Source organism: Salmo salar, chromosome 03 (genome assembly GCF_965601325.2).
Source record: "Salmo salar chromosome 03, fSalSal1, whole genome shotgun sequence".
Taxonomy (NCBI): Eukaryota; Metazoa; Chordata; class Actinopteri; order Salmoniformes; family Salmonidae; genus Salmo; species Salmo salar.
In genome coordinates this window covers 31,366,029-31,485,628 of record NC_138293.1, presented here as the reverse complement: position 1 = coordinate 31,485,628, position 119,600 = coordinate 31,366,029, and the positions used below count along the sequence as shown (strand labels likewise).

At 42.7% G+C, this 119,600-nt stretch overlaps 3 protein-coding genes across 3 annotated transcripts; 1 reads left to right on the top strand and 2 right to left on the bottom strand.

Annotated features, from left to right (window-relative positions):
- Nucleotides 1-3,160: 3,160 nt before the first annotated feature.
- igfbp-1b2 (insulin-like growth factor binding protein 1 paralog B2) lies at nt 3,161-5,026 on the top strand. The gene is given in 4 exon segments (NM_001279165.1): nt 3,161-3,509; nt 3,853-3,992; nt 4,545-4,673; nt 4,901-5,026. Coding segments are annotated over 4 exon segments (744 nt in total).
- Nucleotides 5,027-12,390: 7,364 nt separating this feature from the next.
- igfbp-3b2 (insulin-like growth factor binding protein 3 paralog B2) lies at nt 12,391-24,102 on the bottom strand. Its single transcript, NM_001279170.1, is given in 4 exon segments — nt 12,391-12,516; nt 20,530-20,649; nt 22,014-22,270; nt 23,739-24,102. Coding segments are annotated over 4 exon segments (867 nt in total).
- A 17,303-nt stretch (nt 24,103-41,405) lies between these two features.
- Nucleotides 41,406-119,101, bottom strand: LOC106599720 (tensin-3). The gene is made up of 26 exons (XM_014191019.3): nt 118,690-119,101; nt 101,468-101,638; nt 101,004-101,054; nt 99,522-99,644; nt 96,607-96,671; nt 90,562-90,645; nt 89,853-89,965; nt 88,786-88,846; nt 87,134-87,209; nt 86,814-86,943; nt 86,528-86,593; nt 85,900-86,001; nt 75,985-77,235; nt 64,878-65,035; nt 64,542-64,671; nt 64,326-64,409; nt 55,729-55,870; nt 53,684-54,252; nt 51,750-51,836; nt 51,427-51,558; nt 48,142-48,234; nt 47,830-47,907; nt 47,336-47,416; nt 46,683-46,851; nt 44,207-44,275; nt 41,406-44,078 (listed from the first exon to the last, which is right to left on the bottom strand). The coding sequence occupies exons 2-26, from the start codon at nt 101,615-101,617 to the stop codon at nt 43,904-43,906; spliced, it is 4,239 nt and encodes a 1,412-aa protein (XP_014046494.3). The 5' UTR covers nt 101,618-101,638; nt 118,690-119,101; the 3' UTR covers nt 41,406-43,903.
- Between the last annotated feature and the right edge of the window lie 499 nt (nt 119,102-119,600).

Here is a 119,600-nt window from a genome sequence, read left to right as displayed (position 1 = left end):
GGCGGCCAATGCTTTCCAATGTTTTCCCAGTGTTTTGTGGTTTTCCAGGGGCTCAATCAGTATAACAGTTAAGTCAATACAGAGTTGGCCTGGTCAACAGTACTCCCTGGTTTACCCAGTCTGTTGTGGTGTTCTGTTATATTGGAGGATGACTAGCCTTTTCAGGGGTTACTCTAACCGTAGTTGATAATACTATCGACATCATTAGTAAATCCAGTTGTGTGTCAGTCACTCACACCTCTGCTTGTATGGATCTGTGCCTGTAGGATTCCCAAGGTAAAAACACTGGCTACATACTGTAAGTAACTGGGTAGCATTGACAGAGTGGATGTTGAATATTCGCGGCAGGTAGCCTAGCGGTTAGGAACATTGGGCCAGTAACCGAAAGCTTGTTGGTTTGAAACCCCAACCCGACTAGGTGTGAAATCTGTTGATATGCCCTTGAGCAAGACATTTAACCCTAATTGCTCCTGTAAGTCGCTCTGGATAAGATTGTCTGCTAAATGACCAAACATTTTACATTTGAACCAAAACAGATTATTTTAGGTTCATTAAGATAATGAGATTGTAATATTTGCTGGTCCTAGAAAATTGAACATTGAGCCAAACTTAGAACATTTTATGAATGAGAATGTTTTTATAATCTCATCTGTCTCTATGGGCCGATGCTGGCTCTACCAAACCAGGATTGGTGTCACGGTTTGTACTGCCATAACCATGACTGGCACAATTTTCTGTAGTTTATGCAAAGGCGGACTTGTCTGACACAAATAAGGGCAAACCAAACTGACCAGCTGCTGTTGTTATGATGGCGTTTTAGTGTGCCCCATCAATCAATCAATGTCTCTAAGGTTACGATTAAGCAAGAAAGGGAATGTAAGATAAACCAGATGGTGTTGAACTGCACAAACTTTCCTTCTTATCCTCAGTTAATTGATGTTATAGAGACTCGACAGCAATATGTAAGTTAAAAGGTATATCTCCAACCAAAAATGTCTCCAGAAACCATGATTTTGAATAGGAAGTATGCAAATTCTACTGTTGGTGCTGCTGCCTTGTCATTATAATGTGTGCTATTGAAATGATCAGAGATTTTGCTAGCTTCAGAGTCATCACAAATAATACAAGAATCCTAAATATTATATATTGCCCTGTTCAGTTAATCCGGTTCACATGATCTATTTGCTAAAATGAATCAGCTCATGAAAAACTAATGATACAGCAGCTAGAATCTATCCAGGAAGGAGGAGGAGGATGAAGAGGAAGAGTCTTCAGGTGCGGAGGCCTTGTCGGGAGTCCAGTTCTCTGGACCAAAGTAGTGCTGCCTAAGTGGAGATCGACTATCTCTCGGTAGGCCTACCATATCCAACTACTACCCAGACAACAGGGGACCTCCCTGGGAAACAGAGAGGCTAATGGGGAAGAGGATGGAGCTCAGCTGGAAGTAGAGGTAAGTAGGCTGCTGTCCCCAGCCCTCTTTTCACTTTACATTTTTTGTCGACGTTCGGTGCAAGTATTTCAATTTATTCCAGCCTCAGCTACCCATCAACAGGAGAGGGAAAAAAACACATTGCACAAGGAGGAGACTCTCCTGGTCATCGTCAGATCGTCAGATGAAGAGCAACCAACTACACCACAACGACCACAGAAGAGGAGAGGGAAGGACGAGCTACCGCCACCACAGAAGAAAAGAGGGGCTAGAGGACAGAGAAAGGTACCAACTGCAGTAAGTACCAATAATAAGCCTGTAGTCATGATGGTCTGGACAAACAAAATATATCAAATGTACATTTCCCTCCAGACAGTAAATGTGTTTATAGAGATTGAATAATTCAATTATAGTGATCAAACACATATTTTGAAAATCTGTCCATGATACTTTTTTCAATGTATCTTCCTAGGATGATCCGTCTGGCGAATCTTATGCATTGAGGAGGCTACAACATATGAGCTGGTTGTTGAGTAGATTTGAAAAGGGTACATTGCAACATTGCAAGACAAAAAAGACTGTGTCACTAATACACAATGAACAATGATGATTCATGACCATGAACTAGGACACTGAGAGCAGGTGACACTTCTAACCAACCTATTGTGTTTGTCAACGTCTACATATGACATGGTAGCTTCAGTTGGTGTGACGTGACACACTGACCAATAGTTCAGTAATTACACAAAGTCACAATGCTTCATTACGTGATGAAAAGCATGGGGTATCTCATAGAGGCACAGAGGGAGAGAGAGAGACAAAGTGTGTGTGCATGTGTGTGTGCATGTGTGTATGGGGAAGGGGTGTAGAGGTGTTCAGTGTTTACCTTAGATAAAGTGTGATGAACTAATACTTCACCAGGAAATGACCATTTACAAAAGGCTTTCTCCAGACAAACATGTTATGGTTGCATGGTTATGCAATTGAGGGGATGATCGTGTTTATGTGACCCACAGATGACCCCGATTTCAACCACATGGACTGACCAACAAATATGTTTAAGAATCAAGTCATAGCCAGTTCATGACTCACCTATAACTTCTGACCCTATCATGTACCGAAGAATGAATCTCAATGCACAACATCATCAATCCCTCATTAGTTTGTCTACCACATCATACGGTATGTATTTGTCATTACATTTCAATAGATACCCTTCTTAAATATATTCTTGCATCTTCATTATGATACAGGTCATAAGATAAGACCACAAATAACCGTCTAGGGGTCAAAACACACACACACACACACACACAAATGTTTTCCAACATCACCTTGTACAATTACTGTACTCCTTGTCCTAGAGTAAATATTGACGACAGGGCAGGCAGGCAGCTCCAGTGAACCTCAGTTCAGATCTACGCACTCTACCAGAGGTCAAACCACCCATCCATCCACCCTCCAACCCAATACAGCTGCTGCTGCTGCTGCTGCTCTGTCTGTCCAAAATATTTAATATCTGGAGTGACTGGTTCAAACATTAACCTCCCTGAGGGTCAGAGTTCTGTATAAATACTGCAGCTCTTCTGTTTGGAGAATTCAGCGCAGAAGGATAGAAGGAAACCTAAAACTACCTATCTACAGTACATCGTGCTAGTCAAAAAGAACTCGAAAACTAAGCAAGAACTATACTTGAAGATTCTTCCTACACTTGAAGATTTCAGATTCAAGATGCTTGGATTATTTGAGAAGTTGACCCTGCTGGCAACAGTGTCATTGTCCCTCCTGGCCTCTCTGGCCCTGTCTTCCCCCGTGGTGGGTCCAGAGCCTATCCGCTGTGCCTCCTGTACCCAGGAGAAACTGGATGAATGCCCGGTCATCTCCCCAGACTGTAAGCAGGTTCTAAGGGAGCCGGGATGTGGCTGCTGCTTAGCATGTGCCCTGGCGAAGGGGGCCTCCTGTGGGGTGTACACGGCCCACTGTGCTGAGGGGTTAAAATGCAGCCCTAGATCTGGAGACCCCAGACCTCTCTACTCTCTCACCAGGGGACAGGCTATCTGCACCGAGGACGAGGGACAAGGTAGACTCAGCTTTTTGTTGTTGTGTTTAGTTTCTAAATAATTCATTCATTGATGAATTGATACAAAATATATATATATTTGTCACATGCTTCATAAACAACAGGTGTAGACTAACAGTGAAATGCTTACTTACGGGCCCTTCCCAACAATTCAGAGAGAAAAATGGAAAAATAATAGAAAGTTAATAACACAAGGAATAAATACACAATGAGTAACAATAACTTCCTTCCTTCTTTCCAACTCACAAATTCAACCTTTTTGACAACGTAATACAAAATATATCATGTCAACTAATGCTACAAATTCTATACTTACCCACTCAGTTCTCTCTCTAATCCACAGAGGAAGTAGAGTGGTTTACAGACCACAGCTCCCTGCCCGACCTCCTGGGACTTAACACTCCCTTTGACCCCAGAGATGAGGGGGATGAGGAGAGCATCAATGCCAAGGTCAATGCCATCCGCAAGAAACTGGTGAAACAGGTACGCACAGTATTCAATCTGACTTTTCGAGTTAGTTAGGTGACTTACTGTTAGAGTTAGGTAGCTAGGTAACCGGGCTGTAATGGTGGAACAGGTGGGGACAACATACCACTGGGGACTATTGTATAAAGCTTCTCAGAGTAGGAGTTTTGATCTAGGATGAGGTCTCCCCCTCTCCATGTAATATTATTAATTGTGATCTAAAAGCCTGAACTGATCCTAAATCAGATGCTTTATACGGCCCTGACTTACTTTCTTCATCTTTACCTTTTAGCTTAATGCAGCAAAGGGCCTCTAAAACCTGATTTACAGTTCAGGTCAATTTAGCTCCTAGCCACCAGAGGAAGCTGTTGCCATTTTAACAAAAACCACCAAGCCTCAGTGAGAAAGTGTTATTGCCTTGAGATTAAATTTGCTTTGAATTTAATCACGTGGTGATTTAATCTGTTTCAGTCAGATATAACTACTTATTTCATATGTATTCTGTGTCCATATTTCTGTGTGTATTATATGTGTTAGATGTTCATTGCCCTCTCTCTGTTCTACCGCTAGGGGCCCTGCCACATTGAGCTGCATGCAGCCCTCGACAGGATAGCCAGCTCTCAGCAGGAACTAGGAGAGAAGTTCACCACCTTCTACCTCCCCAACTGTGACAAACATGGCTTCCACAAGGCTAAGCAGGTAAGCAGCCTATGCGTCTACTTCTGGAGGTGCCTCAATAGAGAGGGGTTGGTGTGTTTAGCAATAGCATTTCCTCATTAGTGGTTGATAGTAGAACCAGGTGATCTGATCAGGAAGACTCTGGTTCCTAGTTGAGAGTTCAATCAAAAATAGCAACGCAGTTAAGTTGATCCATGTCGTTTAACATCTTTCTCTCTCTTTTCCCCCCCTCTTCTGTTTTGTTTTAGTGTGAGTCGTCTCTGGTGGGACCCCCTGCCAGGTGTTGGTGTGTATCCTCCTGGAATGGGAAGAAGATCCCGGGGTCAAATGACCTACTAGGGGACTCAGAGTGTCAGCAGGAGCTCACTCACTAAAGCATGGACGCTCCGACATACATTTACAGTATGCATATAATCAGGCACATACAAGCACTTGCACAAACACACACTCACACTCACATACCCCTGCACCTACGCAAGCACAGTCCCATGAATGCACACACACACGTACGCACGCATGGACACACGCGTATGGACATACACTGTGTCATTTTTTACTCAGCTTAAACACTACTTAACACATACCTACACACATCAACATCCACCAAATATACTGACTTTCTTTCTACAAATCCGTACAAAAACACTCTCATTCACATGAGCACACAACATAACATTTTATTAAAAAGAAAAATAGAAATTACTCTTAATTTATTTACATGACGTATCACGCCTTATTTATTCAAAACGTGTCTGTGCTTACTAGTATGAACCATTTGTAATTTTTAGATTATTTATATGTTTGTCTATTTTCTGATTGTAAATAGGGCAACAGTGTATACATTTGTGTTTCTGACTAAATAACTCCATCTCTGAAGACCACAGGTCTCCAGCTCTGCCAAACCCAGTTCAGGGTCTTCAGAATCTGTTTTTGATTCATTCAACCCGGTGGACTTGTGCACTGTAAATGAAACAACACAACCATTCATTCAGTCAACATGTTGACAGTGTTGGAATGTATTCCCATTGATATTTTCTCAATGGGCATCGGGGAAATACTTAAAGTGCCACAAGTATGCATCTGCTGGCCAGGCACAAACATGTCACTGCTCATCCAAGCCCCTGTTTAGTCTTTATCTACCTCTACTGGTCTGTGCAGGTCTTCTGGTTTAGCAAAGGTTTGTTGTGAAACTTGTCGGCACATACACAGATTCCTCATGTAAAGTCATTGTTTTGCTTGTCTGAAATGACGTCTTATCTCTTTTGTTTCATTTGATGCCATGATTAAATGTCTATTTATTATCTGTCAAGCCCCTGTTCCTGACAGTGAGTCAGAAATAAACTCAGCAAAAAAAAAAAAAAGTCCTCTCACTCAACTGCGATTATTTTCAGCAAACTTAACATGTGTAAATATTTGTATGAACGTAACAAGATGCAACAACTGAGACATAAAACTGAACAAGTTCCACAGACATGTGACTAACAGAAAAAAGTAACAGTCAGTATCTGCAGTAATGCAGCCACCAGCTGCGTTAAGTACTGCAGTGCATCTCCTCTTCATGGACTGCACTGAATTTGCCAGTTCTTGCTGTGCGATGTTACCCCACTCTTCCACCAAGGCACCTGCAAGTTCCTGGACATTTCTGGGGGGAATGGCCCTAGCCCTCACCCTCCGATCCAACAGGTCCCAGACGTGCTCAAAGGGATTGAGATCCGGGCTCTTCACTGGCAATGGCAGAACACTGACATTCCTGTCTTGCAGGAAATCACGCACAGAACGAGCAGTATGGCTGGTGGCATTGTCATGCTGGAGGGTCATGTCAGGATGAGCCTGCAGGAAGGGTACCACATGAGGGAGGAGGATGTCTTCCCTGTAATGCACAGCGTTGAGATTGCCTGCAATGACAACAAGCTTAGTCCGATGATGCTGTGACACACCGCCCCAGACCATGACGGACCCTTCACCTTCAAATTGATCCCGCTCCAGAGTACAGGCCTCAGTGTAACGCTCATTCCTTCGACGATAAACGCGAACCCGACCATCACCCCTGGTGAGACAAAACCGCGACTCGTCAGTGAAGAGCACTTTTTGCCAGTCCTGTCTGGTCCAGCGACGGGGGGTTTGTGCCCATAGGCGACGTTGTTGCCGGTGATGTCTGGTGAGGACCTGCCTTACAACAGGCCTACAAGCCCTCATTCCAGCCTCTCTCAGCCTATTGCGGACAGTCTGAGCACTGATGGAGGGATTGTGCGTTCCTGGTGTTCCTGTAGTTGTTGTTGCCATCCTGTACCTGTCCCGCAGGTGTGCTGTTCGGATGTACCAATCCTGTGCAGGTGTTGTTGCATGTGTTCTGCCACTGTGAGGATGATCAGCTCTCCATCCTGTTTCCCTGTAGCGCTGTCTTATGCGTCTCACAGTGCAGACATTGCAATTTATTGCCCTGGCCACATCTGCAGTCCTCATGCCTCCTTGCAGCATGCTTAAGGCACGCTCACGCAGATGAGCAGGGACCCTGGGCATCTTTGTTTTGGTGTTTAGCAGAGTCAGTAGAAAGGCCTCATTAGTGTCCTATGTTTTCATAACTGTGACCTTAATTGCCTACCGTCTGTAAGCTGTTAGTGTCTTAACGACCGTTCCACAGGTGCATGTTCATGAATTGTTTATGGTTCGTTGAACAAGCGTGGGAAACAGTGTTTAAACCCTTTACAATGAAGATCTGTGAAGTATTTGGATTTTTACGAATTATCTTTGAAAGACAGGTTCCTGAAAAAGGACGTTTCTTTTTTTGCTGAGTTTATGTTACGAGATATGCTGCTAATACTTTGTTTGCTTTTTTACAAATCATGTATAGCCTCCCTTACGAAAAATGATTGCAGTAAGTTTGCAGTGTAACTGCAGTTAAAGTGCAGTACACTGCAGTCATTTTGCAATTACTTCATCCAAAATACCACAGCCGTCTGCAGTTACTGCACTTTTACTGCAGTTTCAAAACTGCAATATATTTTTTGTAAGGGCTATGTTAGTTACTCTGTTGTAATTCTGTGCTTTCATTAAACATGTTAACCTCAATGGTTATTGTGTACATGTTTCGGTAACATAGGACATGTAAGGATACGGCAAATGTGGAGAGAGTTGAATGAAGACACCAATGCCAATAGCTTCATAAAATTAAGTATTTATTTGAAGTGAGGAAATGTACAAAATCCCTCTACCCCATACCAGAGGTCCTTATATATCCCCTGGCTTTAACCCCAAGGCAAGGAGAACAGTTGTTTCTCAACAAATTATTATAAAAAACTTACAAGATCCTGAGTCTAGAATAGTACCATATTATCTATAGTGTGCTACTATAGACCTGGTCAAAAGTGGAACACTGCATACTGAATAGGGTAAAAATTGACAGATCCCTTGTTTGAACCCAAAACACTTCCAGAGCTAGCAACATGCTAATATCTCCAACTTCCTCTAACAAAGACATTCACCCTCAACAGAATCTCTAGTGGCAAAATTGAGGGTTATCATCAAGTTAGTTTGTAAAAAAACTATTCAGAATCTCAGCTTCATTAATAACAATCATGGACATTTAGAAATTCAGACAACACACAAATATAAATCACATAGCAATTGAAGCTGGTGTCAGCTTTAATGCATTTATTTGTATACAGCATATTGGCCTTGAACCTAGACACAGCTAAATGGTGAAAATGTATCTCTTAAAAACAGAAGAACAGGCTCAAAAACATGTGGGCACACACACAAATACACATGCACACAGTCGTGAAAGACTTTATCCCAGTAACCAGCTTATGCAAACTGACAGAGAGGAGGAAGAACGACCACACCATTGACTGTGGGGAATGCCCCTCCCCTCTCTCTGTACATTGAAATCCAGCAGAAATATGTTATTCTGGTAGATGTGTAGGGAATGTACTTAGATTGTGTACTAAACATTGGGAACACCTTCCTAATATTGAGTTGCACCACCTTTTGCCCTCAGAACAGCCTGCAATCTTTGGAAAATAAAATTGGCGACCTATGCGGAAAATTAAACTACCAACGGGACATTCAAAACTGTAATATCTTATGCTTCACGGAGTCGTGGCTGAACGACGACATTATCATGGCTATACGCTGTATCGACAGGATAGAACAGCGGTGTCTGGTAAGACAAGGGGCGGCGGACTATGATTTTTTGTAAATAACAGCTGGTGCACGATATCTAAGGAAGTCTCTAGGTATTGCTCGCCTGTAGTAGAGTATCTCATGATAAGCTGTAGACTACACTATCTACCTAGAGAGTTATCTGTATTTTTCGTAGCTGTCTACATACCACCACAGACTGATGCTGGCACTAAGACCGCACCAAATGAGATGTATTTCGCCATAAGTAAACAGGAAATTTAATGCAGGCAAACTTAAATCCGTCTTACCAAATTTCTATCAGCATGTTAAATGTGCAACCAGAGGGAAAAATACTCTGGACCACCTTTACTCCACACACAAAGACACATACAAAGCTCTCTATCACCCTCCATTTGACAAATCTGAACATAATTCTATCCTCCTGATTCCTGTTTACAAGCAAATATTCAAGCAGGAAGCACCAGTGACTCGATCTATAAAAAAGTGATCAGATGAAGCAGATGCTAAGCTACAGGACTGTTTTTCTAGTACAGACTGGAATATGTTCTGGGATTCCTCCGATGGCATTGAGGAGTACACCACATCAATCATTGGCTTCATCAATAAGTGCATCGATGATGTCGTCCCCACAGTGACTGACCGTACATACCACGACCAGAAGTCTTGGATTACAGGCAACATCCACACTGAGCTTAAGGCTAAAGCTGCCATTTTTAAGGAGCGGGACTCTAACCCGGAAGCTTATAAGAAATCCCGCTATGCCCTCCGACGAACCATCAAACAGGCAAAGCGTCAATACAGGACTAAGATCGAATCGTACTACACCGGCTCTGACACTCGTCGGATGTGGCAGGGCTTGCAAACCATTACAGACTACAAAGGGAAGCACAGCCGAGAGCTGCCCAGTGACACAGCCTACCAGACGAGCTACACTACTTCTATGCTCACTTCGAGGCAAATAACACTAAACATGCATGGGAATACCAGCTGTTCCGGAAGACTGTGTGAGCATCCGCAGCCAATGTGAGTAAGACCTTTAAACAGGTCAACATTCATAAGGCTGCAGGGCCAGACAGATTACCAGGACGTGTACTGCGAGCATGCGCTGACCAACTGGCAAGTGTCTTCACTGACATTTTCAACCTCTCCCTGTCCGAGTTTGTAATAGCAACATGTTTTAAGCAGACCACCATAGTCCTTGTGCCCAAGTAAACTAAGGTAACCTGCCTAAATGATTACCAACCCGTAGCACTCACATCTGTAGCCATGAAGTGCTTTGAAAGGCTGGTCATGGCTCAAATCAACACCATTATCTAGAAACCCTAGACCCACTCCAACTTGCATACTGCCCTAACAGATCCACAGATGATCTCTATTGGACTCCACACCGCCCTTTCCCACCTGGACAAAAGGAACGCCTATGTGAGAATGCTATTCATTGACTACAGCTCAGCGTTCAACACCATAGTGCCCTCAAAGCTCATCAATAAGATAAGGACCCTGGGACTAAACACCTCCCTCTGCAACTGGATCCTGGTCTTCCTGACGTGCCCCCCAGGTGGTAAGGGTAGGTAACAACACACCCGCCACACTTATCCTCAATGCAGGGGCCCCTTAGGGGTGCGTGCTCAGTCCCCTCCTGTACTCCCTGTTCACTCATGACTGCACGGCCAGGCATGACTCCAACACCATCATTAAGTTTGCAGATGACACAACAGTTGTAGGCATGATCACCGACAAGACAGCCTATAGGGAGGAGGTCAGAGACCTGGCCGTGTGGTGCCAGGACAACAACCTCTCCCTCAATGTGAGCAAGACAAAGGAGCTGATCGTGGACTACAGGAAAAGGCGGGCCGAACACGCCCCCATTCTCATCGACTGGGCTGTAGTGGAGCAGGTTCAGAGCTTCAAGTTCCTTGGTGTCCACATCACCAATAAACTAACATGGTCCAAGCAACCCAAAACAGACGTGAAGAGGGCACGACAAAACCTATTCCCCCTCAGGAGACTGAAAAGATTTGAAATGGGTACTCAGATCCTCAAAAGGTTCTACAGCTGCACCATCGAGAGCATCCTGACTGGTTGAGTCAATGCCTGGTATGGCAACTGCTCAGCCTCCAACCGCAGGTCTCTACAGAGGGTAGTGCGTATGGCCCTGCACATCACTGGGGCCAAGCTTCCTGCCATTCAGGACCTCTATACCTGGCGGTGTCAGAGGAAGGCCCTAAAAATTGTCAAAGAGGCTTCTAAACAAGTTCTACCCCCTAGCCATAAGACTCCTGAACATCTAATAAAATGGCCACCAAGACTATTTGCATTGCCCCCCCTTTTACACCGCTGCTTCTCTCTGTTGTTATAATCTATGCATAGTCACTTTAATAACTCTACCTACATGTACATATTGCCTCACCGCACATAGACACTGTACCGGTACCCCACTGTATATAGTGTCACTATTGTTATTTTACTGCTGCTCTTTAATTACTTGTTACTTTTATTTCTTATTCTTTTTTTTAAACTGCATTGTTGGTTAGGGCTCGTAAGTAAGCATTTCACTGCTGTATTCGGCGCATGTGACTAATATAGTTTATTTTATTGTCTCAAGACTACAAAATCCTTCTTTAACCCATCTCCTCCCCTTCATCTACACTGATGGAAGTAACATCAATAACGGATCATAGCTTTCACCTGGATTCACCTGGTCAGTCCACATCATGGGACGAGCAGGTATTCCTAAAGTTTTGTACACAGTGTATATGAGTTGCAAAGGAAAGATGAGAACAACATCCAAGCTTTATAGTCAACTCCCTTAAAGGGTCCTGAGGAGAGGACAGTGATCCTACAGGGAGATACTGAATGGACTAAAATCTGAGTTATGTACCCTCCGGCACAAAGTGGGAAAGCATTTTATGACATTGTACTGTGCCACAGGTTGGTCGCACACCAGCACCCCATAGCATACGGTTACATGGATAGACAATTGTACTGTACACACAGACACATACAAACACACACATTTAAACAAATACATACAGTAACATATCAAACATACAGAACAACACACATACAAATATAATCATATCATGCAGCCATACAAACACGCACACACGAGTATAGTGCCACCTAGCTGTGCGTTGGTGTACGCCTCTCATTGAGGGTCGAGACGAGCACTGTATATGATCCTCTGTCGTCAAGTCTGTAATCATCAAAGCTAGCCCTGTGCTATGGAATGAATGATTACATCTCATGTGTCCTTAGAGTTACATATACCAAGTCTGGTCTGCCCTTTCAGTCTATGGAGAATCCATCCACACACTGTTTACAGTACATAGGAGCAGCACATTGCATAAGGGGGAGTTTGCTGGACACAAGGAGTGTGATTGGATGAGTCCTGTCTTCTTCTCAAGCCACTCCCCCTGCTCTGCCCTCCATAAGGTCCCATGGGCCAAAGAGTCATCAATGCCAGCCAACACATGTCCAGGCCCAGCCATTTTGGAATCTTTTGAATCCCGATATCTTCAGTTTCTCTGTGTATTCATGGGTCCTTTTTCTTTCTCTCACCCTCTCTCTCTCTCTCTTTCTCGCTGCTCTTGTCTTATTGGCTCTCTGAGTTGTAGCACTGAGCATCTCCTCTCTCCTTCCCATCAAAACCTGGCAATGGCTGCCCATACTTATCGACACACCAGCAAAAGCCTCGCTTTCTGCCCTTGGATGGACGGCACTGTGTGAGAAAGAGAGACATACAGGGAGAGAACATATTAGAAAAAGATTTAGACTATTAAATAGACACCGGAGATCATCTCCAGGTATTCCCAACGCCGTCGGGGGTATGCCAAATAAAAATGTTATTCACATTTAAAAAACTTGTTTTTTTTAAATACCAAAGAATACGGCAAATAAAAATGTTATTCACATTTAAAAAACAGCTAGCATGGACACTGACAGTTGTGAATCTGATGCAGCCAAAGATCTACTGCCCCCTTACCCGGGAAAGCACCGAACATCAGACAGGTACATTGGACCATCGAAGAGGTGCAAATATGAGAACTACATTGATTTGGGGTTCACTTATATTGTCAGTAGTGCCTTTCCTCAGCCACAGTGTATTATATGTGCAAAAGTACTATCTCACAACTTGATGAAACCGTCACTCTTGAGCAGACATTTAGAAACAAAACATGCCAATTTGAAAAATAAGCCACGGGAGTTTTTGAGCGAGAATTAAGACAACTTTTGAGTAAGACATGTATAAAAGAAACAGATACCATTAATAAGAAGGGGCTAGAAGCGTCTTATATGGTGAGCTACCGAGTGGCTAGGACAGGCAAGCCCCATACTATTGTGGAGGACTTAGTTCTTCCTGCTGTCGCAGATATGGCTGGGATAATGCTGGCGAAAAGGCAAAAAAAAAACTATACAGACAATATCTTCATCAAACAACACTGTTTCACGACACAGGTACATGGCAGGAGATGTTTTATGCTTCGCATACAAGCCAATTAATTCTATGCATTACAGCTGGATGAGTCAACAGACGTGGTGAGCCTGGCACAGCTACTGGTATATGTCCGTTACGTTTATGGTCAATTAAGGAAGACCTCTTCTGCAATCCACTGGAAACCAGGACAACAGGAGAGGATATTTTTAAAGAATGGACAGCTTTGTGACATCAAATGGACTTTGGTGGTCAAGATGTGTTGGTATCTGTACTGATGGCGCAAAAGCCATGACAGGGAGACATAGTGGAGTGGTAACACACGTGCAAGCAGTTGCTCTTGATGCCACTTGGGTACAATGCAGCATCCACCGAGAGGCTCTTGCTGCCAAGGGAATGCCTGACAACTTGAAAGATGTTTTTGACACGACAGTGAAAATGGTTAACTTTGTTAAAGCAAGGTCCCTGAACTCTCGTGTATTTTCTGCACTATGCAATGATATGGGCAGCGACCATGTAACGCTTTTACAATATACAGAAATGCGCTGGTTATCAAGGGGCAAAGTATTGACACGTTTTTTTTTTATTGAGAGACGAGCTTAAAGTTGTCTTTACTGACCATAATTTTCACTAGTCTGACCGCTTGCGTGATGACGAGTTTCTCACACGACTGGCCCATCTGGGTGATGTTTTTGTCACCTGAATGATCTGAATCTAGGATTACAGGGCTCTCCGCAACTATATTCAATGTGCTGGACAAAATTGAGGTTAGGATTAAGAAGTTGGAGCTCTTCTCTGTCTGTGTTAACAAGGAAAACACACAGATCTTTCCATCATTGTATGATTTCTTGTGTGCAAATTAACTCAAGCTTATGGACAATGTCAAATGTGATATAGCGAGGCACCTGAGTGAGTTGGGTGCGCAATTACGCAGGTACTTTCCTGAAACGGATGACACAAACAACTGGATTCATTATCCCTTTCATGCCCTGCCTCCAGTCCACTTACTGATATCTGAACAAGAGAGCCTCATCGAAATTGCACCAAGCGTTTCTGTGAAAATTGAATTTAATCAGAAGCCACTGACAGATTTCTGGTTTGGGCTGCGCTCAGAGTATCCTGCCTTGGCAAATCACGCTGTTAAGACTGATGCCCTTTTCAACCACATACCTATGTGAGAGTGGATTCTCGGCCCTCACTAGAATGAAAATTAAATACAGGCACAGATTGTGTGTGGAAAATGATTTAAGACTGAGACTCTCTCCAATACAACCCAACATTGCAGAGTTATGAGCATCCTTTCAAGCACACCCTTCTCATTAACCTGTGGTGAGTTATTCACAGCTTTCGATTAACAAATAAGGTTTTATATGTAAGATGGTTAAATAAAGAGCAAAATTATTGATTATTATATTATTATTTGTGCCCTGGTCCTATAAGAGCTCTTTGTCACTTCCCACGAGCCGGGTTGTGACAAAAACTCACTCATTCTTATGTTTAATAAATGTATTGTATAGTGTGTGTGTGTGGCAGGCTTACAATGATGGCAAATAACAACATTTGAGAGTGCGCTGACCCTGGTGCTAGAGGGGGTACGCAGCTGGAGGTTGAATGTTTGAAGGGGTAATGGACTATAAAAAGTTTGGGAACCACTGATCTAGCACAATGGCAATAAAAAAAGGACGCAAAGGAAGTGGGACAATAAATGGTTAAGGACATTAATGTCCATTTTGTGCTGAGGAGCAGAGGAGCAGAGGAGACTTGGCCATGGGACGCATGCTGGTGGTATTTTCAGCTGCTTTTACGGTCTACCTCCAGTTCCACACACATATAGAGAGCTTTAAGGTAAACAGAAACCTGGTCAAATATTTGCTTAGGCCCGTTTGTGAACAACTGAGACCCAAGATCTATTTTCAGTGAGCCGGTGGCCAGTACAAATCATCTGTTGCTGATTATACCCCACAGCTCCAAATTATGGGTACTACACATGACTTACAGAGTCTCTGGAGCAACCCAAGTGCTGTTATTTTACTGCCAATTTTACTGAAGGTCACAGTCCTCTCTAGTAAAACATGCAGGAATTCATTTGAAAGGCAGGAGAACAAACGGCATCACTCTGTAAAAGAGTAGATCAGAATGGAAGTCAACCCTTTCTCAGCTTGATATTACATTTGCCTTGGTATTTGACCCCAGAGACCATAAGTTAATCTCAACCCTGTAAGAGTGACAGGGTACAGTAAAGTGTATGTATTGGACTAAAACAAATACAAACCATCAAGTAATATAATTTTAGTCAACTCCACATGCTGAGAGGTGCGGTCATATTATTTATGGGTACTACGGGGCGGCAGGTGTTAGTGTTTAGAGCGGACTAGTAACCGATAGCAAGATCGAATCCCCGAGCTGACAAGGTAAAAATCTGTCGCTCTGCCCCTGAACAAGACAGTTAACCCACTGTTCCTAGGCCGTCATTGAAAATAAGAATTTGTTCTTAACTGACTTGCCTCGTTAAATAAAAAGGTAAAAAATTTATATTTTCAAGGCAGAGTAATTCAAAAGATGGACTTGGAGTCAAAGAATGACTCCACTTAATTAACAGTAGCTTGGAATGTAATAAAAGTAATAAAAAGAAGACAAAAGCCAGAAAAAAAATGCATTTAAAAAGCTGCTTTAACAGCACCTCTCATACATAATCACTTTGCCATTTCTGTCATCTAGCTTCAAAGGCTGCACATAAACTCAAATCCAACTTTATTTGTCACGTGTGCTGAATACAAGTGTAGACCGAGGAATGCTTACTTACAAGCCCTTAAACAACAGTGCAGTTCAAGAAGAGTTAAGAAAATATTTACCAAATAAACTAAGCAAAAAATAATAAAAAGTAAGACAATAAAAGAACAATAACAAGACTATATACAGGGGGTACCGGTACCGAGTCAATTTGCGGGGATACAAGTTAGTCAAGGTAATTTGTACATGTAGGTAGGGGTGAAGTGACTATACATAGAGGGGGGGGGGGGGGGGGGGGGGGTCAATGGAAATAGTCCGGTGGCCATTTGATTAATTGTTCATCAGTCATATGGCGTGGGGGTAGAAGCAGTTAAGGAGCCTTTTGGTCTTAGACTTGGCGCTCCGGTACCGCTTGTCGTGCGGTAGCAGAAAAAACAGTCTATGACTTGGCCTATTATATAGGTCCTGGATGGCTTGGCCTGGGCCGTATGCAGTACCCTCCATTGTGCGTTACGGTCAGATGACAAGCAGTTGCCATACCAGGCGGTGATGCAACTGGTCAGGATGCCCTCGATGGTGCAGCTGTAGAACTTTTTCAGTCTCCTGAGGGGGAAAAGGTGTTGTCGGGCCCTCTTCAAGACTGTCTTGGTGTGTTTGCACCATGATAGTTCATTGGTAATGTGGACACCAAGGAACTTGAAACTCTCAACCAGCTCCGTCGATGTTAGCATCATCCCGGATACTGCACTGCACTGTTGTTTTGCGGGCCTGTTCGGCCCACCTTTTCCTGTAGTCCACGATCAGCTCCTTTGTCTTGCTCACACTGAGGGAGAGGTTGTTGTCCTGGCACCACACTGCCAGGTCTTTGACCTCCTCCCTATAGGCTCATCATTGTCATCAGCAAACTTAATGATGGTGTTGGAGTCATGTTTGTCCATGCAGCATGGGTGAACAGGGAGTACAGGAGGGGACTAAGTACACACCTCTGAGGGGCCCCAGTGTTGAGGATCAGCATGGCAGACCTGTTGTTGCCTACCCTTACCACCTGGGGGCAGCCCATCAAGAAGTCCAGGATCTAGTTGCAGAGGGAGGTGTTTAGTCCCAGGATCCTTAGTGATTTTTTATACCTTTATTTAACTAGGAAAGCCAGTTAAGAACAAATTCTTATTTTCAATGATAGCCTAGGAACAGTGGGTTAACTGCCTTGTTCAGGGGCAGAGTGACAGATTTTTACCTTCTCAGCTCGGGGATTTGATCTTGCAACCTTTTGGTTACTAGTCCAACGCTCTAACCACTAGGCTACTTGCCACCCCAGTAATGAGCTTCATGGGCACTATGGTGTTGAGCACTGTCAATGAACAGCATTCTGGTGTTCCTTTTGTACAGGTGGTAACGGGCAGTGTCGCGCAATTGTGATTGCATCATCTGTGGATCTGTTGGGGCATTATGCAAATTGAAGTGGGTCTAGGGTATCCGGGAGGATGCTGTTGATGTGAGCCATGACCAGCCTTTCAAAGCACTTAATGGCTACTGACGTGAGTGCAACGGGGCGGTAATCATTTAGGCAGGTTACCTTCACTTCCTTGGGCACAGGGACTATGGTGGTCTGCTTGAAACATGTAGGTATTACAGACTCGGTTAGGAAGAGGTTGAAAATGTCAGTGAAGACACGTGTCAGTTGGTCCATGCATGCTTTTAGTACACATCCTGGTAATCCGTTTGGCCCCGCGTCTTTGTGAATGTTGACCTGTTTAAAGGTCTTGCTCACATCGGCTACCGAGAGCGTTATCAGACAGTTGTCCAGAACAGCTGGTGCTCTTGTGCATGCTTCAGTGTTGCTTGCCTTGAAGCAAGCATAAAAGGCATTTAGCTCATCTGGTAGGCTCACGTCACTGGGCAGCTCGCGTCTGGGTTTCCCTTTGTAGTCCGTAATGGTTTTCAAGCCTTGCCACATCCGACGAGCGTCAGAGCCGGTGTAGTAGGATTCGATCTTAATCCTGTATTGACGCTTTGCTTGTTTGGTGGCATAGCGGGATTTCTTATTAGCGTCCGGATGCGCTGGGGAGGGGGTACAAAGTTGTTTGAAGCTTCTACGATGAACAGAGACCGAATGAGAAGGAGGGGAAGTTGTTGAGGCAGGGGGTGACATCTCTTCTTGGGGCGCGTTCACGAGGGTGGATCCTCCCGTTCCAAAACCTTTTTCAAGACACAGGAACCGTCCGGTTGAAATATTATTGAATCTTCACATTCTGAAGGCCCTAAAGATTGATGTTTTACAACGTTTGACATGTTTGAACGAACGTAAATACAACTTTTTTTAAACTTTGTCGTGACATCGTCCACGCGCTTTCTACACTTGGAGTAGCTTACTGGACGCACGAACAACAAGGAGTTATTTGGACATAAATTATGGACTTTATCAAACAAAACAACATTTGTTGTGGACCTGGGATTCCTGGAAGTGCCTTCTGATGAAGATGATCAAAGGTAAGGGAATATTTGTAATGCAATGTTTGATTTTAGATGACTCCAAGATGGTGGCCATCTGTATAGCCTAGTGTATTTTTCTGAGCTCAGTACTCAGATTATTGCAAAGAGGGCTTTCCTCGTGAAGCTTTTTTGAAATCTTTCATAGCGTTTGCATAAAGGAGATGTTCAACTATAATTCTTTGAATGATAGTTTAATTTTCTATCAATGTTTATGACAAGTATTTTTGTAAATTGTGGCGCTGATCCACCGGAAGTATTTGAGGGAAAATATTTTTGGAATGTCACGCGCTGATGTAAAATGCTGTTTTTATATATAAATATGAATTTTATCGAACAAAAAATGCATGTATTGTGTAACATGATGTCCTAGGAGTGTCATCTGATGAAGATCGTCAAAGGTTAGTGCTGCATTTAGCTCTGTTTTGGGTATTTGTGATGCATGCTAGTTGCTTTGAAAATGGCTGTGTGATTATTTTTGGCAGGGTACTCTCCTAAGATAATCTAATGTTTTGCTTTCGCTGTAAAGCCTTTTTGAAATCGGACAACGTGGTTCGATTCAGGAGAAGTGTATCTATAAAATGGTGTAAAATAGTCATATGTTTGAGAAATTGAAGTTATAGCATTTATGAGGTATTTGTATTTCGCGCGACGCGATTCCACTGGCTGTTGACTAGGTGGGACACAAACGTCCCACCTTGCCCAGGGAGGTTATTGACAAATAGACACTCGTCTTACCAGACGTAGCTTCTCTGTTCTGCCGTTCAGCCACGACTTGGGGAAACATAAGGTATTACAGTTTTTAATGTCTCGTTGGTAGAAAAATCTTGATCCTAGGTTATCGATTTTATTTTCCAATGATTGTACGTTGACAAATAGAATGGATGGCAGTGGGAGATTACTTGCTCGCCTACGAATTCTCAGAAGGCAGCCCAACCGCCGCCCCCCTCTTTCTCCGTCTTTTCTTCATGCAAATTACGGGATTTGGGTCTGTTCTCGGGAAAGCAGTATATCCTTCACGTCGGACTCGTTAAATGAAAAAGCTTCTTCCAGTTCGAGGTGAGTTCTTTTCGGTCATAAGAGAGAGTAGCAGCAACATTATGCACAAAACAAGTTAAAAAATAAGTTACTTAATCCTTCAAACTATGTATACATTTATAGTTAATAAGAAATGTTGGGTCTGAGACTCATGGGAATGTCTGCCACTCCCTCCCTGCCTGCCATCTCTGACGATACACATACGTACATTTTAAATAAAGACAATGAGCCTGGCATTTTGGTAAAGCTGGTTACGAGATGACTGTCAAATGGAGGCATGTCCTTTAGGTATGAGACTCAGTGCCGTGGTGTGTAATATAAATGTTGCTTTGCTTTTGGTGGATGCCATGATGGCGCTAGTGGACTAAGTGCCTCCATATGAATGCGTCAGGGACACTCATTTATTATAAACAGATTGTGGGCGGACCAGGACCACGCAAATGTGGGAAATGGCTGAAGCTTCTATTTTCTGCACTGCTTTTTAAAAAGTCTGACAATTATGGGGAGCGAGCGGCGGGTAGTGGCGGGTGCCGGCGGCCACCTTGACGCCTGTCTCCCTGGGAGGGTTCACGTTAAATGGCCGTCTTTTGAGCCGTGCAGGGCGCTTGCTGTGGTTTAGGGGTCTGTGGTTCCAGGTCTACAGCGCCAACCGTCTGTCTCTATGGTATACCCCAACTGGTGTGGCTGAGCAGTGATGAGGCTCTAATAACTAGTGAAAGACGACTGCAGCAGCGCTAGAGGAACGGATCCACTCCAGATATGAATATTGTATGCATGATGAGTCAGTCACTGATTTTGGAGTCTTCATTGATGAAGAAAGACTAAGTGGCAAGATGATCAGAAATTATAGTAGTTACAATGTTCTAATGGGGGTGATCGTCCTGGCCTTTGTAACACTGTTCAAATAGGTGGGTCTGGTATCTGGGCTGGTCTTCCTTGGTGAAAGCATGATTGTGACACATTCAGTAATGCGAAGTAGCCTGGGGTGGCTGACTCATAAAATTGCATAGTTTTCCCTACAGTGTGTTTGTATGATTTCCATACCTGTTTTTTCTTGTAGAAGCCCTTCTTGTCACAGTTTGGGATGCGGAAGCCTCTGGGGTTGAGGATGTCTGTGATCTTCAGTCCATTGAGGATACTCTCCATCTCTCTTCGACAGGGACCCTAAACACACAAGACGACACAAGCACAGACTATAATGACCCGTATTACTCCTTCCAAAGCACTCTGCCCACTACAGCTCAGATAATTATGTCATTATGTCAGATAATTATAGAGCCATTACTGCATGTAACTCCGTTCCATCTCATATTGCTCACGTGAACAGCAAACCTGGTTTCAGAAAACAGATAAAGCAACACCTCACGGCACAACACCTCTCACCTATTTGACCTAGATAGTTTGTATGTATGTATTGATATGTAGGCTACTTGTGCCTTTTGTAAACAATGTATTTATGTAGTTCTGTCCTTGAGCTGTTTTCTATTAATCTTCTGTATTATGTCATGTTTCATGTATTGTGTGGACCCCAGGAAGAGTAGCTGCTGTTTTTGCAACAGCTAATGGGCACCCTAATAAAATACCAAAAGTAGTTATCTAATGGCATTACTCTATCCAATTCAAACAGTGTGCTAACACAAACCCCAACAGTGTGCTTACATGGTACTGTAATTCAATCAGAATGCTCTAGGAACATAGACAGGGATGCTATTGTTGGTATAAGGCAACACCAAGCTCCATCTGTAGCCTACAGCACTACCCTTCAGTAGTACGCAAACACTGGTGGTACTAGAGATAAGAAAAAAAGAGGCAACTAATAGGAAATTAATTCATCTGACCACCTTGTGAGGGCTTACGCTTTGCTGTAAGCCGCTTAAAAACTCTAATACTTTACACAAAGGGATAGGCCAGGGGATAACCGCGCAATCAAAGAGGTCATAGAAAGGAACCGACAGGTCTTGTCCTCAAGTCCAGCTCCAGTCGCTGATCAAAGCAAGGCAAAGCAAAGCTCATTCCTCGTGCTGCACTTGTTTTCCTGCCGCCGGGTCAAAGGCAGGATAACAAATAGAAAGAGGGAGGGAGGGTCCAAACAGGCACACGCAGAGGCCCAATCCATCATCAGCTTGTTCTGAGGCTCTGCGCTCCCCTCCAGCCCGCCAATGCTCCCCTCCGTGCCCCTGGGCGGCACGCGGACGCCTTGCGGCGAAACAGCCTGACCCGAAGTCAGCTGCAGAGGCAGAGCTACCATGTCCAAATTTGCGCCACGCCAATCTCCCGCCACCACCAATGCGCCCCCGCCAGCAGTCAGCATAACCAGAACATTATCACCTGCAGACGGATGGAGAAAAACACCAAAACACTGAGGAAAGGGGGAAGAAAGAGGGAGAAAGGATGAGAAAGGGGGAGAAAAACACCAAAACACAGAGCAAATGAGGATGAAAACATAACACAGAGCAAAGGAGAAAGAGGAGGAGAACATTCCCTAACAGAATGTTCCTAGAAACGAAAACAGTGGACCTGGCACTTACATACTCTGGGTCCTGCTTGGCTTCCAGGGAGAAGTTCTGTTGGTCTGTGCTGAGTGCTCCAGGTACTTCCTCCATCTTGTAACTCTGGGCCCTCTTCAGCTGCTCCCTGCGGATGACCTCTGCCTTGACAGGGTGGAGGAGAGGGGGGTGATGGGGGATTCTGGGGGGGCCTACAGGAGGTCTGCTGGTGCTGAAGGAGGCTTGGAGCACTGGGGCGGTGGTGTTTCGCTCCTCCTCCTGAATACCACCATCATTTTCTGCCAAAAACAGAGAGGGGGGGATTATTTTGTTTGTGAGTTTATGTTGTGGCATATTTGGAAGCATTCCCAATACTTAATATTTTTTTATTCAAATGTTTGTATTTTGTTTAGCCCACCAAGGGCTCATCTTCCAAGAGTCCTTAAGAAATGTAAAAAAAAACATACAGTAAATTATTCATATATAATAATTCTAATGGACCACAAGAATCATGTGAATGGTCTAGATGTGCTGGTTCAGACATTTTTTGGACAATCCCTTGATGTTCATCCAAGCTAATAATATACTGAACAAAAATATAAACACACACGTAACAATTTCAAAGATTTTACAGGAAATCAGTCAGTTGAAATAAATTCATTAGGCCCTAATCTATGGATTAAACATGACTGAGAATACAGATATGCATTTGTAGTTCACAGATACCTTAAGAAAAGATATATATAAAACATTCAAACGGCTTCACAATGGGCCTCAGGACCTCGTGACAGTATTTCTGTGCATTCAAATTGCCATCGATAAAATGCCATTGTGTTTGTTGTCCGTAGCTTATGCCTGCCCATACCATAACCCCACCACGGGGAGGCGGCTTATGGTAGAGAAATGAACATTCAATTCTCTGGCAACAGCTCTGGTGGACATTCCTACAGCCAGCATACCACTTGCACGCTTCCTCAAAACTTGAGACATCTGTGGCATTGTGTTGTGTGATAAAACTGCACATTTTAGAGTGGCCTTTTAGGTAGATGGATTATCTTGGCAAAGGAGAAATGCTCACTAACAGGGATGTAACAAATTTGTGCACAAAATATGAGAGAAATAAGCTTTTTGTGAATATGGAACATTTCTGGGATATTTTATTTAAACTCATGAAACATGGGACCAACACTTTACATGTTGCATTTATATTTTTGTTCAGTGTAGTTGCACATTAATTACTGATGAAGAAAGGAGGGTAGAGAGGAGAGTTTGATGGTCAGATATCCTTTAAAGATTACAAAATTGAAAAGCAGTTTTGATTTACAATTAGAAACTACAATATAGATGGTTGAAATAAATATTGACATCTGTCAAATAAGACTCATCCCATCAATAATCTCCATGAAACCCTTGTATCACAGTTTTACAATTCCACAAAGTGACAATTATAATAGTCTAAACAGCAGTGATACAGTTAAATTACAAGGTCAAACATCAATATCAGCCAGATAATGGGTTACACAGTATAATTGTTTGTCAATTCGATTGTGTAAATATTGGACATATTACGCGCAGACTGGCTTAAACCTACCGGATAGCTCAAGGTAATAAATTATACTTTAGGCTGCCTTACATCCAGATGTTTCAGATGACAAGCACAAAAAGTATCGATCTTTTTACAGCTCACATCATCATAATAATGTAATAATCAGTTGGCAAAGCATTCTTAAAAAACGTTCCAAACTGCGTCATCATCTTGGCATTTACCTTGTCTCTCATTGATTATAGTGGCAACAGTTCTTTTAATGGTCGCGTTTGCACACTGTCCTCGTCCTTCTAGCAGAGCTTGGAGAGGTTTCTTCTCGCCGGGCTGGTGCTGGCATGTCATCCCGGAGCCACATCTCCCGGTGTACACTCCGCACGGCTTTCCAAAGGCCAGCGCGCAAGTCATGCAGCACCCGCAGCCCGGTTCGCGAACTCTCTCCGCGCAGTCCTTGGGCAACGGCTTGCACAGGAGCCGGGCTCCAGCATCACATGGTTCGCACCGGATAACCGGCCCTACCGCGACTGATCTCCGCAAAATCGATGCCAGAACAACTGTCAGCCAAAGTCTGCGAAAACACGTCTCCATGGTGATGATATCAGAAGGGTCTTGGTGCGTATTATCCTGAATTTAACTCTGCATTTCATACAAATGAAGCCACTTTGGACTAAACGTCTCAATATATACAGCCATCCACTGCAAAGTCACACCCCCTCTGAGTTGCCTAAGTGAGGGATTGGAGGGATCGCTTTAACTTCCACTCTGATATTTTCTGAAAGAACGTCCTTAAAAAAATGGGTGTGCAAAATAATTAATTAAATAAGCAATCCAAATAGGAAACAATCCATCTGATTTAAAAAAATATATATTTCACCTTTATTTAACCAGGTAGGCCAGTTGAAAACAAGTTCTCATTTACAACTGCGACATGGCCAAGATAAAGCAAAGCAGTTCGACAACAACAACAACACCGAGTTACACATAAACAAACATACAGTCAATAACACAAAAGAAAAGAAAAATAGAAAAATCTATGTACAGTGTGTGCAAATGTAGAAGAGTAGGGAGGTGATTGAACAGCTAATTATTCTCAAACAGATTGTTTTGGATTTTCTCTAGGTATGCCAGCACAATAACTAGCTTCATTTTAATGTTATGAAATCTCTACACACTTACATTGGATGAACATAACAAAATATAAGAAGATGTTTGATGCTGTTCTAAGGGCTCTTGATTTCAGTCAGGGTATTTTACGTGAATTTCATAGAATACCAGTTTTAACAACAATAAAAAACCTTACGCCAAGGAAATTGCTAGAACACTTGCCTGAAAGACAAATAAAAAGTGGCTAAATCAACCTCAGTGGAAGAGGTTTAACCCCTAATAACAAAAAGAATGTAAATACATATTTAGCTTCCAGTTAATGTTTATACCAAATGGAGAGTCTGATGTTTCTGATGCAGTTGGAACTGAGTTGATAGCCCATAGCATTCCAAAGTTAGAGCTAAAAGTCTGATCCCATTGGTCACTTCAATTCAATGTCTATTTCATGTTGGTTCAACCAGTGTGTGCCCAATGGGATAGCACTTGTGTCTCCAAATGTTTGGATATGCTAGTAAAGTTACCAGGTTGTTAGTTTCTTTAGGCCACTTGGAAACAACGGTACAGTGAAGCCTTATTATTACAACAATTATTATCTAGGATAGTATGGAGTATGGAGTGAACGGAGTACGCCGGGACCCCTTCGATGTCCAGAGGGGGCGGAGGAACCTCCCGCACCTCAGACTCCTGGAGTGGGCCAGCCACCACCGGCCTGAGGAGAGACACATGGCACGAGGGGTTAATACGGTAATCAGGGGAAGCTGTAACCTATAACAAACCCCTGTTTTTCATAGTAACACAGCAATATATTTTGGCGCATATGCTACCAAATTGCTGATGTTTTTTAAAACCCTGATCGGTGACCAACTTAATAATTTGGTGGTGTAAGGGGTGCGTACTGGCAGCAGAGAAGTCAGATGCAGGAGAGCAAAAACTGTGTTTCCAACGGCGCAGTTTAATAATAAAAACCACCGGAAAACAGAACAATCAATAAATGGGTACAAAACCCGACGCACACCAGACATAACGTGCACAAACACTTACAATAAACAATACCGGACAAGGACATGGGGGGAACAGAGGGTTAAATACACAACATGTAATTGATGGAATTGAAACCAGGTGTGTGGGAAGACAAGACAAAACAAATGGAAAATGAAAGGTGGATTGGCGATGGCTGGAAGACTGGAGACGTCGACCGCCGAACGTCGCCCGAACAAGGAGAGGGACCGACTTCGGAGGAAGTCGTGACAGGTGGGTGTTTGTTTTTGTCCTATTTCACACATGTACAATTGTGTATTAATTGGAAATAAGTGGACAAAATCCCAAGATTTCTTTAATTTTTGCAATGTGTGACTGTGGCTACAGGAACAAAGAAGAGGCCTTCAGACTGTGCTAAGTAGTGCACAATGGCCATGGCAGGTGCCACCCTTTTAAGGGCACGTTCAAAATATAAGTGTGCACCAATGTTTCATAATGCACTTGTCATGAATCATGATAGGGCCAAAATTAGATACTTTGGACCAGCTATCCAGGCTCGGTGTCTGTGTGTCCAGGAAGAGTACAATGACAAAATTGAAACAGATTGGCGAGTCATGGGATGAGAAAGGTCTCCAGTGGAAGAGAGATAGGGAGTGTGTCCAGCTCCAGACTGCAGGGAATGTAGTTTGTCCTGACAACACAACACAACGATGATCGAATGGTATGTATATAGCTATTGAAATGTGTTGATGGTTTATGTTCATTCTATATACAACCATTTTAACAACAAACTAGAGTATGATACGTGGCTGTACACTGAGTGTACAAAACGTTAAGAACACCTTCCTAATATTGAGTTGCTCTCAGAACAGCTTCAATTCGTCTGGACATGGACTCTTCAAGGTGTCGAAAGCGTTCCACAGGGATGCTGGCCCATGTTGGATCCAATGCTTCTCACAGTTGTGTCAAGTTGCGCCCTTGGCAATGGGTGTGGCTGAAATAGCCGAATCCAGTCATTTCAAGGGGTGTCCACATACTTTTGTAGATATCATGTATATGTTTGCATTTTATTATTATTTTTACGATTATTTTTATTGGGATTTTTGACAATTAACAAAACAGTAGGAAATGAGTGACAGGTCCTTGGGTAGCGCTAATCGCACATGCCTTGATATCTAGTGCTGTCACTGGATGTGTACTGTAGGCGAAGTCAGGTGCAGGAGAGCAGAGTGAAGGGAACAGGCGCACACTTTATTCCGGTAAAATAGCAAAAGCACAAACAACGTGCCCAAAACACGGAACATAGACAAATGTCTGGCGCGTAACAAAATTTCCAATAGACAAAATACACGTAACACAAACAATCTTACACAAAGACATGATGGGGAACAGAGGAATAAATACATGTAGATTGATTGGGGAATGAAAACCAGGTGTGCAGGGAACAAGACAAAACAAATGGATACATGAAAAATGGAGCGGCGATGGCTAGAAAGCCGGTGACGTCGACCGCCGAACGCCGCCCAAACAAGGAGAGGAGCCGACTTCGGCGGAAGTCATGACAGGTGCGTTACCGCTAAGCCACAACGTCAGTATTGCTGTATTAATTTAATATTTGAACCTGTAATGACCTCTGCCAGTATCTATAATCCAATGTTTGAGAGTGAACAGGTCCAACTACCAGGGATTGAAGCTCTTGCTGAGAGCCCATCCCCTGGATTCGTGTTGTACAGTACATGGCAACTCACAGTAGCTGTCCTTTATAAAATATATTAGGTGGCTACAGCTCTGGCCACATCCTCCCCCAGCTCTGATTGGTTGCTACCTACCCCAACAACCGATTAGCAGGGCCTGCCTGACTCATAAAGCTTGCACACGGTAATAATCGCTTGTAACAGTAATAAAGCAATACAGGCCCAATATGTTTACAAGAATGGAAATCTAATCAGATTTGACATACAAATGTAAATCTTAATGCCCTTTTTTTATGATTAGCAACAATGTAGTCATTTTGACAATGACACTTAAGCATCAGTATGTTTCTTGTGGTGCTTGATATGGAGAAATGCATTTCAACAGGGGAACTTTATGGAACGGGAGGGCCTGTGGAGGGTGTTTAGCTGAGGCTCTGCTAGGGGTGGAAAATTAACTGACAATTAACTGATAATGAACTGTGCTACCTCCATTTCTGCACACGGAATCTAAACACAGTTTGTTACATTTTTGGTTCATGGATGACACTGTAAGTAAATACTTTAAATACTTCTGTTATATTAAATATATGGCTGTGTATGGTAGCTGCATCCACGTAATCGCCTACAGTATAACTTGTTATGACCTCTGTAACTGTTTACAATCCACAAGGCATGTTTGAGAGTGAACAGGTCCAGCTAGCAGAGATTGAAGCTCTTCCTGACAACCCATCACCTGGATCCGAGGAGAGACCCTCTCAATGGAACAATGATCAAATGGTATGAATTACATAACTTCCGAAACCATGAACTATCCTTTTTGGGTGTAAAATGCAGCTAGATTAGGCTGATACTGGGCATTCGAGGGAATAAGCAACATTTGAATGAATTAACTTGCTGCTGGGCTCCTTTCATAGGCCTGTGCATGGAGAAATCCATATCAACTTACAATTGACAAATTTGACAGAAGCATAACACCTCACATAATTTCACCAGACATAAAAAAGAGCTACCACTGGATCATAATGGTCGCGTCACAGGACGTGTTGGTGCAGATCACCTCCCACAACAGGTCTCCAGATCAGTCCTTGAATTTCCTATGTCCATATTTGTGCCAAACACTGAAGACAAACAATACCTCAGGAACGAATTCAAAGAGCTTGTGGGATGTGTCGTTGTGAGACATTTACCACAATTTGTTAAACGGCACTTACCTCACTCTGATATAATGGCAAGGAAATCTGATATCATTATTTTAGGGCTACTGGATAAAGATGGATGACAGTCAAAAGACATGATGGGGACGATCAAAGTACTTAATGAATGTTATGTCCCATATTTTTCAATAGAAGTCGATGGTAAGACTGTTCAGACCCCGCTTGTGAAGATGACATTTACAGCTGATTAATTGACAAGACAAAATGCAGATGTGGCAATTGGATATTTGAAAAATGCCCTTACTGCCTGCTGTTGCAGACTTCCACTATGCAATGAACTTTACTGAGCTTATATACAGGGAGTTCTACAAGACAACATCCAATGGAGAATATGGGAACTCTACCAATTAAGGAACATGGTGAACAGAATAAATGTTATCTAAAGTGCAGTTGGAGACAGTTACAGGCCATGTTCAGAATTTATTAAAGATGTAACAGATGCCTCCATCATCACAGCTACACTCCGTTACTTTGGCACGGCTTCAGTGCAGGACACAATACACAGACATAGTCCACCAGAAAATGTCACATCTGCCACCGAAAGAAAACAGAAGTAGTTGATGCTCAGATGTTTGCCATAGTAGACACCTATGTCATGAACGATGACACCAGAGATGTCCACCGCCAGCCTAGTGGAGAAAAGCCAAACACGGGGCAAACAACCACAGTCGTTGAGCTGTCACTATCCTGGCTGTAGCCATCCGGCCTTCCGAAGTCAGAAACAACTGAGTCACCACGAGCAAAAAGAACACAATATATCAATTGTCGATAATCAAGCTAAAATTTAAGCCAGCTTTAAAAGAAACACTGAAAACACAGTTGATGCACTTTTCAGTTATCACAGTGGCCTGCTGAAAGTGTCACTCCTGGAAAGGAACTTTCTAGATTCTATACATGAGGGTGAAGGAGAGAGAACCTGCAGGCTGTGGAAATTCAAAAATGCTACATTCGTGACAAGCCGGGAGAACAAAATACAGCCTGGAGGGTCTGAAAGTGCAGTGATCTAGCCCTACAAAGCCTCAGTGTGTCTCTTAGACTCCGGTGGAACCGCACAGTGAATACAGGGGGTGGATCAGGAAACAACATAGCGTTGGACTTGAACAACGAACACACCATGTGCGCCCCACAAAAGACCTCATCCAATATCAAGGGGCCAATCTCCAGTTTAACATGGCACAGAAAATCAGCAGGACCATTGGAGAGCAGACAGACCTCATGCAGCGATTTGATAAAGACTGTGAGATGAAGCCAGAGTCTGGAAAACACTCAATCTCAAGTAGATCTGAGGACATCAACTATATAGTACGGTAAGTGTGCTTCTTGAAAAGAAGGTGTTTGCTTTGACACCTGGCAGGTTCTACCCAAGCTTCCAGAACTTCCAAATAGACCTGTTGCACAAATTGGACTATGAGGTACTAGTGTTGTGGATCAACATCCACAAACTGAACTTACACCGTGAGAATAACAAACATGACGAACAAGATGTGGCCTCACACCAATAGTTTACAGACAGTCTACAGCAGAGCACAGTGCAGTGGAATGCCAAACACTTGTTTCATATGCTGAAGAAAGAGTGCTGATTTTCCTCCTCTTTAGCCGGTCTGAGTTTTTTTTGGAAGGGGGTCTCTCAAGCACCTGCACATAGTCTGCATAGCACAGGAGGAGAGCGTTGGGCATGGGAAGTATGCTGTTAGAGGCTTACCGGTGGAATGTAGTCCCGCAGCCAGCCACTCAATAAAGATGGCGTGTGAAGAATGCGCTTTTTTACCGACACAGGATATTACTGTACATGTGTTTAACATACCCCGCTTTCAGAAGCAGTGTCTACCAACCACAACAGTCGGTCAAATCCTAATCCCAAGCAATTTTCCACCGTTTTAAAACGATTTGGATGATTCCGGCTATGGTTTTTAGAGCACAAGGCCTACAGCAGAATTGCCCCCATTTCCTACTGGAACCACTACTAGCAACAGAAGATGGCCCTGCAGTGGATAGCAGCCATCTAATGGACTCCTGACCAATTCTGATATCTTAACTTTTTCTGCACTTAATGGATGTGTCCCAATCCAAAGGCAGCTGCATGCTGCCTACCTGCCTCCATAGGCACATTACCTTAATAGGCAGCACTTTAACAGTAGGTAATTGCCATTTGGGACGGGATTCGAAGGCAGCATCACATGACAATGCATTCCACCGAGCAGGAGACATTTGTTTACATTGTAGCCACTGCAGCAGCATGATCAACTAGTGCTAGCAATTCAGTGAACAACTATCCCAAAATTGAAATATCTGATATAAATAACAATTTAACAAGCAACAGAATCGATCTACCCAGTGCCAGTTCATGAATAAAGTTGACACCGACCAGAATAATTATCCTACAGTATACGGTCCTCTTGCATGTTGCTTGGTCTGCAGCTCCATCGATGTGGATAGACAAGAAGCCTTGCATGCATGATACAGGATAAACATTTTTGAAATGACTAAATAAGATATTTTACAGGCTGTTTAAGAATGATTAATATCCAGAATAGTTGGGTTTTACTGTGAAGCTAATATTGCATAAGAGCTGAATGGTTTTTCTATGAGTAGCCTTACATTGTGATTAATTTATACAACTCTCATGCCCGTACATAAATTACACTGATGATCGTGATAACATGGTTTTATATTCGTTGATAACTAATATTGAAAGGTGATATGATTCAATCTACAGTATAAGAAGGCCTATGCTACTTCATCCTAATGTAAGCTACATGCATTGGATACAAATACTGGAGTGTGATAAAGGATAACATGTCCAAAATAATTATATCCTATGTGTACAAAAGTATGTGGGCACCCCTTCAAATTAGTGGATTCGGCTATTTCAGCCACACCCGTTGCTGACAGGTGTATAAAATCATGGACACAGCCATGCAATCTCCATAGACAAACATTGGCAGTAGAATGGCCTTACTGGAAAGCTCAGTGGCTTTCAACATGGCACCATCATAGGATGCCATTTTTCCAACAAGTCAGTTGGTCACATTTCTGCCCTGCTAGATCTGCACCGGTTAACTGTAAGTGCTGGTAATGTGAAGAGGAAACGTAGAGGAGCAACAACGGCTCAGCCGCAAAGTGGTAGGCTGAAGCGTGTTGTGCATAAAAATCGTCTGTCCTCGGATTCAACACTCACTACCGAGTTTCAAACTGTCACTGGAAGCAACGTCAGCACAAGAACTGTTCGTTGGGAGCTTCATGAAATGCAAGCCTAAGATCACCATGCGCAATGCCAAGCTGGTGTGGTGTAAAGCTTGCCGCCATTGAACTCTGGAGCAGTGGAAACCCGTTCTCTGGAGTGATGACTCACACTTCACCATCTGGCAGTCCGACGGACGAATCTGAGTTTGGAGGGTGCCAGGAGAACACTACCTGCCCAAATGCATAGTGCCAACTGTAAAGTTTGGTGGAGGAGGGAATAATGGTCTGGGGCTGTTTTTCATGATTCGAGCTAGGCCCCTTAGTTTCCTGTGATTGAAAACAGCTTCTGGACATCAGAAGAGCAATCACTAACCTCAATTTGGACGAAAATGTATACTTCAATGAGTCGGCAGCTCTGGATGTTCTGCTTACTCTGGACCAGGCACTATTCCTCAGGACTAAAAGGGCAAGCGGTGGCAAAAGAGAGGCAGGCAAGCCGGCATCCTGATAAGACTACGTCGGCGAGCAAATAGAATGCCATTGCCCTCAGTTCTATTGGCGAACGTGCAATCACTGGAGAACAAACTGGATGAAGTCTGCTCAAGACTATCCTATCAATGGGACCTGAAAAACTGTCATCCTATGTTGCTCAGAGACGTGACTGAACAAGGACATGGATATACATCTCACTGGTTATTCTATGCATCGTCAAGACCGGACGGCAGACTTGAGTAAGACAAAGGGAGGAGGGGTGTGTCTCTTTGTTAACAACAGCTGGTGCACAATCTCTAATGCTAAGGAAGTCTCACGTTTTTGTTTGCCTGAGTTAGAATTCCTGATGATAAGCTGCATACCATACTATTAACCAAGATATATTTTTCGTAACTGTCTATTTACCACAACAAACGATGGCACTAAAACCACACTCAACGAGCAGTATAGGGCCATAAGCAAACAAGAAAATGCACATTCAGAGGTGGCGTTTCTCATGGCCGGTGATTGTAATGCGGGTAAACTGAAATCCGTTTTACCTCATTTTTACCAGCATTTGTGTTATGCAACAATAGGTGAAAAAGCTCTAGATCAACTTTATGCCACACACAAAAATGCATACAAGGCCCTCCCTCACCTTCCCTTTGGAAAATCAGACCATAACTCTATCCTCCTGATTCCTTCTGACAAGCAAAAACTCTAACAGGAAGTACCAGTGACGCGTTCAATACGGAAGTGGTCCGATGAAGTGGATGCTAAGTTACAGGACTGTTTCACTAGCACAGAATAGAATATGTTCCAGGATTCATCTGATAACATTGAGGAGTTTACCACGTCAGTCACTGGCTTCAATAATAAGTGCATCGACGACGTCATCCCCACAGTGACAGTACGTACACCAACCAGAAGCCATGGATTACAGGCAACATCTGCACTGAGATAAAGGTTAGAGTTGCAGCTTTCAGCGCTTATAAGAAATCCCGCTATGATCTCCGGCGAGTCATCAAATGAGCAAAGTGTCAACACAGGACTAAGATCGAATCCTACTACGCCGGCTCTGATGCCCTACGGATGTGGTCAAGCTTGAAAACTATCATGTATTGCAAAGGGAAATCCAGCCGCGAACTGCCCAGTGACGTTAGCCTACCAGACAAGCTTAATGCCTTCAATGTTCGCCTCAATGCATTCAACACTGAACCATCCATGAGTGCACCAGTCGTTCCGGACGAATGTGGGATTTCGCTTTCCGTAGCTAATGTGAGAAAGGTCTTTAAACAGGTTAACATTCGCAAGGCCACAGGGTTAGATGGAATACCAGGACACGTACTCAAAGCATGCACTGACCAGCTGGCAAGTGTTTTCACTGACATTTTCAACCTATCCCTGACCCGTGCCCAAGAACACCAAGGTAACTTGCCTAATGACTATCGCCCCGTAGCACACATCTATAGCCATGAAATGCTCTGAAAGGCTGGTCATGGCTCACATCAACACCATCATCCCAGACACCCTGGACCCACTCCAATTTGCATACCGCCCCAACAGATCCACAGATGACGCAATCTCTATTACACTCCACACTGCCCTCACCCACCTGGCCAAAAGGAATGATGTAAGAAAAAAGGAACCTATGTAAGAATGCTGTTCATTGACTACAGCTCAGCATTCAACGCCATAGTCCCCTCCAAGCTCAAGACTCTGGGACTGAACACCTCCCTCTGCAACTGGGATTTTGGACTTCCTGACGAGCCGCCCCCAGGCAGTGAGGGTAAGAAACAACACAACCGCCACACTGATCATCAACACGGGGGCCCCTCAAGTGTGTGTGCTGAGTCCCCTGCTGTACTCCCTGTTCACCCACGACTGCGTGGCCTCGCACAACTCCAACACCATCGTCAAGTTTGCTGATGACACAACGGTTGTAGGACTGATCACTGTTGATGATGAGGCAGCCTACAGAGAGGAGGTCAGAGACCTGTCAGTGTTGTGCCAGGACAACAACCTCTCCCTCATTGTCAGCAAAACAAAGGAGCTAATCGTGGACTACAGGAAACAAAGGGGTGAGCATGCCCCCATACACATCGATGGGGCTGTAGTGGAGCGGGTCGAGTGCTCGAAGTTCCTCAGTGTCCACATCACTAAGGAATTAACATGATCCACACACACCCACACAGTTGTGAAGAGGCACAACAGCACCTTTTCCCCCTCAGGAGGCTGAAAAGATTTGACATGGGCCCTCAGATCCTCAAAAGACACACTACTAGCCCCATTGAGATCACCTTGACTGGCTGCATCACCGCTTGGCATGGCAACTGCAAGGCCCCCGACCGCAAGGCGCTACAGAGAGTGGTGGGTACGGCCCAGTACATCACTAGGGCCGTGCTCCCTGCCATTCAGGACTTCTATACCAGGTGTTGTCAGAAGAAGGCACAAAAAATGGTCAAAGACTCCAGCCACCCAAGCCAGAGACTGTTCTCTCTGCTACCAGTGCACCAAGTCTGGAACCAACAGGATCCTGAACAGCTTCTTCCCCCAAGCCATGACTGCTAAACAAGACTGCTAAATTGCAAATCAAATGACTACCTGCTGCTGCTACTATCTATTATCTATCCTGTTCCCTAATTACTTTAATCCTACCTACAGTTGATGTTAGTTACACCAGTTTACATACACCTTAGCCAAATACATTTAAACTCAGTTTTTCACAATTCCTGACATTTGATCCTAGTATGAATTCCCTGTCTTAGGTCAGTTAGGATCACCACTTTATTTTAAGAATATGAAATGTCAGTATAATAGTACAGAGAATTATTTATTTCAGCTTTTATTTCTTTCATCACATCAGAAGTTTACATACACTCAATTAGTATTTGCTAGCATTGCCCTTAAATTGTTTAACTTGGGTCAAATGTTTCAGCTAGCCTTCCACAAGCTCACACAGTAAGTTGGGTGAATTTTGTCCCATTCCTCCTGACAGAGCTGCTTTAACTGAGTCCGGTTTGTAAGGCTCCTTGCTCGCACACACTTTTTTCAGTTCTGCCCACAAATATTCTATGGGATTGAGGTCAGGGCTTTGTGATGGCCACTCCAATACCTTGACTTTATTGTCTTTAAGCCATTTTGCCACAACTTTGGAAGTATGGCAAAATGGCTTAAGGGCAACAAAGTTAATGTATTTGGCTAAGGTGTATGTAAACTTCCAACTTCAACTGTAGCTTCCTCATTTACCTCGTATTACTGGCACCTGTTGTTTACAAAGCATGTAACAAATAAAATTGCTATTGCTGTAGGAGAGACAGCTATAGCCTACTAAGGACTACTGCTGTCAGTCGGTACCATCATCATCATCACCAACAACAGTGTCATCCTTAGGCGTACAATTTCCATAATAAATTCTTGATTCAAACAATGAGTCTTTGATAGGTGCCTGACTCTGCTTGTCTGAAGATATAATATGGACAGTCTTGGAACGAGTGTGGTGTTGTGCTGGGTGCTGTATGGGATTACTGCAGAGACAGTAAAATCCCAGGAATTTGCAAGGTGCGCCAAAGCTCACAGAGAGGAAAGCGCATAGTTAAATCAGCTAGAGGTCGACTGAGCCAAACGTGTCTGAGTTTACCCAGGAAAGGGTAGTTTGTGTGTGTGTGTGTGTGTGTGTGTGTGTGTGTGTGTGTGTGTGTGTGTGTGTGTGTGTGTGTGTGTGTGTGTGTGTGTGTGTGTGTGTGTGTGTGGGGGGGGGGGTGGGGGTTGTCCTGCAGAAAGGAGACTGTAGATCACATGACATGTCTGGTACTCTCTGTTATTCTTTTCCCCGGACCAATCTCGTGACAGTCTCAGACATAGGATCATTTACTCTGTCTGAGTGCCTTTCAAATTCTCTCTCTTAAGTGAACAAAATGTATATCTCTCGTACAACTGTACAGTACAAAACTGCAGAAGAAGATAGAAACTGTTAATCTAGGTTGGTGTTGGCTCTTTCCTTGATTCCTACATTCCTACATCATATGTTATAATGTTACTGTATTTCATTGCAGATTTTTCATCCAGCCAACCATTCCCTTTCATTTCAATCTCAGACACACTACTAGTCTCAATATTCAATCCAGCTGCAACAATATCCAATCATCAGCCCAGTCCGAAGACGGAAAACAAACAGACAGACGACATACATCTATTTCGGGAGGCTCTCCCTTCCCTCCCGTCTCATTTTTGGAGCAGTCCATTCGAGTCGTGCGAGGAACAGGGACCCTGCAAGCCTGCCTGGTCCTGGTGTAGTTACAGTAGTCTGTTGTAGTCGTTCGCCCGTCTAGGAGGCCAGCCCAGGCCCAGGCCAGGATGGAAGCCCAGCCCAAGGCTTCAATTAGCCCAAAGTGATGGGGGAAGATGGAGGAGAGCATTTGTGTGTGTGTGTGTGTGTGCGTGTGTGTGTGTGTGTGTGTGTGTGTGTGTGTGTGTGTGTGTGTGTGTGTGTGTGTGTGTGTGTGTGTGTGTGTGTGTGTGTGTGTGTGTGTGTGTGTGTGTGTGTGTGGGTGAGCGATATGGGAAGATGGGGAATAGAGGGAGCAGCTCTCAGGACCCTACGTGATGTATTGCAGAGCTGCAAGGAAGTGAGCTGAGAGTGGTGCCGACCAGCTGCCCCGTCTTCATATGTACTGTACATCCACCCATGTATGCACACACGTGCACTGAACACTTACGGTAGCCTAGATATGTCTTATACACTTACAGTATGTGTACTTTGCATGCATGTATGCAAACATTCATGCGCACACATACGTATTTTTGCAGGAATAATCACCACACACACACACACACACACACACACACACACACACACACACACACACACACACACACACACACACACACACACACACACACACACACACACACACACACACACACACACACACACACACACACACACACACACACACACACACACACTCATACTAATGCAAATGAATTCATAGCTTCATGTGCGTAGCCTTTGTTCTGTTGGTGACTTGCAATACACGCAACCACACACGTACAGTTTTCACACAGACACACAAAGACAGTGCTCTGCTGGTGGACAATGACATGTCAGGCCCCATGCAAATCATAGGTGGTGGATGGAATAACTCCACTTGGCAGTCGTAGGCCAGTCAATGGTTCACTTATTTTAGATGTGTTGGTGGTATGTGGCTGCGAGATGTGGTGTATTGCCTACGTGGAAAGGAAAGAACCAGAGTTATAGAGTAATCTCAGTGGGGAGCTGAGAGTTTCATAAAGAGAGTTAAAGTCACCTTTGACAGCTTCGGCGATCCGCTAATTTGTTGAGCTTATTTTCTATAGGGACTCTGTTCACATCAAATATTCCTATGACTGGCTTTTGTTATGCACAGTGATGCCGAACATTACTGGGAATTTATATGTGGATTGTGCGACTCTCTTTATTTTGATACTTTATAGTTTATTCGCCATTCGTCAGCACCTCCACACAAACACATTTTTCTGGATGTGCGCCAGCTCATGTTTTGTATGGCTTTTGTTATGTGACATAAACTGCTAAAGCTACTGTGGAAAGGGAACGGTAACTTAGTCAGGAGACGGAGCTTAAACACCAAGGAAACTTTGGAGTTTAGAAAGGGAGGCAGAAGACACAGAGAGAGTGCACATCCGGGTTAAATGGCACGACCACCAAACTACCTCTGATACTAGTGGAGAGTTCTATCCTTTGGGAGGGAGCTAGAATCTCTACACGCTTACATACGTACACACACAAACACTCATTCACATGCATGTACACAGACACACACACACACACACACACACACACACACACACACACACACACACACACACACACACACACACACACACACACACACACACCACACACACACACACACACACACACACACACACACACACACACACACACACACACAATCAAACTCCGACACCCTTCAGTGCACTGCTCTGCTATTCCTGCAGTGTCCACTTAATGTAAGCTCAGTCATGGCTGAGCTGGTCTATATAATAGTGGCCTGGCCTTGTTGTGACCCAGAGGGCAGTCACTCAAGTCCATACAGCGTTGGTCCCAAATGCACCCTATTCCCTATAGGCCCTGGTCGAAATGAGTGCGCAACGAAGGGAATAGGGTGCCATCTGGGACGCAAAAACAGTGTTGTTGAGGTGGCGTGTGAGTTAGAGCGAGAGACTGGTAGTGATTAGCAGTCTCTGTTGTCTGGCCTGTAACACATGCATACAGTCAGTCTAAATGGGTCACCTCCTCCACTTTTAGCACAGTCAAGTGTTACACAGCAGCAGGCCTGCAGAACTGTAGTGCCTCACCTTCAAATGACCGCAATCCATCAGATACCATCCCAGCCACCTCCCTCCTTCCTATCCTGCTATATGTTGGAACTGTTGATCCTTGTTGTTCTGTAGGCAGGTCGGCAGGGTACTGGTGAAACATCATATGGGTTTCATATGTAATGGTAAAAATGGAATCTAGGTCATTTTTGGGGGCATGGTTATTGGTTGTATATGATTAGTTAAAGCTTCTGATCTGCACCCTGCCCTTTTACATCCATACAACCTCTAGTATGTAGGGTCATGTATAATCAGACAATATCAGGACAAAGGACGCAAGTTACCACCAGGTATAAATGGGGCTACTACTAATATACTGTAGCTGCTGCAGAGTAGGGTAAATGGCCTCCAGCAACCCTACCAAGGTATTTACGTAGGCGCTGGGTGGCAAAGACGGCCCAAAATCAAACAGTGCGTGGCATTGTGCAGCGATCCAAAAATTGAACTTTCTATTTCTGCGCCCCTACCTTTGTTCTTCCTCCAAAATGGGATCTCCCCTCCCCTCCCTCCTCATCCCCTCCTCTCCTCCCTAATTAAACAACAAGTGAATGGAGGGAGGGGAGCAGGCAAGAGCAGAGTACTATAGAGAAGCTTGCCTTTGATGGCCGAAGCCTTTCATTCGAACATTGTTCCTGACACTCTAGTGGCGGGCCAAGGGCCACCACCGGCCAATCCAGACTTGAAGAGCTCCTACTCAAAACAGCCTTGTGTGAACTTGTGAAATTGTTTGGCAGAGCTGAGTTTATTATTACTGTACGAGTGACAGCCCTAATCAGTGTCTGTTACGGGCCCTTGAGCAGATCAGAAAACATCGGACAGTTGCAGTGTTTATGCCCTGCCCCGGTTGAGACTCCCCACATGAAAAAAATACTGTGGTATATTATGGAATAAATACTTTAGTCCGCAAAAACACAGCAGTGAATACTATATAGGTAGTTCAGCGGTTAGTTCAGCGCTGATGCTCTTTTATGTAACCTTTATGGAACACAATATGGTCTATACATGGCATGTAGGTTTCTCACTTATGGGTGGCACAAATTGGGATATAGGGGAGGGGAATGTGTATATGCAAATTAAATACTGTAGTATTTACTAAATTTAAAAAAAAATGTTTTTGCGGACTGTGGCGTTTTGGGAGATAATACTGTAGTATTTACTATCGTATTCTACAGGATAATACAACATTATATAGTAAGTACTACACACGATAAAGGGATACTACAGTGTGTAGTATAGTATTATAAAGTATACTACAATTTAATACAGAACTCTATAGTAAGTACTGTAGTATTCTATAGTAAACTGTAGTATTTTTTTAAATGTGGGTCATCAGTAGGGATTGGGTTTGTGTTTAGGGTCAGAAAGTAGTTTCAGAATAGTGGTGGTAGTTGAGGAATTCCTGGTCAGTATCCAGTGTACTCTGAAAAGTTATTTTCAATAAATCATTTTTCTTGGACAGTTTTTCCTAGAAGTTATTATGATACATGTTATTATTATTTTTGTACAAGAGACTACAGTATCTAATGAATGTATGTTGAATGCATTTAACCCAATATATTATGGACAACATGCTCAATACATTCTAGGAGGTCTCTCTCTCTTTCTCTCTCTCTCTCGCTCTCCAGTTTATTCTGAGACTTTACTGTCGTTATGCTGCATGTTATCCTGTACAAGAGACTATTGGATCTAATGAATTGTGACGCATTGAACCCTGTGATGGAAAGGTATGGACAACATGCTCAATACAACATCTCTCTCTCTCTGTGTATGTTTGTCTGTTAAATGAAACTTGTCTGATACTTGTCTGAAATATTGCAATTTCATAATCGCTTCTCGTAAAATGTATTGCTTCTCTGTACTTTCCCCAAATTCCCTTTTCTCTGTGGGCCAGGGAAAAATGGGACAGCTACACCTGGGCCCACACTTGCATTCTTCCCTCCCTGGGAATTCTTCACTTTCACCATCTGTCCAAGGACAATAGGGGGGAGGGAGTTCCTTCTCCTCCTCTCCTCCACTCTCCTCACACTGCAATTTGTGCCTCAGTCTCACCACCGGACCAGCCAAAGAAAGACCTGTCCAGACCTGCACCAACCAGAGAGAGCAGAGGAACATGTCCTGATTTCTCCAAGTGTTACATGACATGTTCCTGGATTGTCTTTAAGGTCCATCAACCAATAGACTGCGTTGTGACATCATCAACATTTGCACGATCTGCTGTCATAGTCATGCCAATCCAGGACCGGTACAGTTCACAAGACGATCCAGGACCGGCACAATGCACCAGACGATCCAGGACTGACACAGTGCACCAGACGATCCAGGACCGACACAGTGCACCAGACGATCCAGTACCGACACGGTGCACCAGACGATCCAGGACCGACACGGTGCACCAGACGATCCAGGACCGGCACAGTGCATAGAACAGTCCATGACTGACACAGTGCAGTGAGTGCACAAGACAATCCAGGATCGATCCAGTGCACAGATCATCTTCTAATCAATCATTCTTTTAATATTGATTTTGTGCAAGTGTGTGTGCATTCTACTGCTGTCATCTGCTCTCCTAATCTGTCACCTGTTTGATGTGAAGGTTAGCCGACTTGCTAGCCGACTTGTACTTCACCTTCCAATGCTGGTGTAGAAAATGTGTCCAGACAATGTGGTGCACATCACCTAGAGCAAGCACAACAACAACCATAAAGCTAGGTCACAAAGGATCTTACACACATGGATGTGTGTGTTACTAGCACCCTCTTCTGGTTTCCTGGCTGAAAAATAGACCATAAATGGTGCATACTGTCAAACTCAACAAATCTCCATCATATTCTCTCTCGAAAAAATAATAATAAGTGGACCAATGACATAATTTTGCCCTTTTGTTTATTCACATTCAACATTGAAAATTCCATTTCTCATATACAAATGAACTTTTTATGTCACTTGCTGCAAATCAATATGAAACATAAAAAAATATAATTATTTTTTCAAATGTGAGATAGTAAAGGTATTATGAGGTACAGACTGTAAATAATATTAGTACATCATGAGCAAAATGGAGAAAAAAATACAACTAAAATGTACACAATGAATGTATAGTATATCAACAAAGTGTATTGGAATTAGGTGGTCCCTGCCCTGATTATTTGACATTAATAAATGTGACCATTAAAAAGTTCATCTAGACAAAAATATGATTAAAAATCTGCACTTCGTTGAGCCCGCTCGATGCATTGGGTGGGCAGTGTTGACACTTTTGCACTTTTCCGTCGAGTTCAATCAAGCCCCAATGATCGCCTATTGTTCCAACACAATATTTCTTTCATAATTCCAAATGAAATATATAACACAAATGTCCTCTACTGAGTATAAAAACATTAAGGACTCCTGCTCCTTCCATGGACATAGACTGACCAGGTGAAAGCTGATGTCACTTGTTAAATCCACTTCAATCCGTGTAGATGAAGGGGAGGAGACAGTTTAAAGAAGGATTTTTTATGCCTTGAGACAATTGAGACATGGATTGTGTATCTGTGCCATTCAGAGGTTGAATGGGAAAGACAAAATATTTAAGTGCCTTTGAACGGGCTGTGGAAGTAGGTGCCAGGCGCACCAGTTTGTGTCAAGAACTGCAACGCTGCTGGGTTCATCACGCTCCACAGTTTCCTGTGTGTATCAAGAATGGTCCACCACCCAAAGGACATCCAGCCAACTTGACACAACTGTGGGAAGCATTGGAGTCAACATGGGCCAGTATCCCTATGGAATGCTTTCGACACCTTGTAGAGTCCATGCCCCAAAGAACTCAGGCTGTTCTGATGACTAAAGGGGGTGCAACTACATTTTAATATTAATCAATACTAATGTTTGGTACACTCAGTGTACTGTATATATTTTAACACTGAGACATTTCAATATATAGTTAGTGCCAATAATATACCACCAAAAAGTCAATTTAAACACTTACTTGAGACTAGCCAAAAGGAAAAACAAACAGTAATTTATCAATTTTAAAACAATCTTCCAGACAAAGCAGTACTGAACGAAGTAGTACATGGGTTCAAAGTACATGTAATTAACAAATGATATAAAGAAATCATAGAATATATTAGGGTTTACATATATAATATTTTTCTATGGTCTGATTCATTCCAACGCTCCCCTTCCAGATCTTCACATTTTTGTGAGTTATTGTTTTGATAGTGGTTTTAATTCGCATACATATCCAGAGTTGAGCAATATCAAAATTCAAGATAAATGATTGGGATGGTGAAACATCAGTTTAGGGAAAATATTTAGATTTTTTTTTTGTTCTAACATAAAGTCAATAGATATAACTTTTCAAATAGTATATGATGCATTTACAAAAATAAAGTTTTTTGATAACATAAGGAGAAGTTATGATTTACAGTATTTTTCAGTACCATTTTTAATAGCTTGAATAATGCTTTATATAGTTTATTTATTTTTGGTTAAATATTCAACATGACAAACCCTTACATGCCAGGCTTCTATGCTTCCCTATAGTATACTATTACAACACACAGAGCATGTTGAGAATAGGAATATGTAACTAACTTGTAAAGAGTTGGGATACATAAAACTGTAAACCCTTTTGAGACAGAAATGCAAACATCTGTATTAGTTCTACAACGATACATAAAAATGAAATACACATCTTATAACGTAGCTGTTGTATATTCTCTTTTTCCTTCCAGACAAACCCTTAATAATCATCTTAAGGAAAGAGTCTGTTAGAAAATGAAGTCAAAGGAGTTTTGAGTTTTCATTCGACTCAATGAAAGATCTCATTGAGTCTCCTGTCCTGCTGATGGTCCACAGTTCCCTCTGTGTTGTAAGCAGGAGATGACTTGGATAGGTTGGGGAGTTGTAACTTGTAAGTCTTTTCATGCTTGTTATCAATTGTATAAAGGAGAGCCACACACTCTAGGAGCTCAGATGCAAAAATATTTATGTCCAACGTTTCGACAGACAAGTGATGGAGTGCTGCCCTGATGAAGACAGCTTGTCTGTCGAAACATTGGACATAAATATTTTTGCATCTGAGCTCCTAGAGTGTGTGGCTCTCCTTTATTTTTGAAGTGTTCTACTCCGCTAGCCAGCACCTCGCCTAAATAGGTGTGGGTTTCTTTTGCCTCTAGATTATTCTGTCATCAATTGTATCCCATTCTTAGGTAGTGTAACCATAGAAATAGTATCTCGCAAAACCCATTCTAGTTCTGTGGATGGAACTCTGTTCCACTGCCTGTCCAAGTCCTGGCTCATAACCTTCAGGTTGAGGGTTGTACGGTTTTAAGTTTTAGAAACAGCCCCACTAGCCAATTAGCTAGCAGCGTTGCAGGGCTACTTGGTCTTCTGGAAGCCAATCATCACCTTGGAGACGAAGTTGACGATGGCGCTGGCGGGCTGCTCGGGGTCATGCTCGGCGAACAGGTGGCACACGTTGTCCTGCCCGCTGCCCGTCTTCCTCGCCACAAAGCCAAAGATCTTTGCTGAAGTGCAGCCATCTTTTTTCCACCTAAGAATGGATGGGGAAAAGAACACAGAAATAACAAACAAGGCATCATACAGACAGTGTAAGCTGATTACATTTTCACCACAGTACCTTTATTTCAAATGATGTTAATTCTGGCATATTTTACTCACTTCCGATCTTGAGGGTCCAATGCACAGAAGATGACAGTGTTCACTGCATAATGCCTTCTGAAGAACAACCTGGTAAGAGGAGAAGAGAACCTGGGTAAAAGAGAAATACATAGTACAACTGTGTATATATGCAGTACCAGTCAAAAGTTTGGACACCTACTCATTCAAGGATTTTTCTTTATTTTCTACATTGTAGAATAATAGTGAAGACATGAACACTATGAAATAACACACATGGAATCATGTAGTGACCAAAATAGCGTTGAATCAAAATATATTTATATTTGAGATTCTTCAAAGTAGCCACCCTTTGCCTCGATGACAGTTTTGCACACTCTCGGCGTTCTCTCACCAGCTTCATGAGGTAGTCAGCTGGAATGCATTTCAATTAACAGGTGTGCATTGTTAAAAGTTAATTTGTGGAATTTCTTTCCTTCTTAATGTGTTTGATACAATCAGTTGTGTTGTGACAAGGTAGGGGTGGTACAGAACATAGCCCTATTTGGTAAAAGACCAAGACCATTAAATGGCAAGAACAGCTTAAGGTAAGGATAAGTTCATTACAGTTACCAGCCTCAGAAATTGCAGCCCAAATAAATGCTTCACAGAGTTCAAGTAACAGACACATCTCAACATCACTGTTCAAAGGAGACTGTGTGAATCAGGCCTTCATGGTCAAATTGCTGCAAAGAAACCACTACTAAAGGACACCAATAATAAGAAGAGACTTGCTTGGGCCAAGAAACACGAGCAATAGATATTAGATCGGTGGAAATCTGTCTTTAAGTCTAATGAGTCCAAATTTGAGATTTTTGGTTCCAACCGCCGTGTCTTTGTGAGACACAGAGTAGGTGAATGGATGATCATGAAGCATGGAGGAGGTGGTGTGATGGTGTGGGGGTGTTTTGCTGGTGACACTGTCAGTGATTTATTTAGCATTCAAGGCACTCTTAACCAGCATGGCTACCACAGCATTCTGCAGGAATACACCATCCCATCTGGTTTGTGCTTAGTGAGACTATCATTTGTTTTTCAACAGGACAATGACCCAACACACCTCCAGGCTGTATAAGGACTATTTGACCAAGAAGGCGAGTGATGGAGTGCTGCATCAGATGACCTGGCCTCCACAATCACCCAACCTCAACCCAATTGAGATGGTTTGGGATGAGTTGGACCACAGAGTGAAGGAAAAGCAGCCAACAAGTGCTTAGTATACGTGGGGACTCCTTCAAGACTGTTGGAAAAGCATTCCAGGTGAAGCTGGTTGAGAGAATGCTAAGAGTGTGCAAAGCTGAATTTGTTTTTATTATAGATCCCCATTACTGGGGTCCAGCAAGATTAAGTCAGTTTATACAATTTTAAAAACATAACAATATATTCACAGGCGCCTACTACACATATATATATAATACAAAATCCATGTGTACGTGTGTGTGTGTGTGTGTATGTTATCGTGTGTGTGTGTGTGTGTATGTGTGTATGCATATGTCTGTGCCTATGTTTGTGTTGCTTCACACTCCCTGCTGTTCCATAAGGTGTTTGTTTTATCTGTTTTTTAAATCTAATTTTACTGTTGCATGAGTTACTTGTAGACATGGCTGTATTTAGTACTGTGCGCCTTCCATAGTCTGTTCTGGACTTGGGGACTGTGAAGAGACCTCTTGTGGCATGTGTTGTGGGGTATGCATGTGTGTCAGACAGCTCGGATCATTCAACATGTCAATATCTCTCATAAATAAAAGTAGTGATGAAATCAATCTCTCCTCCACTTGGGGCCAGGAGAGATTGACATGCATATTATTAATATTAGCTCTCTGTGAACATCCAAGGGCCAGCTGTGCTGCCCAGTTCTGAACCAATTGCAATTTTCCTAAGTTATTTTTTTGTGGCACCTGACCACACGACTGAAGTAGTCCAGGTGCAACAAAACTAGGGCCTGTAGGACCTGCCTTGTTGATAGTGCTGTCAAGAAGGTAGAGCAGCGCCTTATCATGTACAGTCTTCTCCCCATCTTAGCTACTGTTGTATCAATATGTTTTGACTATGACAGTTTACAATCCAGGGTAACTCCAAGCAGTTTAGTCACCTCAACTTCCTCAATTTCCACATGATTTATTACAATATTTAGTTCAGGTTTAGGGTTTAGTGAATGATTTGTCATCAAGGCAAAGGGTGGCTACTTTGAAGAATCTCAAATCTCAAACATAAAATATATTTGATTTGTAGAAAATAGTACAATAAAGAAAAACCCTTGACTGAGTTGGTGTGTCCAAACTTTTGACTGGTAATGTATATATTTATATTAGCTATACAAGCATTACTAATGTGACCATGTAGGTGTGCCTCACTGTCTGTCTGTCTGTCTGTCTGTCTGTCTGTCTGTCTGTCTGTCTGTCTGTCTGTCTGTCTGTCTGTCTGTCTGTCTGTCTGTCTGTCTGTCTGTCTGTCTGTCTGTGTATTCCCCATGACTCACTTCCTCTGGTTGTCGGTGAGGGTGATTCCCTGTGAGGAGACTTTCAAGTGGACCACGGTGGAGGTGGGCAGGGGGTCTGAGCCCAATGTTACACTGGTGGCCTTCTGCACAGCCTGGTACCCTGTCAGAGACTCCATCTCCACTGAGCCCAGGAACCACACATTACATGCTGCAGAGAAACACACGTTACACACAGATACAAACACACACTACACAATGAACACAGACTGGAACCACACATTACACACTGCAAGGACACAGGAGAGAGGCGCTAACACAACATGTTATATACACAATCCCTTAGGAACAGAAGTTGTTGTTGAGGCTTACCCAATACTTATTTAGCCTTTAATATACTCCCCAATGATTAGCCTAATAGTCATACACCTGTTTAATCATGTGCTTAAATATGTGGTTAGTAAAGGGATTTAAAGGGGTACTTTGGGATTTTGGCAATGAGGCCCTTTATCTACTTCCCCAGTCATATGAACTTGTGGATACCATTTCTATCTCTCTGTGTCTAGTCTGAAGGAAGCTACAGGTCGTTTTCAAGCGGCACACAGAGACATAAAAATGGTATCCACAAATTAATCTGACTGAAGTAGATAAAGGACCACATTGCCAAAATCCCGAAGTGTCCCTTTAAGCCCTACCTGCTCCTTGTTTAAGGAGCTCAGCAGCAGAGTTGGAGACAGATTGTGTAGCAGTATTCTCCACCACGTCTTCAAGAGGATCTACCAACATAGAAAAAAAAGTATTTTTTGTATATGACGTAAAAGTAAGATGTTTGAAATGAAGAATGGGAGGCAGTGACATAACTGAATTAAAATAAATCTGATTAAACTCTCCCTTCCTCTCTCTATCGACCCTCTGTCACTGATGACATTGGTTTATGGCTACCACGTAAAGGCAATTCATCTAAGTTGACATGAGTTGCATGCACAGGCTTATAAATCACATCATATAATTCGAAACTGCCCTGCAATTTCCAGCCCTGCCACATTTAGTTACACAGAGAGGAGAGAGACTAGTGTTCATTAAATTGATTTGGCAGAGGACACAGTTATGTTTTATAAAACTAAACCATGTTTACCTTGTTACTGTAACACAATGTTGTGTATAAGGACGTAGAGATTTGGCACCTTACCTCTGTCAGGTATGATGAGTTTGCAGGGCAGAGCCATGGGAGTAATGGAGTGCTGACATACCAACGCAGTTAAACTACCTGTAAAACAAAAACAACTGTAACCATCATATTACTTCAAAGAGGATTTCATATTAGCTATGAACATCATCGTAAGAGCTGAAGCAGACTTGCAATCACTATCCAGTAGAGGGCACACAGGAACGTTCTGCTTTTTTTTTATCAGTACAGAGAGTAACCAGCAGGGGTCACCATTGTGTTATCACTATCCTCAAAAGGGTATGATAAAACATGTGCTACAGTAGACACACTCACCAAAGTAGGGCTCATTGGGACAGCCCTTCAACCGAACTCCTTTCTGTGTACACTCAATCAGGAAGTGACGGACCAGCTCATTGGACAGATCACCTTCAATCATAGAGTGAGCGAGAGATAACATTATTATACACAAGAATGCTATAAATGCTCATACATGCCTATAACACGTTATAACGCATTATACCTGTTGACTGTAAGTTAAGAGTTAGCGGATTCTCAGTTATCTTACCCCTGTTAACTCCTAACCTGAATTCTAAGAGTTACATACATCTTATCCAATCAGAGCTGAGATTAGCGCTATTATGATTTAACAGTGTTTCTGAGGGGCGTGACGAGTGTGTATCTGAGGAATGTCCTCCCATAGAAAAGCCTTCTCCTGGAGCTGGCTTGGGTTTCAACCTCTTAAGAAGTCACAATGCTCGGAAAGGGACTGTGTCATGATGTCCCTACAGGTGCCAGCCTGCTGTGAGTGAGGGGGCTGCCGACCCCGTGTGGAAGAGAAAGGGAGGAGTTAGGGCTTAGTGGGCTGTGCTCTGGGCTGGGCATAGGGACACCAGTGTCTTACAGGAATCCTACCCATTTTTTTTCCATCAGCACCCCTTTTATTTCTTTCCCCAAATAAATAATGATTGTGGACTATGGGGGAGGAGGAGTGGTTGGAGCACGCCCCCATCCACATCGACGGGGTGGCAGTGGAGCAGGTAGACAGCTTCAAGTTCCTCGGTGTCCAAATCACTAAAGACTTAGAATGGTCAATCTTTGCAGTCTCTATGCACAATCACAGGGCTCTACACACTCACACACACTGTCACTCCAACACAAACCCTCACTCCATTTTTTGCTCACTCACACATACATTTATACGGACTCTACACACCCGCACACCTACTGAATTACAAGCTGCTGCTACTCTGTTTATCTTATATCCTGTTGCCTAGTCACCTTACCCCATACATATTTACCTCCATCCCTGCACATTGTAAATATTTGATATATTTCCTGTATATATTATGATTACTTACTCAATTGTGTATTTCGTATTTCCTATTCTTATTTCTAGTGTGTTTTTTTCTCAGGACCTCAGACTGGAGCGAAGGTTCACCTTCCAAATGGACAACGACCCTAAGCACACAGCCAAGACAACGCAGGAGTGGCTTCGGGACAAGTCTCTGAATTTCTTTGAGTGGCCCAGCCAGAACCCGGACTTGAACCCGATCGAACATCTCTGGAGCGACCTGAAAATAGCTGTGCAGCGACGCTCCCCATCCAACCTGACAGAGAGCAATGGGAGAAACTCCCCAAATACAGGTGTGCCAAGCTTGTAGTGTCATACCCAGGAAGAGTCAAGGCTGTAATCGCTGCCAAAGGTGCTTCAACAAAGTACTGAGTAAAGGGTCTGAATACTTATGTAAATATGATATTTCAGTTTTTGCTTTGTCATTATGGGGTATTGTGTGTAGATTGATGAGAAGAAAAAAAAACGATTTAATCAATTTTAGAATAAGGCTGTAATTTAACAAAATGTGGAAAAAGTCAAGGGGTCTGAATTCTTTCCGATTGCACTGTATACACATACGTAGCTTACATTCTCAAGTTTTTTTCCTTCCTTTCTTTTTTCTCGTGTTTAGTTTTTAGTTATACTATTTTGATATCGAATACTGCACTGTTGGGAAGGGCTTGCAAGTTAAGCCTGTACTTGTGTATGTGAGAAACATAACTTGAAATGTATAACAAGGAATGCCATGAACAAAGCAATATATTGCTTGCCAGGTCATTTCTAAATTGAATTGAGGCAGTATTTCACGGTGCTTAATAAAACAATCTGTACTGAACATCACACAAAGTTACATTACTGTATGTAGGGCAAAAAAGTACCCCTGGAGAAAGGCCTGAAATCTGTGCAGGTTTATAAAGCCTGCTTATTCTATTGTTTGTTTTAAAGCACTAGCTGCCACATCTAAAACTACTTAACAAAGAGCACGGCTGTTTGGTTCTATCACGATGCTGCCCAGAAGAGAGACCCAAAGCTAGGAGCTTTTGAATAAACAGAGAGGGGACTATCATGTTCCCTCCATGGAGGTGAATTCAGAGAGTTGTAACAGTAGAGGGCTTTTATAGCTGTTTGGTTCCCAGGATGCTGCAACTCAGTCAGCCAATTCCATGATACCCCTGTTCTAATGGGGCCCTCTGGAACATGGAAAGGTTCTGGAAATGTGTGGAACCTGCCCGTATGTACAGATCTAGGACCAGCTTATCCTCCAACAATTCTAACCATGACCATGGATGAACACAAAATTGACCCTAGATAAGCATACACTCCCCTATGTATTTATTTGGACAGTGAAGCTAAAACTTTGAATTTGGCTCTATACTTCAGCATTTTGGATTTAAGATAAAATATTTTATATGAGGCAACAGTGTCATCTTTTAATCAAGGGTATTTTCATACATATCTGTTTTACCACACTTTATGTATCTAAGTATTTGGACAAATTCACTTATAGTGTATTACATTTAGTCAAAAGATTAGCATTTGGTCCCATATTCCTCGCAAGCATAAATATCATACCCACCCCAAAAATGCTAATCTCCCCTCTATTGGTAATGGTGAGAGCTTAGCATGTTTTGGGGGCATGATCTTTGTGCATCTGTAACTTTCTGTAACATTATTCATGATTCATTCATGATTATGTGTAATCATGGTAGCATCCACATTCATATAGAAGTGTTCAGAAACATATATTCTTATTTACAATAAAAGTTACTCCAAAATGGCACAATACATTATTTACCATTTATTTCTATTGGACACAACATAATCCGAAACACAAGCAAAACAAACTGCAAATGCATCCAACAAGTTTGTAGAGTCAAAAGCTTGATATTGTAGGCTTGGAAAATGGGAATAAATACTAAACTTTTGACTTCTTTAATACACTATAAGTGAATTTGGCCAAATACTAAAGACACCTTAAAATGGGGGGACTAGGTACATAAAGTGCTTTCATTCCTAAACGGTAAAACAGATATGTATGAAAATACCCTCAAATAAAAGGCGACATTCTGTACTGTCATCTCATATAAAACATTTGATTTCAAATCCAAAATGCTGGAGTATAGAGCCAAATTTAAAGTTGTAGCTTCACTGTCCAAATAAATACATAGAGGAGTGTAGCCTATATGGGCTTCATCAATCATCATCCTACTCCTATGTCCCACATCAAACAGGAACCGGTCTGAACCTAAAGCTCTGCCCCCTTATCTCTCTCAGCCAATGCCTACCTTTCTTGCTCTGCTGCAGGACTGAGGGAGGGGGTGTGGCCACCTTCATGGCCAGCCCATAGGCTCCTTTGAAGGAGTGGCTGTCCCGTACTATGAAAAATCCGGGCTCCGTGTCCTTCAGGACTGAGATAGCTGAGAGGAGGAGGAAAGAAGGAGGAAAGGAGAAGAGAAGGACACAGGAAGACATTTTAGTGACGGTGTCACAGAGGAGTGTGGAAACTGTCAAAATCTCCCAACACTGTCAAAATGTTGAAGAGCATTATGTAAATTTGGCAGACAAAATACTCCTGGGAGACAAGACACATATTTCCTAATGTTTTTACCTTGGTCCCTGGAGATATCAGGCTTGTACCAGAATTTCAATGTGTCTTGCACAAAGTTTACAGTCACATGCTTGCTGGCTAGGACATCTGGAAATACAGTATCACAAACACACCAGATGTTAGCCAATGCACAAAGACCTCAGGCATTCAATCACTGTAACCAAGTTCAAAAGACATCCATATGTGGCAAATCCGAATTGACCCAGAAAACTCACAGGGCAGTACCTAAAGGATACAGTACATACAGTGTCAGGAAGACGTATGTGAACCCTTTGGAATTACCTGGATTTCTGCATACATTTTTCATCAAATTTGACCTGATCTTGATCTAAGTCACAACAATGGACAAACACAGTGTGCTTAAACTAATAACACACAAAGTATTGTATGTTTCTTGTCCATATTGAATACATAATTTAAACATTCACAGTGTATTTTTGAAAAATATGCGAACCCCTAGGCTTATCTTTTCCAAAAGATAATTGGAGTCAGTCAGCTAACCTGGAGTCCGATCAATGAGATGAGATTGGAGATGTTGGTTAGAGATGCCCTGCCCTATAAAAAAACTCACAAAATTTGAGTTTGCTATTCACTAGAAGCATTGCCTGATGTGAACCATGCCTCGAACAAAAGATCTCAGAAGACCTAAGATTAGAATTGTTGACTTGCATAAAGCTGGAAAGGGTTACAAAAGTATCTTTAAAAGCCTTGATGTTCATCAGTTCACAGTTAGACAAATTGTCTATAAATGGAGAAAGTTCAGCACTGTTGCTACTCTCCCTAGGAGTGGCCGTCCTGCAAAGATGACTGCAAGAGTACAGCACAGAATGCTCAATGAGGTTAAGAAGAATCTTAGAGTGTCAGCTAAAGACTTACGGAAATCTCTGTAACATGCTAACATCTCTGTTGACGGGACTACGATACGTAAAACACTAAACAAGAATGGTGTTCATGGGAGGACAACAAAAAAAACATTGCTGCACGTCTGAAGTTCGCAAAAGAGCACCTGGATGTTTCACAGTGATACTGGCAAAATATTCTGCGGACAGATTAAACTAAAGTTCATTGGTTTGGAAGGAACACAACACTATGTGTGGAGAGAAAAAGGCACAGCACACCAACATCAAAACCTCATCCCAACTGTCAAGTATCGTGGAGGGAGCGTCATGGTTTGGGACTGCTTTGCTGCCTCAGGGCCTGGACAGCTTGCTATCATGAACAGAAAAATGAATTCCAAAGTTTATCAAGACATTTTTCATGAGAATGTAAGGCTATCTGTCCGCCATTTGAAGCTCAACAGCAGTTGGGTGATGCAACAGGACAACGACCAAAAACACAGAAGTAAATCAACAACAGAACTGCTTCAACAGAAGAAAATATGCCTTCTGGAGTGGCACAGTCAAAGTCCTGACCTCAACCCGATTGAGATGCTGTGGCATGACCTCAAGAGAGCGGTTCACACCAGACATCCCAAGAATATTGCTGAACTTAAACAGTTTTGTAAAGAGGAATGGTCCAAAATTCCTCCTGAACGTTGTGCAGGTCTGATCCGCAACTACATAAAACGTTTGGTTGAGGTTATTGCTGGCAAAGGAGGGTCAAACAGTTATTAAATCCAAGGGTTCACATACCTTTTCCACCCTGCACTGTGAATGTTTATACGGTGTGTTCAATAAAGACATGAAAACGTAAAATTGTTTGCGTGTTATTAGTTTAAGCAGACTGTGTTTGTCTATTGTTGTGACTTAGATGAAGATCACATCAAATTTTATGACCAATTTATGCAGAAATCCAGGCAATTCCAAAGGGTTCACATACTTTTTCTTGCCACTGTAGAACAGAACTGATTACCTTCTTTACAGTATTGTACCAACCCAAGCCATTGGCTCAGATAAGAAGTGATTGGCTATTATCTGTGTAAGTAAGAGGGTTACCTGGCAGAGGTGAAGCGGTGCCCGGCATCTGTGTAGAGGCTGAGAGGTCAGGCAGGATGTTGGGAAATGGGATACTGAGGGAGCTTCCGCTATGTGGGCTGGAGAATCCGCTAGGGGCTGGGGAGGCTGTGCCCAAGGAGTGCTCCCCGTCCGACTCCCTCCTCTTCTCAGGCAGCAGTGGAGGCAAGGCCCCCTGGGCCTGGATCTGCTGCAGCTGCGGCAGGTGCTGGGTCCGGATGGTGCCCAGCCCATCCATGGAACCCATAATGGACAGGCCCCTCTCCATGCCTCCGTTCCCCAGTAGAGGAAAGGCAGAGGGTGGGCAGTCGGCTGCGCCATAGCCCCCCAGGCCTAAGTTGTCTTTCTCATCGAAGCTGTGCGTAAGGCTGTGGGTGAGGCCATAGTGTGCCATGTGGCTCTGCTGGCTGCCCCGGGGGGAGCTGTGGGCGTTGGGCACAGGGTGAGGGTGGGGTTGGGGGTGCATGGGAGGGGAGTGGTGGCCATAGTCCAAGGACATGGAGTGGGGCAGGAGGGCTCTGTCCTCTGGCCAGGGCTGACCCATGGAGGGGCTTGAAAGAGGAGGTAGAACACAAAAATTAGAAGATCATCAAAAACACCTCTCTAATGAAACTGTATGACCATTATGTATTTTCAGAACATGTAGCCTATAAGCATAATTAGCATCTGCTAAAATGTAAAACGTACATGTACAGTACCAGTCATATTTTTACTATGTTCTTCATTGTAGAATAATAGTGAAGACATCAAAACTATGAAATAACATATATGGAATTATGTACTAACCAAAAAAGTGTTAAACAATTTGAGATTCTTCAAAGTAGCCACTCTTTGCCTTGATGAAAGTTTTTCACACTCTTGGCATTCTCTCAACCAGCTTCATGGGGTAGTCACGTGGAATGGATTTCAATTAACAGGTGTGCATTGTTAAAAGTTAATTTGTGGAAGTTAATTTGTTCATTCTTAATGTGTTTGAGCCAATCAGTTGTGTTGTGAAAAGGTAGGGGTGGTATACAGAAGATACAGCCCTATTTGGTAAAAGACTAAGTCCATATTATGGCAAGAACAGCTCAAATAAGCAAAGAGAAATGACAGTCCATCATTACTTAAAGACATGAAGGTCAGTCAATCAGGAACATTTCATGAACTTTGAAAGTTTCTTTAAGTGCAGTCGCAAAAACCATCAAGCGCTATGATGAAACTAACTCTCATGAGGACCGCCACAGGAAAGGAATACCCAGAGTTACCTCTGCTGCAGAGGATAAGTTCATTAGAGCTACCAGCCTCAGAAATTGCATCCCAAATAAATGCTTCACAGAGTTCAAGTAACAGACACATCTCAACATCAACTGTTCAGAGGAGACTGCGTGAATTAGGCCTTCATGGTCCAATTGTGGTAAAGTAACCACTACTAAAGGACATCAATAAGAAGAAGAGACTAGCTTGGGCCAAGAAACACGAGCAATGGACATTAGACCAGTGGAAATCTGTCCTTGGTCTGATGAGTCCAAATTTGAGATTTCCTTTTCCAACCGCCGTGTCTTTGTGAGACGCAGAGTTGGCGAACGGATGACTATCACAATCACAATCCCCCGACCTCAACCCAATTGAGATGGTTTAGAATGAGGTGGACCGCAGAGTGAAGGAAAGCATCCAACAAATGCTCAGCATATGTGGGAACTCCTTCAAGACTGTTGGAAAAGCATTCCTCGTGAAGCTGGTTGAGAGAATGCCAAGAGTGTGCAAAGCTGTCATCAAGGCAAAGGGTGGCTACTTTGAAGAATCTAAAACATAAAATATATTTTGATTTGATTAATACTTTTTTCTTCACTACATGATTCCATATGTGTTATTTCATAGTTTTGATGTCTTAACTATTATTATACAATGTGAAAAATAGTACAAATAAATTAAAACCCTTGAATGAGTAGGTGTGTCCAAACTTTTGACTGGTACTGTACATTTTGAATAAACATGAGCTGGGCCTCTAATAATTGTGCGAAAGGGTTGTATTTGATTGGCTGTACCTGTCTGTCCGTTGTGGCATCCCACTAATGAACGCCGAGCGAGAGTAACCAAAGGACCTATGGCAGCTGGGGGAAGAGTCTGGCAGGCACTCTTCTGCCGACTGGGGAACATGACCAATCATCTCTAAGTAACCTCTGGGCTCTGTGGGGGTGTGAGAGGGCATATATATTACAAATTACACATATAGGATATTACATTCAAGGACTAGGGATAGAATGCACTAAACCTGTCTGTTGACAGACCCTCCAAAATAAATCACATTTCATCCAGTTTCTCCAAAACATCTGGATATTACATGAACAGAAAAAGAGCAGAAATCTGTTAACCATAACTTTACGAATTTCAGTCACATAAAAGTGCTGTCCCCCCACGTGAGACATATTAGAGTACATCCAATAGTGAAGAGAGCAGTCAGCAGTGGAGTTAAACGATTCTCCAGTCAGTCTGCTGGTGGTTCAACAGTACAGCAGCAATCCATCGCTCTGTTCAGTACGGAGCCGATTACTCTGCCTAGCAGAGCCCCCCGACATAATTGAATAAATCTTTTATCACTGATATGGAGGCACTGACAGGTGCCTGCCCCCAAAACCTGAAACCACATGTTTCCAGTCCACATATTCCACACAGCTTAGTGACTGACGGATGTTTCCATGGGTTACCAGTTATCTCTATGGGAATGTGGAGGGCAAGGCAGACAAGGAGACGAGAGAGAGGGGGACTGGTATCTTTTTGTCCCTCGCCCCTTCTATTGACACTAGTACTTTCACTGAGAAAATGTTAAAAAAATGGTGGGCCACCAGATTTCTCGACCCGCTGTAACCATGGCACGGCTGAATGCGGTGATTCTATATGCAGTGCGTGCTTGGGTAAAGTGGGCACAGTGGGGGAACAGATCAGTCTGGGGATGCTGTGACTCTCACAACCCCTCTGACACAGATCACTATGTCACTATGACAACAGTCACTGTGTGTGAGTATAACCCCAGACATCATCACTGCCATTCCTCACCAATGACCCACAGTCACGACGGGACGGCACAACTCTGCCAACTACTCAACTGAATTTGGAACAAAAACCCTATTAATGACTGTTTTCAGAGGAAGGGAACCACAGAAGGTATTTATGGCATGTCTGATTATGTCTCTACACTCTAAACTATTGTTTAAAGGGGCAAAAGCGAATTCCCTGCCCCTGTTTCGGTAAAAAGCTCAGAGATGGGGCTGAAGAAATGTAACCACTCTCAAATTCATAGACAGAGCTATGGATGCAAGGACTGACCATCCATGATGTCAAAGTTATAGTTTTAACCATGTTTTGAGGCTGTACAGTGTTTGTTTACATTTACTTTGTTTACAAATGGAGTAAAACAAGCTCATATTTTGGGTTCTGATGGAGTACGAAAGTTGAACTATTAATGCTCATGAGGCAATTATTAGTTATATTCTCCAATAATTAATCAGTATATACAAGTAATTTAAAAGTCCAATAATGGATCCAGCATCTGCAGATTGTGCCTTTAAGATAAATGCCAGTACATAATAAATCTCTACATCAGCAAACAATTCACTTTCATTGCAGCCACATAAAAACAGCATGATCACTTTGCTCGTTGTATATATCATTCCTTCGAACAACTATCTATATGCTCTCCTCCTCTCACCTTTTCCCTTCTCTTGTGGACTTCAGTACACAAAACATCAGCCGTTGATGTCAAATTGTGATTGAGAGACTGATGAAGTGTGTGCAGCCTGCTTTCCATTGTGAGAGCATGGGCTCTCAAAAAAATAAAATCTGGTTGTTTTTTCTTTGGATTTTCTCCTACCATATCAATTGTGTTATAGTCTCATAGATTATTTTAACATTTCTACAAATTTCAATATGTTTTCTATCCAATGCTACCAATTATATGCATATCCTGGCTTCTGGGCCTGTGTAACAGGCAGTTTACTTTGGGCACGTCAGTCAGGAGGAAATTGAGAAAAAAGGACCCCAGCCTGAAAATCGCTCAACACAGAATAGTGCACACTTTCTTGGAAATCGTTTGGAGAAAAAATCATTTCTATACTTTCTATTTTATTCAGCCTTTTATTCAGCCTTGTTTAATTGTATTCTTCATACTATAAAATATTACAAATAACACCACGGAATTCTAAGCAAATCTGGTTTGTTAAAACCTGTTATGGCTTGATCCCGTTAGCGGGATCGATATGACGACAGCCAGTGAAAGTGCAGGGCGGCAAATTCAAAATAACAAAACTCTCATAACTAAAATTTCTCAAACATACAAGTATTATACACCATTTTAAAGATAAGATTCTACTTAATCCAACCACAGTATGCGATTTCAAAAAGGCTTTACATTAGATTATGTTAGGACAGCGCCTGAACAAAAAAAACCCTACACAGCCATTTTCCAAGCAAGGAGAGGCGTCACAAAAAACAGAAATACAGCTAAAATTAATCACTAACCTTTCATGATCTTCATCAGATGACACTCCCAGGACTCAATGTTACAAAATACATGTATGTTTTGTTCGATAAAGTTCATATTTATATCCATAAACCGCATTTTACATTGGCGCATGATGTTCAGAAAATGTATTCCCACCAAAACCTCCGGTGAAAGAGCACAACGATTTACAAAAATACTCATCATAAACGTTGATCAAATTTACAATAGTTATTGATAGAATTGTAGATACACTTCTCCTTAATGCAACCGCTGTGTCAGATTTTAAAATAGCTTTATGGCGAAAGCACATTTTTCAATATTCTGAGTACAGAGCTCAGCCATCAAAGCAAGCTATACAGTTACCCGCCAAGTTCTGGAGTCAACTAAACTCAGAATTAGTATTATAAATCTTCACTTACCTTTGCTGATCTTCATCGGAATGCACTCCCAGGACTCCCACTCCACAAGAAATGTTCTTTTTGTTCGAAAAACTCCATATTTATGTCCAAATACCTCCGTTTTGTTCGCGCGTTCAGATCACTAATCCAAAGGCATAACGCGTGAGCGTAAAACCAGAGACAAAAGTCAAATAGTTCCATTACCGTCTGTAGAAACATGTCAAATGATGTTTACAATCAATCCTTAGGGTCTTTTTAACATAAATCTTAGATAATATTCCAACCAGACAATAGCGTATTCATTACAGAGGAAAAAGAAGGGGTGGCACACCTTCGTGTGCGCGAGGTAAACAACTCACTGGTCCCAGGCAGTCCACTGATTGACTGAGCTCCTATTCTCTGCCCAGTAACAGTAGAAGCATGAAACAAGTTTCTCAAGGCTGTTGACAGTCAATGGAAACCTTAGGAAGTGCAAGATGACACCACAGACACTGTAGTTTGAATAAGGATTAGATAGAAAAACTACAAGTCACTTTCTTGTTGGATTTCTTCTCAGGTTTTTGCCTGTCATATGAGTTCTGTTATACTCACAGACATCATTCAAACAGTTTTAGAAACCTCAGAGTGTTTTCTATCCAAATATACTAATAATATGCATATCTTCGTTTCTGGGAGTGAGTAGCAGGCAGTTTACTCTGGGCACGTCAGTCATCCAAGCTACTCAATACTGCCACCATCCATAAGAAGATAAATTAATTTGTGTAGCCCACAGCCATATGGCCAAGCTATATCAAGGCCTAACATAAGGACAACTCAGAGTATGCTGTTCTGTTCTTCTGAAATAGACTACATTTTCTTCATATCATGTTTCTTTAGACCTTATGTGATGGGGTAGGCTCTATTAAATTGATTTATTAGACTTTTTAAAATGTAGATGTTCCAAAGGTCTGCATCAGTGGCTTATTATAGGCTATGTGTAGAAGCCAGGATATGCTAAATGTGTTTGTTAATTAACGGTAAAGTACCATGAGACCGACAGTTATTTGCTTGACCGTCAACGGCTGTGACCGCCACAGTCCTAATTTATGTCAACTTCTGAAGGACGTCCTCCAACCTATCAGAGCTCTTGCAGCGTGAAGTGACGTATTATCCACCCAATCAAAGGATCATAGAATGAATCTAGTACTGAAAGCATATGCTACAGCTATCACTGCCATGCATAAAATGTGGTGAGTGGTTTACTCAAAGAGAAAAATACAATAGTTGAACAGTTTTGAACAATTTAATTTCTTCCAAAAGCAAGGAGAGGCAAGAGAGAGATATTTGCTTGTATTTTTTTTTAACTTTCACTAAGCTAGCAAATGCAGCTAGCTAGTTTTGCCTACTCAAACAGAGAGGGATGCTATGTTAGCTAGCTGGCTATGGATATCCAACACCGGAACTATGCCAAGTCAAGGTAAGCTTTTGGTTTTATAAATGTATTATAAATTCTTCAGTAGTGCAAACACACAATTTCATCAGCTGTCGGGTAGCTGGTCTCAGACGATCCCGCAGGTGAAGACGCCGAATGTGGACGTCCTGGTCTGGCATGGTTAGACGTGGTCTGCGGTTGTGAGGTCAATTTGATATACTTCCAAATTCTTTAAAACAATGTGGGAGGTGGCCTATGGTAGAGAAATGAACATTACATTCTCTGGCAACAGCTCTGGTGGACATTCCTGCAGTCAGCATGCCAATTGCACTCTCCCTCGAAACTTGAGAGTCGGGACATCTGTGGCATTGTGTTGCCACATTTTAGAGTGACCTTTTATTGTACCCAGCACATTTTAAAAAAATGTAACATTTTATTTAACCTTTATTTAACTAGGCAAGTCAGTTAAGAACAAATACTTATTTACAATGATAGCCTACCCTGGCCAAACCTGGACGACGATGGGCCAATTGAGTGCCGCCCCATGGGACTCCCAATCACGGACAGCTGATGAAACATGGGACCAACACTTTGCATGTTGCATTTATATTTTTGTTCAGTGTATTATATTCAGCCCAAGGGCACAATGGCCACTTTGGCCACAAAAGGCATATCTTTTTTAGAAGACATTACGGTGGGGAAATTCGAGGCCTGGTGAGAATATTATCAACTGACTTAATTTCTGCAAAAACATTCAGAAACCTTCTCAGGGAAGCTCATCTGCGCGCTCGTCGTCTTCACCAGGGTCTTAACCCGACTGCAGTTCAGCATTGTAACAAACTTCAGTGGGCAAATGCTCACCTTCGATGGCTACAGGCATGTTGGAGAAGTATGTTCTTCACGGATAAATCCCAGTTTCAACTGTACTGGGTAGATGGCAGACAGCGTGTATGGCGTCGTGTTGGCAAGCGGTTTGCTGATGTCAACATTGTGAACAGAGTGCCCCATGGTGGCACTCTGGTGGCAGTGGGGTTATGGTATGAGCTATGGACCATGAACACAATTGCATTTTATCGATGGAAATTTGAATGCACAGAGATAACATGACAAAATCCTGAGGCCCATTGTCGTGCCATTCAGCCGGAGCCATCACCTCATGCATTATTATTTTCTCCCCAAATTCATGATATCCAATTGGTAGTTAAAGTCTTGTCCCATCGCTGCAACTCCTATACAGACTCAGGAGAGGCGAAGGTCAAGAGCCACGCGTCCTCCGAAACATGACTCTGCCAAGCCTCACTTCTTCTTGACACACTGCTCGCTTAACCCGGAAGCCAGCCGCATCAATGTGTCGGAGGAAACACCGTCCAACTGGCGTCCGTGTCAGTGTGCATGCGCCAGGCCTGCCACAGGAGTCGCTAGAGCGCGATGGGAAAAGGACATCCCGGCCGGCAAAACCCTCCCCTAACCCGGACGACTCTGGGCCAATTGTGCGCCGCCTCATGGGTCTTCCGGTCACGGCCAGCTGCGACACAGCCCTGGATCGAACCCGGATCTGTATTGACGCCTCTAGCACTGTGATGCAGTGCCTTAGATCGCTGTGCCACTCGGGAGGCCCGTCATCACCTCATGTTTCAGCATAATAATAATAATAATAATAATTATAATAATAATGTCTCAAGGATCTGTACACAATTCCTGGATGCTGAAAATGTCCCAGTTCTTCCATGGCCTGCATACTCACCAGACATGTCACCCATTGAGCATTTTTGGGATGCTCTGCATCGACAAGAGCGTGTTCCAGTTCCAGCCAATATCCAGAAATGTTGCACAGCCATTGAAGCGAGTGGTACAACATTCTACAGTTCACAATCAACAGCCTGATCAACTCTATGTGAAGGAGATGTATCTCGCTGTATAAGGCAAATGGTTCTCACTCTAAATACTGACTGGTTATCTGATCAACGCTCCTACCTTTTCCTAAGGTATCTGTGACCAACAGATGCATTTCTGTATTCCTAGTCCTGTGAAATCCATAGATTCAGGCCTAATTATTTTATTTCAATTGACTGATTTCCTTTTATGAACTGTTACTCAGTAAAATCGTAGAGATTATTACACGTTTATATTTGCGTTTATATTTTTGTTCGGTGTAATTATAATTCCCTTCTCCCAGCTACCGTGCTCCTCTCACTCACATGGCTCTCTCAGATATCTCAATTCTTATTAGCCAATGCCCATCACTTGATCTCTGGTCCTTCTCACCGCTAAGAAGTAGGCTACAAGTAATGACAGATACATCGGGGACGCAAATGCGCTCGTCCCTCTTATCGAATTCCGAGGCGCATATTGATTTTAGAACTGTCCGCATGTAGCCTACTTTTTGTCAGCCAACAAAATGAGTAGGCCTAACTAACAGCAAAAACACTAGCCTATGTCAATCAACTATCCCACATAGTACATTGACCTTTTCTATTGGTTAACTTGTCCTTCTGTGCAAGAAATAAATATTCCAAACATTCTTCGGGACAGTTGTGGGATGCAATAGACCCCAAATTAATGCTACTACTAGCATCAAAAAAAGGTTTTAAAGCAATGAGGCTGATGCAACAGATCAGAGCGTTTAGCTTAAAATGTTGATAAACTATTAGGCTATATCTTCACGTAATAAACGCAGCAATGCGCACACGGCAGTATGCTCAACGCGCAAATGTTCCAAAACGCAATCAATTAGCTGGAAAACACTGTTCTCAAAAGTGACCGCAAATGTGATTATGCATGTAATACTTTATTTTAAAGTTGCATTGTTATGGTGAAAATCCTCTTCCCCAAACTTGAAACTCAAGCGTCGCCTATGTATGACTGTTGGGCTCTACACCAGTTGTAAAGCGGATTAATGTGCTTCATTCACTGAGGAGGATGGTCCTCCCCTTTCTCCTCTGAGGAGCCTCCACTGATACAGATGAAGGATCTTAATTTGAGCAACCTTATACAGGAAAACTTTTCTGCAATGCAGGACATTTTAAACTTGTATTATACTTTAGGTTTAAAAAGGCTTCTGAAGTTTGTAATTTCCACAAATGTCAGACTTGAAATGTATCAACCCCTACAAAAATGTCCATTCATTATAATCAACATAATAATTCACAATTCCTGTTGCTGCAGAATTATTTTCCTGCTGAAGCAGACTGGTTCACATTAAGATCCTACATCTGTATAACTGGGTGTGTTCCACCACTGAAAAACATCTAAAACCACAGCAAAACTTCTACGGACAAACAAAAAATGGAACTGTTTCAGAACCTGAAGGCTTTGACACAATGTGCTATAAAAGACTAACTTTTCAGGACTGAAACCACACAGACGTTCTCCAAACCAACCATGGGAGGAGAGAGTCTGGTATTGAACCCCCAGGGAAGGGAGGCAGTCCGTGGCTTTGTTTAGTGCACTGCCTCCAACCAACACAATGTTCTCAACTACAGGTCAGGGATCATACATTTGTTATGGAATGTGACCAGCAATGGTGCATTACCACAAGGAAAACAATTGCATCAAGACAAATAACTAGATATAAACACATAAACATCATGTACAGCTTACAGGGCTATGGTCGATTACATTCCGAGAGAAGTTCTCATGATGGAGACAGTCTCGGAGGAGGAGTCTAAAGCAGTTGATAAACAATGAACAAACCCAAAGGTTCTCATCCCTGTTCATACCCTTGTACTGTCTGTCACTGGGTCCCTCTCTGTCTCCTAGAGCTTCTTCTCTCTCTCACTCACTCACTCACTCACTCACTCACTCACTCACTCACTCACTCACTCACTCACTCACTCACTCACTCACTCACTCTCTTTCTCTGTCACCTATACTCTCTGTTGTTAATTAAGTGAGAGATTAAGTAAAGAGGGAGAGGGGGATGAGAGGGAGAATGAGTGGAATAGACGCCATCACTTCCAACGTGTCCACTTCCCTACATAGAACATTTACTATGAATTGTTTCACTGCCCCATGGTCTGGCTCCTTCAATCAAATGGTTTTGTCAATGGTCAAGTGCCACATTATCTATTCACCTCACAATGGCCTGACATTTCAATATATCTATTCACTTTATTTAGAGACTAGTGGTATTTCTATGAGTGATTCTATACTCGAAAAATATAAGTATTTTTTGAGTAACAGCTGTATTCCATTGTGTTAAAGAATATATTTCAACATTTATCTCACTTCATCTGAATGAAGAATGAATGAATGAGAATGTCAGTGCGCTGTGATACACACAGCTTAGAGCCTACATTCTCCAGAAGTACAGTACACATTGCCACAATGACCTACCATGCTCCGTCCTGTAAGCTCCGTAGGATTGCATGCTGGGAGATGGAGTTTGCCTCAGGTGAGTGAATTCCGCCATGTTTTTCACTATGGAAGCATAGAAGAAGAGATGAGGTTTAAAATTCAGTAATTCAGCAACGATCACGAGAGCCACCATATGAACACACACACACACAAACCCCTGGGAAAAGACACTAGGACAATAACGGAGGCTCTTACCATAAGGTGTAGGGGGAGAGATAGGGAAGGCAGGAGTAGGAGTCATGTCACTACCAGCCTCCACTCCACTGTCCATCTTTGGACCCTGAGCTCTGTAGTCCACACTGTCACTCCTGAACAGCATGCCACGCTGTAATACAAAACACACAGACGGAAATACACACACACAGGAAAAACATGCGTGTGAACATCACATCATTGTACCCAGCAAAAACAGTACACAGCAAAACACGGCACGAACACACAAAATAGGGCACATCATGACAAGCAAGATAATGACAAGGTATTGACAGACATTGGGAGTCAGTGAGTCACGGTTTCAGTATGTTCCAGTACCTGGGAGTGAGGTACGCAGGGTGAGTAGGTCCGTGTGCTCTTGTACTCCTCCTGCACGCCCCAGCGTAAGCCACCGAATCCTGGGTGATCTGTGACATCACTGCCCTGCCGACTCTGTATGGCGTCCACTCTGACGTCACAAACGGACAATGGGGCAGCTGCACAGACACACATACAGAGAGACGGAGAGGAGGGTGAGAACTGGCCATTAATGTTGAACATACCAGAAAGCCATACCACCACAAATCTGTAGGAAATACACGCTTCTGAAGAATGTGAACCCGTTAAGCCATGTTAGTGACATGCAATGTGTGAAGCAATAGCATACCAAAGACTTCTGGCTCTAATTTCTTGACTACAATCTCAACTAGGAGTTATTATACCTCTCCAATAACTTCAACTGGGATCATATTGAGCTTAGTACTAGTGTCTGTGTCGTTGTGAGTGGACAGGTGAGGAATGCAGCGGGGGCTGAGAGGAATGTGAGGTGGGGGTCAGGATTGTGAATGACTGGCGTGGGGTGACCCTCCACTTGGCACGGGGTGCTAATTTAAGGCCTCCCGGTGTGTGTGTGTGTGTGTGTGTGTGTTGTTGTGACTGTCGTGTTATTTTGGACTTCATTTGTGTGTGTTTTTCTCTGTCAGCATCTTTTCTTTTGAGTGTGTGTCTGTTTTTTTTCGAAACCAGTATGTTTCAATCTGGCTAGGTACACTTGTGCCTTTGTACATGAACATTTACATTTTAGTAATTTACAGATGTAGGATCTTAATTTGATCACTCTTTTGTTGTTTTTACTGCAAATTAGTAAATGCAAACTTGTAGTGGATTTGAGTTTGAAAAAGGCTTCTAAAGTTTGTAATTTGAAATGTCAGACTTGATTTACCCTAACGAAAAAAGTTTTCAACCCCTACAAAAATGTCCATTGATTATAATGCACATAATAATTCACATTTCCTGTTGCGACTTAAAATTTGTGCATTCATCTTAAGATGTATATAAATATCACAGTTGTAGTAAGTACATTTTCCTTCAGTAAAGAAGTTATCAGCAAAGTCAGTGCTAGTAGGAAAAGACAAGAGCAGGCTGTTTTTTTCTGGGGGCGTGGGATTTATTTAATCTACTCTTTGAAGAAGTAGAGTTTCAGACCTTTTCGGGAGATGGACAGGGACTCCACTGTCTTGACGTTAGGGGGAAGCTTGTTCTAAAATTGGGGTGCCAGGACAGAGAAGAGCTTTGACTACGTTGAGCGGAAGATGACCCATGTAGGGGTGGGAGGGCCAAGAGACCATAGGTGACATAACGGAGTGCTCTGATTGGGGTGTAGGGTTTGAGCATAGCCTGAAGGTAAGGAGGGGCAGTTCTCCTTGCAGCTCCATAGGCACGTACCATGGTCTTGAAGTGGATGCAAGCTTCGACTAAAAGTTCTGTTGTGGGTTGGAGTCATCATGGGGAGTTGAGCTCATTGAATAGGATCTGAATGAATGGCCATATCATTACCATGTGATAGACAAACACAGCAATGACTCTCACTATCACCTCTCTAACTCCTGATCTCAGGTGGGATCTCTTCATTGTCTTTTAGCTTGTAAACACAGTCATTTTTGGGATGTTTCTATCTTTTTCTGTTTTTGGGAGACCTCAAGATTATGTTAGTCACTCAGCAAACATAAGTACGACAGTACAACAGTACTTAGCCTATTTCCACGAAGGAAAGGAGACACTACACAACCCGGAAATTAATTTATAATTGGGCTTGACATGTACACAACAGTGTCAAAGGCGTGTCGTTGAGCAAGTTTGCTTGTATTGCTCAGGATGTTTAATGTGAAGTGTTTAGTGTTTATGAGTGTGGCAGTGTTTGTGCATGTCTTCTATACAGCTGCTCTACACATGGGATCTATGGCTACAGCTGTTCTGTCTACCTGCCTGCCTGTCATATTGTCAAACCACTGCAACTTATCCAGAATGCTGCAGCCCGCATTATGTTCAACCTTCCCTATTTTTGCCATGGTATCCCACTCCTCTGTACGCTTCCAGTCAACGCTCGCATTCCACTTCAAGACAATGGTACTTGCCTACAGAGCAACAAGAGGAACTGCCACTCTTTACCTTCAGGCTATGCTGACTGTCTCCGCACTGCTGTACTGTTGCTACTTGGCTACCTGCCAAACCCTTTAGCTTTTTACTCTTAATAACTATTTAATCAAACTCTGTTTTTAACAAGTTTACCAAGGATCTAGTTTTGTTAAATTCAACTTTTTCACCATGGAGGCCTTATCTGGACATAGATCTGCAGGACCTCCTCCGGACTAAAACAAGCTACTGTTGTCACGCCTGCTCCCCGTCCCTGGTGCTCGAGTGCACCAGGCTACCCTTCTTTACACGCACCTGTCACCATCATTACACCAGCAGCGCTCATTGGACTCACCTGGACTCCTTGACGTTGTTGATTACCCCCTGTATATCGGTCTGTTCTTCGGTGGTGTTCCCTGTGTCCGCATTAGTTGTTGTTATGTGTTCCTGTCCAGACGCTGTTCGTCAGCTATTAAACGTTCACTCCCTGTACCTGCTTCTCATCTCCTGCGTCACTCCATACAACTGCAACATTATGCCTTCTCATTGCAGTCGCTGTACTCTTAATATAAAGGAGAACTATCACCTTGTGGTGAGGATAGCAGAGTTGCAAGCTTAGCTTCAGACGCAATCGTTGGGCAAGGAAAATTTAAGTGTAGGAAAGGATGATACAGCGTCTGTGCCACCAGTAAATACAGGTAGTATTGTTAATCCCGGGCAATTGTTTTATGGCTACTGGAAATAAATGCTTTTGGTATGTTCAACCGGTGTCGCTCATTCAGCCGCTGTAAACTTTCAAGCGGGTTTCCACACAAAGCAATGAGTCAGAGCCCGAGCCTTCTCAGGTCTCTCCTCCACCTGTTACTGGATCTGAGCCTCCGAAGCCTCCCACCATTACCTCTGACAAATTGAAAACCCTAGTCGTTGGCGACTCCATTGTCCGCAATATTAGAATCATCCAACGATCATACATTGTTTACCAGAGGGCAGGGCTACCCACATAAAGGCTCATCTGAAGATGGTGCTGGCTGAGGCTAAAACTGGTGAGTGTAAATAGCATAGGGATATTGTTATCCACGTTGGCACCAACGATGTTAGGATGAAACAGTCAGACGTCACCAAGCGCAACATAACTTCAGTTTGTAAGTTAGCTAGAAAGATATGTTGGCATCGAGTAATTGTCTCTGGCCCCCTCCCAGTTAGAGGGGAGTGATGAGATCTACAGCGCACTCGCACAACTCAATCGCTGGTTGAAAACTGTTTTCGTCCCCTCCACAAGCTTCCCACAATAAATTGGGTGGATTTTGGCCCATTCCTCCCGACAGAGCTGGTGTAACTGAGTCACTTGAAGTCGGAAGTTTACATACACTTAGGTTGGAGTCATTAAAACTAATTTTTCAACCACTCCACCAATTTCTTGAAAAAACATAGTTTTGCTACGTCGGTTAGGACATCTACTTTGTGCATGACACAAGTAATTGTTCCAACAATTGTTTACAGACAGATTATTTCACTTATAATTCACTGTATCACAATTCCAGTGGGTCAGAAGCTTACATACACTAAGTTGACTGTGCCTTTAAACAGCTTGGAAAATTCCAGAAAATTATGTCATGGTTTCAGAAGCTTCTGATAGGCTAATTGACATCATTTGAGTCAATTGGAGGTGTACCTGTGGATGTATTTCAAGGCCTACCTTCAAACTCACTGCCTCTTTGCTTGACATCATGGGAAAATCTAAAGAAATCAGCCAAGACCTCAGAAAAAAATTGTAGACCTCCACAAGTCTGGTTCATCCTTGGGAGCAATTTCCAAACGCCTAAAGGTACCACATTCATCTCTACAAAACAATAGTATGCAAGTATAAACACCATGGGACCACGCAGCCGTCATACCGCTCAGGAAGGAGACGCGTTCTGTCTCCTAGAGATGAGCGTACTTTGGTGCAAAAAGTGCAAATCAATCCCAGAACAACAGCAAAGGACCTTGTGAAGATGCTGGAGGACACAGGTACAAAAGAATATATATATTCACAGTTAAACGAGTCCTATATCAACATAACCTGAAAGGCCGCTCAGCAAGGAAGAAGCTACTGCTCCAAAACTGCCATTAAAAAAAGCCAGACCATGGTTTGCAACTGCACATGGGGACAAAGATCGTACTTTTTTGAGAAATGTCCTCTGGTCTGATGAAACAAAAATAGAACTGTTTGGCCATAATGACCATCGTTATGTTTGGAGGAACAAGGGGGAGGCTTGCAAGCCGAAGAACACCATCCCAACCGTGAAGCATGGGGGTGGCAGCATCAGGTTGTGGGGATGCTTTGCTGCAGGAGGGACTGGTGCACTTCCAAAATAGATGGCGTCATGAGGAGGAAAATATGTGGATATATTGAAGCAACATCTCAAGACATCAGTCAGGAAGTTAAACTTGGTTGCAAATGGGTCTTCCAAATGGACAATGACCCCAAGCATAGTTCCAAAGTTGTGGAAAAATGGCTTAAGGGCAACAAAGTCAAGGCATTGGGGTGGCCATCACAAAGCCCTGACCTCAATCCTATAGAACATTTGTGGGCAGAACTGAAAAAGTATGTGTGAGCATGGAGGCCTACAAATCTGACTCAGTTACACCAGCTCTGTCAGGAGAAATGAGCCAAAATTCACCCAACTTATTGTGGGAAGCTTGTGGAAGGCTACCCGAAACATTTGACCCAAGTTAAGCAATTTAAAGGCGATGCTACCAAATATTAATTGAGTGTATGTAAACTTCTGACCTACTGGGAATATGATGAAAATATTAAAAACTGAAATAAATCATTCTCTCTACTATTATTCTGACATTTCACATTCTTAAAATAAAGTGGTGTTCCTAATTTACCTAAGAAAGGGAATTTTTACTAGGATTAAATGTCAGGAATTGTGAAAAACTGAGTTTAAATGTATTTGGCTAAGGTGTATGTAAACTTCTGACTTCAACTGTATGTATATTTTGAAAGTATTTTGAGCTTCTAGTCATAAAATCTATGCAGCCTACTCAATCACCTTTTACAGCTACTGTTTACAGGCCTCCTGGGCCATATACAGCGTTCCTCACTGAGTTCCCTGAATTCCTATAAGATCTCGTCATCATGGCAGATATTCACATTTTTGGTAACTTCAAAAAAGTCCACAGACCCGCTCCAAAAGGCTTTTGGAGGCATTTTTGACTCAGTGGGTTTTGTCCAACATGTCTCCGGACCTACGCTTTGCCACATTAATACCCTGTGACTAGTTTTGTCCTGTGGAATAAATATTGTGGATCTAAATGTTTTTCCTCTTTATCCTGGACTATTATGTTTGCAATTGCAACAAATAATCTGATCAGACTCCAACAAAGAATTGTCAAAAGCCAAACTATAAATTCTCGGACAACTCAGATTCCTAGATGTCCTTCCAGACTCCCTCCACCTACCCAAGGACGTCGGAGTACAAAAATCAGTTAACCACCTCACTAAGGGACTAAATTTAACATTGAGAAATACTGTACCCCTGATGCAGTAGCCAAAAACATTTGTCACAAGAAATTTGCTCCCTGGTCCACAGAAAATATCAGAGCCCTGAAGCAAGCTTCCAGAAAATTGGAACGGAATTGGCGTCTTCCGACTATCTTGGAAAGACAGTACCGTACAATATCGAAGAGCCCTCACTGCTGCTCAAGGAATCCTACTTTCCCAACATAATTGAGGAGATTAAAATCAATCCAAAATGTATTTTTGATACTGTCGCAAAGATAGCTAATAAGCCGCATTCCCCAAGTGAGGATGGCCTTCACTTCAGCAGTGATGAATTCATTAACGTCTTCGACAAAAAGGTCCTGATCATTAGAAAGGAAATTACGGAGACCTATTTGAATCTGCTTATTTCTCCAAAACTCAGTTGTCCTAAGTCTGCACAGAACTGCCAGGACCGAGGATCAATGGAGACACTCAAGTTTTTTAATCCTGTATCTCTCGACACATTCACGAAATACTCATGGCCTCTAAACCTTACAGCTGCCTACCCTATTCCAACTACTGAAAGAGCTACTTCCTGTGCTTGGCCCTCCTATGTTGAACATAATAAATGTCTCCTATTCTCCGGGTCTGTACCAAACTCACTAAAAGTGGCAGTAATAAAGCCTTTCCTGAAAAAGACAGACCTTGACCGATATTTTTTTTTACAACTAATCAGTCTATATCGAATCTCCCATTCCTCTCAATTTTTGGGGATAAAGCTGTTGCGCTTCAACTCACTGACTTCCTGAAGACAAATCATTTATACAGTCTGATTTCAGACCCCATCATACTAATGAGACTGCGCTCGTGAAGGTGTTAAATGACCTTTTAATGGCATCAGTCCAAGGCTCTGCATCTGTCATCGTGCTCCTAGACCTTAGTGTTGCTTTTGACACTATCGATCACCTCATTCTTTTGGAGAGATTAGAAACCCTATTTGGTCTACACAGACAATTTCTTGGCTGGTTTAGGTCTTATCTGTCTGAAAGATATCAGTTTGTCTCTGTGGATGGTTTATCAATGATACATTTCGGTGTTCCTCAAGGCGTCGTTTTAGAACTACCATGGTTTTCACTATATACTACCTCTTGGTGATGTCATTTGGAACACACAATGTCAACTTTCACTGCTATGCGGACAACACACAGCTGTACAATTCGATGAAACATGGTGAAGGCTCAAAATTGCCTACCCTGGAAGCCTGTATTTCAGACATAAGGAAGTGGATGGCGGCAAATGTTTTACTTTTAAACTCAGACAGAACAGAGATGCTAATTATATGTCCCAAGAAACAAAGAGATCTGCTGTTTGAGCTGACAATTAATATAGGTGGTTGTACAGTCGTCTCAAATAAAACTGTGAAGGACCTCAGTGTTACTCTGGACCCTGATCTCAGTTTTGACGAACATATCAAGAATATTTCAAGGCCAGCTTTTTTCCATCTTTGTAACTTTTTGTCCCAAAATGATGCATAAAAGCTAACCCATGCTTTTGTCACTTCTAGATTAGACTACTGCAATGCTCTACTCTCCGGCTACCCGGATAAAGCACTAAATAAACTTCAGTTGGTGCCTAATACAGCTGCTAGAATCTTGACTAGAACGAAAAATACTATCATACTATGTGCTAGCCTCTCTACAATGGTTTCCTGTTAAGTCTAGGGCTGATTTCAAGGCTTTACTGCTAACCTATAAAGGATTACATGGATTCTCCGATTTGGTCCTGCCGTACATACCTACACGTACGCTACGGTCACAAGACGCGGCCTTCTTATTGTCCCTAGAATTTCTAAGCAAACAGCTGGAGGCAGGGCTTTCACCTATAGAGCTAAATTTTTATGGAATGGACTGCTTATCCATGTGAGAGATGCAGACTAGGTCTAAACCTTTAAGTCTTTACTGAAGACTCATCTCTTCAGTAGATCCTATGATTGAGTGTAGTCTGACCCAGGAGTTCAAAGGTGAATGGCAAGGCACTAGAATGACGAACCGCCCTTGCTGTCTCTGCCTGGTCGGCTCCACTCTCTCCACTGGGATTTTCTGCCTCTGACCCTATTACGGGGGCTGAGTCACTGGCTTACTAGTGCTCTTCCATGCCATCACGTCCTTCCAGGCTTTTTTCGCTATACTCGACTTGAGTGGGTTGAGTCACTGACGTGATCTTCCTGTCCGGTTTTGCGCCTCCCTCGGGCTCGTGCGGTGGAGGAGATCTTCGTGGGCTATACTCAGTCTTGTCTCAGGGTAGTAAGTTGGTGGTCTGTTGATATCCCTCTAGGGGTGTGGAGGCTGTGCTTTGGCAAAGTGGGTGGGGTTTAATCCTGCCTGGTTGGCTCTTTCCGTGTGTATCGTCGGACAGGGCTACAGTGTCCCCCTACCACCCCTGTCTCAGCCTCTAGTAGCTATGCTTCAATAGTCGGGGTGCTAGGGTCAGTCTGACCTATCTGGTGAAATGTTACTGTCTTATCTGATGTCCTGTGTGAACTTAAGTATGCTTCCTCTAATTCTCCCATCTCTCTCTCTCTCTGTCACCTGCTGTCTCGACCTCTGAATGCTCGGCAATGAAAAGCCAACTGACATTTACTGCTGAGGTCCTGCCTTTCTAGGGAGTTTTTCCTAGCCACATCTGCATTGCTTGCTATTTGGGGTTTTAGGCTAGGTTTCTGTATAAGCTCTTTGTGACATCTGCTGATGTAAAAGGGCCTTATAAATACATTTGATTTGAGGCTCAACCCCTACACTCCCAACCCGAGCATTCTGTTCTGCCACCTCTGGTCTCTTAGCCCTCCCACCCCTAAGTGGTGGGAGAGTTCTTCTCTGACCTGGCACCCCAATGGTGGAACCAGGACAGCAGAGTCCCTGTCCATCTTCCCAAAAAATCTGAAACCCTACCTCTTCAAACTTAAACTCACACTTGACCCCTTCCCCCTTACTAGCTCTGACTTTGCTATTTTATTGAGGAAAAATGTACTCACTATAACTGTAATATGTGGTTGTCCCACCTAGCTATCTTAAGATGAATGCACTAACTGTAAGTCACTAAAAGCATTACACACCTGGATTTTACAATATTTGCACGTTGTTATAAAAACAAATCTTCAAGCTTTGTCACGTTGGTTGTTGATCATTGTTAGACAGCCATTTTCAAGTCTTGCCATTGAGATTTAAGTCAATACTGCAATTAGGCCACTCAGGAACATTCAATGTCATCTTGGTAAGCAACTCCAGTGTATATTTGGCCTTGTGCTTTAGGTTATTGTCCTGCTGAAAAGTTCATTTGTCTCCCAGTGTCTGTTGAAAAGCAGACTGAACCAGGTTTTCCTGTAGGATTTTGCCTGTGCTTACCTCTATTCTGTTTATTTTTATCCTAATAAACTCAGATGACATGCATACCCATAACATTATTTAGCCACCATCATGCTTGAAAATATGAAGTGGTACTCAGTAATGTGTTGTGTAGGATTTGCCCCAAACATAACACTTTGTATTCAGGACATAAAGTGTATTTCTTTGCAACATTTCTTGCAGTTTTACTTTAATGCCTTAATTGCAGAAAGGATGCATCATTTGGAATATTTTTGTTCTGTACAGGCTTTATTCATTTAGGTAAGTATTGTGTAGTAGCTACAATGTTGTTGATCCATCCTCAGTTTTTTCCTATCACAGCCATTAAACTCTGTAACTGTTTTAAAGTCACCATTGGCTTTATGGTGAAATCCCTGAGTGGTTTCCTTCCTCTCCAGCAACTGAGTTAGGAAGGACACCTGTATCTTTGTAGTGACTGGGTGAATTGACTGGGTGTATTTCCATAACAAAGGGGTTCTGAAATGACTTGAGACATTTCAGCTTTTGATTTGTAATGGTCTAAAAACATGATTCCCCTTTGACATGGTGGGGTATTGTGTGTAGGACAGTGACAACAAAATCTGAATTTAATCCATTTAAAATTCTGTCTGTAACACAACAAAATGTGGAAAAGTCAAAGGCTGTGAATTCTTTCTGAAGGCACTGTATATGGCCATTTATCATAGATTGCATTTTTGTAAATAAACTAAACACAGTGTGTTCCTGTACTATACTGTGCTGTGTGTTAAGTCTAGGCTTTCTAGAGTATGTAGCCGATATGCACAGACAGGTACAAGTATCTGGAATCAGATGGAAAATGCGATGCCTCAAGGCACACTTGTTCCTCGCTTGGAAATTCCTTGGTCCTCCTCCCGGCACTGTGCTCACCTCTTTCTGTTCCCACTGGCTGCTCCAGGTAAATATCTTAAAGTTATTCACACTCTACTGACGGCCAGACCACACTCACGCATTCCAGGTAGAAACAAAATGGTGGACCACAGTTCCAGAGTCAATGAATGCACTGCCGTCCTTGAGTCAACAACATTCACAAGTTTAACAACTTAAGATACAGCTAAGTTTGGTGAAATGAAAAAGACAGAACATTTGTGGTTTTAGTAAGAGTGTAAGAGTTCATCTGCACATTTGAATAGCTAGCTGTAAGATACGTATTGCTAATAGAGGGAAACAAACAAAAGTGAGATAGTAAAATTAGCTGATTTCAGATTTACAGACCAAAACACTGTGAATGGCTAAGGTCCAAAGCTGGTGGGAGACCTAGGCAACTTTTCAGTCACTGATATGTACTGAACATTCCCAGGATTCTTTGGCACATTGTTTCAGTCTGTGTCCAAAAGCATAATATCAGTCAGACCAATATCCAGAGGGAATACAATATTTGGCAGCTGAACTGTAGATAAGGGTTACTAGAGGGAAACTATTGTAATATTCAAAACATACAAGTAAGTTAGAATATTCCTCCACTTTTCTATTCTTTTAGATGGATAACATGCAAGGGGACCTGCTGACATTGACTCCAACAGCTGTAATATTCCCTTTAAGATACTGTCTTCTGAAAGCAAGACACGTCAAGCTGGTGTCTACTGATAAAAGTGGCTTCAGTGAGCAACTGACAACTAAGGCCCGAGAGAGTGTGAGGAACCTTCAAAGACATTCCATGTCAGCAGTACAGTGTGCCACATGTATGAATGTCCTAGAGCTGTGAGCCTAGATCTACAGAGCTGATGACAGCTCTCTCTCTCTCTCTCTCTCTCTGAGACAGTTGTACACAGACAAGCCTCGACAACGGCTATTACTCAGAAACACGCATAAAACATCTGAAAAGCTGGCAGGAACCCTGCTATTTACACTCGCTAACAGCTCTCAAGGTGGGAGAGAGCAACGGTGTGTTTGGGAAAGGTTAACACTGTGTTGTAAGAGAAGTGAGGATTTGAAAAGAAACATTACCAAATCTTCAATCGTCTCATTGATTTCTTACCACCACCATTTTTCATGATGCGCTGCTGTGTGCAGATGTTGGATCACATTTCCACCACCACTACCACCAATAATATTGGAATACATCAGCATTATTACAACCACCACCATTCATATCACCACCACCACCACCACCAATCACCACACCCAGAGCTTGCTGTCTTACCTGACGGCTGTGTGCTTTGCGTTGCGGCTGTACTGTTCTCTGTGACTCTGGGACTGACTCCGTTGGGGCAGCCGGTGGAGGTGGCATTTGTGGTGGCTGAGCCATTCACATGCTCCCCGCCGTTCCTCTTGACCGAGCTGGAGCGTGTGGGGACAGGCACGAACGTAGGGTCCAGGTCCATGATCAACTGGTTGAGCTGGTCGATGGAGTTATCAATGTCCACAGTCAAAGAGTTGAACTCTTCGTCTCGGCTGTTGTTGTTATTGTTGACGACTGCAGGAGGATGCTCGTTGTGTGTCTGTGGTGCCACCACCGTTCTCAAGGCAGCAGTGTTCATACTCAGCACGGGTCCTTGTTGTGACACTATAGGGGCTGGAGGTTTGGGTGGGCTTCCCCCTTGTGGTTTGTTGTCCCCTGGGTACCTCTCCCTCTCCTCACCTTCCTCGGCCTGCAGGTAGGCGTACTGATGGGCTGCTACCATCTGCTGTTGGCGCACCCAGGTGTGTGTGGAGTAGCTGCCCTGCCGGTAGACCTGCTGCTTGGGCATCGGCACGGCGCTGGCAGGGGTGGAGACTGAGGCACTCCTCTGGCCAAAGCAGCTCCTCCGGGCCTCTACATAGGCTCTCTCGTACTCCTCCATTGTGGCCGGGGCTGGGTGGTGGTGCTGGGGTTGGTGGTGGTGGTGGAGCTGGTGCTCCTCTCCCCCAGGGCAACCGAAGCCATCTGACAGCAGGGAGTTCTGGCTACTCTTGTGGCAGGAGGATGACAGGGTCCCGAGGCTGTCCACACTGCGCAGGTCGTGACCCGACAGGAGGACCTCATCATCCAGGATGTCCGTCTCCCTCTCCCTGGGGGGCCGCAGGTCCCCGTTGCCATGCACCTGGGCTGGGACCCGCTTCTGTATGGTCATCACTCCTGGCCCTCCTCCTCCGCACTCAGACATCTCCTCCAGGCCGAACCCGCTCAGCAGGCGCTTCAGCTGGGCCTTCTCCTGACGGCTGGGGCCTTGCTGGGGCCTGGAGCTGGTGGTTGTGGTGATGGGGGCTGGGGGTTTGTCAGTCCACAGAGAGGTGCTGGACAGGCCTGAGTCGCTGCTGGCTGACAGGGCGTGGTCGCTGTGGTCGGGGCTGCTGGTGGTAGAAGTGGCTTGGTGGGCTCCACGGCCCAGGGTCAGGGTGGTGGATACTTCCCCGTTAGGGCTCCTTTTGGATGGGGAGACTTTGTCCTGGGCCAGTCCCTGAGAGCGGGGCACTGGAACAACAAGAGATGCAGTGGCTTCAAGTGGTCAGCTGGTACGGAGACACACACAGACATCACCACTCACAAACACATGGACACACATATGTACAGGTAGATGACCAAAAAGACGCTCACATGACCACAAAAGACAATAATTTTTTCCACATACACAAATACGTTCACTGAACAACAAGTACAGCTGTCTGATAAAACCAAACAGGGTTACACAAACGTACAAAGACAAATGAACACACGCATCAACTCAGAGGTATGAAAATAAGTGAGACATTCTTCTCTCATGACACATTTACAGAGCTGATGGCCAATGAGTAGACCACAGGTTGTAAGAATAGAAAAGCATGGGAACGATCAGCACTTCTCACTGCACATAACAAGAGTGTTCTCCCAGAGAACTGTGCACCACAGAATAGTTTCCCCTCAAACCAAAACGACACAAACGGCAAAACGAATAATGGAGTCTAACCATTCTAATGAAATAAAAGCATAAAAATAGCGCTGTAACTCTTATCAAGCACTGTAACTCTTGTTCGTACCTTGTGCTGCACGGTAGAGAAAGGTGTTCCTCGTGTTCAGGTTATATAACCAACTGGTAATGAAAGCCAAGCACCCATTTGTCTGTCTGCCTGTGAGCTGATATACGGCAGTCAAGGTACTCTTGAGTCCGTGGCCAGTCAGTCACTATGTTTGACCTCTGCATTCCTCACCGTGGCGTGATTTACCTACCGATCCCCACTGCCCACGGACCCTGCGACATGCTATATGTTCGACCCTCAGCAGAAAAAGTGAACTACAGTCAGAGGTCAAATGGAAAGCAGCACAGTAAAATCCACCTGCGCCCACTCTCATGACTCTGATAAATTACTCAGGGAAAAACAAAAGACTTCTAGTTAGCTAACAAGACAAGGAGCCAGGTCAGTGCTTACCGAATGGAGTTCAATGTACATATTTCAAGTGCAACCAAAAGCTGTGGTAAAGTCGAGGTCAAAAGCGCCATTCCATAATCAGTGTCACTTTCCTCTAGTTCAACAAAGGACATGCCTTTGTCTCAATCTAGCGGCGTGAATTACTTACCTTTCCTCAGGGCTGGAGTAGGATCCGAATACTAGACACGCATGATCAATTATACCCTCCCCCTCACACACACACACACACACACACACACACACACACACACACACACACACACACACACACACACACACACACACACCACACACACACACACCACGGTTCTCTGGAACTCACATCTGGCTCTCTACAGCATGTCTCAGGCCTCCTCACCAGGCTACAGTCCAGGTCAGAACTCTGAGGAGTATTCCAACAGATCCCTCTACAACATTCCAACTGGCAAGGTGGTAACACTTCTGAAGACACATGTCATCCCTCCACTCTCTCCCTCGGTATGTCACCCTCCCACTTCCCTCTCCCCCTCCCACTCTTCCTTCACGGTCCCCCTTCTCCTTCAAGAAAGTAATGCAGCCACAGCTCTAACCTTCTCCTTCAAGAAAGTAACGCAGCCACAGCTCTAACCTTCTCCTTCAAGAAAGTAATGCAGCCACAGCTCTAACCTTCTCCTTCAAGAAAGTAACGCAGCCACAGCTCTAACCTTCTCCTTCAAGAAAGTAACGCAGCCACAGCTCTAACCTTCTCCTTCAAGAAAGTAACGCAGCCACAGCTCTAACCTTCTCCTTCAAGAAAGTAATGCAGCCACAGCTCTAACCTTCTCCTTCACCGACTGCAGTTAAATAAGTGCACCAGACAACCACCATCTCCCGCATAACAATATGGAGAAACAGAGAGATGATATGGAGAGGAGGAGGGGAAATAAAGAGTAGGAAGTTTAGCTAACAGATAGTGACCAGGATCAGGAACCCACAAAGGTCTTCCAACCACAAACACTAGCTCTACTCTCCCTCTCTCCTAGCAGTGAGAAGGAAGGTGAGGGTGTTTGCACTCCACACAATGGGGGACCTTGAGTTCTCCAAATATGGACAGAAGAATGTAAACAAGTCGGGAGGGGCAAGGGGGTGGGGGCGGGCCCTGGGGTGAGCTGTAATCCGACCTCATGCCCCGGCTGCATCAGGGTACTACCCTGCCAGCAGGGAGGAAGAGAGGTACACAGAGAGAAAGAGAGAGAGGCAGAGAGGATCTGAGAATGAAAACAACATTCCTTTCCCTCTCTTCCGTCCCTCTTTCTTTCACACTGTAAAGACAGACTTTTTAATTAGAGCAAGCCTACCTTCTAGTTGGGCGCTCTCTGCCGGTTTATGAAACCCCTGGTATAGCCAGGTTGTTTTTCTCTCTCGTGTATCATGAAATGACATGCCTGGCGTCCGTACAACACCAGCACGGAAACAGATGTGCCCTAACCTCAATTATGGGGTTCAACAATTGTTTTGACAGTTTTTTTCTATCAGAAGACACACATTGGCAAGACTGAGGTCCATAGATGGTTAACCAAGTATGGCCCCATCCGGTGGTCTTCATCTTTGAACCATTTCATCTATCCTAAATCTACATTTATGCCGGAATTTATCAAACAACTTTTTGTTCGAAATTGTCCATTTTCTTAGGTTATTATGTTGTTAAAAAACACTTGACACTCTGTAAGCATAAGGCAAATGGGAATGTAGCAGCAAAACGGTTACTCCGACTCCCAACTATTCTTAACCCCCAGAGGGATTGTTGTTGCTACACCTCCGAAATTACCCTGCTGTTACTCCTTCTCCATTCATCATCAGTGTTATTACCATTTACCATCCCTCCTCCTCCTCCTCTCATACTGTATGCCAGGCCTGTGAGTCATTAAGCTTAATTACCATCATCACCATCCTCATTTTCATCACTCCTGGCCTGCATGGCTTGGCCTAGCTTCCGTTTGGGCTTCCGTTTGGGGCCCAGCCAGACGGCCCTCAGCTAAAACATTCCTCATTAATCCAGCAGTCAAACCAGGGCCCTGTTACATGACTCTGGTCTGACTCACTCTCTTACTGGGAGCTAGATGCAGGAACAGAGGGAGAGAGAGAGGGGAGCCCTCGGTACAGGACAAGCCTATTGTGGCCTAGACTTTCTCTTTTAATTGGCTCAAATGGGGCTATGTCGATGTTGACACACACCTGGTATTGATTGCTTGGACATCCTCTGATGCATGTACATGTGTTTCTAAAAAAACAAACACATTAGCTGGATTTCTTCTATTGATGGGGAGGAAATCGACCCCGGAAAGAGTAGAGCAGTTTCCAGGATGTTGTGTGAGGTAAAGCATTATATCCCTCAATAAAGAACAACCCATACTCAAACACAATACTTAATTCACGCTAGTGGATAAACCCACATTTTGAATGGGGGAAGGGGAATTTAAAAAGCCATTGAAGTAAATGATGTTGTCCTTCCACATACCTAACACTGAAGTGGTAAGCTGTCTTTAAGCTGATCGACGGGCAGTCAGAGGGACACTGGGAGCTGCCAAATCAAATGGACTGGTAAGTAGCTGCTGAATTCCAGCAGAGCTCCCAGTCTTTCGTCTCTAATCTCGAGTTTACATGAGAAAACAAGGCTGTAAATATTCCAAAGGAATGCCTCATTGACTCAATGAAAAGGAGAAAGTGAAAAATCGTTTTTTAGGCTGTTGTTTGCCTTTAATTAATCTTTTCATTTCCAATGTTTGCTCTTTCATTACATGCCCAGAGACTCTCGATCTAGCACTTCCAACATAAAAGTTAACCTCACTTCATGATTGTGTAGTAGAGTTTCTCAAATAAAGCAACTAAACTAGTTGTCTTTATTATCAAATGGTTTAAATTGGTATTGTATATAAAATGCTTATTGTATAACAGGCCTGGGTGTGGATTCATGTTTTAATGTCACCATATTTCTCTATTCTGGTAAGTTGGCAGAGCAGCAAGGGATGCCCTGACTGTGTGTGTGTGTGTGTGTGTGTGTGTGTGTGTGTGTGTGTGTGTGAGAGAGATCACGCCCGAGTCTGTGTAACTGGGTTGGTTGAAGCACGCCCATTCATTTGATTAAACAATTATAATAATCTCTAGGGAACGACTTTTCTCTCTCTGACCCCAGTGCTTCTGTATTCCCTATGGTACTAACACTGTAAAGAGCATCCAGAAACTACCAACAAACAGGCACTAGATATTACCTAACCTTAACCCGAGCTGATTGACATGACCAAACTTAGCGCTACTAACATGTTAATAATGGCGCCGGAAGGGAAGGCTGCCGTTTTACGTGCTCCTAACCAACTGTGCTATTTTGTTAGTTTTTTCGTGTTGTTTCTAACTTATGTTTTTACGTATTTTGTACATAATGTTGCCGCTACCGTCTCTTATGAAAATAACTTCTAGACATCAGAACAGCGATTACGAACCACGAACTGGACAAAGATTTTTTTCTTTAACGAGTCCGACGTGAAGGATATACTGCTTTCTCAGGAACAGGCCAAAATCCACGTCATTTGCGTGAAGAAAAAGATGGAGAAAAAGGGGGCAGAGGTCGGACTGCCTTCTGAGAATTCGTAGTTAGATATTCCAGGACGTGTACTCAAATCATCCGCGGACCAACTGGTTAGTGTCTTCACTGACATTTTTAACCTCTCCCTGACCGAGTCTGTAATACCTACATGTTTCAAGGAAGCGAAGGTAACCTGCATAAATGATTACCGCCCCTTAGCACTCACGTCTGTAGCCATGAAGTGCTTTGAAAGGCTGGTCATGGCTCACATCAACAGCATCCTCCCGTATACCCTTGACCCACTCCAATTCGCATACCGCCCCAAAAGATCCACAAATGACTCAATCTCAATCGCACTCCACACTGCCCTTTCCCACCTGGACAAAAGGAACACATGTGAGAATGCTGTTCATTGACTACAGCTCAGCATTCAATACCATAGGGCCCGCAAAGCTCATCACTAAGCTAAGGACCCTGGGATTGAACACCTCCCTCTGCAACTGGATCCTGGACTTCCTGACAGGCTGCCCCCAGGTGGTAACATCTGCCACGCTGATCCTCAACATGGGGCGGCAGGGTAGCCCTAGTGGTAAGAGCGTTGGGCTAGTAACCGAAAGGTTGCAAGTTCAAATCCCCGAGCTGACAAGGTACAAATCTGTTGTTCTGCCCCTGAACAAGGCAGTTAACCCACTGTTCCTAGGCTGTCATTGAAAATAAGAATTTGTTCTTAACTGACTTGCCTGGTTAAATAAAGGTAAAATAAATAGGGGCCCCTCAGGGGTATGTGCTTAGTTCCCTCCTGTACTTCTTGTTCACCCATGACTGTGTGGCCAAACACGACTCCAACACCATCATTAAGTTTGCTGACGACACAACAGTGGTTGGCCTGATCCCCAACAACAATGAGACAGCCTATAGGGAGGAGGTCAGAGACCTGGCAGTATGGTGCCAGGACAACAACCTCTCCCTCAATATGAGCAAGACAAAGGAGCTGATCGTGGACTACAGGAAAAGGCGGCCGAACAGGCCCCCATTAACATTGCCGGTGCTTTAGTGGAGTGGGTCGAGAGTGTCAAGTTCCTTGGTGTCCACATCACCAACGAACTATCATGGTCCAAACACACCAAGACAGTTGTGAAGAGGGCATGACAGCACCTTTTCCCCCTCAGGAGACTGAGAAGATTTGGCATGGGTCCCCAGATCCTCAAAAAGTTATTCAGCTGCACCATCCAGAGCATCCTGACCGGTTGCATCACAGCCTGGTATGGCAACTGCTCGTCATCTGACCGGAAGGTGCTACAGAAGGTAGTGCGTACGGCCCAGTACATCACTGGGGCCAAGCTTCCTGCCATCCAGGACCTATATACTAGGCGGTGTCAGAGGAAAGCCCCAAAAAATGTTAAAGACTCCAGTCACCCAAGTCATGACTGTTCTCTCTGCTACCGCACGGCAAGCGGTACTGGAGCACTAAGTCTAGGACCAAAAGGCTCCTTAACAGCTTCTACCCCCAAGCCATAAGACTGCTGAACAATTAATCAAATTGCCACCCGGACTATTTACATTGACACCCCCCCACGGTCACTTCACCCCTACCTACATGTACAAATTACCTCGACTAACCTGTAACCCCGTACATTGACTCGGTACCCCCTGTATATAGCCTCGTTATTGTTATTTTATTGTGTTACTTTTTATTATTTTAGTTGGTAAATATTTTCTTAACTCTTTCTTGAACTGCACTGTAGGTTAGAGGCTTGTAATTAACCCTCCTGTTGTGTTCGTTTCATGTTAATTAATTCTGTGTTCCCGATCCAAAATGACCGCCCCATTATAGCTGATTATAAATCCATAATAATACATATATTATCACCTAATGTTGTGTTAGATCTTTTTATCAACTTAAGTTCTTGTGAACATTACATGTTTTGAACTTCTATTTGCTTTTTATGGCCTGTAGGCCTCATTGACCTGAGTTCACACAACTTGTTATTGAGTAAAAAAAGCACAATGTATGGATTATTTTGACTATAACAAATACTCCTATGAAACATATTGTGCTATTTATCACAGACTACTTTGTGTCAAAGTTCTCCTCCTCACCAGTGTCATGATCAAAGATATGATCAAGAGCCTCACATACAGTATATCGTTAGGTCATTGTGCTGCCACAGAATTAATTGTGAGCAAGGCTTCAAAAAAGCTTTATATATCAGAGCTGTGAGAAAAGTTCTATATATTATTGAAACAATGTTGCGATTTTTTCTGAGAATGCCAACAGGTGTGGCTCCCGTGGGGGAAAGATTATATTGGGGAAAGGTTCCCATGGGGGTTGCCATGGAAGCCAACAAGGGGAGTGAGATGTGTGTGTGTGTGTGTGTGTGTGTGTGTGTGTGTGTGTGTGTGTGTGTGTGTGTGTGTGTGTGTGTGTGTGTGTGTGCTCAAACACGCATGCATGTGGGGGTCTGGGAGAGGAAGTGTGTCCATTTGATGAATGGGCATGTGCCTGAACTCAATTTTATACACTAATTGTAGTGTCACCCATTAATTTCTAATGACCAGTCAATTTTGACCGGGAACACCACAGGTTAAATAAAACACCCAAAATGTTATGAAAATCATCAAAATGTATTTTGTGTGTTCAGATGCCCTGTGTGGACAAAGTCATGGAACCTTATGACAATCAGATTAAATTAACAATGTTTTGTAAATTGGTCCAATTTGACCAGAACACAGCAGGAGGGTTAAACATTTCACGGTAAGGTCTACACCTGTTGTATTCGGAGCATATGACAAATAAAGTTTGATTCAAATCTTCTGCATTTGGTACACCAAGGGGAAGATGCTATCTTTCATTTCCTCTGTTTACCATTGTAAATAAAGAATGTTTCCATAGGAATTGCCCTGGTACAAGTAAAGCCACATAAACCAAGCCGGTGGAGACTGACTGTTTAAGTTAATGGTTTTACGCTGTGGTCCCTATATGATACGGTACAGAGCGGGCCTGGCTAACCAGAGCAGAGGACTCTAAGGGTGTGTTCATAAATTCAATCTGGAGTGCCAGAGTACACTCTGGGTGTTCGTAAATTCAGAGCGTTGTCAGATTGTCTGTTCGTAAATTCAGCGTTTTTCGCTCTCGGAGCGTTGAGAGCGCACACTGGACGCTCTGGCCGAGGACTAGGAGTAGGGTTGATCCGAGCATAAATTCACTCTGGCTATCTACTCCGATTTCAGAGCATTCTCGTCTGAATGTGCCAGAGTGCAGAATAACTGATGAATTTACCAACGCTCAACAGTGTGCGCTCTCTGAATTTACAAACGGACAATCTGACAACGCTCTGAATTTACAAACACCCAGAGCGCACTCAGAGCGCACTCTGGCACTCCAAATTGAATTTACGAACACACCCCTAACAACGGGCAGTCAACCACCCAAGCTAACTGGCTAACGTTGGCAAGCTTGCTACCTACTTACAGACACAAATGAGATAACAGCTCACTCTGAACATTTTACTCACCCTTGCAAAGCTGATTAGGCAGTTTTCATTTTATCCAGAGCATTGGTGACTGTAACTGTGCTGCTGGCAACAATTTAATTACGCTTTCTTGCCGATGTTTGCCGACATCGCCCATATTCAACGGGTGTTGAGCGATCGTAAAGTTATTCTGCGCTCTGGCACACAGACGAGAGTGCTCTGAATCGGAGTAGATGGCCAGAGGGAATTTACAAACGTATCCCTAAATCTGTCATGCTCTGCAGTACTGAGACTAGCATGAGGTTTATAGGGTTGCTGAGAGATCTGTCTCGCTTGAAAAAAATACTGCAGTTGTCACTTGGCCCTCTAAGGAAGGATCTCCATTCATTTAGAAAGCAGACATTGACTGACCCAGATTTGGTTGGTTTTACTGGGTGTACGTGTACCTGTGTTGTTAAAAATGTAGCTAGGATCAAGAGTTGTTCCTGACAGGGATAGCCTAGATATGGCCCAGAGATTTTACTCATCAAGTAATGCGGTCAGATAAAAACTCCTGCCACTATTGGTCAATGTAAGTGAATGATCCACAGATATTGCTTGGTTTATCTTGATGAACTTGGTTGTTAGTTATGGTGGACAATATGATATTAATGCAGAGTGACTGGAAGCTTTATGTTTCACATTGTAATGAGGAGAAGTAAGTCCAAGTGAATGCTGTTACCTTCAGCGTCAATTATGTTCTGGTAAGAGTCCCATCGTGTCAGAGGGTCGGCTGTGTTGTAGTCCACACTTACGTCTGCCCCGTTCTGCCAGCGCTCTGCACCTACAGGAGACCATTTAAAAGCAAGGAATCATTGTGTGACGCTCTTATTTGGTCCAATCAACACCAATAAATACGTGGGACATTCTTGTAAGGTTCAATCAACAACAAGGGATCAGTGGGACACAACTTTCTGTGGACAGAAGCCATTTTTGTTTATTTTCTGTAAGTGATTTGTGGCCAGAGTGTTTTCATCTTGCAACTAAGAGTTGAAGGAATGTTACATATTCTGAGTTGTTTAGAGCACATGTATGCACGCAAAAACACACACAACACACACGCTCCCTCCTGTGGGGCTGGGAGGAAGGGCATGCTGTGCTCCTTTACCTCTCTGTCAGCACACACTTCACACTACATTTCCCCTCTACGGATTTCCACATCCTCGTCTCAGCAGGGGGTAGAGGGGAAAAGAGGGCGGATTGAGGGGGGAAGCTGGGTGGTGAAAGGACCATGTGTCAGGGGGTTTTCAAACCCTCCTGCTTTTCTAACTGAGTTACAGCTAAGGAGTTATAGGAGTTTAGAAAAATACCTGGGATTTTCTCCGGGCCCTCAGAGAACACCAGCTCCACTTTCCCGTAATCCAGAAATCTGCGATCTGCAGAGGAAACACAAAGGAATGGAGTGAGTGTGGCTGCATTGGAATGCCACGGAAAGATGAATGATGCTGCCTATGACTGAGATTCCCCCAGGAAGCCATAATACATTACAGTCTATGGGAACACATGATTGGTGTTTATTAATGGATGAGCCAAACCCAAATGAAGTCCAGTGTTTTTTTATCCTGTGACGGCAATGTGTATGCAATGTGTGTAGACCTTTATTGGCAGTCTCCATGTCTTCCTTCTCGAACACCAGGTTGTAGCCCTGCACTGCTCCTGTGTGGAACTGGAGCCGGAAGATCACCTCACGCTCCAAAGTGACATCACTCTTATGGTAACACTTCACCTGCAGGAACATGGAAAGACTGGCTGCTGTAACAGCTGTTTGTGTGTGTATTCATGTGACCTTATAAAAAACGTTCTCACTATTTTATGTGTGTAAGTAATCGGTCATAACTTGCATCTTTCTTCTTGTATGGTATACCCAGTACATTCTGTAGGATATGTGATGTGATGCTATGAGACGTTATTCTTACCATGATGTCTCCCTTTAACATCTGAGCAGGTTCCAGACTGATACATATCCTGTCTCTGTGTCCAGGCCCAATGTGACTGGGTAATAGAGACAAACAACCAATCAGAGAGAACATGATGATGGCCAGGTTGCCCTGGTGGGCAGATGGCCCGGGTGGACAGTGTTTGCACCATAGACATTAAAGCCGGTAGATAGTGATAGCGCTGACGTTATCCACGTATTCCTATGGAAAACTCCCAATGGCTCATGAAGGCTGAAGTATTTGAATTTGAAGCTCGCCATATTGTTGAATGAGGCCGAATGGCACCCAGAAATTGCTAAGGATCATGTTGAAAGTGGCCGTAACTAGCAAAGGATCAACAATATAGTCATTTTCATCCTGCCTGAGAGAGTTAACCCAACACTGCTAGGTGACGTTGGCATCAATACCGGAAGACTTGGACATAAACAGTCAAGAAGTGTGTGCATGAGTGATTGGTCTATGTCAGCATGTGGTCCTGTGTGATGACAAATATAGTAGTCAGAAAGGATCACTATTTAATTAAATATATCTTGATTTGTAGCGAACTTTGAAATAATTCACTGTGGGGCTCGAACTTGATCATAATAAACACATTTTAGAGCCCAAAACAGCTGTCTACATTTTTTGATGTTGGCCGTTCTTGCGATCGTAATTTGCTACATACTGTAGTCTATCTAGGGCAGACCAGGGCTTTTGGCACCACTAGATTGCTACCAGTGGAGGCTGCTGAGGGGAGGACAGCTCATAATAATGGCTGGAACGGAGCGAATGGAATGGCATCAAACACATGGAAACCATGTGTTTAATGTATTTGATACCATTCCACTGATTCTGCTCCAGTCATTACCACGAGCCCATCCTCCCCAATTAAGGTGCCACCAACCTCCTGTGGTTGCTACGTAGTAAACGATCAGCAGAGCTCCTGACTCCACACTCCAGACCGGACACTGGGGGCCTGGTGAAAAGTGATTGCCTTTGTTTTGAAACAGGGCTGCCCCGTTCAAAGCCAAAGTCGGCTCAATCCAAACTGACGTATATCAAGCACCTGGAGTACTGACTTCGTATTCTGAGTTTTCATACGCCAAAGTTGTGTTTAGTCTTGATAAAAACGCATATGTGCTTTATCTTCTGCATTCCAAAGGAAAACTATTATAAAAATGTGTGCACATCTTATGGAAAAGACGTGTATTTCTGAATGATGCACCATGCTGCCTTGTTGACATTGGTTGCCTTCCCCTGCTCAGACGTTGCATGCATAAACCAATGGTTGCGTGCCACGTCATCGACTGTGCCGTCAGGCACCAGATTTCTATAACATATGATGTGGTTAGCTGATACTTAAAATATCTATCCAGGCGTTGTAAGATCTGGAATGCGTCAGAAACACCTGGGCAGAGGAACGCACCCAACATGACCAGGCGGCGTAGAGTACTGCTCAATTTATGCAGTCTACTCCTCCATCTCCACTTTAGCCCAGTCACAAATCATGGGCAAAAGTGACATCCTATAGCCATAATCTAACTCCCTCGGTGACACTCACAGAGAGCGGCAAATTAGAACAACAGATTGTCATTAAAAGAAAATGTATCACTTACTGTCAAACAAAATTGAAAACTTAAATGAATGCTTACTAGACCCCTGAGGAGTAGACAGCTTGCATTCCTTGGTAGACTTTCAGGTATGGCCGACACACTGGAAAAAAATGATTGTATTATGAGGAGAGAAATACAGTACTATAATTCACACGAGATCAATTTTGTTGTGGCAAAAGTGAGGAACAAAAATTCTTAGAATGTTATTCATATCAATAAACTGCATCATAACATTCGTGTATTATCAAGCATTGATTCATGTTGGTATCAATTGACAATACGTGCTAACAAAATGGCAAAAAAACTTTCCCTCAAGCTTCTTGTGGGCTATTACAGATGAATGGTGAACGCTCCATTCTAGATATTTTGGATCTCAGTGCCGCGTTTGATACTGTTGATCACAACATCCTTGTTCAGGTCATATCTATGTGGCGTACGTTTCTCAGTAAGCATTGGTGGTTCAGTATCTTCCCCAGCACCTATTTACTATGGCAGGTATCAACTTAAATCAGCCAAGTGCCAATTTTTTTGTTGAGCGGATGGTCGGGGGGCAGGAACGTTATTAAAAAATAATTTATAGACTGCAAATTGACTGCCAGAAGCCCAAACAGATATAACATTCAGTTTCACTGCTTTGCGGGTGACACACAGCTTTATTTACCAATCAGACCCGGTGACCAGCTAGCGTAGCTGCCCTTCACAAATTTCTCCAGCTCAATGACAAGAAATCAGAGGTTGTTTTATTTGGTTGTTTTATTTGCCACCTTGCAAAAAAACACCCACTGGGCAAAAAAGTCATTTCAACGTCTAGTTTTTATTTACATTTGGTTGAATTGTCAACTAATGTAAATTCAACGTGAAATCAACCAAAAAATTCTCCATGTTATTTGCAGACAATTTTTTTTTTGTTATTCTGTGGTGTGTGTTTATGTATGTGCATGCGCATGCATACACGTGTGTCAGTCCGAGGGAAAGGCGGTTTCAGATAAGCACATAGGGATTTTATTGGTAGTTATTTGTCAGACTTCTAGCTTCTATTGACTGAGTGGAATGTTTTTTTTTATCCTAGTGGGCCGATATGTGAACGAAAGCAGGAAGTAAGTTACCTCCTGCAGTGTCAAAGTTTGGTATCCCATGTAGAATGATGCAATGCAGGAACAGTGGAGAGGCGTTGATTTTCATCGACCCACTCAGGAGACTGTTCAGGATCCAAACGTACCTGGCATGGCAGAATAGTAGAGATACAGTAATCCACACAATAGCTAGCAAGAGGATCCTCACTAGCTAAACCCCTCTGCATATACTGTATGTTAAAGTAGACAACAACAGATCACTTACAACAATTACATCAATGGCTGGTTCCAACCATGACAAGTATAACAGAGATACTGTAGCACACATGGGAATATTACTTTTCTGAAGATCCATTGAGGTTGTGTGTTTGTGATGGGGACATTCTTACTAAGGCGCCCACTGTATGACTTAGTCACAGTGATTCAGTGTGATGCAGCAGGATAAGATTACACCAGGTCACCACGGGATCCCATTCTGTTTCAATTACTCACAATGGCATGACTATCACGGGCCCTTTTCTATGGGAATGAATTAACAAGACCAAGACACGCAAAAGGTTTCCTATTGGCTCAGGTGGAACAGGGACCTGAACTTGCCCTAAGGTGGGCGGAGAGGGATATGTGTGTGGGTGTGTGTGTTGGGTGTGGGAAAACACCTTTACCTCACCATCCTTATCACACAATGGGCATTCTCTCAATACTAAAAGAGTAGATTCATATTATGCCTGAGAAGAGGTCTTACCTTTTCTGAGAGGGTGTCATTAATGCTGAGACCTTGTCGTCGTAGTACTTCCTCATTGCAAAGCGGTCCAGGGCCTGATCAGCACTACGCGAGACAGACACAGACATGATTTAGGCTTAAACACCAAGTTACCCTCCTGTTTGGGCTTAAACACTGACAGGGTAAGCATGACAATCATGGTAAGTAAGCTGTAGATAAGAGCTTTAGTTTTAAATAAGAGTGAATTAAACTGAAGTGAGCGTAAGTCATCTGACTATTACCAGAAACACTCCTGGCTGACTGAGTGGAGTGACACACTGTAAACAAACATTTGCAAATATTCAACACATTAAAAGGGATCTTAGACCGTTCCTCCTTAGAGAATCTTTCCAGATTCTTGATATCCTTCGTCTACCCCTATGGACTGCCCTCTTCAATTCAAACCACAGGTTTCTAATCAGGGCGTCATGCACCCCAAAAATCTGAGGGGGCACAAAGTACATGAGGATGGCTAGGGGTTGGTCCATAGGAGGGCTAGGCACCCGTCCATAAGTTGGAGAATTTATACTTTTTCAAACACCTGATACAGCTTTTACTACAATCTAGAGCCATAATCATTGTGCTTAACTCTATGTAAAAAGAATCTCTAATAATACCTCTAATAATACCTGCATCTCTGCATCATCAAGCTAACTACTCCAACTTGATTGATAACCTGAAATAGTTTAGCTAGTTATGAGGGTGGGAGATTGGGAACCTATTTGGGCTAGCTAGAGCCAACTTCATAAATTGAGGCTAGTAGTACTACAGAGATAAAAACAAACAAATGTTTTATTATAATAATTTTGTTGTTTTTTTAGCACTAGAACCGCTGGGCCTCGAATGGAACCCCCTTCAAGTCATTCTGACTGCAACATTCTAGCAGTGTAATTAATACATTTCATATATACTATTGCAAAAATAACAATTTGGTTGTGTTTAAGAATGCATTTTAATACAATTGTTTTAAATAGCAAATGAGCATTTTCATTAGTTAATGTTATTCTACGCTATATGCAAAAACATAAAAAACACAAAAATGTTTCCAATACATTTCTTTCATGAATTGCCTTTGCTACAACTATGAAACAGAAACATATGTTTTGAAACATGGTAACAGCTATTTTTTATAACAACAAAAAAAGAATACCCCAGCCTAAAAAAATAAAAGACCCACGTTCAAATAATGACAACATCAGTAGCCTAAACATTATTAGAAGTGGCCTTGATGAATAGTAAATCTCAGCACAAAAGCAATGATGCATTCAGAAAGTATTCAGACCCCTTCACCTTTTCCACATTTTTTTAACGTTACAGCCTTATTCTAAAATGGATAAAATATATATATTTCCCATCAATCTACACACACTAACCCATAATGACAAAGCAAAAGCAGGTTTTTAGATTTTTTTTGCAAATGTATTAAAATTAAAAAACAGAAATACCTTATTTACATAAGCATTCAGACCCTTTGCTATGAAACTCGAAATTGAACTGCATCCTGTTTCCATTGATCATCCATGAGATTCTTCTACAACTTGATTGGAGTCCACCTGTGTTAAATTCAATTGATTGGACATGAATTGGAAAGGCGCACACCTGTCTATATAAGGTTCCACAGATGACTGTGCATGTCAGAGCAAAAACCAAGCCATAAGGTCGAAGGAATTGTCGGTAGAGCTCCAAGACAGGATTGTGTCAAGGCACAGATCTGGGGAAGGATACAAAAAAAATTCTGCAGCATTGAAGGTCCCCAAGGACAGAGTGACCTCCATCATTCTCAAATGGAAGAAGTTTGAAACCGCCAAGACTCTTCCTAGAGTTGGCCACCCGGCCAAACTAAGCAATCGGGGAGAAGGGCCTTGGTCAGGGAGGTAACCAAGAACCCGATGGTCACTCTGACAGAGCTCCAGAGTTCCTCTGTGGAGATGGAAGAACCTTCCAGAAGGACAACCATCCCTGCAGCACTCCACCAATCAGGTCTTTATGCTAGAGTGGAAAGAAAGTAGCCACTCCTCAGTAAAAGGCACAAGACAACTGCTTGGAGTTTGCCAAAAGGCAAAGATTCTCTGGTCTGACGAAACCAAGATTGAACTCTTTGGCCTGAATGCCAAGCATAACGTCTGGAGGAAACCAGGCACCACTCATCACCTGGCCAATACCATCCCTATGGTGAGGCATGGTGGTGGCAGCATCATGCTGTGGGGATGTTTTTTAGCGGCAGGGACAGGGAGACTAGTCAGAATTGAGGGAAAAATGAACAGAGCAAAGTACAGAGAGATCCTTGATGAAAACTTGCTCCAGAACGCTCAAGACCTCAGACAGGGGGCGAAGGTTCACCTTCCAACAGGGCAACGACCCTTAGAACACAGCCAAGTCAATGCAGGAGTGGCTTTGGGACAAGTCTCTGAATGTCCTTGAGTTGCCGAGCCAGAGCCCGGACTTGAACCCAATCGAACATCTCTGGAGAGACCTGAAAATAGCTGTGTAGCGATGCTCCCCATCCAACCTGACAGAGCTTGAGAGGATCTGCAGAGAAGAATGGGAGAAACTCCCCAAATACAGGTGTGCCAAGCGTGTAGAGTCATACCCAAGAAGACTCGAGGCTGTAATTGCTGCCAAAGGTGCTTCAAAAAAGTACTTCAACAAATGGTCTGAATACTTATTTACTTATTTTTGTAAAATTAAAAAAAAAAAAATGTTCTTTGTCATTATGGGGTATTGTGTATAGATTGATGAGGGGAAAAAACACCAATTTAATACATTTTAGAATAAGGCTGTAAAGTATTTAAATGTGGAAAAAGTGTACGGGTGTCGATAAAAGTGTCGATATGACAGTGTTATGGAAATGTTTACGTTTGTGCTTTTCTATTAAACAATTTCTGTGTTCTGTTCGTGCTTCTCTATAAACCAATGTATGTGTTCATGCAAGTGACTGATTGAACAAGTCCTCAATATCAGTATCTCCAATTTGGCAGTACGTCCAGAACCTTGTTTAGAGAAAGGGATATCTCAGTTTCATGGTCTCAGCTTAGAGAGAGGAAGCCTTGTGAGGTATTGATCTGTCACAGACTGTACATGACCCAGTATTGGTCGTTACATGTATGAAGCAAACATTAATTATGAATGATGAATAAGCTAAATCATGCAAATATAGCTTGTCAATATATAAGGGAACTAACGGGACTGCCCTGTTAGAGCTCCTGACAGACGTTCACTATGGCACATGCATTTTGTTGGAATCTCTCCAGTTAACTGTTAATAAACAATGATTCATTTAAGATTGACTTTGAGTGTCCCTGTGTATGAATTTCCACGGCAACAGTATTCAAAAAGAGTAAATTATTGTCAGCTTTTGCTTGTGTGCATCTTCACGCAATGGATTTCATTTAGCTGTTATCCCTTGTCCTAACAGAAGACACCATTTTCGAAACTTTCACTTGCTTGACACACTTTGACATACACTCTTAGAAAAAATGGTTCCAAAAGGGTTATTTGGCTGTCCCCATAGGATAACCCTTTAAGGTTCCATGTAGAACCCTCTGTGGAAAGGGTTCTATATGGAACCCAAAAGGATTCCATCTGGAACCAAAAACGGTTCTTCAAAGGGATCTCCTATGGGGACAGCAATAGAACCCTTTTAGGTTCTAGATAGCACCTTTTTTTCTAAGAGTGTACCTTTGTTTGGTTGTAGTGTGTAATAGTCTCCAGTTTTCTCTTTATTGTGTCCTGTCTTTTTTTCATTCTTCAGCCCTGTTGCATGATGGCTGTGCAGGTGCCTTATTTTGCACAGAGGGAGCTCCCGTCTCATTTTGTTCATGGTGCCGGCCAGACTTGTTTTCTTTTCAAGCAACTTGTTCGCCAATGACAGTGAAGTGAATAAATTGTCCATGGTGACATTTCTCCCCTTGCCAACGAAAGGTTGCGCAAGCCTCATCACCACATTCTCCGAAACTCGCTCACCTTCTGCCCAATGTGGATATTTTCCCAGACATTAAAAGCTGTTCAGCATGTACAATTACGCACGCTCTCACTGTGTAGCCTATTCCAAGTAGGCCAGAGTAGCCTAACTTTGATTCTGTAGACTGATACAGGGTACATTACATTTTAAGATTAGAATTGGAATGGATCAAAACAATAGAATGGCCTGTCCTGTTCTTCATTCACAGTTGGGGATTACATAAATGTACATTGTTCGATTTTGATGATCAACTCACCCATTCTCCCCCTTTCTCCCCATCAGACTTTACATAATTTATCAGACTTTACGCCATTTAGCAAACTGTAGGCGGTGCTACGGTCTGATGACATGAAAATATAGCTCTTTGGCCATGCACACCAGTGGCGTCAAAAACGGAAGCATATGTAGAAAAGTTTCTCATACTTACTGTTAAATATAGTGGTGGATCTTTGAAGTTACAGGGCTATTTTGCTTCCACTGGTTCTGGGGCCCTTGTTAAGGTCATGAACTTTACCTAATTACCGGGACATTTTAGCCAAAAACCTGGTTACCTCTGCCAGGAGGCTGAAACTTGGCCGCAAGTGGATCTTCCAGCAAGACAATAACCCCAAGCACACATCAAATCCACAAAGAAATGGTTCATTGACCACAAAATGTAAAAAAAATCAATGGCCATCTCAGTCTCCGGGCTTGAACCCCATTGAAAAGCTATGGTTTGAATTGAAGAGGGCAGTCCATAAGCACAGAATCTGGAAGGATTCTGTATGGAGGAATGGTCTAAGATCCCTCCAAATATGTTCTCTCATAAAACATTTTAGAAAAAAGCTCATTGTCATTATCCTCACATTGGGAGGGTAATCAATTATTGAAAACAGGGGTGCCAATTATTTTTACCCCTATCCTTTTTTGGATTTTTTTATTACTTGTTAAACCCAATGTCTTTCTCTGATCAATTGTATTAGTATAACATAATATAATTTGCCCATTTTTTGCAATCAATATAGCTCACTATTTGTATTATTTAATTTATACTGTCTCTTTTGCTCCTCTTTATCAAGAGTGCCAGTAATTTTGGACCTGAATTTATATTCTGTTTCTCTCTGACACGAAAGCACACACATATGCAAGCATGCACACACACACACACACACACTCTCTCTCTCTCCCTTTTCCCTCTCTTCTTCATCATTCTCTTTTTCTCTCACTACCCACTTTCTCTCTCTGACCCTGTCACTATGTGAATAGTCTCTCCCAGTGGGAGCAGAACAGCGGGGGGGACGTTGATTGGCAAAACACAACGCGGCCTCGACCAATGTGTACCCTATATCACACAGGGTTTGTGTGCAGAATGGATAGCCATAAGCGCATAAGACAAGACACACACAAACACACACAAACACACACAACACTTCCCTTTACCTTATAAACCACTTTCTGCCTTAATGTGTGCTGTCAATTGATGACTTTAGGGATTACCCTAGCTGCAGCTGCTCTGAATAGTCTTTCAGACTGGAAATTACCATGTGTTAATATCGTTCATCTCTGTTTGTGTAGCTTAATCCAATTTGAAGAACTGCATGTCCTTGAGGGGAACTTATTTTGAACTCAAGTGCATTACTGAAACTCATTTTATACTAAATTCATTTCCAGGTCCATTCAGGAAAAATTACATTGACCTTTGTTCTAAATGACAAATGCTGTTACACTCTGTTATCATTAATGTCTAGTATGTTTATGTTGATTTAGAGTGTGTAATACTGTAAGCGTTACTCATGACTTATGGCTTTCCTTTGATCCCACATCCATAACTATTGTTTGACTCACGCTCTGACACAGTGAAAGGGCTGAGTAGTAGTGGTCAGGCACTGAGAAAGACTATACTTATGTCTATATTTATCTGAGACGTGGTTGTAGTGAATAAGGATATGGGTTTGTAAACCAACACTCAAGAAGTGCTACTCACGCTTTACCAGAACTTCTGGTTTGAGCAAAGTCACATTTCACAACGGTAAATGAATTGAAGGAAAAGCCACGGGAGCTGCCATTGTTTGCAGCCATTAGCCTACCTGGCAGATATGTCGGTGAAATGCACAAATGATGAGATGACCACTCCAATTCGGCCTTTCCCACCCTGAAATACAAGACAGAGAGAGGAGAAAGAAAGATGGAGAGCATTAGCCTATTTTACTTTGAGAATGTAACAAGATAAGTCATATTTTGCCACTACGTAATCATTTTTAAAAGCCTTACATTCTGAATAAGCAGCTAATGTTTATTCAGCAAACAAATAGCAATAGTTTTTGAACTCCCCGGAACCATTAATCATGAACTCCGTCGCAAAACGGAAGTAGCTCCCGCTAAAACTGAAACAAATTTGCGCCACCACGGTGGAAAGGCCTTCGAACCCTAGACACATTTCACTGCATTTCACAATGTTAGGTTAAACAAGGTACTTCAATGAACATGTGAAACAATGGTAAAACATTAGCAGGGAAAGCTAACCTGTTGGCTAAGTTGCTAACAAGATCACTTCCCGCAAAGATGTTCTATTACAGTTGAAGTCGGAAGTTTACATACAGTTAGGTTGGAGTCATTAAAACTCGTTTTTCAACCACTCCACACATTTCTTGTTAACAAACTATAGTTTTGGCAAGTCGGTTAGGACATCTACTTTGTGCATGACACAAGTAATTTTTCCAACAATTGTTTACAGACAGATTATTTCATTTATAATTCACTGTATCACTATTCCAGTGGGTCAGAAGTTTACATACACTAAGTTGACTGAGCCTTTTAACAGCTTGGAAAATTCCAGAAAATGATGTCATGGCTTTAGAAGCTTCTGATAGGCTAATTGACATCATTTGAGTCAATTGGGGGTGTACCTGTGGATGTATTTCAAGGCCTACCTTCAAACTCAGTGCCTCTTTGCTTGGCATCATGGGAAAATCTAAAGAAATCAGCCAAGACCTCACAAAAAAACTGTACTGCACATGGGGATAAAGATTGTACTTTTTGGAAAAAATGTCCTCTGGTCTGATGAATCAAAAATAGAACTGTTTGGCCATAATGACCATCATTATGTTTGGAGGAAAAAGGGGGATGCTTGCAAGCTGAAGAACACCATCCGGACTGTGAAGCACGGGGGTGGCAGCATCATGTTGTGGGGTGCTTTGCTGCAGGAGGGACTGGTGCGCTTCACAAAATAGATGGCATCATGAGGAAGGGAAATTATGTGGATATATTGAAGAAACATCTCAAGACATCAGTCAGGAAGTTAAAACTTGGTCGCAAATGGGTCTTCCAAGTGGACAATGACACCAAGCATACTTCCAATGTTGTGGCAAAAGGGTTTAAGTACAACAAAGTCAAGGTATTGGAGTGGCCATCACAAAGACTTGACCTCAATCCTATAGAAAATGTGTGAGCAGAACTGAAAAAGTGTGCTCGAGCAAGGAGGCCTACAAACCTGACTCAGTTACACCAGCTGTCAGGAGGAATGGGCCAAAATTCACCCAACTTATTGTGGGAAAATTGCGGAAGGCTACCCGAAATGTTTGAACGAAGTTAAATAATTTAAAGGCAATGCTACCAAATACTAATTGAGTGTATGTAAACTTCTGAACCATTGGGAATGTGATCAAATAAATAAAAGCTGAAATAAATCATTCTCTACTATTATTCTGACATTTCACATTCTTAAAATAAAGTGGTGATCCTAACTGATCTAAGACAGGGAATTTTTACTAGGATTAAATGTCAGGAATTGTGAAAACTGAGTTTAAATGAATTTGGCTAAGGGGTATGTAAACTTCCGACTTCAACTGTATATTGACAAGATAGTCGAGTGTCCGCTCTAACATTGGAAACACATGTCCGCAAAGATGGAAGGCAGGTGGGAGGAGGCGAGATCAGGTGAGACCATTTAAGCCAATGAAAGGGCAGATACACATGTGAACAACTCCAATATAAAGTATATTTTTTGCCATTTCAGCAACTTATATCAGTGTATCCGTAACAACCTACTATTACGAAACTGTTATTAGATTAAATAATCCTCACGTAGCAAATTAGACTTACTTGTTTTACCAAATTTGACACTCTCTCATTGACCCCCATACAGAAATTATTTTCTTGGGCAGAGTAAACACTAGCTTCACCTCGCTACTTCCCGTCTAATCTCGTTCCGAGACAATTCCACCCAAACGTGCTGAGCGCAAGAGCATGGGGACGAGGTTTCTTCAGGGGAGAACGACTGCCCCCTCTCATGGAAGTCATGGAAGTTTAAGGCCGACCGTGGTACTGCAGGCATTGTTAGCAGAAAACAGGATCCCCCATTATAGTGAATGGAAAAATGGCAATCTTCGTGGTAATCCTTGTGTAAAAAGTTCATAAATCAAAGACAATCATGATACCAATAATTGCTTTAATACTCCAGATGTATGTCCTTTAACTGATTAATTTCAAATTGCACACACAAGAAGTAGTTATAAGGACAATTAAGTTACTAATGGCAGCCTGCAGTATCCCGGTTGGCCTTCAACTTCAGTTACTAAATGAGAGGGGGCAGCACTGAGCTGGCCTGCAGTCACTTTCTGGAGTAGCTCAAACTGAGCATGTTATGTCTCCATGAGACGCCATCTTAAACGACTTAATTTGGCTTCAATGTGCTGTTGAGTCTTCACATAGGAATGAATAGTGTCACTTGATCGATTGTTTTGTCCAGTCATATACACAGTCATTGGGTTACTTCCCGGCTAGCTGATAGCAGAAAGGAAGAGGCAACCATCTTTGCTGCTAGCCAGCTATCCCCATGCGATCATCTTCACTACAGTGTTCCCTCCTGCACTGTCTTGATGGCTATGTTCCAAAAATCAGCTTTGAATAGATAAGTCAATGTAAAGTGAAACAAATGAGGCCAGAAGAAGAATGAGAGATAATGAAATGGTGACGATGACAGAGTGATGAGGATGCTGCTCACCCTGCAGTGTATGACCACCACATGTAGAGGGTCAGCATTGAGCCAGTTTTCCATGGCCTTACAGATGGTACAGATCTTATCCAGAGGAGGAGCATGCAGGTCAGGCCAGCCCGTGTCCAGAGTCTGCAAACACACACAAGGTAAGTCACACATACACATACGCACTTTGTAACAGATCATGCTCATCTATTCAACCTCTATACAATGTATATGTTATCTAATTAGCATGTGCAGAGAATCCTAGAGATAGCCTTTCTGAATTAAAGGGTTATCTAGTGATACATTTGTTCAAATGGATCGGTCATCCACGAAATGAGTGCCTTTTGCATCCCTTTGATATTTTAGGTAGAAATTGTGCACCAACATTACATTTTAAAAGCCTGTTATTCAATGAAATGCCCTTTAATGCAAGTACCAGTCAAAAGTTTGGCCACACCTACTCGTTCATGGGTTTTTCTTTATTTTGACTATTTTCTACATTGTAGAATGATAGTGAAGACTTCAAAACTGTGAAATAACACATGGAATCATGTAGTAACCAAAAAAGTGTTAAACAAATCAAAATATATTTTTGATTTTAGATTATTCAATGTAGCCACCCTTTGCCTTGATGACAGCTTTGCACACTCTTGGCGATCTCTCAACCGGCTTCACGAGGTAGTCACCTGGAATGATTTCAATTAACAGGTTTGCCTTGTTAAAAGTTAATTTGTGGAATTTCTTTCCTTCTTAATGCATTTAACACTTTTTTGGTTACTACACGATTCCATATGTGTTATTTCACCATGTTGATGTCTTCACTATTATTCTACAATGTAGAAAATAGTAAATATAATGAAAAATCCGGTAATGAGTAGGTGTGTCCAAACTTTTGACTGGTACTGTGCGTCACATGGAGAATTTAATCCGATTTTTTATATTTTTAATATCTGCATTTTGACATCCCTCTGTGACTACCAGGAAGATTTGGTGGTGGAAAACTGAGCGGGTTGAGCATAACACATCAACCCTGTTACCCATAGATAGGTGTATCTAGGGGTAACAGGGAGTCGCATTCAATTGCCACTTCCTGTCGCATACAACAAGCTTCCATTTCCCCCGTCAAAAGGGGATTTATGGCTGACTTAAGATGAAATCGTCAACCCTGTTACTTTATTTGGCACTTAATAGGCACTTACTATAGTAATTTTTTTTATTTAACCTTTTGAGATTTGAAAACATGTTTTTATGAAGTCAAACGTGCTCTTTATGACAGAATCTTGAAAATTAGGTGAAATCAAACCAAGTTATACATCTCAAAAGGTACCAAATTGGTGGAACGACCCGGATACGGTTGAGATCCTTGTTGCCATTGATATCCATTGATTAATGGCAAATACAGCTTAGTCGATCTGCGGCTTGCAGATACCTATATGTCTTCGTGTCCTGCCCTATGATTTGTTTATGCTCTACATTCGGAAAAATACAGTATGGTTGCTTTACCTTAGGGTTCATTTTAGAGAGATCATGTCTCTTCTCCGACAGGTTGATAATCTAGAAAGAAAAAGTATACAGGTATGTATGCATGAATACATTCATTTATTTTGCTATTTAATTCTATGCCTTTATATTACTGTCTTATTAAAATGTAACTATTTCAACCGTTTTCACTCTTTCCAATATGAACTAAAAAAGGCTTCTGTGCTTCACACTACACCACACTAAAAGATGGTTGTGCTGAGGTTAGAGTAGGCTATTTTCCTGTTATCATCCCTTCTCTAAAACCCCCCCAAATGTGTCAATGATACAGAATCACTTGGTCAGTAACAGTCACAATTTCAACTTTTCCAAATCAAGAAAACAAACAACCCAGTAATAGAGGACTAGGCTTTTAAGCTTGAAAGGACTAGGTATCAGTGAGATGAAGGATGGTGTGAGACACATGGACGTGACTAGTGGTAACTGACCAGGTAGTTATCAGCGTGCTTGGACTTGAGCATCCGTGTGACATCCTTCAGGTTGTGAAAGTAGATCTCCTCTGAGCATGCCCGGGGGAAGGACACAGCGATGATGCGCTCCGTCACGTAAGTCAGGTCAAGTTCGTATCCCTCCTCCATCTTCACATCTGGGTCTTCTTCCTTTTGGGGAGAGAGAAAGAGAGATGCTGTGATGCAATTTCCTCTGCCCATTAGCAGTATGCATATTTTGTTTTACTGTAGTCAGTGTTTGATGAGCAAAGTCCTTGGTGTCAGAAATTGTGACCGGCCACCCCACTGATACCTTTAGAATAGGAACACAGGCCTACTGTAGGTTGTATGACAAAGAAGGACGCCTGTTTACATTCAACTCTCTGTCTGCACAGGTGCCACACTGACTGCCATTATGCCTCATGGAGATGTTGATGAAACAATATTTCCACTATTATGTTTACTTTTAAGTGTATTCCTAATTTCTATTAACTCCATGTAAAAAGTAACTGCTTTTGAATAGGAAATTGTCACCAACTGATCATGCTCAAGTTGACACAGTAAAAACAAGACAGACCGCAACAATGAAGCAAAAAAAACTTCTGAAGACTGTAAGAATTCCGGATGAAACCAGTCGTGTGCAGTGTGCTGTGTTGCCCTGAAACATGGCGTGTTCCTGTGACCTCATGGCCATGAACTTCCTGTGTAGCTGCTAGAGAGAGAGAGAGAGAGAGGGAGGGAGGCTTCCCCCACACATCTCTTATCTAGCCTATCCATTGTAATCTGTGTTCTAGGCTTCTGGCCTAGCGCTCTGTCTTGCCTGTCAGCTGGGAAGTGATTCTTTAAACAACAGGCAAGCTGTTAGCTGGCATCCCTACAAAGGTAATCCATCAAGAATACCACAATACAAATCTCAGTGTGAATTCTTCTTGGAATCATTTTTACATCAGAATCATATTCTATTTCTATGCCATTCTATCAGTTTCCCAATCTCACTGACAACAACAATAATCAAACTAAGGAATCAAACTGAGTAACGTTAGATAAGTTCTCAAACAGTATTTATTTCAAATTAGTTCCCCAACAGGGCATGGCTCTATAAAAATAAAAAAACAAAACAACAAAACTCTCAACATGTAAATCGATTTCCTGCCTGTTCTCCATCTATTCTAGACCAACACGATGGCGACAAATAGTCAGCTTGGAATTTTCTGTTCACAGCCCAACACCACACACACATGTAGGCCTATAGAAAAGCTAATGAATCAAATTGTAGTGTTCTAGTCGAGTCACCTGCTTGTTTGTTGTGATTAACAGTGAAAAGGCCTTGGTCTGTCCCATTGGGGAATGTGCCTGTTAATTAAGTCTGAAGTGACTGCAGGCTACAGTCAAACACTTTGAAGGACTCTGGAAAGAGGGGCCAGGGTTGTAAACCAGGGAGCCGCGGCCTACTGCACCCAGGGGACTTAAACCACCCCTCAGTGGAATAAAAGGGGGCTATGTGTGTGTGTGTGTGTGTGTGTGCGTGTGTCTGTGTGTGTGTGCGTGCGTGCTTGTGTGTGCGTGTGTGTGTGAGTGAGAGGGTCATCGCTAGGGGAAACGGACTGGGGGGAGTGGAGGGTTTGTGTGTAGGATTTGTGCGCGTGTGCGTGTGTGTGCGTGTGCGTGCGTGCGTGCGTGTGTGTGTGTGTGTGTGTAAGGGGCGGTCACGAGGGTCTGCAGTTGGTGTTAATAGTGGGGTTAGTCTATTTCCCTCAGGAGCTGCAGGAAAAACTGTTGACTAATGAGAAATTAATGAACAGGTCGACCGGTCAACACTTGAGAGTTGTGTTTTCAGTGGCGAAGGGGACTGTGTGAGAGGAAGGCTGGACTGGACTGTGTTTTAGAAAGTGTCTGAGCATGGTGACAGAGAGAGGAGAGGGGTCCTGGAAACCACCACTACTTAACCTCTGAATGACTCTAAGGTGTTATGGAATGTCGTTTCAATAAAGTTATTCAAACGCTGAAGTTAAAGGTCTGTTTGTGTTTAATAGTCTACCCTTGCAGAGGTATTTGAAAGAATCAATGTGCGCAAAGTCTTCCCTTATCCCATGATGTTCTATGGAGGGTAGGCCTAAATTATAGTAAAGCTGAATTACTTTATTAACAGACTATCCTACTTTCATTCAATTGAGACATTTTAATTTCCAAAACATAGGTCTATTTGATACATCAAAACATATGTCAGTGTACTTGACGACAAATGTACATTTCAATGTGAGCACAGACATGTGAAAGAAGTTAGGGTAACCCACTCCTGTGTTACATTTCATCCTGAAACTCCTTAATTTTATACTCAATCGCATATCAGTATAAATCATCCAGACATATGCTATGCTGCGGTAGTTCTTTTCAAGTAGGCCCCTCTCTCCAATAGTCCCATTCTGCCTCTCATCACTCAAGTCAGGATAACAGCAGACACTTGCCCCAGCACGCACTACAGATAATTGCTCTTTAATTTACACGGAGTGCTTTTGTTCCTGGTTCGGGGCATGGTGCTCGGCCACAACAGCACAACACAACAACCGACCAAGGCAGCCGTGCCAAGGATCGCAAAGTTCAGCCCACAGCCCACCCATGGCACAATGACTGGGAGTAGACAGTTGACTGCGGAAGAAGAAGGGTAGTAGAGCAAAGCTATGTGTTGTTTGAAAAAGTAGGTTGCCAGCAGACTTCATAGAGAACAAGCTGAAACAGGTCTGCTCGGTTAGGATGCTAGGGATTTAGGTGTTACTCTGGATTCCCTGGCTGACACAGCCCTGGGGGTATGGGTAAAGCTGGGCTGGGCTGTGGTGCGTGGGCGCTGTCAGCAGGACTGAGATAAGCATAGAGCACTCAGCACTGAGACCTGAGACTGCATCTCAAAAGTCTCCAATGGCTTCATTTCTTTCAGCCATCCTGAAGGAGAGGATAGAGGTAAAGAGAGGTGCCACCTCAGAGTATTGACACACAGCCCTGATCTCTCCTGGGAACCACACCCCTCACCAGGTTGTAGCTGACACGGCATGGAATCTCCCATCACAAACTGCAGAGGAGGCAACAGAAGAAACACTGAGCGCTGTTGACAAGCTTGGGATAAAATCCACCCACTAGTAATCAATGTCGGTCAGCCTCTGAGAATTGAAGCATGGTCCAATCATGTGAACATTGATATAATGGTTGTTTACATTTTTGATCACATTGTGGTGACAACGTTTGCCAAAAACCCAGCATTCTGGACCGTCACAAATAATAAAGTAATCTAAGGGACTGTTCAAAAATTACTTGGGGGGGTGGGGTCCAAAATAGAAGAGGGGGTGTAACTTTTTATTTTGCTTTGGGGAGGGTTGTATGTCTTTTTTATTGGGCAAAGGGGAGGGTAGTGCATTTACCCAAGGTTTACATTCAGTATTTTGCAGGTTTTACTATATAGGCCTAATTTCTTCCATCCTAGTCACATTTCCTCATCTGCTTGCATGTGCCTCCCTAATCAAGGTGTTTTGGTGCTTCCCTTACGCACTACGCTTTTCCGCGAGCTAACTATACCACAAGTCAATATAGTCTACCAGTCTTACTGTCTATCCTGCCCTCTATTCACCATTCATAGTGAAAATAGTGGTAGGTGGATTGTTTGTCCAGATCTGCAATAGGCTAACTAGCAATCATACCACACATCAAATCATTCAAAGCTGCACCAACATGTTCAATATACAGTACCAGTCAAAAGTTTGGACACACTTACTCATTCAAGGGTTTTTCTTAATTTTTTTCTATTTTCTACATTGAAGAACAACAGTGAAGACATCAAAGCTATGAAATAACACATATAGAATAATGTAGTAACCAATAAAGTGTTAAACAAATCAAAATATATTTTACATTTGAGATTCTTCAAAGTAGCGACTCTTTGCCTTAATGACAGCTTGCACACTCTTGGCATTCTCTCAACCAGCTTCATGACGCAGTCACCTGGAATGCATTTCAATTAACAGGTGTGCCTTGTTAAAAGTACATTTGTGGGATTTATTTTCTTATAATTGCATTTGAGCCAATTAGTTGTGTTGTGACAAGGTAGGTTTGGTATTCAGAAGATAGCCCTATTTGGTAAAAGACCAAGTCCATATTATGGTAAGAACAGCTCAAATAAGCAAAGAAAAAGGACAGTCCATCATTACTTTAAGACATGAAGGTCAGTCAATGCAGGAAATTTCAAGAACTTTGAAAGTTTCTTCAAGTTCAGTCGCTAAAACCATCAAGCACTAGGATGAAACTGACTCTCATGAGGACCGCCACAGGAAAGGAAGACAACGAGTTACCTCTGCTGCAGAGGATACGTTCATTAGAGTTACCAGCCTCAGAAATTGGCAATTAACTGCACCTCAGATTTCAGCCCAAATCAACACTTCACAGAGTTCAAGTAACAGACACATATCAACATCAACTGTTCAAAGGAGACTGAGTGAATCAGGCCTTTATGGTATAATTGTTGCAAAGAAACCACTACTAAAGGACACCAATAAGAAGAAGAGACTTGCTTGGGCCAAGAAACATGAGCAACCGATATTAGACTGGTGGAAATCTGTCCTTTGGCCTGATGAGTCCAAATTTTAAATTTTTGGTTCCAACCGCAGTGTCTTTGTGAGACGCGGAGTAGGTGAACGGATTATGTCCGCATGTGTGGTTCCCACAGTGAAGCATGGAGGAGGAGGTGTGATGGTGTGGGGGGGGGGCTTTGCTGGTGACACTGTCGGTGATTTATTTAGAATTCAAGGCACACTTAACCAGCATGGCTACCACATCATTCTGCAGCGATACACAATCCCATCTGCTTTGCGCTTTATGGGACTATCATTTGTTTTTCAATGGGACAATGGCCCATCACATCTCTAGGCTGTGTAAGGGCTATTTGACAAAGAAGGAGAGTGATGGTGTGCTGCATCAGATGACGTGGCCTCCACAATCACCCAACCTTAACCCAATTGAGATGGTTTGGGATGAGTTGGACCGCAGAGTGAAGGAAAAGCAGCCAACAAGTGCTCAGCATATGTGGAAACTTCTTCAAGACTGTTGTAAAAGTATTCCAGGTGAAGCTGGTTGAGAGAATGCCAAAAGTGTGCAAAGCTGTCATCAAGGCAAAGGTTGGCTACTTTGAAGAATCTAAAATCTACCCTTGAATGAGTAGGTGTGTCCAAACTTTTGACTGGTACTGTAAGGTTGCAAAAGGTTGCAAGATTGAATCCCCGAGCTGACAAGGTAAAAATCTGTCATTCTGCCCCTGAACAAGGCAGTTAACCCACTGTTCCTAGGCTGTCATTGAAAATAAGAATTTGTTCTTAACTGACTTGCCTAGTTAAATAAAGGTTCAAAAGAAAATCCACTAAAGAAAGCACATCTCATTATCAGAAGTAACAATACATCCAGAAACGCTGGCTACTGTGCCTTCCTAGACCTTATAAACTGTTGACAGTAGACCCACAACTGATACAAATGGTTGCCTAGGCTAGATGCATTCTTTAGTGGATCATCAATCTCCTAAATTGTCCTATAATAATGGCCACATATGCTCCCAGCAGGGCCAGTTATTCAGGAAACCTTAACACGCTCTCTGCCTCCTATTTGATCTGAGCGGCTTTCCCTCGTGCACCTAGAACCTAATTCTTCAATATAGCCTTAATATTTGTCATTTCACTTTTAATTTTAAAGTGTATTACATTTTATGTGTGGCATGAACACAGCAAGTCACAATGTTTTAATCTGGATATAGGCTACTTCAAAAGTCTCCTGTAGGCTACCTATTAGTTTATCCACTAATATACTGCAATTCCAACAGGGCACAGTACACCCCCCATTTGATTAATGGAAAGAGAGATCTCCCACTTGGGCACACCACCAGTGGCGTGTACAGAACATTTTGAATGGGGTGGCCAAGGTGGGGCACAGACCCAGTTTAGGGGGGCCATAACATTTTGAACCTTAATCGTTGGAAGGTGGATTTTTTTCAATAGAATTATGATGGTTCAACATATTAAATGCTTCAGCTTAGGTTTGGTATATTTCCCTGTTCAAATAAATCATCAATCAATTCCAAAAGTCTTGTTACAGTGTTTGCTTCAGGGACATCAATTGGATAGGGCAGGCTAGCTTAACACCAACAATTTAAAATACATTTTAGTCATTTAGCATACACTCTTATCCAGAGCGACTTACAGTTAAGTGCCTTGCTCAAGGGCACATCAACAAATGTTTCACCTATGGTTTTGAACCAGTGACCGTTCGGTTACTGGCCCAATGTGCTTAACCACTAGGCTACTAAAATCATTCCAATCTCTACTAAAAGGCAAATGCAGTTTAGCGGTATGAAAGGGCTGACTTTAAGACCATAGGGACACCTGGCCCTTGGAAGGGAAGGCTATTTGTATGGCTGGCTTTATGGACAGTGTACTGTGCACCCGCAATTTGAATGGAAAGGGACATCTATTACAAACACCCTAAGTGTAATGACATTCAGCCTACAAAGTGGTGTGTATTCCTTAAAAAATATATACAATAACACAAAAGAAACAAACTTCTAAAATAATTTCTCATTCATGTCTATCCATGTTTCGTAATTGAATCTATTTCACCAAAGAAAGCATCCGGGCAAGGCAAACACTGGCACTCTGTCTTAGTATTTGTAGCCCATGTATCTGATGCTGTCGGGCCAAAAATAATATGACATGTCCAGACAGCATCAGATACATGGGCTACACATACTAAGATAGAGGGGCTCTGTTTCGCTCGCTCTTCTAGGCAGAGTTGCAAAGAAAAAGCCATATCTCAGAATGGCCAATAAAATGAAAAGATTAAGATGGGCAAAAGAACACAGACACTGGACAGGGGAACTCTGCCTAGAACACCAGCATCCCAGAGTCGCCTCTTCACTGTTGACGTTGAGACTGGTGTTTTGCGGGTACTATTTAATGAAGCTGCCAGTTGAGGACTTGTGAGGTGTCTGTTTCTCAAACTAGACACTCTCATGTACTTGTCCTCTTGCTCAGTTGTGCACCGGGGCCTCCCACTCCTCTTTCTATTCTGGTTAGAGCCAGTTTGCTCTGTTCTGTGAAGGGAGTAGTACACAGCGTTGTACAAGATCTTCGGTTTCTTGGCAATTTCTCGCATGGAATAGCCTTAATTTCTCAGAACAAGAATACCCTGACGAGTTTCAGAAGAAAGTTCTTTGTTTCTGGCAATTTTGAGCCTGTAATCAAACCCACACATTTTGATGCTCCAGATACTCAACTTGTCTAAAAAAGGCCAGTTTTATTGCTTCTTTAATCAGGACAACAGTTTCCAGTTGTGCTAACATAATTGTAAAAGGGTTTTCTAATGACCAATTAGCCTTTTAAAATTATAAACTTGGATTAGCTAACACAACGTGCCATTGGAACACAGGAGTGATGGTTGCTGATAATGGGCCTCTGTACGCCTATGTAGATATTCCATAAAAAAATCTGCCATTTTTAGCTACAATAGTCATTTACAACATTAACAATGTCTATACACTGTATTTCTGATCCATTTCATGTTATTTTAATGGACAAAAATTGTACTTTTCTTTCAAAAAGTGACCCCAAGCTTTTGAACGGTAGTGTAATATTGAATTGTGTTTGGTTGACACTGCAACCAAATATCAATATTTAAATGTGATGTATCTACTGCTTGGGTAGTTTAATCTGTGCCACTGACTTAGTCTGGCTTTAATTCCAGCTGGTCTACAAATTAATAATTGATATGTTGGATTCACATCTCCATCTCACCCAAAAATCTAAGAAACAGAAAATACCATTAAAATAAAGTTTGAATTTAGTCCTATTCTTTAACTTAGATTTTTGGGTCGCTACAGATATTGTTATTTGTGGTCGTAATCATTATTTTGAGTTAATTTAATGAGTGGGGACGGTCATGTGAAAATATTTTTTATGTTGTGGAGGGGGGTGTGCATTTTTTTTATGACACCTCGAGTGCTTTCGAAGGTTCCCTAATCGTATTGGAGGGTTGGACCACAGCAACTGAGTCCAATTACGATGTCCACATTTTGTTTGTATATTATTTGGTTGCATTTTCCATAAAGAACACATTGTGGTGATCGTGATGGAGATTTATGTTTGTGCGTATTTTTGACAGTAGGAGAGATACATTTAAAAACAAGATATATATGGATAGAAATAGACGAGAAGCTGAGATGTGGATAAAACTCAAGAGAAGTGAAACAAGCAAGAAATATGAATGGTAAAGGGAAGGGAAAAAGAGAGGGAGTCCTGTGTTTAGAGGGAAAATGAGCAGCACATGAAACAGCTTAAGGTGAGAGAAGCAGTATAATCCTTTAAAGCCAGTGTCTAAAACCACACAGAGGGGATTTAACTCACTATGCAGCCATAAACTCATGTCTTTACTTCCACAGATAACCATCTTTAGAAGTTCTAATAATATTTTTATTGGTTAATGTCATATATCCTGACTTACCAAGCAAGCACCATTTCAACAGCACTGTCTGGCCAGAAACCATTACAATAACTGCCATAATAGTCCATGTCATGCATTGAGGCAGATTTCAATGAATCAGTAGATCAGTTAATAGATAGGGGAAAGTTTGATACTTGGAGGGAATGTAGTGAACAAAGTACATGATTCAAAGATCACTGGGAAAGTAGTTGGCATCAAATAGGCCCCGTTCTACTAAATAATTTGACTGCACCGGGGTCGCCCAACATTCATTTATTAGGTTATATTGGCCACATGCAGGGGCGGATTGACTATCTGCCAATTCTGGTAAATGCCAGATGGGCTGGATCATTTTTTTGTTGGGTGGGTTGGTCGAAATTGACACACACATTTTTGTGAGCACACTCTACATTGTCACTTCACTTCAAAGCATTCCATTAGACGGTTAAAACCATGATTTGGTCAAATAGTAATGTGCATTATGCTCATGATTCCTATATGAAGGTGTCAGCCCTGTCCCTGTGCTTGTGCACTCACTGGAGCCTGCCACTGTGATAAGTGAGCTACTCTCTTCTCCCCCATGCACTCGAGAGAAAAATGCATTGTGATCATATAACATTTCAAAATGCAATTGCGGGAAAAACACAGCTTTGGAAGCTTTGTCCTCTTGTCCCTGTCGAAGAGAGGATGTTTGATGCACACCTGCCATTGTGAGGAAACAGGCCTATAGGGCTCATGGGTAGTAACCTAAAATAGCAATGTTTTTTTTAGGACATTACCTTTACTGTTGGATAAATACATGGCTGCTAGCAGTAGGTATTATATGTAGAGTTAGCGATCTGCTTTGAGTTTCCACTTCCTCAGGCGTTGAACCCCACGTTAGTGTGCGTAAAGATGAACTGTATGTAATTCATCTCTATTGAACCAAAACAATCTGGAAATTCTGGAGTTCTATTTTGACAGTAAAATATAGCAACTACTGTATCGTCTTATTGTCAACCCACAATTCCTGATAATCACTGGATTAGGTTGCACATCAAAATATATTGAATCTTGCATTCCTGCTTGGACGTGTTAGAGGAAAATCATGGGCTGGTGTAAAGGTTATTGGCACCAGTGACACCAGGGGAAAATGTTCATCTGGAGCTATGTAATATTAATAATACTTAGGTTAGCTGTTGATGCAGGGGAACACATATGCAATATAGCCTACGTCATTAGCTTGACTTTTATAATGACAGCTAAACAGGGAAAAAAAGAAGCACAGAGTGACAGCAGAGAAGATGCTGAGACAGATAGACAGCACAACAGGGAGGGAAACAAAATGGCTAGAGCAGAGGAACAGTTAAAGTGGTGAGTTGTATCTCCAGACAGAGGAACAGTTATAGTGGTGAGTTGTATCTCCAGACAGAGGAACAGTTATAGTGGTGAGTTGTATCTCCAGACAGAGGAACAGTTACAGTGGTGAGTTGTATCTCCAGACAGACGAACAGTTGTAGTGGTGAGTTGTATCTCCAGACAGAGGAACAGTTATAGTGGTGAGTTGTATCTCCAGAGGAACAGTTATAGTGGTGAGTTGTATCTCCAGAGGAACAGTTATAGTGGTGAGTTCTATCTCCAGAGGAACAGTTACAGTGGTGAGTTGTATCTCCAGACAGAGGAACAGTTACAGTGGTGAGTTGTATCTCCAGACAGAGGAACAGTTATAGTGGTGAGTTGTATTTCCAGACAGAGGAACAGTTATAGTGGTGAGTTGTATCTCCAGACAGAGGAAGTGGTGAGTTGTATCTCCAGACAGACGAACAGTTGTAGTGGTGAGTTGTATCTCCAGACAGAGCAACAGTTAAAGTGGTGAGTTGTATCTCCAGACAGAGGAACAGTTATAGTGGTGAGTTGTATCTCCAGACAGAGGAACAGTTATAGTGGTGAGTTGTATCTCCAGACAGAGGAACAGTTATAGTGGTGAGTTGTATCTCCAGAGGAACAGTTATAGTGGTGAGTTGTATCTCCAGAGGAACAGTTATAGTGGTGAGTTCTATCTCCAGAGGAACAGTTACAGTGGTGAGTTGTATCTCCAGACAGAGGAACAGTTACAGTGGTGAGTTGTATCTCCAGACAGAGGAACAGTTATAGTGGTGAGTTGTATCTCCAGACAGAGGAACAGTTACAGTGGTGAGTTGTATCTCCAGACAGAGGAACAGTTACAGTGGTGAGTTGTATCTCCAGAGGAACAGTTATAGTGGTGAGTTGTATCTCCAGACAGAGGAACAGTTATAGTGGTGAGTTGTATCTCCAGACAGAGGAACAGTTATAGTGGTGAGTTGTATCTCCAGACAGAGGAACAGTTATAGTGGTGAGTTGTATCTCCAGACAGAGGAACAGTTACAGTGGTGAGTTGTATCTCCAGACAGACGAACAGTTGTAGTGGTGAGTTGTATCTCCAGACAGAGCAACAGTTAAAGTGGTGAGTTGTATCTCCAGACAGAGGAACAGTTATAGTGGTGAGTTGTATCTCCAGACAGAGGAACAGTTATAGTGGTGAGTTGTATCTCCAGACAGAGGAACAGTTATAGTGGTGAGTTGTATCTCCAGAGGAACAGTTATAGTGGTGAGTTGTATCTCCAGAGGAACAGTTATAGTGGTGAGTTCTATCTCCAGAGGAACAGTTACAGTGGTGAGTTGTATCTCCAGACAGAGGAACAGTTACAGTGGTGAGTTGTATCTCCAGACAGAGGAACAGTTATAGTGGTGAGTTGTATCTCCAGACAGAGGAACAGTTACAGTGGTGAGTTGTATCTCCAGACAGAGGAACAGTTACAGTGGTGAGTTGTATCTCCAGAGGAACAGTTATAGTGGTGAGTTGTATCTCCAGACAGAGGAACAGTTATAGTGGTGAGTTGTATCTCCAGACAGAGGAACAGTTATAGTGGTGAGTTGTATCTCCAGACAGAGGAACAGTTACAGTGGTGAGTTGTATCTCCAGACAGAGGAACAGTTACAGTGGTGAGTTGTATCTCCAGACAGAGGAACAGTTAAAGTGGTGAGTTGTATCTCCAGACAGAGGAACAGTTATAGTGGTGAGTTGTATCTCCAGAGGAACAGTTATAGTGGTGAGTTGTATCTCCAGAGGAACAGTTACAGTGGTGAGTTGTATCTCCAGACAGAGGAACAGTTATAGTGGTGAGTTGTATCTCCAGAGGAACAGTTACAGTGGTGAGTTGTATCTCCAGACAGAGGAACAGTTATAGTGGTGAGTTGTATCTCCAGAGGAACAGTTATAGTGGTGAGTTGTATCTCCAGACAGAGGAACAGTTATAGTGGTGAGTTGTATCTCCAGACAGAGGAACAGTTATAGTGGTGAGTTGTATCTCCAGACAGAGGAACAGTTACAGTGGTGAGTTGTATCTCCAGACAGAGGAACAGTTATAATGGTGAGTTGTATCTCCAGACAGAGGAACAGTTACAGTGGTGAGTTGTATCTCCAGAGGAACAGTTATAGTGGTGAGTTGTATCTCCAGACAGAGGAACAGTTATAGTGGTGAGTTGTATCTCCAGACAGAGGAACAGTTATAGTGGTGAGTTGTATCTCCAGACAGAGGAACAGTTATAGTGGTGAGTTGTGTCTCCAGAGGAACAGTTATAGTGGTGAGTTGTATCTCCAGAGGAACAGTTACAGTGGTGAGTTGTATCTCCAGACAGAGGAACAGTTACAGTGGTGAGTTGTATCTCCAGAGGAACAGTTATAGTGGTGAGTTGTATCTCCAGACAGAGGAACAGTTATAGTGGTGAGTTGTATCTCCAGACAGAGGAACAGTTATAGTGGTGAGTTGTATCTCCAGACAGAGGAACAGTTACAGTGGTGAGTTGTATCTCCAGAGGAACAGTTATAGTGGTGAGTTGTATCTCCAGACACAGGAACAGTTATAGTGGTGAGTTGTATCTCCAGACAGAGGAACAGTTACAGTGGTGAGTTGTATCTCCAGACAGAGGAACAGTTATAGTGGTGAGTTGTATCTCCAGACAGAGGAACAGTTACAGTGGTGAGTTGTATCTCCAGAGGAACAGTTATAGTGGTGAGTTGTATCTCCAGACACAGGAACAGTTATAGTGGTGAGTTGTATCTCCAGACAGAGGAACAGTTACAGTGGTGAGTTGTATCTCCAGACAGAGGAACAGTTATAGTGGTGAGTTGTATCTCCAGACAGAGGAACAGTTAAAGTGGTGAGTTGTATCTCCAGACAGAGGAACAGTTATAGTGGTGAGTTGTGTCTCCAGAGGAACAGTTATAGTGGTGAGTTGTATCTCCAGTGGTGTTTTTATTTATTGTATTTGTTTTAAATATCAGCTGGTTAAAAAAAAGAGGAGGACCATGACTCACCAGTCACTGGTACAGAAATGGTTCAGAAATGGTGTACTGTACTGCCAATGTTATGTGTCAGTGCTACTGCCTGTGTAGGGTGTATTGGGTGTGTGTGAGTTGGCGGCACGCTGCGATGTGGGCTGGTGTGGATAAAATGCCAGGGCTGAATTCTTGTCCCAGTCTGCCCCTGGCAACGTGATGGCCAACAACTTCCCCCCTTTCCTTGACTCAAAACATCAAACTGAGAATTGTTCTTATTGGATGGTCTTGGTTCATGATTGACACCCTTACAAAAAAATATTGCAGTTTTGAAACTGCAGTAAAAGTGCAGTAGCTGCAGTCGACTGTGGTATTTCGGATGCAGTAATTGCAGAATAACTGCAGTAAAAAAAACGGTGTTATTTTGAATGCAGAATTTGCAAAATAACTGCAGTGTACTGCAGTTGAACTGCAGTTATACTGCACTCTGACTGCAATATTTTTTGTAAGGGTAGTTTGTGGCAATGCAAGGTCACATTAAACCAAAAATATGTTCCAGTGGTGAAAAGGAGAGCAGTCAATGTAAGCAACACTCCAAAAAAGAAACCTCCCAGTTCTCTCTTAACCAAACATTGACAAAAGCCAAATCTATAGTCAATAAAGTACAAAGTCAGCCTTTCCACCATGGCCTAAGGTTAGTATATAATGAATGAGTCAAACATGCCATAGTTTTATTTAAAAAATAAATAAGGAAACTAATGTGATATTTCTGCAGGGGGGATATGACTCAGTACAGCTCAGCATGGGAGGACTTGGCCATGTTGTGGACCAATGCATAAACCAGCCACACGGAGCCTACTGTCTCTCTGGGAGTCAGTGAGCTTGGCCCGGCAGCCAGGTACACATGAATGATCTTCTAAGCTGTTTGTCTTCGACCATCAGCCACACCAAACGTGTCGTAAACGCTTCAGGAAGTCTAGCTGCCTACCGGGATATTGTTAAGGTGTGTAGGTGTGTAGGTGTGTGTGTGTGTGTGTGTGTGTGTGTGTGTGTGTGTGTGTGTGTGTGTGTGTGTGTGTGTGTGTGTGTGTGTGTGTGTGTGTGTGTGTGTGTGTGTGTGTGTGTGTGTGTGTGGGGGGGGGGGGGGGGGGGGTTCAGTAGTTCAGCTTTTCAACTCAGCACTGCATGTTCTTTGCTTGTGGTGCAATATATCAATTATCCTTCCTTCGGCTAGTTTGCAGAGACTGTGGGCTCCTGAAGGTATTTAGCATTCAAATCTGGACGCCATCTAATAACCCACTCTGATTCCCATCAGTCACTCAGACAACTTGGCATGGATAGAAAGCAGCAGCACGCTTCAAACAGTAGAAGGGATAACATCTCCCACCATGACATGACAGGCTGGGTGGATGAAGTAGCTTTGGGGAGAAGAGAATAGGCCACAGTTTGTTCTGCCCGTTTCCTGTCTCGCTCGATAGGTTTACATTGTGGCTTTGATGCCCATTCAACACCGAAGAACCGAAATAAACAAAACCGAGGAATCTGTTGCAAAAAAAGCTGCACTGTGGCTTTGACCCTCATTCAACACAGAAGAACCAGAAAAGAAAAGATAGAACAAATATTACAACAAATGTTATGGTTAAACTCAAATATATTGATTAATTTAAAAAAAATCTTTATGGAAAAAACGTTAAAAAATTGTATTATATTTATTAATGACATTATGAATAGAAATGGAGCAGTTACGTCACATATGCAGTTATGGAAAATATATGGGAATATCTGCTCAATCCAAATTTACAATCAACTGATTGCAGCACTACCACAAAAATGGAGGAGGCAAGTAGAAAAGGGAGAAGGTAGGGAACTTGTTATCCTGCCATATATTAAAGATTAAAGACAAATTGTCTGAAAGGAACTGGCATAAATAGAAAAATATACCAGTTTCATCTGAGGACAAAAATGTTGACAGCTACGCCATACAAGTTGCAAAGTAAATTGGATGAGATTTTTGATGTACCAATTCCATTGCACATGGTTTATGAACTGGTACAAAAACCTACACTTGACTCAACAATTAGAGTTTTTCAATATAAATTATGATATACAATTCTTGCCACCAACAGAATGCTATATACATGGAGCATACAACAATCTCAGCTCTGTAGGTTTTGCTGTGAAGAGACAGAATCAATAGGTTATTTATTCTGGTATTGCCTCTATGTAGCTTGTTTCTGGTCACAGGTTCAGGAATGGTTAAAAAATCACAACATGCACTTAAAATTAACCTTCCAAATAGCAGTGTTGGGCGATTTGGAAAGCCATAGTCAGTCAATAAATAATATAATAATACTCGTAGAAAAGGTTTTCTTCTTTAGCTCACAATCTGTGGATAGTATGCGATTAGAAAGATTCAAAAATGTTGTAAAACATCACAGCACAATTGAAATATATATGGCACATGGAAACCAAACAAGGGTGGTCTATGGTGATAGGTGGGATGGGCTGAGAGTGGCTGAGGGTTGGGATTAAAGATTTTGTTTGGTAATGTATTATTGTTATATATAACAGTATCATGTATGGGGGGGGGGGGGGGGGAAATGTATGAAATGTATGCATTCACTACTGTAAGTCGCTCTGGATAAGAGCGTTTGCTAAATGACTAAAATGTAATGTAAATGTAAAATGTATATGCTAAAAGAGTATGTAAAATCTATATGCTAAAAGAGTATGTATATGTAGCAAAAAAGCAACAAAAAAAACCCATTTAAGATAGGGGTTAATTAACATAACAATAAAAAAATATATATATGAAAAAAAACACAGACGAACCTAAATAAATAATTCAGTAGAATCTGTTGGGGAAAAAGCTGTGGGAGGGGGGACCGGAGAAGAGACGATATTTTTAGACTGTTTCTTTTGTGACTCTGGAATTAAACATATACTGTAGTTGTCTCTCAACTTCACAGGATTTTTTGAAGGGAAATAAAAGCGAGTTGCTTCCCTGCCTCTGGGTGAATCTGTGTGTGACAGCAGCACCCACCAGGCACCTAAAGCACCACCTAATTACCGCCTTCGTTTCCAAGGCCATAGAGGAATGCGTTCCAAAATGAATTACACTCCCACTTTATCTCTCCTCCCTCTATTTCTCTCTCTCTCTCTATCCCTCTCTTTCACTTACTTTCTCTCTTTCTCTCTCTCCTTCTCTTCACTCTAGCTAATGGCTTACATATGTGTGCTGTGTGGCTACAAAAGAGATAGCTTTCATTTCTGTGACACACTATACTGCCCCAGCAGCCCTCAGACCTACAGTCAGTCTGGGCCGTGAGAAGAACAGAATGCCTTGTTCTGCTTAGCTTGCTGTACACACACACACACCAGCCCTTTGCCAACCCACCTGTCCAAACCACGTGGTCCTACTAATCCGTTTTTGTAATTGCCGCCTTTTTATCAAAGGAGAGAGAGACAGAGAAGATAAGAGAACTCCTGTGTTTTCTGACTTCCTTCTACACTCGTTTCTCATTTCACACCTGATAGTCGAAAATCATCTTGATGTGTGTGTTCTAATGTGTGTTCATGATGAATTAGAGCTTTTCTTCTGATTGTTTTATAGAGACGAAGGTGTAAATGCAGGTGTGTGTGTGTCTGGATCCAGACTTTAAGGAGATAAAGGGGAGGGATCTAGACACCGGTAAGGAGGGAGGGTGTAGCCTATGTGAGGTAAGAGGGACTCTTGTACATGTCATCAACAATGGGCCTGAGGCCACGAATACCAAGCAGCAGCTGTGGCTTGAAGAGTTTAAGTAGTTTTTTTTCTCTCTTTCACTCTCTCTCTGTCTCTCTCCATATTTTTCTTTCCCCAGCAGACCAGCCATTCAACAAAAGAGGTTAAAAAAAAGGTGTTTTTAAATGCAAGACTCATAGAGCTATGTGAGGACTATGCTACCTAATGTTTCACATTATAAAGGTCTCCGGCACAGCAAAGCCCCAAAAAGCATGGAGACCCAAACCAATGCAAAAGACGGCTCAACAAATTGGACATTTACAGTTGTGCAATTCTCTCACTGTGTGAAAAGCTGCAGCCAAAGCTTGATGAGGAGATCATGGTTTTTAATGAACGACACTCACTGTCGAATTCAAACAAATCACAACCACACTGCTTGTAGTTTGAATGACACCGGTAATGACCCACTTCTCTCTATTCTGAATTCCGCCTGGTATTTTGAATCAATTCCCCTAAACGAAATGTGCCTGAACCACAGGTTAAAACTTCCCCAGACTCCATGAAACTACTCCAGAACTACTTTGATGTACTAGCACAACACTAAAACCAGCTCCCCTGCAAGTATAGCACTACAAACAACTTCAAAACACCAAACCTTACCGTTTTAAAACCAAAGAAAGTTAGTTTTATTTTCCTTCTTTCTTTAAAATCCTTCGTCAGTCAGACACTGCTAGGGAGAGGTGGGTAAAGTCCAGTCCAGGTGAAGACGAGTAAAATAGCTCTCAGCCCGTCACACAGGCTTAGAGGAAGTTGACTGGCTCTCCGCTGCTGGAATGCGGTGATTAGAGGCACTTCTTCTGTGAGCTCACTTTGTTCCGGCTCTGCTGCCCCCACTGCTGCTCCCTCCCAGGCTGTTGCTGCTGGCTCCTACTACTGGCTGTTGGCTGCTGCTGGCCGTGTTAAAATGGAAGCTCTGCTCAGTGCCTGAACTGCTGCTCTGCTCCCATCAACCCTCAACACACTTCCTCCAGTCAGTCGAGGCTGCTAGCCGCTGCAGCCGCCACAAGTTCTGGCATGGGATAGTCCTCCCACTGTGTTGCTGCCTCCCTCCCTGATCCCTCCCTCCTCCACTTTCCCTCCCGCCTCCCTTTCCACACACACACACACACACACACACACACACACACACACACACACACACACACACACACACACACACACACACACACACACACACACACACACACACACACACACAGACACACAGACAGACATATACACCAGTGGTGGAAAAAGTACTAAATAGTCATACTTTAGTAAAAGTAAAGATACCTTAATAGAAAATGACTGAAGTAAAAGTGAAAGTCACCAAGTAAAATACTACTTGAGTAAAAGTCTAAAAGTATTTGTTTTTATCAACAACAACAAAAAACTTTTTAGAACACCTACTCATTCAAGGGTTTTTCTTTATTTTGACTAGTTTCTACATTGTAAAATAATATTGAAGACATCAAAACTGTGAAATAACATATATGGAATCAAGTGTTCAACAATCAAAACACATTTTATAT

Bases quoted from the DNA above. Each gene is read 5' to 3' on its own strand.
- LOC106599720 (XM_014191019.3), bottom strand. From the start codon at position 101,617: ATGGAGGAGGGATACGAACTTGACCTGACTTACGTGACGGAGCGCATC. The intron at 65,036-75,984 runs GTAAGACAGCAA...GTGTCTGTGCAG, and splicing joins GCAAAGCACACAGCCGTCAG to CTGCCCCATTGTCCGTTTGT. The intron at 47,908-48,141 runs GTGAGTGTGTCT...TTTGTTTTACAG, and splicing joins TCCCAATGAGCCCTACTTTG to GTAGTTTAACTGCGTTGGTA.